The sequence below is a fragment of the Mercenaria mercenaria genome, chromosome 2, assembly GCF_021730395.1.
Source record: "Mercenaria mercenaria strain notata chromosome 2, MADL_Memer_1, whole genome shotgun sequence".
Taxonomy (NCBI): Eukaryota; Metazoa; Mollusca; class Bivalvia; order Venerida; family Veneridae; genus Mercenaria; species Mercenaria mercenaria.
This window is the reverse complement of record NC_069362.1, coordinates 113368676-113503364: the sequence shown is the minus strand read 5'-3', so window position 1 is coordinate 113503364 and position 134689 is coordinate 113368676. Positions and strand designations below refer to the sequence as shown.

General features: G+C 35.0%; 5 protein-coding genes across 5 annotated transcripts; 3 read left to right on the top strand and 2 right to left on the bottom strand.

Moving 5' to 3' along the window:
• Positions 1-21274: 21274 nt before the first annotated feature.
• Positions 21275-28936, top strand: LOC123562978 (toll-like receptor 3). Its single transcript, XM_053527941.1, has 2 exons — positions 21275-21453; positions 21751-28936. Exons 1-2 carry the CDS (start codon positions 21275-21277, stop codon positions 24965-24967), a joined length of 3396 nt encoding a protein of 1131 aa, XP_053383916.1. The 3' UTR covers positions 24968-28936.
• Positions 28937-33409: 4473 nt separating this feature from the next.
• LOC123562459 (toll-like receptor 3) lies at positions 33410-40306 on the top strand. The gene has a single exon (XM_053537596.1). It carries the CDS (start codon positions 33571-33573, stop codon positions 36985-36987), a length of 3417 nt encoding a protein of 1138 aa, XP_053393571.1. The 5' UTR covers positions 33410-33570; the 3' UTR covers positions 36988-40306.
• A 30056-nt stretch (positions 40307-70362) lies between these two features.
• Positions 70363-107490, bottom strand: LOC123564941 (NAD-dependent protein deacetylase sirtuin-1-like). Its single transcript, XM_053537595.1, has 6 exons — positions 107343-107490; positions 106180-106327; positions 101449-101528; positions 92464-92650; positions 89241-90056; positions 70363-83431 (listed from the first exon to the last, which is right to left on the bottom strand). Exons 1-6 carry the CDS (start codon positions 107397-107399, stop codon positions 83088-83090), a joined length of 1632 nt encoding a protein of 543 aa, XP_053393570.1. The 5' UTR covers positions 107400-107490; the 3' UTR covers positions 70363-83087.
• On the bottom strand, positions 107435-120002 carry LOC128550044 (serine-aspartate repeat-containing protein C-like). Its single transcript, XM_053527925.1, has 4 exons — positions 119921-120002; positions 111050-111415; positions 108655-108751; positions 107435-107495 (listed from the first exon to the last, which is right to left on the bottom strand). The coding sequence occupies exons 1-4, from the start codon at positions 119988-119990 to the stop codon at positions 107435-107437; spliced, it is 594 nt and encodes a 197-aa protein (XP_053383900.1). The 5' UTR covers positions 119991-120002.
• Positions 120003-120048: 46 nt separating this feature from the next.
• LOC123564942 (dnaJ homolog subfamily C member 12-like) lies at positions 120049-130554 on the top strand. Its single transcript, XM_045358872.2, has 5 exons — positions 120049-120365; positions 121650-121728; positions 122872-123011; positions 123533-123695; positions 124673-130554. Exons 1-5 carry the CDS (start codon positions 120201-120203, stop codon positions 124759-124761), a joined length of 636 nt encoding a protein of 211 aa, XP_045214807.1. The 5' UTR covers positions 120049-120200; the 3' UTR covers positions 124762-130554.
• Positions 130555-134689: the final 4135 nt, after the last annotated feature.

Sequence of the window (134689 nt, the reverse complement as noted above, 5' to 3'; positions counted from 1 at the left end):
GTGTAACATGGTCAGTTATATTTTCCAGCTTTGAAATTACAGATTTGAACCTGCCATTGTTTTTGTATATTTCATATACAAGATTGTTTACGAGCATGGTAATTACTATCGAAAGTACTTTCAAAAACAGACTCGGTATGTATTTACACTTTGAAATAAAAGGGATATTTAGCTGATGAAACATACTGTCATATTGTCCAAAACATTGTTCTTGTCACAAACGTTATAATAGACATATATTAATTGTTAACCTAAACGAGTTTACCCGTGATAATGCCAACAGGGAAACTAGAACTTTAGTTTCAAAATGCAAATTGAATGAATATACCTGCTGGGGTGCATTTTAGAAATACAATAGTATTTGATACGTGACATAAAAGAATACATTTTCTAACACCTGTGGCGGCAAAGACATTGGCAAATGTAACACATTTAAAGTTAGATCGTAATAAATAACATGTCTATCTATACAAATAACGACCCTTCCTATGTGACTGTCACCTCCGTTGGATGAAAACGTGCCTCCTCAAAATAACGTGCCCAGTTACAGATTTTAATGTAATCGATTTTTCTTATAACACAAGCAAAATAAGCAAAGTGGTATCTGTTCCAGATTCATTCTATGTTTGCCGTTCAGGGCCCACAATTAATAGTTCTGATATTTTGTTTCCAATTATTGTTATAGGATGTACTTTGTTTCTTTTAGTTTCCTTATCTTTATTGATACGTTTTCAATTATTCACAATCAAAGTGTTACTTTTTATGCACTTTGGGATTCATTCATTTGGTAAGCAAAAAAAGGATGATGCAAACGTTGAATTAGATACTTTTGTGTTTTATTCATAAAGTGACTCTGCATTCGTGAGTAAGAATATAATAGATATTGATAAAGAAAGGTTATACTGTATGTAACTTTTATGAAGACCTTGTGATTGATTTTACATTTCTCGATAATATTGAACACATGGTCAATAAATCAAGTAAAATTATATTCTAAATGACAAAAGATGCACTAACTAATAATCAGCTGATGTCTGCAGCTTATGAAAAAGCTGACTCTATTATTTTAGTAAATGACGTTTCAAGAATATATAAAAACTCTAGCCTTTTGGTCGTTATTCATAAGGTAATATTCATGAAAAACATTCTTGCAAGTAAAAATAGTTTTTGTTTATAGAATTCCAGTCGTAATTTATTCGTTATATCAAAATAATTTCTCCATTTAGCATTAAAAGGTTGATAAAACTGTGTAAAGAGATTGATAAAACGTATATACGTCTTTGTAAATATCCCATCTGTCTTACTCAAATTCTTACTAATCTACAACATCTAAATAATTATGTATAAAATCATTTATTAAAGTAATAGAATGCTTTATCAGAATTATTTCAAAACAAAATTTGACAGAAGGAAGTTTGGAAAAAAAAAACAGAGATATAAGTATATAGCTATATTAACATAATTCTGAACTAATATTAAATTGATAGAATACTCATACAATTATTTATATTTAAATACATTCCTTTCAAATACAACGATACCAACAGACAAATCAAGTCTTTTGCTGATCGCTCAGAATGATTATATCAATAAAGGTGACCGTGTTTTGCACTGTTTTGCAATTTTTAAAAAACTTTTATCGTGTCGGTTTTTTAATAAACTTATGGTATCTCCTCAAGCTCAAGTAGAGACAAATTACTAAGTGATAGCCACTATCCAAAACGTTTGCAGAGAACTCATTTTAACATTAATATTAATAAAAGAAACATCAAACTATTGGTTAGCAATAACAAAACACAAAAGAAAACTGTCAATATTATTTTCTTTTAGGGAGCCTCAAGTAGATGGATTTTATGAGACAAAATTCTAACTCCAACATTGAAATATTAAAGTCGAATCCTGTGTTTCTGTTTTGAATTTTGCTTACTTCTTAAATAACCATGGGGCAGACATAAAACTACCTAAATTTCCTCCACAATATATAATCTAAAGAGTGAAAGCAAAACAGAGAACTTTTACCGCATGTAACTCAATATGTTTAAAGACGGTAACTCTACCCCATCTGTTTAAGAGGTAAATTCACTTTGAACAGCAAGAAATAGCTTATCAAATTAATTTCTTTTGTACAATAAATCAATCATAAGTCTTGAAAGAAGTAAAAGCTTACTAGAAAAAAGGAAAATAAGGAGAAAAAATTTGGTCCGAGTAGGGCTTCAACCTACGCCCCCTGAAAATTGCAGTAAAAGTAGGTTTATGGTAGGAATTGAATACTCTTCAAGAAGGAGGTACTCTATTACAGGTCTAATAGCTTTAAGATTTTATTTTACAATAATTCAACTACAAACGTTACTCAAAAGGTGAACTCGAAAAAAAACAAAGTTATTGAGTACTGACTATGCAGCTTTTGATATCACAGATCAATCTTGACCTTGAATCGACATGATTATAATTATATTTTGTACATCATCTTATCGAGCTAACATAAGTCTGAGGTGGTATTAACCGAACATATTGCTTTTCGGCGGTGTCGATCCAAGACCTACTTCCAGCAAAATGACAACTGTTTAGTGTTAGGAGATGAAGTAAAAAGTTTTAACTACGTTATAGTAAAAGCAAGTATATTTAGAACTAGTTTTTAATCGTGTTTTGTGTCTAAGGAAGCTTCAAGTCATTTACTTTGCTTATAAGCCTGTGGCTAGCATGCATTTACGGGATTTTTGATCTTTCTAAACCGTATCTAAACTTTCTTATACCAGTAATAAACATTGAGGTACTCCTCATAAAACTAGAGGTGCTTTGAAAAGCGCTGCCTAATTATCTGAATAGTAAGTCTGTCTTTGTATACTGTTTGTGGCCTATTGGTATTCACATGTTGGAGTAACTGCTCCACAATTCTGTATCGATAGTGTTGGTAATTATGAACAAGGGCCATAATTCCGAAGTGCCTGGGTCGATTCGGCTAGTTATCGAACTTGGCCTAGAACGTATTGCTAAACACACTCTGTTCAAGTTTGGTGAAGATCGGATGAGAAATTTTTAGACTTAAGAGTGCGGACAAGCTTTGTGACAGATAGACACGCACGCACGCATGCACGCACATACACGCTCACAGGAGTATATCAATATGTTCCCACACCACTGTGGAAATAAACTGACATTGAACTAAACAGCGCGCGCATCGTATTTAAGCTATTCCATTTATACAATACTCTGTGCTTCCGAGAAATCTACCCTTACCTATTATCCTTTGTAAATCTTTATATTGCGTATATTGCAACACCTAACGCGGGAGGAAATTTCGAAAGCCAGTTGCTGCGGCTAAGCACGCAGCTGTAATTTACGTTTGATGAAAATGCTCCTCTAATTCTCGTCTAACGTTATTTGAAGTAAGAATCGTGATAGAATCTAGATAATAAGTGTCTAAATAAGGTTTATCGTAGAATAATACGGCCTTCATGGTATATTCACACGCATAAGAGCGAGCTCCAAACTCGGGGTTTTGCTTGAGTGATATATTTCTACGCATCAGAATGACAAACGAGGGTTATTCTAAGATAAACCTAATTTTGTAACTTGATATATATCAATCAATTTGCTGTAATTTTGAGCATAATAAATTTCATCTTTTTTCATAAAAGTGCTTTTTACTGCTAAAATAACATTACCCCCAGTAAATACATCAATATTCAATTATTTCTTCGTTTCCGAGGACGTGGTCACCTGCAGTTATTTACCAGTCGTGGAATTTTTGAGACATTTTCCTAGAGCTTACTTAACTGTAATCATTGCTCGTGGATAGCAAATAAGACAGGGTCCCTAAACTCGACGTAGTTCATAGACAACCTCCTTCGACAACTTAAGCAGAGTGTGTATTTATTTATAATAATTCAAACCAGTTGGAAAGTCTAGTCAAGGAAGTTGAGTTGTACTTCTGTTATGTTGGTAGAAACTAGTTTGAGCTGTTTGATTGGTTGATCTTCAGATAAGGATCATTTGGCAATCACTTGCTTATGACTTATGAAGTCAAGGAAAATGCATGGAAATTGTATTGAAAATGTACACCGTCATCGTTAAAGGTCTAATCCAGAAAGGAACCCAGCAAAGTGTGTCATTTGGCTAAAACACAATCACTTTACTGTATAGGGGATCCATTTCATTGTTCAATGTATGTAAATACAGATCATATCTGTGGGTCCTCTATCTATTACTGACAGTAACTGTTATCTGTCACTTGTCGCATTTATTCAATATATGCACATTATCCACTACGAAAGCCAGGTATCCTCATAGAAGATAGCATTATCTGAAAATCTTAAAAAATATCCAAACTTCCTTCACATTAATTCGGCCTGATCGTATCTATAGATCCTAGCATGCTATCTATGACAAGTTTGGCTATGTAAGTGATTGGTCGAATACGCTATGTAGATAAAAATCTTTAACTATATTTGTACTGTTTTCGTTGGCATTTTGAACAATAGGACAGAAATAACTTAGCTACCGTAGTTTGGCTCCCATCCATATTTTTGTTATCATATTTCTCGTATATAATTTTTCTTCATTAGCAATGGAAGTAACTCCAGCATTGACATTGCTCCGAACATCAGGACTGGTGAAAGTCTCACAGAGTTATGAGAAATTCAAATAAATATCAGCTTATATTACTGTCTATAAGGACATCATGTGCTAACCGTCAATTTTTGACCAGGAGCTAATTTAAACTGAAACTGTTTTATTTGACTGAACGTCTATTTGTACGTAAAACATATTCAATGGCGTTTTACAAATACATAATAAATACGTCTAAAAATTAATACATTTTGAATGACATATGAAATAAATGAGCATAAATATCATTGTGAATAAACTATTTAGTAAGCATTAAACAAAAGATCAGGTATCAGATAAGACTAATAAGATATTAGAATATTAAGGTACAGTAAGATAGCTGTTTTGTTAATAAGTAAGTAGTGGTGGGTTATCGCAACATGACCATAAGTTATTACAAACAACAGTTTTTTTTTAATGTTTGATGAAATAATTCATATTCTAATGTATTTACACAATAAAACTATCCAGTTCATGTTATTTCAATATCTTAAAAACCACAGCCACAGTCCCTAAAAGAGTTCAAAGTAATTTCCAAAATAATGAGTTTTCAACTTCTTTTTGAAAACATCAATTGTGTCTGAGTTCCTTATTTCGAGAGGCTGTTCATTCCAGAATTTAGGTCCAACAGTACCAAAACTTCTATCGCTGAACGTTTTGCGCTTGTTGAAAGGAACACCGAAACACCAAGTCCAGGAATTTGAAGAACGCAAGTTCCTTGTCTGTGTTTGTTTTATGGGAAGTTCTGAAAGATATTCTGGAGAGTTTCCAACTGAACAATTATACATGTAGGTGAGAATTTTGAATGTGATTCTGGCTTTGATGGGTAGCCAGTGAAGATCATAGAGCGCTGGCTTGGAACTGACATATTTTCTTCGATTTAGGACAAGTTTTGCACACATGCTCTGAATTCGTTGCATTCTGTTTACCTCGATTTGAGCAATGCCATACAGAATGACATTACAATGATCTACATGGGATATCACCAAAGACAGCAGAAGGGTTTCGGTAGCCTGTTTGGTAAGATATTTCTGGATACATTTTATTCTGAAGTACTTGAGTATTGCTGTTCTACACTTTCGTTTTACATGCTCTTTTAGATTCAAGTTTTCAACCAGATATGCACCCAGATATCAATAAAGCTCACTGATTTCACTTCATCACCTACAATGTGTATTTTATCAGTTGCACACTTAGAGAGCTGTTGCCTACTACCAAACATGATGAACTCGGTTTTGGAAGTGTTCATTTTGTGCTTATTTTCATTCATCCAGTTGTTGTTGATTGTTTTAGCACATTGTTCAAGTTCATGTATTGCCTGGGATTCTACTGTTGGAGATGATGGTTTAAAGCGTTTATTAGCAGTGTGGTCATCCGCAAAGCCATAAACTGAAATCGATGGCGGAATAACATCAAACAGTGTCTCCGCATAGGTCAAATAGAGCCACGGTCCTAAGCAGCTCCCTTGTGGAACGCTACAATTTAACTGGCGTGGAAAGGACATGGCTGAATTAACACTTACACGGCAACTTCTGGGGCGCAGATAGGAATCGACCGAGCTCAGTGCTGTTCCACGAACGCCAATACTGCTTGTTTAACACACCAACAAGAAAGTCATGGTCTACAGTATCAAAGGCGGCACTGAGATCGATGGCAATTAGCGCCGTAACTTCTTTCTTCTCCATAGCATCCAGTGTATCATTTACTAGACGTAACAATGCTGATTCGCAAGAATGGTTTTTCCTTTAAGCAGATTGTGTTTGTTTACATGACCACTGAGCCTGAACAGAGCTTCTTTTTCAATTAACTTTGAAAGAAACGATAGGTTACTAACAGGCCTATAGTTGCAAATTCAAGTTCGAGTCTCCTTTTCTTCAACAAAGATCTTACAATTGCTTGTTTCCATTTTGTTGGAAAGATGCCGTCCCGCAACGACAAATTCACTGATTTATGGCCTACTCTGAGCCTGTATTGGCTTATCAGGCAAAGGAATGCGGTTTTATTAAATATTTTGTAATGTCTTTTTTATTTTTTATTTTTTTCCAATTAAACTTTATTTTGAATTATGGATGAAGCTATACTTGAAAGTCATAAAAATTCAAAATATGGACAAATATTTAAGTACAGACCAAGATTGTAATGTAAAACAGTATGTAAAAGGAAATGATGATTTATTCTGTTTGCAGCTGAAAGTTGCAAAAGTTTAACGTTTGAAATTGTTTCATTTGTTTTTCGTTTTTTTTATTTTTGTTTTTTTTTTGCATTTCATGTGATTGGTTTAAACAGTATTTTATTGACATAATTACATCTGTTACACTAAATTGTTAAATGTACAAACATATAGGATTGAGTAGGAAGCTATAAGCTTTTTTAAAACTCTCTCCCTATAACTAATACAATTTCAATGGTAACAATATAAACAATCCATCATAATTTTTCTGCTTGCAGTTTCTTCGTTTATGTATGGTATCTGACAAAATGTGTCAACTGTATTTTTAAAACAGATTGACAAAAAGGATTTTTGGATAAGAAAATTGAAATGTTTATATGAAATTGACTCTAAATTATAAATGCTTTATCTTACAATAATATCTAAGAAGATAGGGATAGGAAGGAAGGAAGAAAAATAGAGGAAATGGGGTCAATAGGTCAGAAATGTCACTTAAGACACATGGAGTTTTAGGACTTTCGTCAAGGCTATAAAGAAGGGCTAAACTGACAAAAAACCTGGAATACAAAGCTATTATTACAGCTATTAGTGTTCAAGAAAAAGGGTAATAAAGGAATTACATATCGAATCTCTTTGTCTTCTGTATATATTTATGTACATGGAGAAATATAGAGTTGTTAAGTCTGCTTGTAATTGAGGAATCGCCATGTAACAGTGTTTGTAGTGTAACAGTGGTAATTGGCCTAATACAGTTAAGTAGTTCTGTGCGCTCTCTCTGATAATTAGGACAGCTGAAAAAGAAATGGTGTGTACTTTCCACCTCGCCACATACACACAGTGGACTGTCTACGATATTTTTAGAGAATAGATGTTCATTAAGAGAACTACAATGTGTCCTAAGTCTGCCATGAAGAATTTGGAATTTACGTTCACCTACATAATAATGAGTTGGAACTTTCGTTACATCAGAATAAAGTCGTCTTGTGAAGATGCCCAATGTTGGAGAATCTCTGTGGTCTAGCGGAAGTTGGTTCCAGTCACTAACAGTTGATGGAAGAAAGGAGTTTGCAAAGAGCTGTGTGTGACAAAGCAGGTTTCTGGAATCACCGGCATTTCTAAGATTGTATACGGATGTTTGTGAAACAGTGTCAGGTACCAATGAAGAAAGATACTGTGGAGTTAAATGATTTTTCATTTTGTAGAAAAGAGTGAGTTTATGTTTTTGCCTTCTAACTTTAAGGGGTTGGAAGCCAGTCTCTTTATAAAGATTGGCAATAGAAACAAGTTTGGTGGCTCCTGTAATAATTCTACATGCTTCAAGTTGGATTTTCTCAAGTTCAAATCATCGTGCTGGGTTATATTATCCCAGACGACATCAGAATACTCCAGGAGAGGCCGAATAAAGGACACATAGATAGTTTCAAGAGACTTGCGGTCAAGAATAAATTTCAAGGTTCTCATTATGTTGATTCTTTTCCATGCCTTTTCTTTAATACTATCTACATGTTCGTGCCAGTTTCCGTCATTTGAAAAAACAACACCAAGATGTTTGTGAGACGTCACCTCGTTGATTGGAACACCATGCATATACAGAGGAGGATGCAGGGGTTTGTTATTTTTACGAGAAATAAGAAGTGATTCTGTTTTTTTAGGGTTGAAATCGACAAGCCACTCATTTGCCCACTCGTCTATTTTCATGAGGTCTGAATTAAGGGTTTCAGCTGCAGTGACCGGGTTGTCAACAACAATGTACAAGCTAGTATCATCAGCGAAGAGTCTGATATTTGAACTGATATTGAGAACAATGTCATTAATAAAGACAATGAAAAGAAGAGGACCAAGGATAGAACCTTGTGGCACACCTGCTGAGATAAAAACTGTTTCAGAAGAACCTCCAGGAAGAACAACTTTCTGCTTTCTCTCAGATAAGTAGTCACGAAACCATTTTAACAGACTTCCAGATACACCTGCAGATTCCAGCTTGAACAAAAGACCTTTGTGCCATACACGGTCAAAAGCTTTGGATATATCACAAAAAACTGCACGGACTTCTTTACCTTCATCTAATGCTTTGCAAAAAGTATTGTATATAGAAACTAGCTGGTTGGTAGTTGAGTCATTGGGAACAAATCCAGACTGGAGAGCTGAGATAGTGTTATTTGCTGAAAAGAAGTTGAAAATATGCTTGTGAATGATTTTTTCCAGTACTTTGCTGATTGTGCTTAGAAGTGATATAGGCCTGTAGTTTGAGACTAGCTGTGGGTCATTCTTCTTGAAAACAGCACATACATGTGCCAATTTCCATTTGGATGGCATTTGACCAGTGCTGATAGATATGTTAAAAAGTTGACAGAGTGGTTTTGCAAGTTCCTGAGAGAGTTCCTTCAGGATTCTGTTGTTCACGTTGTCAGGTCCTGCAGCTTTACCTACTGTAAGTGATTTGATTGTTTCTGTTACTTCTTCCTCTGTGATGACAAATGTCTCAAGTTTTGGATGATTTGTATTTGTTTGCATGTGTGGCAGTGTTTTGTTATTGTCATCTAGTAATGTTTGGGACTGAAAGAAATTGTTAAGCAAGTTTGCTTTATCTGTATCTTCTGTTACAAGAGTACCATTGTCATTTAATAGTGGAACTGGTGTGTTTTTGGATGGTGATATAAACTGTTTTAGTATCTTCCAATAGTCAGATATTTTAAGATTTTCAGTCTTTAGTTTATTTGATAATTTTTCTGAAAGTTGTGTTTTTGCATTTCGTAATAATTGTGTAGTTTTGTTCCTTATTTGTTTGTAAATGTACCAGTGATGTTCATTTTGGGTTCGTTTAGCCCTGTCATAAGCTCTCTTTCTCTTTCTTATATGTTTTCTTATGTCGTTATGCATCCATGCAGGGTCTGATTGTCTTATTGTTGCTATTTTGTTTGGAATGTGCTTTTTAGAGATAGATAGAATTGTATCAGTAATATTTTCTACGTATGTATTAATATCATCGTCAGCTAGGGAGTCCCAATTAATAGTTGCCGCTTCTCTTCTAAGGTTGTCATAATCCCCCTGGTCGAATTTCCATATATTGCGCTTATACTTTTTCGAATAAGGTTTGGAGCAATTAAGACAACAATAGACGGGGCAATGGAATCTAAGATTATGATCAAGAAAGGGATCTCCTACTCCAGATGTGTGAACACTACATGCAGAGGATACTAGAAAAAGGTCAATAAGAGAGTGAGATGTTTCAGTAAAATGAGTTGGTTCATTTATGAGCTGAATCATGTTGTATTGTGATGCTATGTCATTTAATTTTCTATATGTTGCCGGTTTTAACATATCTAAATTAAAGTCTCCTGTGACGATTACACTATTGATGTTTGTATCAAAGGCAAGTCCAATAGAGTTTTCTATGTTTGACAAAAGGAGGGGGGATGAGTTTGGAGGGCGATAAAATGTACCATAAAGAATTTTTTTACGCATGATTCTAAGTTCAATCCATATACATTCGACTCCAGCAATCTCTAGATCAGGTCTCCTGAGAGCAGGGATATGACTTTTAACATAAACAAGAACGCCGCCATGGAATCATCTGGTCTGTCCTTTCTGAAAGGTATAGCATAATTATCAAACGTGATACAATCAGACTCAGTGTCATTACTCAGCCAGGTTTCAGTAAAAGAGATGACATCGAAATGCTGGAGTTCTCCTTGTAATATATCTCGTTTATGGAAAAAACTCTGAACATTATAATGTACGAAAGATAATGACTTCTTAAAACCATCAACGATGTCAAGAGTTGACGACAAGGAAGATGATGACAGAGAAGAAGAAGGTTGGCTACCGTTTGAGCTAGGTCCTGGGTTCTCATGAACATCGCCCGCTAGAAGAAGAATCAGAGCCATCCAAGTTATCAGCTCAAAGGTTGTAAAGCGCCTTAGACCCTTTGTCTTCGTCTGGAGTCCAACAAAAAGTCCTACCCTCGCCCTATATAGAATTAAATCTACAGACATTAAGTTATACCCGGACAGAATATACTATAGGGCAAAGTAATCCATAATCTTAAGTGACCTATCAAAAAAGAAAGAAAAGAAAGTAGGGGTAAAGATTGGCAAGGAAAAGTAATGATAAGTAAGATAAGTAGATCGCAAGTGCGCATTTTTGTTTGTGTGTGTGACGTAAACTTCACGACAAGATTGACTTTTTCCTTTTGATACTGTATAGTAAACAAATTAGTGCTATATCGCCAATGTGTACATGTCCTTGACACCCGTATGTATACCTAATATGGACTTGATTGACAGCGGTGGGACATAGTGAAATCTGATTGGTCATTTAGTTTGGGCAAGCATAATACGTGTGTATTTCATTGGCTTCCACGATTTACAGGATAATTATTGTTTATAACACGTGTTTATGAATGGAAAACTTTACTAGCGTGTAAATATGACTAAACTGTGACTTAGGGGTGTATTTGAAAGGCATTATATTATATTATATTAGATTCTAGTCCTATTATTACAAAATAAATATTCGGGATATAACTTGTGCATTCCATGAATTGTGGTGAAATTGAAAAATTGAAAGGAAAAAAGGTACAGGTGTTTTCTTGTTGTTGGCTGCCTTTCTACATTCATTAAAGGTTATGAGAATATAAAGCAAAAATGAAGTTATTTTGAACTGGATATTAAACTAGAAGAGATATATTGTGAGAGAATTGATTTACCATGCTGGATGCTGGACCAAAGACAAAAATCAGTTACTGCATATTGGTCAGTAAGTAACATTTGTTAGAACATTGTTTTTTGTTATCTTTCAAATGATTAGTTAGACTACATGTGTTCTAAAATATGAATTCAATTATTAAGACAGTATGTGTAACATACCTATTTTTAAATAATACTTTTTAAATCTTACAACCATTTTAAATGAACAAATTGCAAGCATAATCATTGTTTTGATCCATATATTGGCTGGTACAAGAATATTATATATTCTTCAAAGCAAAAAAAAACAAAAAATAAAATAACTTGTAATGACCTTGATTAACATTTTCTGTTTACATAATATGTAGAATCTTGTCTGAGAATACTATTTAGAATAAAATAGGAAACAACTTTACCTAATAGCATATAGTGTCATCTGTATGTATTTAATACATACATAATTGGAATGTACACAAAAATAATAGTTTTCATTCTGCAGTTATATAATAGTATAATGCAGCAGAAGTAAAATCATGGTATGATTTTGTTTGATCTGTAGATCTTTATGTATGATATTCTTTTGTAGGAAAAATCTGTATGTAAATTTTATGCATAATGTAGCTTAAAATACACAGGAGTAACAACAATTAGATTTTAAAACTAATATACAAATTAACATAATTTCATGTGTACCAAATATCATCATGATTAAAATATAAACAACAATAATATTGTGCATGCTGTGTAATGGTACAAAAGTGACATGGTTCTATCAAAAAGCAAAAATGAGCTACTAATAATGGTCAGAGAACTTTTTAATGTCTATCAGTTTAGAAGTGATTTGGTTGTAGAAGCATGGGTGGTTTGTCATAGGTAAAATGTATAAAAATACATACACATTTAAATTTCATGTTTTCATAATAAGGTTAAAAGTACACAGTAACAACAACTACAACAACATGGACTTTTCTACAGGTGATATACTCATAGTCAGCATTAAAATAATTTAGAATAATTATTTGATTTTTAAATTTCAAGTTAATAAAAATATTCAGACATTAATACTGTTGTGTTTGGATATCCTTAGAATAATAGTTTTGGATTTAGGTAATCCTGAGTCATATATAAGTTTAAGATAGTCATAGTTAATCAAAAATTTATCCTTATACCTATTTTTTTTCATTTTCAAAATGATTATCTACATTGATTAGATTAGCTTGAAATATTACTGTGTATGGATAAAGTTTTCCATGGATAAAATTTATGTATAAGTAAATTTCATTTTGTTATTTTGTAATTAAGAATACACTTCAACAAAAACAGCATTAACTTTCCTGCAGCATCAACTTTTCTGCAGATGATATACCATAGATGGCAATAAATTTCTCATAATGAATCACAGGTGAAAGTCTTAAACAGTGGCTACTCTTACAGAATACTTACAGAGGGTATGCAGTATAAGTCAGAGTACATTATATTTATAATTTTCATGTTGTCTAAGTAATGTAGCTGATAATGATTATTTATACTTGTATAAAATTTTCTTTATTTATTATTTTTATCAAACACATCATCTTCATCATCATCATCATAATCATTATCAGGTAACATTTTATACATATACATTATCATGCTATCATATGGCAATAATCATCTTTTTTCTTTCATTACATCATCACCATCATCATTATTAAGTAACATTTTTATACATATTCAACTATTCATTATTATGCTGCCATATCATCATTATCATCAAGCAAAAAAAAGAGATTCATTCTTATGGATTAATCTACATTTCTTTAACTATAGCCTTCATCATTTTGTAAACAGCATCATCAGCATCATCATCATCAAACACTACCTATGAGCATCATCATCATCATCAACCACAAGTTTTATCATGAGAAGATATATATGTATATACTTATATTTATCTATTTTTTATATCAAGTTCTTTTTAATATATATCATCACACCATCATCATCCTAATCATTTTTTTATATCATTAAACACTACCATAGCATTTTAATCATCATCATCATCATCATCACCATACAACAACAATTTAATTTTATACAAGTACATTAGTATGCATGTATAATTATTCACACCATCATCATCATTATCATTAATTTCATCATCATTAAGCACAACCATGACATCATGATAATAATCATCATCACAAGCAGCAAACTAATTTTATACAATTTTATGAATATGCATGCATAATTATTCACTGAACAGTATAATCACACTCTTCATCATTGTCATCATCAACTTAATCATCAACATCAAACACAACCATGTTATCACATCATTTCATCAAACATCACCATATCATCATCATCATCACATCAACAATCACTATCATTTCAGTATACAGATATGTACAATTAAATCATTTATATATATATTTGTTTATACTTATATCCATCATCACAATCATCAAAAATTGTCATCATCAACATAATCATCAGCATCAAACACAACCATGTTATCACATCATTTATATTTTTCTGTTATTTATATATATACATATATACTTGTTCAAATATATGTGTTAACCTCCTGGTTTACAGGCTGATTTACTAACCCTCTGGCTTCTATTGATATTTCATGAGGTCAGCTTTACAGTTTATTTTAATGGTTTCTTCTGCCTTAGTTTCAATATATATGTTTCCATTATAGGTCCATGTTCCTTTGACATTTGTAGTTGGGTCTTTTTTCATCATCCTAGCCTCATATGCTAGGTCAGATCTACATTTTGTTAAGTCTTCATTTATATTAATTTTCTCCTTTTGTTCTCTAAAGGCTTTTCTACATTTAATGAACTTTGTTTTAGCTCTGTAGGATGTGAATTTGACTATAATGTCTCTTGTCTTGTCTTTCTTAGGAGGACCTACTCTATGTGCATTGTCTATATCATTGGCAGTTATATCTGCTCCGCCTTTCTGAGCAACAGCTGTGACAATTTCAGTTATTTTTTCATCTTTTTGTTCAGTATAATTACCAATTCTGACACTGTTTTTTCTGCTATACTGTTCTGCTTCATCTTGTTTTCTTTCTATTTCTATTTTAGACATTTTCAGATCATATATTTCTGCTTTCAGATGCTCTATTTCTGATTTCATTTCTGTTGTTGTTTCTTCAACTTTTGCACAGACCATTAATCTTATTTCTTCTTTAAGAGCCTCTTTTATGACAGATGCTATTCTTACTATATCATGGTCTGATAAAGTAGCATTTACTACAGCTGAGCCCATTGGAGAGGTCATAATGGGTTGTGTCATATGTGGAGATCCCAGGTTAAACATTGGTGGGTGAGGAAACATGGGGATGTGTTGTATTTGGGAATTTTGCATTTCACCTATATTTAGAGTTTCACACTGAGAGCTCTCATTCATATTTATATTACTGTTAGTTAAATCCATGCTCTCTTTCTTGTTCTTAACTTGATCTAATTTACTGGACTCTCCTGTCTGTCTGTATTTCTTTTCAGAGTTTACACTTTCCTCAGGTGAAGTTACTTTTCTTTTTGTTGATGTGGACCTACTCCTTTGTCTAGGACAGGGGGTTTCTGGTTTTTTCTGGACTGTTTCTCTTCTATTTTTTGGACCCATCTAACTTGTTTCGTTTCATATATTTTTTTCTCATATGGCTATATCTCTTGTGTACCACTTTGTTGGCTAGAGCTTTAACTTGTATTTTATCTTAGATTTTAGTAAACAGTTCAGAGTATATGTTTTCGGACATCACACTATTTTCGGATACTTGTATGACAGGAATTAGCACAATTCTCCATGGTTTTGGGCTAATTATTTCATTATGTTACTTCACTGTTTGTCTACATGTTAAGTGTTCTTTAACAACATAAGCCGAATCTGTCGTGAAGATATAGTTTTCGTCAGTTTTACATTTTTTTTTGCAAGATTTATATGCAACTGTGTTACCGGAAGTCCGCCTTTTTCCTCTCCAATGTGATTCTAAAGACAGTTCAAAATTTGAAAAAAGAGGTATTACGAATTTATGCAAAGGATTAGCCCTAAAATGTGATAATGTTATTCACCCACCAACTCCCCCACAAAATATGTTTAAAAGAAAGGCATTAAAGTTTATAAATCTCATCATTTATTTATTCTAATATTTTCTCAGTTTCTTATATATGCTTCATATACATAAACATTTTGCTTAAAACTAATTTTGAAATAACAGTCTTTGTGTAAATGTGGGATACTCTCCAAATTCATAACGTAATGGATTATAAATGGGACTAACCCACACATTTCAGGTAAAAATTATTTTTATCTAAAATCCATAACAATAGGGCCATGATGGCACTATATCATTCACATGAGTTTAGTTGCTTGCTTGATCAAATTTCTTTGCTAAAGCTTCAAGAAAAAAGAAAGAATGAAAAGCTAGGTGACTTGGTCAGTAGATAAATATTAAGATTACTCAAAATGAGTATTGAAATCTATATACAAATTATAAATGGGTCCAAATTTCTATACTGTAAATTCAAAAACGAAAAAGTAGGTTAGAAGGTCACGATTAAGACTATTCAAGATAAGAATTGAAATCTGTATCAGATATTATTCTTGTTGTCCAAATTTCTTTCTCAGTGCTTAAAAAATAAGTTTATATAAAACAAGGGACAATCCAGGCGTGGTCTTTATTGACCCTTGGGTCAGGACTTGGATAATCTTGTTAGAGAAGCACTAAAACATGCCACATATTAAATAATTAAGCTCTAGACCTTATGGTTTCAGAAAAGAAGTTTTTAAAAACCATCCTGATCAAGATTCATGAGGATAGGGTCATAAATGTGGTCTCTACAATGTTAACAAGCTTTTCCTTTGATTTAAGTGGTGATCTAGTTTTTTATCCCACATGACCCAGTTACGAACTTAGCCTAGGACTCATCAAGATAAACATTCTGACCAAGTTTTATGAATATAGGATCATAAATATGGCCTCTATGGTGTTAACAAGTTTTTTTCTTTTATTTGATCTGGTGACCTAGTCTTTGCTCACACATTTGCCTAGAGGTCACCATGATAAACATTCTCTGCAAGTCTGTATCATATCATAGCATAAATGAAACCTCTATATTGTTGAAAGGATCAAAATAGAATTTTTTTCTCTCTTTCAGGGATAGTAACTCCAGAACACATTATGGAATCTGGCCGGTTGTCGAAGGTGACCGGGATCTTGTTATGACTTAATTGGTATGTAAGCGTAATTAAATTCAAATGTAAAATGTCATTTCTATCATATTTAAAAAGTAAACTAGAATGTGTCTGTAGGACACAGGGTGTGCCCCCCACTGGTACATTTGTCACAAATATGGGGCAATAATTCAAATGTTTGCAGTCTTAATGGGGTATAGCCTCAACAAACATTTTATGAAAAGGATTCATTATTCTAGGCCCTATACTTTTTGAGCTATGAGCATCACAAACAAAAAATCCACTATTTTGGCTATTTCAAGGGCCATAACTCTGTAATAAGAGCTAAGATTCTCAAGAAGAATGCCAAGTGTGCAATGTCACATAACGATAAAGACTCCAGCAAGGTTTCCTGAATTTACATCAAATACTTTTTAGCTAGGTATATAATTAGGTGAAAAAGTGCATTTTTTACTATTTCAAGGGCCATCACTTTAAAAATAAGGGGTGGAGCCAGCCAAAAAATTAGAGGTGTGCAAGTTCATATCATGATAAAGACTTATGTGAGTTTTCAACCATTTATATTAAATACTTTTGGAGCTAGGTGTGTCACAAGGTGAAAATGTACATTTTCGACTATTTCAGGGGCCATAACTCTAAAAATAGGGGGCGGACCTAAATGAAAAATAGTACAAGTTCATATCATGATAAAGACTATGCAATTTTCAACCTTATATTAAATACTTTTGAGCTAGGCGTGTCACAAGGTGAAAATGTTATTTTCGACTATTTCAGGGGCCATAACTCTAAAAATAGGGGGGACCAAATGAAAAATAGGAGGTACAAGTTCATATCATGATTAAGACTCATGCAAGGTTTCATATCTAATAATACTTTTGAGCTAGGCTGTCACAAGGTGAAAATGTGATTTTTGACTATTTCAGGGGCCATAACTCTGAAAATTGGGGAGGACCCAATGAAAAATAGGAGGTGCGCAAGTTCATATCATGATTAAGACTCATGCAATGTTTCATGAATCTATATCAAATACTTTTTTAGCTAGGCGTGTCACAAAGTGAAAATGTGTATTTTTGACTATTTCAGGGGCCATAACTCTGAAAATATGGCGGTAGAGCCAGATGAAAAATAGGAGGTGCGCAAGTTCATATCATGATTAAGACTCATGCAAGGTTTCATGAATCTGTATCAAATACTTTTTGAGCTAGGTGTGTCACAAGGTGAAAATGTGCATTTTTGACTATTCCAGGGGCCATAACTCTGAAAATAGGGGGTGGAGCCAGACGAAAAATAGGAGGTGCGCAAGTTCATATCATGATAAAGACTCTTGCAAGGTTTCATTAATTTATATAGAATACTTTTCGAGCTAGGCGCGTCACGAACTTCGGACGGACGGACAGACGGACGGTGGGACGCACGGATGCACGGACAAGACCAAATCTATATGCCCCCACCACTCATGGGGGCACAAAAAGTAACATATTTGGGCTCTTTCAAAGATCAACCAGGGACCATAACTCCGGAATCTATCACTGGATCTGACGAATTCATCATGGAATCCAAGGTCTATTGCTGTAAATCAAACCATAAACGGATGTCGAGCTGATCATGATCTACACTGGCCTCAAAGGCAGAATCAGTTATGTCCAGCATGCATGATAAGGGATAATACATTATAAATACAAAGACAGTTTTATATGTATCCAAAATTAAAAGTGAAATATCAAATTAACTGTAAAGAGTAAGAAAATAATTATAAGATTTTCTGGAAAACAATTATTTTTGACAAAGAATCGTTTAATGCTGATCCTAGATAAGCTTTATATGTCCCTTAATTAAAGTGCAGCCAAAGTGGTACATTTAAGGAGGTAGGTTACCTTGTTACCAGGGTAAATTCAAATTAGTTGAACCGCAGCAATTTTTTGTATTTCGTGTAATATGATGTTTTACTGCTACAATCTCAATTTCGTTTATCTCTGTCCCTTCAAGTTCAGTTTTTATCAAGGTTTGAAGAACATGACCCTCGAAAGGTATTTTATATTGAAAGAAGAAGGAAAATACGGATATTTAACACTTTTCAGTGTATTTTAGTTTCATTGATATCCGTAGAAGTCTGCATAATTGATAGTTTTACTAGTATGCATGTTAGCTTTCTAATATAAGCTTAAAATGTATATGTCGCGGGGCTCGTGTTTCCATGGTAACGCATTTCCTCTAATTTGTAAACATCTATGTATAAAAACGGGGTTTTCGACGGCTTCAGTGCCATTCTATTAATGACCGACATGGAATATTTGGGTAATATTATTAACAAAATACCAAGCACTTTACATAATACCCTATTTTTCTTAAAGTTTAAAGTAACCATGGCAACAGAGTTGTTTAAAATAGCTTATATCTTGCTTTTTGTCGTAATTTCTTATAAAAAATATTGAATAAAATTATATTTCTTGTTAATGTAGCTTTAAAACATATTAGTTCTAACGTAAGTTATATTTTCGTGTTATTTGCATTTATTCAAACAAATTTCACAGCTTAAAATACTTACAGCAGTTTCCTTCGTCTGGCATTTTTCATGGAAAAATCGTTCAGCATGCTGCTATTATTTTCATGGATATTGTTGAAATGAAAATAAAAAGCCGAAGCTGTGTCCCTTAAATAGACCAGTGTCAACGCTTTTGAATTTTACATTTAGAAATATAGGTCACGGGCTTCGTTTCCATGGTAACATCAATTCAGTTCAAGAAACCACAATTTTCTTCTGAAATTTGAACAATTTTAGAGCTTAGTTTTAGTATATAATTAACACATTATCAACAGAAACTGAAAAATAGGTATTACAAATCAAACTGCCAGTTATTTCATTTGAAAATGGCCGTAACAAGTAACCTTTCACCCAACTATATTCTAAATAACATTGGTTACCATCATCCACTTTCTTACATTCCGCATAACATTTCAATATATAACTACATAAAAGAAGCAAAATATTGAATACTATTCAGTGCAAAAGACTCATAAAAAATATTTCAGCAAATAATGGCTATTTAAAAAATAGTTCAAATAAAGAAAATGCACAGAATTACGTACTTTCAAAATGAAAGCTATTAATTTTGCGCGGTAACTGACACGTAACGTCATGACGTCAATGATGTCATTTTAAGGCAACGTTGTTTTGAAGCGTTTCTGCGGCAATTTTCTCATTATTTCTGCATTATTAAACCATATAAAGCATCAGATCGGAGACAGGTTCATGATTTGTTTTCAGAAGAATGGATATACAAACACATTTAGTTTGTGGTAAACGTCGTTGTAAATCGTCACGTTAGCTTCCGGTTGGACATGCGAATATACAAATATTAAGGTAACCTACCTCCTTAAGTAAATTTGATAGAGGAATATGTAAAGTGCTACACATTTGGTTTAGTGAGTATTCATTAAAGCGCGCATAGAGTCAGTTAAAGGCTCTTATCTGTTTAATTTTTGATGAGCAGGGCCTTTTACACAAACTTGAGGAAGTTCAATTCTGTTCTGATTCTAACAAGAAGATTTCTCGATAAATGTCTATGTGAAGTATACCCGATGTGCAACGGATGTCCATTTAACTCTAAAAACAGTCCAAACTTATCCATCGGTTTCAAGTGAACTGACATTATTTACAGGAAACTTGTCAAAAATGAGCTGAACCCTACACTCATTTCCTCCTTATTATGTGTATAAATATGTAAGACCATGATTTGTCTCATATTCATTAAAAATCAAGTTTCAGGTCTCTGGTTTATTTAACATGAATGTTTTTCATAAAACTGCAGGTTTTTGGTATAAACTTGATTTGAACAGCAAATGTACCTGGCCTGTGTTGTAATATTTTCTGGTCCTTTTGAAATCATGAAGTCCATTCAGTACATTTATGTAAGACAGTGGAGATTCAATCAAGCAGTTAGGCCGGTGCTAGAAGGTGGAGTTGTTGCACATTTCATTAACGCTTTTTAAGAGACTCAATTAAACCGAGTATACTAGTATTTTGCTTGCTTGACAGCATTCACTCTTCTCAATATTCTTATAGATCGACACTTTGGATTACACAAACTTAACCAACAAGGAATACTGCTGCACTTTTTCATAAGACTGATGTACATGGCCCGGCACGTGAGGTCCTTTACACTTTAAGCATATCTTGCAACTGAATTCTAAATAACATTGATATCACATATGATGGCTTTATTTGACTGACAAATCTACCTGCAGTATTTACATTTCAATTCAGAGGTTTATTTGTTTTGTTTACTAGTATTGTACATTCTACATAATATATAGAATAAAGTTAATGTTAACTAAAACGGTATTTGTAAAGGTTGCCCAATATATTTCCGTTGTTCTCATATGCTTGAATAACCCCATTTATGAGACATATATGTCTTTCGATACCCGGCTGAACAAAACGTTAATGTTTTCTATTCGAGTGTGGCCAGTAAAGCTGGTAAACTTTTTTACACTGTTTATAGTCTATTCATGCGAATATTTATGTACTGATAAATTGATAAATACAGTTTCAACAGAGTGAAATCGAATGATGTAATTGGCTTAAATCTCTGGAAAACAAAACGTTAATATAAAGAATATGATCTTAGTTATTATTGGAGCAATACTTGGTCAAGCTATTGGGCAGGAATATAGGAAGCCGTGCTTGTACGGGGTGTTTGGATTCGATACATCAATAACATATAACAATTCACTGGATGAAGAAATAGTCTTTCTGCTTGACAAAGATCAGTCTGGATGTGAAATTAACCTGAGTTGGTTATATACGAATTTGTTTGTTTGTTTGTTTGTTTTGGGTTTAACGCCGTTTTTCAACAGTATTTCAGTCATGTAACGGCGGGCAGTTAACCTAACCAGTGTTCCTGGATTCTGTACCAGTACAAACCTGTTCTCCGCAAGTAACTGCCAACTTCCCCACATGAATCAGAGGTGGAGGACTAATGATTTCAGACACAGTGTCGTTTATCAAATAGTCACGGAGAACATACGCCCAGCCCGAGGATCGAACTCACGACCCCGCGATCCGTAGACCGACGCTCTACCTACTGAGCTAAGCGGGCGGGTATATACGAATTTGAGCAGTATATACACTTCAATATACAGTCCAAGATTTAGGCTCCACAGAAAGGATTTGTTCATCCGTTTAGAAATTAAATGTTATGGACCTGCAGTGGGAAACGAAATTCACTTCAACTCCTCAGTGGAACAAAGCATAAACCAAAGTAAAATTCAAGTAGCTGTACAAATAGTGTTACGAGGTTGTTCACTGTTTGTAAATGAGTTACAAGTCTTCAAGAATCATGGAAGAATATGGTCTATACTTCATACAGACTCAATAATACATCCAGACACCGACTGCTCTAGTCTTGCGGAATTACAAAGTCTTAACTCCCATCTTCCATGTGATAGAAACATCTGGGCAGCAAGATTCTTTTGGGAATTCTGTAGCAAACCGTTGAAAGGAGTTTTCGATCTGCGGCTAGAAGGTTGTTACCATGAACTCTACGAAATAAAACACGATTTACTACAGCACATATTTCCAAACCTTCAAACATTAGACTTGGTACTAGTTAACTGGACAAAATCTATTGATACCTTTCCATGGACAAATGTATATATTGATACACCAGAGGCAGAATTAATAACATACTTATCTTCCAGTTTTGCAAGTGTTCTAAAGAATGCTTCGTCAGTCCAAAAAAAAATAGCCATAAGTAGTAGCGATGTTAACATTAGCAATGTGAAATTCATTGGAGATATATATTCAATAGGGTTAGTAAATATCAGTTTGAAAAGTCTGAGTAACGATACATTTAGAAATGTTCGCGGTTTAATACGGTTAGACCTATCTTACAATGAGCTGGAGACAATCAATCAAAACGCGTTCCAAATGTTAACAAACCTGAAGTATTTACAGTTGGGAAACAATAAACTGACAGTCTTACACCCCGAGATGTTTAACTGGCTACATAATTTGCTAATCCTTGATTTGTCTCACAACAAAATCAAAATCTTGAACCAGGGTCAGTTTAAACACCTAACGAAATTAGAAATTTTAAGTCTTGAAAATAATTCAATCACTGAATTGCCAGACAATTTCTTAATAAATCAAGTTCATTCCATAAAGACACTGAGGTTATCTTTGAATCCGCTTGAAAAGATTCCAGTTGATCCTCTGTATGCTGATGGAGTTACTATGATATCTATGAGTGATTGCAAAATCAATTCAAGTGGTTTTCAAACACTTATAGACAGTTTAAGTCACAACGACATTAATACAGCTTACACAGGCAGTGCATTAAAGAAGAGATTAGAGTTCATTGCGCCTTTCTTACCAAGGGCAGTTCTCGACCTATCATACAATCAAATAAGAACTATTGAAAATGTAGTGATGAGTGAACAAATGTCATTCAAGTTTCAAGATTTACTCCATTCCTTTCAAGTAATTCTTCAAGGAAATCCAATAGATTGCACATGTATGCCAAATTTGCCGAATTTGATTTCATACATAAATTCTAAAAGAGTTACGAATACAACCTTGATATTTGCTATCATCTGGGAATGTATGTACCCTTTAGAATTGAAAGGGAGAAATGTTTGGGGTATATCACCAGACGAGACTTACTGTCCAATTTCAATTGAAAACTGTCCAGAACTTTGCTCTTGTTTTCAGCGTGGAATCAGACAAACTGCAAATGAACACAAAGAAAATAGCAGCACAGTCATTGTCGACTGCAGAAATCTAAACATTACATATTTGCCTGAAACTATGCCAACTGGGAAACTAGAACTTTGGTTTCAAAATACCAGTCTAACACAGTTAACTGCTAGGGACTACTTCAGAAATATAACAGTATTCGATGCCTCACACAACAGAATAAACCTTATTAAACCAACTGTGGCAATTGCAATGGCAAATTTCACATCTTTAAAATTAGATCATAATAATTTAACTAGTCTTCCTGTCCAAATTATGTCAACAAATATTAGAACACTAACGCTTGCATATAACCCTTTCATCTGTGACTGTCACATTCGCTGGATGAAAACATGGCTCAACGACAGAACGAACCCAGTTACAGACTGGAATGCAACTGAATGTAGGTATAACAGAAGCATAGCGAGCCAATTGATAAATGTGTCGGATTCATACTTTGTTTGCCATGTCGAGTCTAAAATAAGTATTTCTGAACATATCATTTTCCCATCAGTTGTTACAGGTTGTACTTTATTTGTTTTAGTTTCAATATCTTTGTTAATGTATTTCCAACGATTCACAATCAAAGTGTTACTGTTTATGCACTTTGGGATTCATTTATTTGATAAACAAAAAAACGACGATGCAAATATGGAATATGATGCTTTTGTACTTTATTCACAAAGTGACTCTGAATTCGTGAGTAAGAATATAATAGAAACTCTGATAAAGAAAGGTAATACTGTATGTGACCTATATGAAGACCTTGTGATTGGTTATACACTTCTCGATAATATTGAGCATATGGTGAACAGATCAAGAAAAATTATATTCTCAATGACAGAAGATACACTAACTAATAACTTGCTGATGTCTGCATGGAATATAGCTTCTGAAAAAGCAATTGACAATTTCACAGACTCTATCATTTTAATACTTGATAATGAAATTAAGCGTATATGTGAGGACGATAAACTTAGAAAATATATAAGGAGTGGTAAGTTTATCAAAAAGAAATCAAACCTTCTACAATCAAGTATTTTGTATCTTATGCCAAAGCACATGCACATTGTAAATGTCAGAAATTTGAATAGGGTGGGCACTGATGACCCTGCCATACCAATGATAATGGAAAGGAATAATTTTGGCTACGAGGTAAATAGCAGTTTAGTGTACATTTCGCACCCCGAAGAACACGATGAAGAAATAAGGAACACCCTAATTCCTGAGCTACAAATCAATGATTATGATGTTAGAATCTTTGAGAACGCGTTTATTCCTGGTACAGATATTCGCGATGAAATCAACGAAATGCTTGAAGATTCCGAACATTTCATATTTATTCTTTCACAGGAAACACTTCTGGACGATGTTAAAATGTTCATTCTCTCCGTTGTTATATCGAAATCTGTCTTGAGTAATGACAACTATCTACTTTTATTCACATCTGGCCTTATAGATCATTCGTGCTTGCCTAAAGAGATAGAAAATTATTTAAACAAATATGTTACAGGAAGCATCGCATGTCCAGAGTTCAAAGGACGTTTGTTAAAATCTCTGGGTTACAGATTTTAATCTGGTACTCTCTAGGATCATCAAGACGTTTACTGTAATACATGTATAATGTATATCACTTTGAAAACAAATACGAACGTCAATAAGAGATCGAAATTTCAAAGAAAAATAGAGTCTACTTTTATTTAAATACTTTTAAACCATCGATCCGCTTCAGAGTTTTTAGATAAATTTTGCCTCTTTATTCAGATTCAGATATATATATATATATATATATATATATACACTTATGATGGTCTAGTAGGCTCTTTTTGCTTACATACTAACTACAACATCAATAATTTTTGTAACAAAGCCATTTATACAAATAATGGCTGAAATTTACAGTGGCAAATACCTAATCAAACTTTATTAACGTTCAATGTGACATCTTGTACAAACTGAAAAGACTTTTTACTTTCTCTTCTTTCTCTTCTTTAGGCCTTCAATTTAGTGTTACCATCGGAAATGATTATAAGGACTTTATATGCCTACTTGTATATAGACAGGATTTTCTCTAGCGATGCATTTTATCTATGCTGTCCCGGGGACTGCGAAAAAGATTTGTAAGATCGCATCCTCAATGTTAGGTGTGGCAATGACGCAGGTAGAGGCGCGATCAATGCTAAACCTATTGAGATATTCCCTGATAATTCACCCAAACCAAAATTTAAAAAGAACAATACGTTCCTTTCCATTTATTAACTTTAGACATTAAAACAAATCCGTATCACTTTAACAGAAAATCTATATGTTATCTTTTGGCTACTTTTCCAAAAACAACTTTTTTTTTTAAAAAAAAAATGGTTCAAAAGTGAGGATGAGTGGGTGAGGATGCCCTGCCCCCACATGCTCCTACGCCCATGGATCGTTTATGTTGCAAATATCGAGATGACAAATAGGTTTGGGTATTTTCTGACATTATGTATATAGTTTGTTTATGTATTGGTGTTATACTAAGTGACATCTGTCAAATAGAGATTTGAAAGCAGCTGTCAGTCACCATCACATAATCTTAAAATTTGATTTTTACACAATTTAAATGTTTGTAACATTTTATTAAAAACCACTGTTAGAGATATTACAGATGTTTGATATCGTTTACAGCTTCGTTTTGCAACATTATGAATGTATCAATTTTACATGTTTATTCATTTTACGCTATCAAAGACAACATTGAGGTTTGCCTTTCACACTTTTCTAGGATGCTAATTTTAACTTGTTGTTATTAACATTTAGATCTATATTGTTACATTGTTTTATATAGATGATGGCTTTATGGATTGTTCGTTTAATGCTACCAAAGGTAACGTTGATTTGTATTTTCACACCATTCTAGATGGACTATTTTTAGACATTATATGAGCCGTGTCATGAGAAAACCAACATTGTGGCTTTGCGACCAGCATGGATCCAGACCAGCCTGTGCATCCGCGCAGTCTGGTCAGGGTACATGCTGTTCGCTTTTAAAGCCTATTACAATTAGAGAAACTGTTAGCGACCATCATGGATCCTGACCAGACTGCGCGGATGCGCAGGCTGGTCTGCATCCAAGATGGTCGCAAATCCACTATGTTGGTTTTCACATGGCACGGCTCATATCATAAATCATGGTTAGTGTTTATTTAGATTTGTATTCTTACTCAATTATGTAAAAATGTTTATTTAGTTCACATCTTCATTTTTGCACTATTAAAAATGAATATACGTTAAAAGATGGTTCATTTTACTCTACCCAATATAACGTTGAACACTTTTTACCATTATTATACATGCCTTTGCAGATTTGTTATTATGAACCATGGTTAATATTTATTTAGATTTAAATTGTTAGTTTGTTACGTTGCTATATATTGATGATTTTGTCGTTTACAGCTCTCAATTTGTATCCATAAATGTAAGAAAAACTGAATGGGTTTTCTTCTTACACCATCAAAGATGTCTTATAGCGTTGAGATTTTAGGCCTACATTGCGAAACATATTTTTTCATTCCTTATGTGTTTATGTATAATACATAATCTTATAGCTGTATTTGCTTATTACATTTTGATTCATATCAATGAGCCCATTCTTAAAGAAATATATCTACTTGTCCGTTATTCATTTGATTTCTAATTAAGTAGAGATAAGATGACTAGATTCTGCTAAAGATAAAAATGCCTTCAATGAACATAACAATTGTGTATTGGTTTAAATGTCAAATGTTATAACTTGTAGAGCGTCTTTTACATACTTTAGATAAACAGTATTCTGTTATAAAAGTTATTTATTTTTTTTTTTGTTGTTGTTTTTGTCAATCTGATCACATGCCTGTTAGATAACTATTCATTTGGAGAGTATCCGTAATGTTCTTTTGTATATCCTGTATAAGAGGACACTTTTGAAATTAGACAACCAATCAGACGTTTTTGTATATATTCATAAAGTATTTTGTGATATTTTTTACTGGATTATGCAGATCATTATGTACAAGGAAGAGATCGTTACAACCAATCAGCTTATGTATATATTTAAATTTTGCTATTGCGATTTTGTTAATTATATTAGTTAGGCAGATCTTAATCGTATCACTCTCTGTTAAGAAAATACCGTGATTAATATTGGCAAATGATTTGGTCCATAAAATATTATTCATTGACATGGCAGGATTTCAGTCCGATTGTTTGATAGATACATATGTATTAACAGCAAATAAATACATTTTATTTCATACACAATGCTATTTATTCTAAAGTATTTTTTTGGCTTAAAGTTACACGATTTTGACTACAGCATAACGTTATATATGCACTTATTTGGTAGTTTGTCCAGTTTTCATGATGAATAAAACACCCAAGTGCCCCTCCGGACATTATTTTGAACTTGTACTGACACTGAAGAAAATACCATGGGTTTTTTATTTGCAGACATATAGATGCAGAATGATATTTTAGGTCAATAAACACTTTAGGCCAATATCATTATAAAATTCTATTTTAAGATATTCAAAATTACCGTGATTCTGACAATATCAGTTACTAGTAAAATTGATTGTATATTTGATGCTTGATCAATTTATCGTGTAACTTAGTTCTTAAGGCGTTGGACCCCTAATAGTAATGTTTAAAAAATGGTATTTGATTGGTATATTCTTAAAGTTGACCCTGTTTCGCTCTATGTTGCAATTACCGTGCTGGTTTTTTTCTCATAAATTTAGTGTAATTTATGGTATTACCTCAAGCTCAAGTAAAGACAAATTTCAACTATATTGCAGAGAATTCATTATACCATTATTTTTGATAAAAGAAACATCACACTATTAAAAAACAATCATAAAAGACAAAATAAAACTGTCAGTATCTTTTTTTTCTAGGTTGCCTAAAGTAAACGGATTTAATCAGACAGAATTCTAACTTCAACTTTGAATAATCAAAGATATCCTTAACAAATATCCCGTAATAATCATAAACACGTACTTGGCTAATGATTTGGTATAAACTGAACTGAAAACCTCATCTCATAGGTATAAAAGGGATATATTAGAAAGAAAACTTACCTAGTTCTTATCTTAACATTTCTGTTTTTTTTTTTTTGTGAATTTTAAAATGGCTACCACTGTCAAGTTCTCCAGATATGGTTCTTTTGTCCATTTTCAGTTCAGAAATTCAATGATTTAATAAATCAATTAATTTGATATAATTTATTGTTTGCCATTGTAAGCAGCAAAATTAAAAAGTACAGTCGGATAAGCACATGGAGGATGTTTCTCTTGTTTGAGGAATTAGATTTGTTATAAACAAATGTTATATATTAGATATGTTATTTAATAAGACGAAAAGTATATCATAGTATATATTTTAATTAGAAGTAATTTGATGTAATTTTCCCCTGTCTTATATTGTCAGAAACAGGAGGAAAAGTTTTTTTGAGGAATCGTTGAATAACAGTTCGTATGGAAATACATGTATAATAGTTTATGTTTATACCCATTAAATGTATAAAACTTTAAAGTGTTTTTCTATATATACGTGTCCTTCTCAATATTAAGGAAGTAGTTACATCATTGAATGAGTGCTTGTCCTAGCTGAAGCGAAATGTGAGAATTAACAACAACATGAAAGAAAAATGGCTTTCTGTAATAGTATCAGTTTCATTTATATAAAAAAAGTCACCCAAAACAGCGAAAATGTGATTTTTTCAATTATTTATTTTTACAAATATTGCAGCAAATTGCAATGAAATGTTCATTTTCTATCAAAATCTGACCAAGAGAGCCCATAAATACCCATTACTGGACAAATCCTAATTTTTGTCAGTATTTTTATAGGGTATACACTTGTAAATTTTGCTATATACTCTACATAAAAATAACAATCTTCCGAGAGCTGTAATAGATAGCCAGACTCATTTAAAAACTTTATACTAGCCTTACGTCTTAAATGACCTATATATTAAGAAAACACCAGGAAAGGTAGGGGTCATATATCTTTTAAAAGACATGTTTTGTCTGACCGGTCAACACTATGAAATATGTTCCAAAATGACAGATTAAATGTGGATATGGACTATGGATGTGCCTAATTATTTTCAAAAATGATTAATTAATTCCAATTACATTGAGAAAATGACTAATTAAATTAAATTAAATTACAAGCCATTTTCAAAAAGTAATTAATTAATTACAATTATTTTGCAAAAAGTAATTAATTATAATTAATTATAATTAATTATTTTATCTCTAACAATTCAGTCATTTGCAAAACAATTTTTATTATTCAACATAATTATTTACAATTCAAAGCTTTTTTGACAAAATATGCATAAAAGCAGCAAATCAAATCATTTACCTAATACATGCATGTAAATATCAGCAAATGTCAGCAAGAAAACATATTGAAATTCAGTCATTCAGTCATTCAGTATCAGCAAATGTACACATTGACATTCATATGAGACAGTATCCTGCAGCTCACAAAGGTTTATTGCACTTTAAGGTTTAGGAGTTTATCACCAAAACACAGAAATATTTTATAAACGAACAACAACGTTACCAATATTTTACCTGACCATTACATGCAGCTGTTGCTGGTGCTGCTGCTATACTGCTACTACTACTATGCAGCTACTACTAGTGCTACTGCTACTACTGCTACTGCTGCTGCTACTGCTACTGCAACTGCTTCTGATATTACTACTATGCAGCTGATGATTGTGCTGATACTGGTGCTACTGCTACTGCTGCTACTACTCTGCAACTGCTGCTGGTGCTGCTGCTGCTATTACTGCTACTGCTACTGCTGCTGCTGCTGCTACTGCTAATGCTGCAGCAACTACTACTCTTACTACTGCTGCTTCTTCTGCTACTACTACTACTATGCAGCTGGTGCTGGTGCTACTGTTACTACTACTGATTCTGCTACTGCAACTGCTTTTGCTACTACTACTACGCAGCTGTTGTTGGTGCTGCTGCTGGTGCTTCTGCTACTACTGCTTCTGCTACTTATACTATGCAGCTGTTGCTGGTGCTACTACTACTGCTACTGCTGCTACTGCTTCTACTGCTACTATGCAGCTTCTGCTGGTGCTGCTGCTACTACTGCTACTGCTTCTGCTACTACTACTATGCAGCTACTGCTGGTGCTGCTGCTACTACTGCTACTTCAGCTCCTATGTTCGGAGCCAGGGGCAATAAAAAATGTCAATATAGAAACAACCTACCGGAGTTACTTCCCTCTTAATGAATAAACTCATATAGGCCTATATATGTAAATAAGAACAAACATAGGGACGGGAGCCAGTCTAATTATATATATGACATTAAGGTTTGAAGAACAACCGAATGTAAATATTTTTCGATAGCAAAATAAAGCCTTTAAACTTTCGTAGTTTTCCTTTTTGCTCTGCCCTTTCAAATTCAGCATACACGCATACACGTTTAATGTTAAAACTCGATACTGACGCAGCATTGGTGGGGGGGGGGGGGGGGGGGGACCGGGGGTCCGGACCCCCTCTGGAAAATCCTTAAAAAGAAAAGAAGAGAAGAAGGAAAGAAAATGGTGTTGTTTTTTAGGACTGCATTTAAAGTATATGCGACTGCTGCTTCATACGACCCGACTTAATTCATATTTATATTAATTATCTAAAAGAAACTAAGAATTCTACCTTGAAGAAAATTTGATTTTATCATTTTCCCCAATTTTAACAGGTTAGCACATAAAACCGAAAATAATGGGTATATTGTATATAAAATTGCAGAGGAAAGGTGTTTTAAATGCTCCTAAAATGCCCCAGAATGCAGAAAATGAAGCGCTAAATTTCAAAATTTTCGGGAGGGTGTGGGGAGGGGGGCGGAGTCGGACCCCCTTTGAGAAAATAGGCTGGATCCGCGCATGAAAAACATGCATAAAGACGACCAATATATCACTTCCTTGTATCCAGTACTGTACGCTAAAGATGCACCACAAAATAACTGGCAAATATGTATCCAACCACGAAGTGATGTGGGAGACATATTGATTTACTCCTGTCTGTGTGTTTGTGTGTCTGTCTGACTGTCACAAAGCTTGTCCGCATTCTAAATCAAACATTTCTCATCCGATCATCACCAAGCTTGAAAAAAATGTGTCTGCCAATAAGTGCTCGGGCAAGTTCAATAACTAACCAAATCGGCCTAGGCACTTCGGAATTATGGCACTTGAATTACCAAAAAAAACGCTCAGATTTCTTGCACATTTTTGACCTCAAAAGGACACGTATGCTACTTTTAAAAGTCTTATAGGGGTCCTTTTGATGTCAAAAAAACGCATGCACATGTGCTCTTTAAGTAAACAGTTTATAAAGACTGACTTACTATGTATAGAATATCGACCGAGTACGAGGTCTTTCCTACAGAGAAAGGCCGGTGTACGAGGTCCATATCCGACTTACATACCGTCATTCCTTCTCAAAATGTCCGACGGTTACGATTCTGGCGAAATTGTATCGCAGGTATTAAATCTATATAATGAACTTGAAGACAGAAAGATTTTCCTGACACAGAATACATACATGTAAGCAATAATTAATGTAACTTTTAGAAAGTTACGTTATGGAGTGATAATCGTTCTCGTACTTTAGTTTATGTAAGTGTAGGAAGTGCTTATAGTGTATATATAAGGTCAGGAAGATATGTTACCCTATGAAATATTACCTGGAAGGTATATGCAGGATATTACTCGCCTGCCTACCAAAACAGTACTTTGATATCGGTAGACAACATGAAACCTCGGAAAGTAAACATTACTTTCATTTTTGTAGAGAAAATTATGCACATTTTGGTCACAAAACACCAAAAACCTTTTACTAAAAGCGTCCATGAGGAAACTTGATATAATTTGACAAAGCGACCGGAGCCATATCTAGAAAATGGTTTGGAATATTTAAATAAAACTTCGTATACATGTTCACCACTTATAGGGAAATGGGGCCCGTCAAGTTTCAGTCAGACTTCCCAAGTAACACCAGAACTATGGCCCTTAGTAGGTTCTAGTGTTAACTATATAGGTTACTATAAATATGGCAATTTCTGCTTCATAACCTGTGATATATTCTAGAAACTTCAGAGTTATTGCCCTTTAACTTTTAAAATCCACATATTTGTACATAACAAACTAACCAATTTGTAGAATTTCATTAAACTTCTTTAATTTTTTCCATAAACATTTATTATCGACATGTGAAGTTGTGTACCCACACCCGGTTACCCTACCACCCTGGTCACACCTCGTCCCACACCCCACCCCACATTTTTAAACCTTAAACGTTCCATGAACATCTATCAACATGCAAAGTTGTACCCTCTACCCACCTCGTTCCTCCGCCCAGTCAGCCCCAGAAACAGCATCAAAATAGCTTCAGAATGAAAAATGTCTGAAAGATTTTTTTTTTAAATCGCCAAGCTACGAAAATACGTCTTTTACCTCTGTGTATTTCGGTATCTACATATTAATCACGTGATCCAATATTCTGGAATTAAGTAAAGTCAAATACAGGAGGAGAATATTTGATGCTTGACCTCAATAAGGTGATATTCCTAGACAGAAGACAAACAGGGTCCGGTTTGCAGTTTCAAATTAACTACAATTTCCTAATTTCTTATCAACATTTATCATTGCTCTGCTAAACAAGACCCGGCACGTGAGGCACTATAAACTTTAATCATATCTCGCAACTAGATTCTAAATAGCATTTACTAGTATATCACATATGACGGCTTTATTCGTCTAACATATCTACCTGCAGAATTTACATTTCAATTCAGATGTTTATTTGGTTGGTTTATTGCACATTCTACACAATATATATAACAAAGTTAATGTTTAACTAAAAAAGGTATTTGTGAAGGTTGTCCAATATATTTCAGTTATTTTCATATGCTTGAATAACCCCATTTATGAGACATATATGTCTTTCGGTACCCGGCCAAACAAAAAGTTAATGTTATCTATTCGGGTGGCAAGTAATGCTGGTAATATTTTGTACACTGTTTAGTCTATTTTTGTGAATACTCGTGTTTTGATAAATTGATAATACAGCTTCAACTCGAGTGAAACTGCATGGTGTAATTGCTTAAACCTTTTGAAAACAAAACGTAAATATAAAGAATATGATCTTCGTTATTATTGGAGCAATACTTGGTCTAGCTATTGGGCAGGAGTATAGGAAACCGTGCTTGTACGGGGTGTATGGATTCGATACATCCATAACGTATACAACTTCACTGGATGAAGAAATAGAATACGTGCTTGTAGAAAATCAGTCTGGGTGTGAAATTAATCTGAGTGGATTATACACGAACCTGAGCACTTTATACACTTCATACAATTCAAGCTTTAGGCTCCACAGAAAGGAGTTAGACATCAGTTTAAAAATAACATGTACTGAAGGTGCAGTGGGAAACGAAATTCATTTCAATTCTTCATTGGAACAAAGCATAAATCAAAGTAAAGTTCAAGTAGCTGTACAAATAGTGTTACGAGGTTGTTCACTGTTTGTAAATGAGTTACAAGTCTTCAAGAATCATGGAAGAATATGGTCTATACTTCATACAGATTCAATAATACACCCAGACTCCGACTGCTCTAGTCTGGCTGAATTACAAAATCTTAAATCCCGTCTTCCATGTGATAGAAACAATAGATCTCCTGCTGTCTGGGAAGCAAGATTTTTTTGGGAATTCTGTAGCAAACCGTTTGAAGGAGTTTCCGATTTAATGCTACAAGGTTGTTCCCATGAACACTACGAAATTAAACACGACTTACTACAGCACTTATTTCCAAACCTTCAAACATTAAACTTGAAATACGTTAACTTGACAAAATCTCTGGTGACATTTCCATGGACAAATGTATATATTCATTCACCAGAGGCAAAATTAATAACATACATATCTTCCAGTTTTGCAAGTGACGTAAAGAATACATCGTCACTCGAAAGACAAATAACGATAAGCAGTAGCGATGTTAACATTAGCAATGTGAAATTTATTGGAGATATATATACCGTTAGGTTAAACAGTATCCATTTGAAAAGTCTGAATGACAATACATTCAGAAATATAAGTGGTTTAACACGGCTGGACCTGTCTTACAATGAGCTAGAGACAATCAATCAAAACTTGTTCAAAATGTTAACAAACCTGAAGTATTTACAATTGGGAATGAACAAACTGACAGTCTTACACTCCGAGGTGTTTAACTGGCTACATAATTTGCTACGTCTTGATTTGTCTCACAACAAAATCAAAATCTTGAATCAGGGTCAGTTTAAAAACCTAATGAAATTAGAATACTTAAATCTTGAAAGTAATAATATCACTGAATTACCAGACGATTTCTTAAAAGATCAAGTCCATTCTATAAAGAAACTTACGTTATCTTCGAATCCGCTTGAAAAGATTCCAGTTTACCCTCTATATGCTGAGGGAATACGTTACATATATCTTGAACATTGTAGAATCAATTCAAGTGGCTTTCAAACGTTTATAGACAGTTTAAGTCACAACGACCTTCATGCAGCTTACGTTAGTGCAGATCCCGTAAGCAGTGCAATATTGACGACTGGATCTGAGTTCACTGGGTATTTCGTACAAAGAGCAGTTCTCAGCCTATCTTTCAATCGAATAGAAAATATCGAAACATTATTTTGGAAAGCAAAGAAACCATTTTTGTTTCTAGATTTGTTGTATTTCTTTTATGTAGTTCTAAGGGGAAATCCAATAGACTGCACATGTATGACACAAATGCCATATTTTCTTATATATATAAATTTAAAAACCGTACCGGATGCAACCTTGATACCTGCGAGAGACAACTGGAAATGTGAGAAACCTTTGGAATTGAAAGGGAGACTTGTTATCAGTGTATTAAGAGACGACATTTACTGCCCGATTTCAATTGAAAACTGTCCAGAACGTTGCTCTTGTTTTGAGCGTGGAACCAGAAATACTGTAAATAAAAATAATAAAAATAGCAGCACAATCATTGTCGACTGCAGAAATATAAACATTACACGCTTGCCTGAAAAAATGCCATCTGGGAAACTAGAACTTTGGTTTCAAAATACCAGTCTAACACAGTTAACTGCTAGGGACTACTTCAGAAATACATCAGTACTCGATGCCTCGCACAACAGAATTAACCTCATTAAATCAACTGTAGCAGTAGCAATGGCAAATTTTACCTCTTTGAAATTAGATCATAATAATTTAACAAGTCTTCCTGTTCAAATCATGTCAACAAATATTAGAACACTAACGCTTGCAGATAACCCTTTCATCTGTGACTGTCACACCCGCTGGATGAAGCCATGGCTCCGCAAACGAACGAGCCCAGTTACAGACTGGAAGGCAATTCAATGTTCTTATAACAGAAGCATAGTTAGCCAGTTGATAATTGTGCCGGAATCATTCTTTGTTTGTCAGCCTACAATGAGTATTTCCCAACATATTATTTTCCCATCAGTTGTAACAGGTTGTATTTTATTTGTTTTAGTTTCAATATCTCTATTGATATATTTCCAAAGATTCACAATCAAAGTGTTACTCTTTAAGCACTTTGGGATTCATTCATTTGATAAACAAAAACACGATGATGCAAATATGGAATATGATGCTTTTGTGCTTTATTCACAAAATGACTCTGAATTCGTGAGTAAGAATATAATAGAAACTCTGATAAAGAAAGGTTATACTGTATGTGACTTATATGAAGACCTTGTGGTTGGTTTTACATTTATCGATAATATTGAACACATGGTCAACAAGTCAAGAAAAATTATTTTCACAATGACAAATGATACACTCACTAATAATCTGCTGATGTCTGTATGGAATATAGCTTATGAAAAAGGAATTGACAGTTTCACAGACTCTGTCATTTTAGTACTTGATAATGAAGTTAAGAGTAAATGTGAAAACGATAAACTTAGAAAATATATAAGGAGTGGTAAATTTATCAAAAAGAAATCAAACCTTCTACAATCAAGTATTTTGTATCTTATGCCAAAGCACATGCACATTGTAAATGACAATAATTTGAATAGGGTGAACACTGATGACCCTGCCATACCAATGATAGTGAAAAGGAATAATTATGGCAATGATATAAATAGCAGTTTAGTGTACATGTCGCACCCTGAGGAACATGATGAAGAGATAAGGAACACCCTAATTCCTGAGCTACAAATCAATGATTATGATGTTAGAATCTATGAGAACGCATTTATTCCTGGTACAGATATTCGCGATGAAATCGACGAAACGCTTGAAGATTCCGAACATTTCATATTTATTCTTTCACAGGAAACACTTCTGGACGATGTTAAAATGTTCATTCTCTCCACTGTTATATCGAAATCTGTTTTGAGTAATGACAACTATCTTTTGTTATTCACTTCTGGCTTTATAGATTACTCGTGCTTGCCTAATGAGATAGAAAATTATTTAAACAAATATGTTACAGCAAGCATCGCATGTCCTGAGTTCAAAGGACGTTTGTTAAAAGCTCTGGGTTACAGACTTTAATCTTATTCTCTCTAAAATCATCCACAATGTATATCATTTTGAAAACAAACACCAACTTCCAAAAGAGATCAAAATTTAAAAATAGATTCAGGTTTTATGTAAGTATTGTTTTAATTATCGAATCCGCTACATGGATTCTAGGTGAAATTTAGATATAAACTATATATATATTATCATTTTGACGGTCTATGGTGGTAGTAACATCTGAACCTTGTTCAATAATCTGTCAATAATGGCTGAAATTAACAATAGTAAATACCCAATCAATTTTTGACGGTATTTTGAAAAATCATAATGGTCTTATTTGGCTTCCGCCCTAATTAAAACGATGCTCTACACATGAATAATGATATTGTCTTACATTTATGTTATTAACTTGCTATAGTATTGGTCAAAATCATTTTTCTCGTGTACATCGTATCAACTTGCGATGTTGAAAAGTTATTTACATTCAAGGTGACGTCACATATGAATTGAATAGAACAAGTTGACATTCTCTTCTCAGTAATTGTAAAGTTTTAGGCTTTTGTTCTAGTTTTACCATCGGAAATGATTATATAAGGATCTTATATGCCTACCTGTGTAAAACAGGATTTTCCCTAGTACGCTTTTCTATCCATGCTGTGCCAAGGATTGTGAAAACAGCAAATTAAGATCCCATTGCGAAGGAGCGAACTCATAGTTGGAGTGGAAATGGCGGAGTGACGAGGGGGGCGTGGGTGGGGTCATCATTAAACCTATCCAGATATTCCCTGAAAATTTACCTTATTGACAATATACATCAAATCAAATCATTACCTGTTTATCAGTACATCTAAACATTCTCTTAAATTGGCTTTTTTTTGCTTTAACAACTGTTATTTCAAAAAAAAAGAAATGTTTTTGGATCATCGGGGTGGGGAGGACCAGCCCTACCTGCTCCTATGCCTATGGATCGTTTTTGTTGCAAAGATTGAAATGACTATTTCCTGACATTATGTATATAGTTTGTGTATGTTTTGGTAATATAATAGTGCTAAACTATGTGACGTCTGTCAACTAAGGATTTGAAAGCCGCTGACATGTACCGAAAATTTGTCTTTTTACACAATTTAGATGTTTGCAACATTGAAACGTTTTATTCAGTACCACTGTTAGCGCTTATATCCTTTAGATTTATCACAGATGTTTGATATCGTTAACAGTTATGCACCACTAAAATGTATAAATTTTTACGGTGTTCCGTTTGGACAATCGTGACTTTTTATTTAATACTAAACCGCGATGCACGATGGTACTATGACGAAAACGCAATGGCGCGATGGCACGATGATGAAACAACGATGGTACGATGGCGAAAACGCAATGGCACGATGATGGAATCGCTATGGTGCGATGGTACGATGGTGAAAGGTCGGAGTAATATCGGTTTATAGTATTAAATAAAAAGTCACGATTGTCCAAACGGAAATGGAACACCGTAAATTTTACATGATTATTCATTTACGCTGGAGTTTTGCCTTTCACACCTTTCTAGATGCTCTTTGAGACTTGTTATCATAAACCATGCTTATTTAGATCTGTATTGTTACATCGTTATATATAGATGCTGTTATCGCTTACATCTTAACGAAGAGATTATACGTTCTATTCTATCCAAGATAACGTTGATATTTGCATTTGATGGATTGTTTTCGTTTTTATATCATAAATCATGGTTAGGGCTTATTTAGATATATATTTAGAAGATGTTTTATATTGCTCATATCTTCATTTTGCACTATTATAAATGTATAAATTGTAAATAAATGTTCATTTTTACGCTATCCAAGATAACGTTGAAGTTTGACTTTAACATCATTCTACATGTTTTTGGAGATGTGTTTATTATATGAACCATGGTTAAGGTTAATTTAACCCTTACCATGCTGGACACGATTGATTCTGCCTTTGCGACCAGTGTAGACCAAGATCAGCCTGCACATCCGTGCAGTCTGATCATGGTCTGCACTGTTCGCTATTCAGTCAGTAAATTTTCAGTAAACACCCCTTCAAATGATAAATGGTACTGCCCAAATTGGAAGATAGACAAGTCCATTATAGAAATTTAGTATGGTAAGGGTTAAATTTAAACTGTTACGCTACTGTAGATGTTATGTCATTTTACAGCAATAGATATAAGAAAAACTAAATAGCTTTTCTTCTTACACCATCAAAGATGTCTTATAACGTTGAGATTTTAGGCCTACATTGTGAAAATTATTTGTGATTCCTGTACAATACATTATCTCATAACTTTTTTTTGATTTAGATCAAAGAAACTATTCTTAAAGAAATATACCTACTTGCCAATTTTTCATCAGATTGCTTATTACGCAGAGATAAGTTAACAAGATTCTGCTAAAGATAAAATTGCCTCTCATGAACATAATAATTATGTATTAGTTTAAGTGTCAAATGTTATACCTTGTAGAGCGTCTTTTACATATTATAGATAAACATTTATTTGGAGAGTATACATCATGTTATAATGTATATCTTGTATAAGTTGGTACTATTAAAATTAGACAATCAATCAGACGTCGTATATATTCATAAAATTACTTTATTGTGATATTGTTTACTGCATTATGCAGGTCATTTTGTACAAGGATGAGATCAATACAACCAATCCGCCAATGATTATATTTTTAAATTGTATTAGGAAGATCTTTATCGTCTCAGACTCTGTTCATCAAGATCAGTATTGACAAATATTTTGGCCCATAAGATGATATTCATTGACATGACAGAATGACTATGATATATAGATTATTATGTATTAACAACAATAAATAGACATATAGATGCAGTGTTGAAACAAATATCCCGTATTTTGGCTGGTATAAAAGAGATATATCAAAAAATAAATCTTACCTAAATTCCTATTTATACATTCCGGATTTTTTGTAAATTTTAAAATGGCTACCACTGTAAAGTTTTAACGGTTCTTTTTTTTTACTGTTCATGTCAGTCAGAGAATGATTTTATAAATCAATTTATTTGATTTGTTATATTGTTTTAACCTTGTTGACAGCAAAACTAAAGTTGTTTTTTTTTATTTATTAAGAACTTTTGTGTCTGAGAAATTAAAGATGTTATACCCTAGTGTCATGCTTAAGATATTTTATTTAATAAAACAAAATGTATAATGCAGTATATTTTCTTATTAAATATAATTTGTTGTCATTATACCTGTTTTATATTAAATCATTAAGTCAAAAACGGGGTGAAAAGTTTAAATATTTCGTATTGAAGTGTGATACTTTGTGTTAGTGTTTATAAATGTATAAAGCTTGAACGTCTTTTTCTATATTTTGTGTCCTTTTCTATGTCCTTTCCACTGCCATAACGTAGGAAAGCGCCTGATGGCCCTTTCACGCTTCCATAGAATCAACATTTATTACACGAAATTCATTTTTAAAATATTTCTGAAATGTCTAGGTCTGTAGCTCTCAAATACGGAAATGTCTTTCATTCGAGGCATATAATGACACTTTTAGACAACACCAAAAAGGGCTTTTTGAGCGATTTGACGAAGTTCCAAAACTCTTCATATACCCTTGCTCCGTTGCGAACCCCTCAGGCCTTTCTGAGTTCAAATAAATTTTCATAGATGAAAAGCTGCCTTCCCGTGCTACAGTCAGGGTAATTTCACAACGTTAGAAATTGCTGGAAATTGACTATCCATTAGCAAAACGATATTTAAAATAGTCCAAGCGTATACATTTAGACCGGTACCCCTGCGCGGGACCCCTGACTATATAGACCAATGCAAATGCGAATTTCGTTTTCAAGTTAAGCATGTTTACTTTCATTTTCTTTACTTTCGGTAAAAGCTGACGTCATTTTCTGTATTGTCAAAAACATACGAATATGGAATCCCGGTGCGACATGCTTTTTGCGTTTAGCTATTTGCTTTTTGCACTTTGCCTTTTGCACCGGGATTCCATACTATGCAGTTACCTACATGTTGGAAAATTTTTACATCCAAAACGCAAAAGCAACACGCAAAAAGCAAAACCCATGAAGCAAAACACAAAACACAAACAGCAAAAAGCAAGAACCAAGACGCAAAAATACCAAATTCAAACCGCTAAAAGAATAAAACATTGTATAGGGATTTCATAAAATGCAGCCAATTTCACTGCTATAGAAACTCAAATACTACCAATTTTATATCTTTAAAGATGCTTTACGTTGACGTCTTTATTGTCATGGGCATATATTTAAAAAAAAAAGCAAAATAGCAAAAACAAATAGCAAAACGTAAGAGGCAAAATTTGATTTTAAATTTAAAATAGCAAAAAGTTAAATAGCAAAAGGCAACTAGCAAATAACAAGAAGCAAAAGGCAAAACGCAGGAAGGAAATAGCAAAAAGCATGTCGCACCGGGATTCCAATATACGTATATGCTTGGCGAAAGTTGTGAATAAAAGCAGTAATAGGGTTTCGAGCTCGTTTCCCGAGACATAAAAAAAAAACATAAAAATGTTATTTAAAACAGCTTTGGAAATTTGTCGACGGCCAATAATGAATAAATTGCTAAAATTGATTTCATGTTGTATTTCGCACAACTTCCAAATGATATTGTTACTGCGATTTCATGTTGTATTTCGCACAGCTTCTAACTAATATTGTTACTGCTATAACTTCCCAAAGTAGAAACAGTAATAATGCTGTTGTTGCTAAAACTTCCAACAGTAACACCAGTAATACTGTTGTTACTACTATAACTTCCAGCAGTAGTAGCAGTAATACTGCTGCTACTGCTTAAACGTTCCAGCAGTATTACTCCCTATTCCCACAATAGAAAACAGAAGAAAAATAGCCATTTTTGATAAATAACCATTTTTCAAATAGAAATTTCGTACTTTTATAATTTTAGTACAAAATTTATCCACATATATGCACAAACTAGAAAGTATGAAAATGGGGTTTTTAAAAATGAAATATATCGTGATCTTAATGCTTCCCTGATCAATTTAAATCAGTCATGCTTTAGCAAAAAAAACTTTTCTGATCATTCAGTGGGTTTGTGAAACGCGTATTACATAGCTAGACCTATTACATGTATTAGTATACGGATGGTCGATGACAATATGTTAATAATCTTGTTTGTTTTTTCTGGGCTTTTTTTATTTCATCTAAAACATTTATATATATTTTTTAATGAATTATTTAATTTCTTTATCTTTTGCTTTATTTAATCATTAACGGGACAAGTACAAGTGCAACCAATTACTGATTTAAACTGAGCAAAAGCTAATACGATATGATCTGAACACAATGTCGGCAAATTATGACGACTTGTCGGTTTATCATAAAATGACATTTTATGCTCCCAAAGGGAGGCATATTAGTTTTCAACTGTCCGTCCGTTCGTTCGTTAGTTCGTTAGTTAGTTAGTTAGTTAGTTAGTTCGTTCGTTCGTCACAACGTTAACTTTCTGCATGAAGGCACTTTACTCGCTAACCACTGCACCCAGGACCTTCATTGAGTATACTACCCCTACTGACTTTGGGGTCACCAGGTTAAAGGTCAAGGTCACAGGGGCCAACGTTAACTTTTTGCATAAAAGCCTTTTACTTGCGAACCACTGCACCCAGGACCTTCACACTTCACATCTTGATAGTACTTATTGAGTATACCACTCCTACTGACTTTGGGGTCAACAGGCAAAAGGTCAAGGTCACAGGGGCCAATGTTAACTTTTTGCATGAAGGCACTTTACCCGCAAACCACTCCACCCAGGACCTTCAAACTTCACCTGCTGATAGTACTTTTTGAGTACATCACTCCTACTGACTTTGGGGTACCAGGTCAAAGGTCGAGGTCACAGGGGCCAACGTTAACTTTTTGCATGAAGGAACTTTACTCGCGAATCACTGCACCCAGGATCTTCAAACTTCACGTGCTGATAGTACTTATTGAGTACACCACCCCTACTGACATTGGGTCACCAGGTCAAAGGTCAAGGTCACAGGGGCCAACGTAAATTTTTGCATGAAGGCACTTTACTCGCGAACCACTGCACCCAGGACCTTTAAGCTTCACGTGCTGATAGTACTTATTGAGTACACTACTCCTATTGACTTTGGAGTCACCAGGTCAAAGGTCAAGGTCACACGGGCCAACGTTAACTTTTTGCATGAAGGCACCTTACTCGCGAACCACTGCACCCAGGACCTTCAAACTTCACTTGCTTATAGTACTTATTGAGTATACCACTCCTACTGACTTTGGGGTCACCAGGTCAAAGGTCGAGGTCACAGGGGCCAACGTTAACTTTTTGCATGAAGGCACTTTACATGCGAACCACTTCACCCAGGACCTTCAAACTTCACACGCTGATAGTACTTATTGAGTACACCACCCTTACTGACTTTGGGGTTACCAGGTCAAAGGTCAAGGTGCTGTGGGGGCATTTATCACCATTAGTGACAGCTCTTGTTCTCTTTGTTATTTTCCGAAATGGTCCATAATTTTAGTTGCTCAATAAAAACGAACAACGAACTTTCGCTTGTATGTTCTATTTATACATTTTACTAAATGCTTAAGGGGAATATGTTTTGAGAACACGGCACTTAAGCGTAGTTTTTAACCAGTGTCTGTTTCGATTTGCGGGTAACCACAGAATCTCCTTTGGTCGGGATTCGAACTGACAAATTTTTGGTCACGGTTAGATCGTTTTAGTGATCTGGACACAAGTTTTCTTTGAAACTTGGGTGCAAGGAATATCCCCGAAATTCGTGAGAATCAGTGGTTTTACAAATTTAGTCATAATTGTAATTCTTTCTACATGTGTAACTTTTCCTGAGTTCTACAAAATTCAATAAAATTATATAAAATGTAGGACAGTACCAATATACAATTTAGCATAATTTCGCACCTAATCACGTGTCAGAGCTAATGACCTTAGGGTAAATTGCTAATTCGTTATATGTCTATTGTCGTGTAGTTGTATCCGGTGGGGTCTTTGTGATGCGACCTTCGGTTCAGCTTATTCAATAACCATATTTTAATTTAACTTAAAATGGGGGATGATCTGTTGTAAGTGTTATTTTTATCAAGTTATCTATTTTCGAAAGATATATTTTATCTATTAATGTATATAGTAATGAACATATAGCAATATATTACAATTTAAAAATTTAAAGGCCTAGATCCATTACTATATAAGTGACCCCCCCCCCCCCCACTCCCCTGTCCCACCCCAATCCAATAAACAACTCACATCATATCTACTGCTTACCAGCGATTATGTAACAGTGACTGATCAGAGAGCATTTAGCACAGCAGGGGACCCACCTAGACCATGAAGATGTGTGCAGTGGAGTTGAATGAAATTAATTTTCTTTTGGTGAATGTGGAATAATAATAATAATAATGATGTTTTTATAATTATTATTATTATTTTATTATTATATAGATAGTAATTATTATCTGATTAATGAATATTATTATTATTATATAATATTAAAAATAAAAATAATGAAAGATATAGCAGTAATATAAAAAAAATAATAATGATAATAAAACTCAGGTATAGTGAAAACTCATTGACAATCAATATCTTATAATATCATAATTATAATGAAAATGGTCATACTGATGAAGGTGATCCTTCCATTATATTCATATAATATAGAAAAGTTACAAAAATAATGGGAAAATGATTTTCTCATATACAATGTCATGCAGTCACCATTATTGGAATATAATACTTTTTCATGCTTTACTTTTTATCACTGAAATGCATATTCGGTTTTCAATCTTAGACAAATGTTTTTTTACAATATTCTGCAAGCATTAAAACAAAACGTTTAGATGAGTGGATAACACATTTTTCTAAAATATCAAATTTGAATTTGTGCACTTCTCCAGACAGAACTTGAAAAAAAAACTTGCCTTTTTCCCTCAAAACAGAAATCTGGCAAGGTCAGTATTACTGCTATTACTGCTACAGTGAAATGGATACAGAACTTTCTGTCCAACAGAACCCAGAAGGTCATCGTTGAAGGACAACAGTCAAGTTCAGCCGATGTCTCCTCTGGTGTCCCCCAGGGAACTGTACTGGGGCCCCTGTTGTTCTTCGTGTACATTAACGACCTACCGCAGAAAGTCTCATCCACATCACGCCTGTTTGCCGACGACAGCCTCCTCCATCGAAAGATCCGCACTGTCCAGGACACCCTGATACTACAAGAAGACCTTGATCGGCTACAGCAGTGGGAATCTGATTGGCAGATGTCATTGAACCCTACCAAATGCGAAGTCATACGCATCTCCAGGAAAAGAAATTTCATCAAAGCCTCCTATTCCATCCATAGCCATAACCTGAACTTCACCAAAATCGGAAAATACCTTGGAGTGACCATAGCAGACAACCTGACCTGGAATGCCCACACAGAAGACAAGACGAGAAAGGCCAACAACACCCTAGGCTTTCCCCGCCGAAACCTGATCAAGTGCCCTAGAAACACCAAGTCCCAGGACTACACCAGTCTAGTCAAGCCCATACTGGAATATTCCTCGCCAGCCTGGGACCCGCATACCAGCAAAAACATCACCCAGCTGGAAGGGGTACAGCGTAGAGCAGCTCGATTTGTTATGGGCGACTACAGAACCACCAGTATCACCAGTGGAATGATCCAGAAACTCGGCTGGGAAACGCTACAGCAGCGGCGGACCGATGCAAAGATGGTTATGATGTACCGGATTACCAACGACCTAGTTGCCATTCCCCGGAATACATATCTACACCCAGCAGCACTGTCCACCCGTGGCCATAGCCAGAAGTACTTGCTACCCTTCTGCGGAACTGACGTGTACCGCCACTCGTTCTTCCCTGCTGGCATCCAGTTGTTGAACCAACTCCCAGAGTCCATCGCGACCTTGGAGTCCTTCAAGGCTGGGGTAGCCAGACCCCACTAGACACCCAAACTAGGGGGTTTTTTATCAGCTTTTAACCATTTCACTTGCACGCCGCGCCTTATAACGGCATTGTACAGTCACATATGCGATGATGCTTCAGAGAGGGTCCAGCATATTATTGGAAGAAGAAGAAGAAGAGTAAAACTGTTGTTACTGTTGTTAATGCTCTACTGCTAACTTCACGCGGCTTTTATGGTATACTGTTCTGAACATTAGCATGCATAATAAACGGACCGTTGATTAGATTTTACATAGAGCTAATCTTGTAAATGAATTACTACAGAAACGCCACAAAACTGCGTTAACAATGTTAATCCTTTCTCTGCTAATTTCTATAATGGACTGGTCCACACTCCATAACGTGGTAACGCGACACCACAACTTGACACCAGGTCGGACAACGTGACACTCTAACGAGATTGCTGTCGTTTTAAAGTACGTATTTTCAATTGTGTCTATATACAATGTGAATCAATGAAACCCATATTCCTACCAGTTTTCGAGGATAGAAAGAGGCATCTAAAGGAATGTTTTCTGAATTAAAAAGGCCACCAAATAATCACGCAGATTGCTAATCCGCGGCAAGATTTTATTGTTTTGGATATTGAACCGAGGATTTTGTCTCATTTCTGAAGCAACAAGCTTGGCATTACCCTCAATAAAAAGCCCAACATTCTATCTCTTTGTCTGTCAATTACCCCGGCATAATCTCCATTACTTTCGAAAATACGAGGTGTTAAAGTCGGATGGGTAGACCAAAAATGTTCTGTCTGACACCCCATGATTCGTTGGGAAGGTTCTTACTGACACCAAGTTTTGCTAATAAGATGTCCTGTCTGACACCAACATTTGATCATACGTTTTCTTGCCTTCATTTCGCTCGGTTTGCAGTATTTTATTGAATTTACGCATGTTATCAGGTCGTTAAAATCATTTTTCTTATAAGGGTTTAGGTTATAATGCAGCAATTCACCGTAATTCGGTCGAAAATGTGCCTTCGTGGTGTAGTCGAAAGCAGTACCCAGAAAAAAAATTGGCACGTTTTTGTGTAAAACAGGGGCTTCTTACATTCGCCGCGTGTATTTCCAGAAAAACAATAAGACGAGTTTTATATTCAATTTCGCGTGTATATGGCAAATGATGAGAGAAAACGAAAGTATGGTCGTTTATTGCGTAACGCCGTCAGCAACGCGATCCGAGAGAGGGTCAATGACTTTAATCTCGTTACGTTTCACCATAAATCTGTCTACACCCTCTTTTCTTTCCATAGTTTTACAGCTTATTATTTGTAGTTTACGATGATATATGGGTTTCTATGGGTTGCAGTTCTAGAAAGTATATAACATTGATAAATAAATAATTTGAGGGTTGTTAGGCACAACACTATCATATGGCTCTTCAGACCCCTTCCAAGGTGTTCAAGCCTCAAATTGTTAGAGGCTTTACTTTCTCTACACATTTATTGTTATGACACAAAATCGTGCTGAATTTCCTCTTCAGATGTAAAGGTTTTATACCAGTTTAACATTTCCCATATGGTTCTAGTGTAAATTCGCCACAGTTGAGATCCATTTACTATACGTTCTAGAACTGTGTCACAAACTGACATACGGGCCTCAATGTATCTGTAGTTTAAATGCAGGTGTTGCATCAGCTTTTTGTAAATATTGAGTTATTGAGGTAAATGTCAGGTTTTACGCATGAAATACCTCTCATGTTTTTGTGCCCCCTATGAGTGGTGGGGGCATATAGGTTTGGTCTTGTCCGTGCCTTCGTCCGTGCGTCCGTCCTTCTGTCCGTCCGTCCGTCCGTCCGAAGTTCGTGACGCGCCTATAGCTCAAAAAGTATTTGATATAAATTGATGAAACCTTGCATGAGTCTTTATCATGATATGAACTTGCGCACCCTCTTTTTTTCGTCTGGCTCCGCCCCCTATTTTTGGAGTTATGGCCCCTGAAATAGTCAAAAATGCACATTCTCACCTTGTGACATGCCTAGCTCTAAAAGTATTTGATATAGATTCATGAAACCTTGTATGAGTCTACTTCATGATATGAACTTGCGCACCTCCCATTTTTCATTTTGGTCTGCCCCCGATTTTTAGAGTTATGACCCCTGAAATGGGCAAAAATGCCCATTTTCACCTTGTGACGCGCCTAGCTCAAAAAGTATTTCATATAAATTGATGAAACCTTGCATGAGTCTTTATCATGATATGAACTAGCGCACCTCCTATTTTTCATCTGACTCCGTCCCCTATTTTTAGAGTTATGGCCCCTGAAATAGTCAAAAATGCCCATTTTCACCTTGTGACGCGCCTAGCTCAAAAAGTATTTCATATAAATTGATGAAACCTTGCATGAGTCTAATTCATGATATGAACTTGCGCACCTCCTATTTTTCACATTTTCACCTTGTGACATGCCTAGCTCAAAAAGTATTTTTATATAGATTCACCAAACCTTGCATGAGTCTTTATCATGATATGAACTTGCGCACCTCCTATTTTTCGTCTGGCGCCGCCCCCTATTTTTGGAGTTATGGCCACTGAAATAGTCAAAAATGCACATTTTTATCTTGTGACACGCCTAGCTCTAAAAGTATTTGATATAGATTCATGAAACCTTACATGAGTCTAATTCATGATATGAACTTGCGCACCTCCTATTTTTCATTTTGGTCTGCCCCCTATTTTTAGAGTTATGGCCCCTGAAACAGGCAAAAATGCCCATATTCACATTGTGACGCGTCTAGCTCAAAAAGTATTTCATATAAATTGATGAAGACTTGCATGAGCCTTTATCATGATATGAACTTGCGCACCTCCTATTTTTCATCTGACTCCGCCCATTATTTTTAGCGTTATGGCCCCTGAAATAATCAAAAATGCACATTTTCACCTTGTGACATGCCTAGCTCAAAAAGTATTTGATATAAATTGATGAAACCTTGCATGAGTCTTTATCATGATATGAACTTGCGCACCTCCTATTTTTCGTCTGGCTCCGCCCCCTATTTTTAGAGTTATGGCCACTGAAATAGTCAAAAATGCACATTTTCACCTTGTGACATGCCTAGCTCTAAAAGTATTTGATATAGATTCACCAAACCTTGCATGAGTCTAATTCATGATATGATCTTGCGCACCTCCTATTTTTCATTTTGGTCTGCCCCCGATTTTTAGAGTTATGGCCCCTGAAACAGGCTAAAATGCCCATTTTCACCTTGTGACGCGCCTAGCTCAAAAGGTATTTCATATAAATTGATGAAACCTTGCATGAGTCTTTATCATGATATGAACTTGCGCACCTCCTATTTTTCATCTGACTCCGCCCCCTATTTTTAAAGTTATGGCCCCTGAAATAGTCAAAAATGCACATTTTTACCTTGTGACATGCCTAGCTCAAAAAGTATTTGATATAGATTCACCAAACCTTGCATGAGTCTTTATCGTGATAAGAACTTGTGCAACTTCTATTTTTCATTTTGGTCTGCCCCCTATTTTTAGAGATATGGCCCCTGAAATAGGCAAAAATGCCCATTTTCACCAGATGTTGCATGTAAAATCCTGTAGTCACCACCACGGATAAAAATATGAAGAACGTGCCATGGTCTCTTTTTCAAAGATATCAATTTATTATTATAATAATATTTAATAGCAACATTGGTTAATCGTATCAGATTCGATCCGCAACTTGTACATGTTTGTCCTTGAAAACGGAGAGCTTGTAAGATAGATTACGAGGTGTACAGGGATATATTAAACATTGTTCAGTTGGCACTTCATTTTTTGTCCGCCAGAATTAGAGAAAGTATGATATTTTAACAAGTTTCAAAACGGCTGTCATATCATACAAATGAAACATATAGCATAATTAAACTTGTCAACTATAGAAATGATTCCAGCACATTTTCTTGGAAGAATAGTCAAGAATCAAGACAATAAATCTCTCTATGGCTTACTATTAGATATCCCGACGTCCTTAAACAGAGGTACAGTTACATAAGATTGGTGCATGACCAGTGTTGTTCAAATATGCAAGAAATGTGATAGTAGTACAGAAACCAACATAAGACTTATCTCTCACACTTTCATATGTCACTTTTTAACGGAATTTTTTCATTGGATTTTTTTCTGAAAAAAAATGAGGCGGCAAGCAAACAAAATGTTGTTGTTGTTGTTGTTTTGGAGAAGAAGAGCGAATAAATATATAAGTTTTGTTTTGGCTCTCGATTAACTACTGAAAACCTTAAAATAGAAAGTACAGCCCTTTTACGTTAAAAATAATTCGCCAGGCATTGAGAAAATTGCTACATTTCGGTTTGAGCATATTTTGACATGCGGGCGCACAACAGAGCAAACTCGTGGAAAAAGGTAATAACATTGGCATACAGTACAGTGTAATCAAATGATATATGTGTAATATGCACACCGTATCATAGTATACCATGCATGTATTGATATAGCAAAATGTATTTTCGTCTATTCTCCACACATAAAATATGACCTCAATATGCTATACTAGTATTTACTTTTTTCTCTACTTAAAAGTTGATATTTATACATGTTTTTATGAGTTTGTCGTGTGACCTACAAATTATTATGTTTTAAGGTACTTCCGCAAATTGAAATTAGAAATTCATGTGAAAAATAAGTATCCTCGAAACAGCTTTCGAAATGCAAGGACACAAAAAATATATGATAAAACTTGAAAAGATATATCTGTAGGTAAACTTGCGAGCATGAAAGTTACGTTGAACCCTATATCCACGGTGCTTTGGAAGAAAATGAGTGAACATTTTTGGTGCAAAATTTTAGTATCATTTGCATCCTAAATTGCTATAAAATATTTATTTTCAAATCAAAGAAATGCCAAAATAGTGCATACGAGCGCTATTTTCTCAAGAAAATGTCGTTAAACATTTAAATGTGCAAAACACGTGCACAGTTTTTCTAAAATATTTCGCCGCCATGTTTATTTCAAGAAATAAAATATATGACTGTTCTTTTACCTCAGATTTCCTTACTGAAATATATATGCCTCCTTATCAATGGTTAGAGATATCCATATAGTATAGTTTTGCACTGTCCGATCTCCTTAATCTGTTACCGATCCTTTACATTTAAAGAATAAACGCAATGTGTAATGACAGTTTTTCGCTTCACACACCTCTCTTGGACAAGAAAGCCGTTTCACTTAAAATTTGTAAGCATCCGCTGACAAAATATTGATGAAAGATCGAGACTTTTTCTAAAAACAAGTTCAATTTCAATCATTTTCAAAAACTGGAAATATTGCACATTGTGTTGAATTTATAAATAAAACAAAAATCCCCCAAATAAGCCATTTTAGAACTTTTCCGGGAACTATACGTTTCAGCCGAACAACGCATTTCAAGATGACACAAAACTGATTTCTCTTTGTAAACAATGTCAAAGTACACCTGAGGAACATTGCTGGAAAAGTAAAAGTGCTTACTTGTTTCAGTTTTACGTCCTGTAGAAAACAATCAACTTTCAACTTTAAATGCATATATGTTGTATGATTATTCCAATATAAAAAACCGTCCGATCTTTTCCGTGAGAAATAAAACGAAGCAAATTTAAATATTTGTTTACACCTCAACCATGTGAAATTAAAGGCATGTACTATCACGAGACTCTCGTGCATTTTGAACCTCGTGGTGAATAAACTGAATTTACTTTAAAGTATGGTGTCTCAGCTGAGCCAGTTATTTGTTAATTTCAGAGAACATAAAATAAAGAAGTGTTTATGAGATTATGCATATGTACGAATATTTACTAGTTTACTTTATATTAACGATGATAGAAAACAAAGAGCTATCAAACATAGCTAGACCCATTTCAGAGAACAAATCCTTACCTCATTTTAAAGAGTTATGATAAAACTGATATAAAATGAAGAGAAAAGTAGGGGTCATGTATCTTCTAAGAGAGATTTCTCTGGTCACATTTGCTTACTGTAAACTGACATCAAAATCACACTGCTGTGACCTGGAAGTACTATTCATACTAAAATTGAGCTTGACTTCACCAAATACAACTTGCTCTCCCATTTTTCCTACCAAAATGTCAACAATACATCCACAATGAAATTTAAACAGAAACTAGCCTCAATTTAGACCTCTGTTGCCATGCCAAGTGAAAAATTAGTGTTCAAATACCGGGCATACTTCATTCGACTAGACCAGATGGCTCCCACGCTGGTTCCTTTAGTTTAGTTAGGCCTTTTGTAAACAGTCTTAGTACTGGACCGCTGCTTCCGCTGTCAACACCGCAGTAACCACTAATGTAAAGTCAGTGTCCATTTCTATGCCGGAATTTCAATACACATTTATTGTAGGGATAATACACGCTTTTTTGTGTTTGTATTAACGACTGCAGAAGCCCGCGGGATTGTTTGTGACCGAGACCGAAGGTCGCTATTCTTGCATAAAAATATACTTCACGACGATTTATGTATTGTTATCATATGTGATGACTTGACGATTCCGGTACATTTTTACTTACCATTCCAGTTGTTCTTGGAAACGGTAAACATGTTTTAAATATCCATATCCAGGGCCCGGAAATAAACATCACTATCAAAAGCACATCCTGAAGGTTTTTAAGCGATTTTTTTATCTCTCATTATTACATTATAAAATTACCGATAATTTTTCATATCAGTTCACAATTTGGTGGACTCGATCACAACTTCAAGAATAATAACTTTACATTCGAGTTATATTGGAGTACGGATGAGTACAAAGTTCAACGTAGTGTCATGTTTCCAAGCTGTTTATATAATTTCTTCGAGAAATTAGATACAAACATATTGACTGATACTTATCAAAATCATAAATATAATATCTAAAAACAAAGAATCGTACAGGTAAACACGCAATTCTTTAAAATTTTGGATCGTTGCAAATCTTGTTCACATTTAGTCTGAGACTTCTCTTACAATTTTAGGCAGTTTGGTACACCATACATAGAAAAATCATTGTCCGCACATTGCACTACTTTTATGTATGCTGAAAATAGCAATATGTACAGATTTATTTTCGTTTTAATACATGAGGTGGTCAGATTTGAAAACAGATTTTGTACTAAGTTTAGTTCTATTCGGTAAGACAATTCTCCTATGCACTAATTGATACTTTGAACTAACTTTTGCCATTCATGAAATTTTAATAAAGTATTTTGAAAGGATTTATAAATCTAACCAAAAATTTGGAAAAATACAGGTAAAATATCTTCTTTGTTTATTTCCAAATTTTAGTTTTACTTTTTATACAGCTACTTTTACTTCAGATCTTGCAAACTGGGCTGTTTTTGTACTCTGGAACAGCTGCATTTGAAAGCTTTTGTTCACTATATTTTCACACCTCAAATGAAGGTCACTCTAAATTCAAGATGGCGGAAGTACCTTAAAATGTATTGATATTCGTCTATTCTCCATACATCAAATATGACCTCAATAGTCTATGTTTTTTTCTGTATTTATGATTTGATATCTATCCTAGTTTATTTTATGTTTTCTCACGTGACCTAGAATTTCTTATATTTTAAAATGTATGTATGTAACGAGATACTTTATATGTATAAGTTACTGAAAATAAAATTATGTTCTGTTCTGTATGTGTTTGTAAATGCTGTTAGAAAATATGTAATATGATGTGATATTCACCGGAAGAGGGCAATATTGACCGAGGCGATATGGGTTCAGGTTTATGAATGTAGAAACAAACATTTGTTGCAACGTATTTAATGTTTGAAATTAACAATAATTGTTTGAAAACTTGAAGACGCTTAAAAATCCTGTAATCATTGTGTATGCAATTTTTATCGCTGAAATGAATTTATTGTGAGTAGTGTCTATTTTAGAACAATCTGGGACTGAAATTATAAGCATTTGTACACTTTTACGCCCGTAATAAGTAGCGCACTAATACATTTTGGGGCGAGCGCAAGCAAAAAATATATATATATAAAATGTGTTTGTGCCTTGAAAATATATGAACGGCAAATCCGACGAACAACTTTTTAATTTGGTGAGGCTTTTAAATAATAAAAAAAAAATGCTTCGTTAAAACTGAACTTCTAGGACTTTTAAAGAATAAACTTCCATGTGAAGAAGGCTTTTTTTACAGCAATTTTGAAGTTTCTATAAATAAACCTAATTCCTTGAACTTTTGGGGACTCTTTTAAAACATAGCTATAATGCATAAAGTATGATTGGGATTGACGCATGATTTATTTCCCAGCAAAAGCTAATTATATTACATACGTCGTGAAAATGTACAGCTGTAATGGGTCTTAAAGCCATTAAATCTAAATATTGTCAATGTGTAGGGTGTAAACTATCATTTCCCGGGACTAGTCAATATCAATTAAAAAACAAACATAAAATGCAGCTTTAGGTTAAGTTAATTACCTTTCTCTCACAGTCAGTACGTGAATACTGAAATGCATCTACTACTGTGTGTTACTTGGAAAAAAAACACAACAAAGTCACGGTATAAAATATAGATTTAGGTTAATTCCCTTTCTGTCGCAGTGAGTACAAATGTACTGAAAAGCGTCTGCTTCTGCGTAAATACTTGGAAAAACAAAGTCACGTTTTATATAGAAGAACCTTATACAAATAGGTCAAAACAGTAAATAGAAAATAGGACAACTGGTTGCTCAAATATTGAGAGTAGAGTACCTTCAATCGTTTAGCTTTTTCAGTGGACATACGGAATAGGTTAGTTTGATTAATAACATAGCATTGTCTCTTACTTTAATTGTTAAGTTGTTTCTGCTTACAGAATGAAGACTGACCAGATAAGGACAGGTCCACAATACCTATCTTGTAGTAAATGTTTAACTTCGTCTATGCACATATAGAATTCTGTCATATTAGGTGAGAATAGACTCACAATGCATCCTTGTGTTGTCTACGTACATACTGTTTTCTCAGACCAGATTAAAATAGCTTGACACTACTCCTTCCATAAAATGTTTAGTTCTGTCTACGTTCAGAAGTAGTATATTGGCAGATAAGGATATGTTCAAAGTGCCCGTTGCAATTATCAAATAGCAGTGTCTAAGAACAGATAGTCTTCTCTCTGATCAGATGAGCCGCGCCATGAGAAAACCTACGTAGTGCGTTTACGACCAGCATGGATCCAGACCAACCTGCGCATCCGCGCAGTCTGGTCAGGATCCATGCTATTTGCTTCGAAGTCTATTGCAATTAGAGAAACCGTCAGTGAACAGCATGGATCCTGACCGCGCAGAATGGTGTGGATCCATTCTGGTCGCAAAACCACCATGTTGGTTTTCTCATGGTGCGGCGCAGATAACGATATATTAGCAGTATCTTTGCATTCAATATTTAGCGTTGTCTACTATGAGACTGTAGACCCTCTGACCAGATCAGGGCAGGCTGACAATAACCCCTTGCATTAAATGTTCATCTTTGTATCAGCTATTACGTGCATACGTATTATTTATAACTTGTGAATATATAAGCTATTTTGAGCATACTTAGCAACATTACGTCACTCCGAGACAATTAAAACTAAGGCGACGTTTAAGTTTTCGTGGTTACAGAAGACCCTAGGTGCCCCTCTGAACTTTATTTCAAATACGGACGGGCACCTTGGTAGAGCAAACGACCTACTGCGAGCCGACTGGATGGCTTTCTTACATGAGAGAATTCCACGCCCCAAAGCGAAATTTCAAGCACATGGTTGAGAGGGCAAGTGAATCAGTGACTATTCGGCCTCGGAGGCCTTTCACGTGATAACTTACTACATGCACATAGAATATACAATGCCGTTTTAAGCGACTTTTGAATACAATACAAAACAAAATAAAATCCTATTAGATATCTTACGGATCAAACATAAACTCTTTTGAAAACATATTTATTGCAACGAAACAAATTTTTTTCACAAGAAGTAAGGGGAAAATGTAAAACCATATTTGATTTCAGTGAATTCATACGATTTACTTGTGACTGAAGTAAACAGATGTAGTAAAATAGCGAAATTAACGAAAATACTTTAGTCAGTGCTGAAGAAGATTGGGAGTGGAGAAATAAGTAATAATTTAATGAGATAGTTGAAGAGCAAGTTTTATTTTGTTTCTAGAGAAAGGGACTCACTAAATTGCAAAATTGTCTGAGATTAAAATGAATGCTTGACTTTCCATGGATTTCATTTTAAAGAAAGGAAAAGGGCGATTCAGTTAAGAGATTTCCTTAATTGAATTTGAAAAAGAAAAGTAAGAAGGTGATGCAATAACCTATAGAAGTATGTCAGATCTTAGTAAATGCTCACGTTTTGTCAATTACCATCTTGAAAAGAAATTGAGAGATGAAAAAAAGAGAAATAATGAAATATTTCAGTCAATAAACGTGTTTAAAAAAGGACGAGGTAGAAAGAAATGCAGAAAAGTATAGAATTATTATAAAAGTGTCGTGTTCTTCCAAGTATTAAAACCTTAAACACTTTCAGGTTCTCTACCCGCTCTGTAACGTAAAATGTAAGCATTGAAATGCATAACATGTACTAATATACATTTTTTGAACTGATTGTATGAGTAATGTTTCAGCTGAACAACACTCGCCGACAATGCTTGCAACATTCCGAGGTATTTAAAATAAATGAAAGTATTTTCATAAGGAACACTTAAAGATACTTGTTTCTATAGTAGAGCATTAACTTTAGGTATTAATTCATGACAAAATTGTATAATTATATGACTGTAAACATCCATTTCGAAATCTTTTGTTCCAGCCTGCGTAAGACCATGATGTACGTGATAGTTAGCTTGTGAACGACAAATACATTAAATTTTGTCATACTGATTTAATTGGTGTACCTTGCTCAGACCTCATTCAGTTAGTTATGAAAGTGTCTTGGAAATAGGTAAAGAACATTATGACATTATTTCACAGATCTACGCATTTTTTTTATTGAAGTACATCTATAGGGTGCGTGTAACGGTTTATTTTATTAACCTTTATCCTGCTAAATTTGTAACTGGACTGATCTATCATTCCGTCTGGGCACTACCATATATTATTTGAAGGGGTGTTCGCTGAATTGTTTTAGACTGAATAGCGAATAGTGTAGACCATGATCAGCATGCACGGATGTACAGGCTGAGCTTTGTCTTCCCTGGTCGCAAAGGCAGAATCGTTAAATAGCTTCAGACAAGGGAGTTGAAATATTCAAGTGTTACAAGAACTTATTTAGAATACACCTTACACCAAATACGTGTGTAGCTTTTTGTTTGGAGAGGTTCGAAATTATATATGCTGATTTTTGTTTGTTCAGTCAGAGAAATCAAAGAGTTGAGACATAGTCATTCAGCTATAATAAATAAAAGACTAAAACATGTATCACATTGCTATTTTTTCTATAATCATAAGCGAAATGCCGTGATTCCAAAGAATATCTTTATAAAAGACAAGAAAAAATAACTCTTTCAAAATTATATGATCATTGCACTGTATTGATATTTAAAGAGGGATTTAATACCAAATTAAAAGTTGATTTTATATGAAAGACATCGTCCTGAAAGACTGACAGATTTTCTAAAATCGGACAACTGTTAGGAAAGATACGGTATTTGAAATTTAAGAAATGGCTAAACATGGAGGCAGCCGTTTCGCTGTGTTTTTAACATCATTACTTTTATACACCTCTGAATTCTTTAATTTGCAAACACCTTCTAAAGTCGATTAATTTCTACAGTTTCATAAATTTAAGATATAAAGCATGATATGAGCCGTGCCATGAGAAAACCAACATAGTGGGTATGCGACCAGCATGGATCCAGACCAGCCTGCGCATCCGCGCAGTCTGGTCAGGCTCCATGCTGTTCGCTTTTAAAGCCTATTGGAATTGGAGAAACTGTTAGCGAACAGCATGGATCCTGACCAGACTGCGCGGATGCGCAGGCTGGTCTGGATCCATGCTGGTCGCATACCCACTATGTTGGTTTTCCCATGGCGCGGCTCATATTTTTTTTCATTCAAGTGACGGAAATACAGTTTAAATAAACATCTAAATTAAATAAAATGAGTCATTTCAGTGCTGCCATTTTCCTCAGATGTTTGAATCTTCGTGGCTGTCTCACTTAATTCTTCCACGGTTTTAATTGATTTATTAAAACCTCACATTTTTATTACATTGCCTGTTCTTGATCTCGATTTGTATATTTCTTTAGGTTATACTTTGTAGAGCAAGTTGATCATTTTTAAAGCTACTCGCCCACAGTTGCGAACATGTTCATTTCCATTAAGTTTGGCATAGAATGTATATATGATACTGAAAAATGATGAAATGGATGGAATAAAAGTTAGATATTGGTAAAAGCAAGAAGAATGTTAATTTTAAGCTTTATTTCAAAAGCATTCCAACGGTTTACCGCCTTCTGCACAATATGTTTGGTTATTGATAGGAATATCTTGGAAAAATCTAATGTCAATAAGTTTGTACCTCTGGTCATGATCACTTTCAGAGTACCCACTCTTTATGGATTTTTTAGATAAATTATTTTTCGCATTTAAAAGAAATAATACAAATGGTAATTTGTAATTATATGAAACGATGGTGTATATGTTCTCTACAAGACATGTCCAAGTTGTATGTCATTCCAAAGCCCTAAAAGATCATAGACGTAACTACGCGAATGTCCATGCAATCATATCACATGACTCCTTTTTATAAATCGCCGGTTCATAGTTTGTATTATTTGCCGGTCTATAGTTCAACACTAAATTTTTCTGGGCTAAAGTTAATACTTGAATAAAAAAAAGTGCTTAAATTAATTTTTTCTCATGCGTCAAAACACTTATTGAATTGCTTGTACAATAGTTCATTTTGAGCAAGTATCTATATATAACCTTATATATTGTTATTGGTTTGCGTAAGATATAAGGTACCTGTTGTATCAAAAATAGTTTAATGGAGTAAGTTCCCTTATACATTAGGTTGGACTGCAGATTATAACTTAAATTATTATATATACATGTACGATATTTCTGATTCACAGAGCCCTAAACGTCGCTTTTAAATGTAAAGATAGGTAGGAGGTTAAAGGGAATGTCAGTTATATTTATAATTCTGAAATGAGATTTATGCATATACTTATTCACCAGATTAAAATAAATTCTACTAGATTTGTTGGGCCTAAAACTCTTATCTTGTCTTACAAAAATATCTTAGGATTCTATGATAGCTCGTTTCTGTCATGTCATGCAGCTGTGTTGGCGACCCCGACAGAACGACAGCATGACAAATCATTTTGTCGTGTTGTCATGTTTTCTGATATCAAGAAATGCTGTCCATTTTTTTTATATAAAAAAATAGAATTTTTGATATCAGGAAATGAATTTCTGATATCAAAAAATCGTGTTATTTCTTGATATCAAGAAATCGAATTCTTGATATCAAGAAGTCATTTTTTTATATCAATTTTTTGATATCAAAAATCAAGCCTATTTTTTGATATCAAATATTCGGCACTTCCCGATCTAAATATAGATGGATTGAACAGGATCATATAGAATTGTATAATCCCCGCTATGGAACGCCTAGACTGTCTTGACATAACGATTATTACTTCATCATGTGCATTTTCCAATATATTCGGTACAAATTATAATCTTTCTTGCAGATAAAACAGTTTGTTATGTCCATTTACTAGTTTGTACGGTACATTTCTTAGTTTGTGTTGTGCATTCACCAGTTTGTGCTGTACAATTGATAGTTCGTCATGTGCATTTTCCAATATATTCGGTACAAATTATAATTTGTCTTGTAGATTAAACAATTTGTTATGTACATTTACTAGTTTGTCCGGTACGTTTCTTAGTTTGTGTTGTGCATTCACTAGTGTGTGCTGTCCAATAGATAGTTCGTCATGTGCTTTTCTTAAAATATTCGGTACTAATCATAATTTGTTTTGTAGATAAAACAGTTTGTTATGTACATTAACTAATTTGTACGATACATTTCTTAGTTTGTGTTGTGCATTTACTTGTTTTTTTGTCCAGTCAATAGTTCGTTATGTGTTTTCCCAATATGTTCGGTACAAATCATAACTTGTCTTGTAGATAAAACAGTTTGTTATGTTTTAATTAACAGATATATATTAATTATCTTTTCAAAAGTTTTCCGAAAATAGATAATTGCCGAAAAGAACTTATTTAACATAAGTAGTATATTTGTTGTATGTATGAGAATCCACTTGTAAAGACAAAATTGTAAGGGTACACGTTGTGTAATTTCACATGAAATCGGATATTTTAAGCAATCAACTGGACAGCACAAACTGGCGAATGCATAACACAAATGAAGAAATGTACCGGATAAACTAGTAAATATACATAACAAACTGTTTTATCTACATAACAAATTATGATTTGTACCGAATCTATTGGGAAAAGCACATAACGAACTATCTATTGGACAGCACAAACTAATGTATGTACATCACAAACTAATAAATGTACCGGAAAAACTAGTAAATGTACATAACAAACAGTTTTGTCTACAAAACAAATTATAATTTCTACCAAATATATTGGAAAATGCACATGACGAACTATCAATTGTACAGCACAAACTAGTGAATGCACAAAATAAACTAAGAAATGTACCGGACAAACTAGTAAGTGTACATAACAAACTGCTTTATCTACAAGAAAGATTATAATTTGTACCAAATATATTGGAAAAAGCACATGACAAACTGATAATCATTATGTCAAGACAGTCTAGGCGTTCCATACCCCGCACTGAATAAATTAATTAGGGGTTATCCCTAATTGCATGTCTATTTTTAGAAAGGCGGGAATGTTTGATATCAAGAAATACTGGCCATTTTTTGATATCAAGAAATCGAATTTTTGATATCAAAAAATGATTTCTTGATATCCAGAAATCGAATTCTTGCTATCAAAAATAGTCCGTATTTCTAGATATCAAGAAATGATTTCTTGATATCAAGAATTCGATTTCCTGATATCAAAAAAATATTACTTTTTTTTAATATCAAGCAATCGAATTCTTGCTATCAAAAATAGTCCGTATTTCTAGATATCAAGAAATGATTTCTTGATATCAAGAATTCGATTTCCTGATATCAAAAAAATATTACTATTTTTTTGATATCAAGCAATCGAATTCCTGATATCAAGAAATCGATTTTTTATATCAGAAATTCATTTCCTGATATCAAAAATTCGATTTTTTTATATCAAAAAATAGACAGCATTTCTTGATATCAAAAATGATTTCTTGATACCAGGAATTCGATTTCTTGATATCAAGAAATCATTTTTTGATATCAAAAAATAATTATTGATATCAAGAAATCGAATTGTTGATATCAAGAAATTATTTCTTGATATCAAAAACTGCCTAGAAAATAGTAAAACGGCGCCCTATATGTGTGTGCTTTTTAAGTCACTACAGGACATATAAATCATGCTTGACGTAGTTTACAATGCCTACTAACATCACGGATTGTAAGGTCCTCTCCCGTCAAGGATAAAAGGAAAATATCACGAGATTGCTTTATCTCTAAAATATGTCAGTACAGTTTTTCTTAACAAATTCCTGACCTTATACAAATGGGATTTCGGCAGGTTAAAGTTACATCATTTTCATGAATGATTTAAGCAAAAACTTCTTTTGCTGACAAGATAACTGCAGGCAATATCTTATGTTTTTGTTTTATCAATTTATAAATGAAGTTATGTTTCTCTTGAAAATAAACGAAAGCGAGCACTGAAAAAAGCCCTCTGAATACTGCTCGTTTTAGGATCAGTTCACTCAGGATTGCCTTAGTTTTATAGGTCTTTAAAGAATAAAATTCATAATTTTTTATGACACGAAACCGCCCTGTTAAAAGTCCAGAATAACATTCTTCAATCGTTGGATAAGAACAATGTGACTGTTCTTGTGATGCTTGATCGCTCTGCAGCATTTGACACTATTGATTACGTGACGTTGATTCATCGCCTTGAACGTCACTTTGGTATTACAGGCAATCCACTCGCATGGATGATGCCATACCTTAGTGACCGCTACCAGACCGTATGCATAGATGGCGAGCTATCACAACCAGTGCTAATGGAGTACAGTGTACCCCAAAGGTCTGTCCTGGGGCCAAAGAACTACACAATCTACACAAAACCAGTCGGTGCTATCTGCAGAAAGCACGGACAGAACAATCATTTCTATGCGGATGATTCGCAGTTATATCAATCCTTCGAACCAATAAACAAAATGTCTATTGAAGAGACCATTCATCGCGTTGAAAGTTGTTTAAAGGATATAGTAAGTTGGATGAATACCAACATGTTGAAACTCAATGCTGAAAAAAAAAACAGAATTAGTCATATTTTCATCTGAACACAAGACACAATCTGTTTCAAACATATCTGTGAAAGTGGACGGCTCTGAAATCAAACAATCAGGCACTGTCAGGAACCTCGGTGCTTTTTCTGGATTCGAACATGAGGATGGAGCAACATGTGAATAGTGTGTGTAGGAATTCCTATGCACAGTTGCGGCAAATCAGTCACATCAGACAATATATAACCGCAAACGCAACCAAATCTCTAATCAACTCTCTTGTTACATCACGTTATGATTATTGCAACTCTCTTCTATATGGAATTCCAAAACAGTCAATGAACAAACTGCAATATGTCCAAAACACGGCAGCTAGAATCGTAACCAGAACATCCAGATACGACCATATAACGCCTGTGCTGCGTGAACTCCATTGGCTTCCTGTGCAATGTAGGGTAGAATACAAAATTATAACACATACATATAAAGCACTCGAAGATCAATCACCAGCTTATGTAGTGAACATGTTAGAAATATATACACCATCCAGAAATCTGAGATCGCAGAATAATGCTTTAAAACTAGTGGTGCCCAAATGTCGAACAATGCGATTTGGTGACATTAGCTTTCAGACAGCAGCTGCGAGGTTATGGAATGCCCTCCCGTCTGGCATTAGAGAGTGCAAGACCTTGCAAAGTTTAAAAAAAAAAACGCTAAAGACTCATTATTTCATACAATTCTTTGGGAACTAATCTCACTGATTACCTGATTAATAATGTAGGTACTTTGCCGGCTAATCAATTACTTTAATTAAGAACTCTAGTGTGACAGAATAATATTAGCGGTGTTGTTTTTTTTTCTTCTTTTTTTCTTTGGGATGTATCATGGATGTTCTCCGGACCGTTTAGGTAGGGATTGACCCAATCATCCGGGACGGTTTGCATGCTGTGGTGCATTTCGCAGACATCATGCCGGTTGATTCTGTCTGTTTAAAATATAAGATATCTTCTGTTCTATTCTGGTCTAACCTGTGTCTTTCATAGGTCTGTTAATGTTTTACGATATTGTATTTTTGTTTCATGTTTTGATCCGCCTACCTTCAATTTAAAATGCTTGTTATCTTATTACCGTAATGTAATTTTAAGTTTTTCTATAATAGTTCAATAACCATTTTTTATTGAACTTTATAATTTTATAAATGTTTTTATGTAAAGCACTTTTGAACGTATTTTTATATGAAAAGAGTGCTATATAAATGTGGTATATAATAATAATAAAAATAATAACATGTTACAGGTGATATTCTAGAAGCCGTGATTTTGAATTAATATGACGAATGTTGTACTGGAAATTAAGTTTCTCTTTCCTAGTACACGGCCTTATTTACCAACTGTTATTTTCAAATGGCTCTCCGAAACAAATAAGACGAGTTCTTAGTTTTACGAAAATATGGCTAGTTACAAGTATTCCGAAACGGAGTACACCTTTCGCTGTATGTGATTCTTGACAATTATTCCTAAATATCGGGGGGGGGGGGGGGGGGGGGGGGGGGGGGGGGAAGGAAATATCATACCCAAAGTGGGTCAAAACCGCTCTCTATGATCCTAGATCATAAGTTTTACTGATGCGATTCCTCAAAGTAGCAAATTGACACGTTCGAACATGAAAACCAGCGATTGAGTGCTACGTAGGTCATTGAGCTTCTGTGAAAAATTGTCATAATTCCAAAATAGACGTCCGGAAGCACATACTACATCATATATATCAAATTAGGTTGAGGAAACTCACCAAGGCAGAATATTTCAGTAGTACATTATGTATACATAATTTTGTAACCAGGAACTTAAAAGTACTTAGCATTTCTGAATTTTTTTCAGCAACGTATTCTAAGAGCGCCAAACCGATCATTTTCATCTATTACCTGTTATATGTGTGAGTGTAAATCTATTCAATAGCTGGTAACCGCTTTTTACTAAAAGATAAATGCGACACTTAAAGAACGTAGTATTTTCCTTTGACGGGACTCATTAAAACGTTAGCCGGTAGACAGTTTTGGGAACGAATTAGACGCGGCCGGATGATATTCAAAACGTTATCAAAACTTGGCGTTCGGATATAGTATTCAGATCCCTGTTGGTTTATAGAAAGTTTACATTGAGTGTTTACTTGAGGTCTCTGATGATAGTTGAATAATTTATTACTATACAAACTTGTTGAAAAGAAGTAGCAAATATATTGTTCTTAGAATTATATGTTACATGTAGACTGAGGTCAATGAATCTAAAGTATATAAAACAACTGAATACTGCAACTGTCATTTCGAATGGAAACAATTCTGTTCTTTGATAAATAATTCTAGGAAGTGGTAAGTATATGGCATGTCATACGTTGCTAAACGTCATTCATATTCTAAGTCTTAGCATGGTAAGTATATATATTGTTATTCTTATTGCATATTGCATGTTCGACATTCCTATGATAAAAGTCATTATTGTTATTCTATATAACATTTGATATATTTGGTTTTGCTAGTGTGATTTTTTTTCGCTCACTGTATAATTTTATGTGTTTTTGTTTTACGTTCGAGGGCAATGTTCGGTGCCCTACAAAATTGTCTTTACACAGCGGATCGGTTGATTGACATAAATTGTTACACTGTGAGTTGTTTTTACTTACGGTCCAGGACTCCTGTATTTTGCCATAAAGTGAATTTGAACATTTCTTTAAATCAACCATGTCATTATTAAGTCGTTACTATCAAACGTAGGCGATTTAAGTTCTAAAAAATCCAGTATTGTGCGATAGCTCGTAGAGTTCAGATTACCCAAGAAGTAATGGTAAAGTAAGAAGCCCTGGGAGTGATATTGTAAATAATTCCAGTTTATGGCAGGCAATGTAGGGGCTGTACTAGATGACACAGGAATGGTTTGGTTCACAGCGATGTCTCAAATGTCTCGTTTCGGTTTTTGTAATTTGTAACGGTTGTAGCGACTATAATATAATCAGTTTAAATTTTCTAAAGGAATAAAAGACGGTCATAACTGGACCTAAACAGCAAAAACATTTTAGGTTAGCCGTGTCCGAAAATAAACTTGTTTTATTGAACTATAACGTATTAAGATGCAAATACACTCAATGATTTTAAAAGCGCCTCATCTATGTATTTGGAAAATCTTGATCCAAGAACATTATCGCAATGAATACATTTATGAACTCTGGCATACCAGACAGGATTTTTCCGTTGATTTCAACAGTGCTTGAAAACTCCATCTTACATCCTAGGGTGTTAGATGACACTCGTGCTTTAAATGGCGTATAAAGAACTAAGTCTATGTAGAAGATTTATGCAGTAATCTATTTTTTACAACAAAGGACCAGATGAAAATCAAGTACCTTGATAGTTCCTCCTTGTTCCTTATAGTATAATCCTCGATTTTTAAAAAAAAAATCGTTTGATTTTTATTTTTCCTGTTATTTGTTGAATATGGCATGCAAGAAAAAGATTCTATCACTGACTGTAGCTGCACATGGGAATATCCGGCTCTCGGGTAACTGATTAGGCCTACGCGCTAACTCGGCAGAGCCTCGATACCTAAACAGTTACCCTCGAGCAGGAAATTCTATCTGCACCTACAACTAGTGAAAGAATCTTATGATATGCACAGTAATTAAGGTGATTATTTGACTCTGCTAAACAAAGCGTGACTACCACTCATGAAGCTCATATTCGTGTAAGATTTATTTAGAGATTCAATTGTCGTCGCTGGATAAGAATATCGAATATCAGTTTAATTCGTAACACTGTTAAAAGATAAACAAGTTGATCAGTTTGTCTTACGATAAAAGGATAAATTGATTTTTAAGTTGCAACACGCCAAGTAGTGACGCTGACGTAATTTAAAACGCTAACTTGGTAGTGCCAAACGCGGGACCATATAGAGCCGCAGCCTGCTTAGTATAATTTAAGTGACTCTCCCATACCGATATATCTGTCTCACTAGGTGTTTATTGCGTTTCAATAAAAAAAAATTGGGAAACGCCTGCTTTTAAGCAGAATAAAAGTCAATACTGACTTTAATGAAAATATCTTTATTTTTATAAATGTCCGGATATTTTGATATAAAGGCGGTTTATGAGTTTGTAATCGACTTAAACATGCAATAACAGTTAATACTGATAAATGCGCGCTATAAATTACAGTACAAGCTACACGTGAACAAGCGACAATGGTCAAACTTCAAGTATCGCAAAAGAAATCTCCATATTGGATCAGATATGAATCATATGATGAATAATGATTACAAAATACTTGAACACATGTTGCTTAAATTGAATAATTGCCTTATATGGATGAGGCGTTTTAAAGGCACCGAGTGTATGCACATTTATAAATAACTTTTTTTTTGTAATATATGTATAATATTCGAAGACAATTGCGAAAGACAGACAGGCCTAATTAGATACCTAAATCATTGCGTAAGTACACAAAAAAAAAATCTCTTAAGAAATACCTGTCTGTCTAGAAATAAATTTTGCCATATTGTCTCAGCTGCGTAGGCGGTCTCAGTTGTATTAATCATGGTCTAAAATATCACATACGTTGCAAAGGTACGTGTACCATGTATACTCACAGAAGGACTGACAGCAAATGTCGTGGCTTTATTATAACAAGAGGCCCAACTGGGCCTTAGTCGCTCACCTAAAGAAGACATTGACCATCTGGTCTTGCTTCTAACCAAGCTTGAAGAAAATCCTTTAAGCAATTCATTAAAGTAAAAGTTATTTAACCTTTAGCCTGCTAGCAGCAAGTGATTCTGCCTTTAACACCAGTGCAGACCATGATCAGACTAATCTGCACTATTCGCTAATCAGTCAGTAAATTTTCAGTCATCACCCCTTCGAATAATAAATGGTTTTGCCCAAAGTGAATGATGGGCCAATCCATTTTAGAAATTGAGCAGGTTAAGGGTTAAAGGTTTTTTCTATATTTTGCAAAACTACATAACCACCAAATCAAACTTCCTGATACAAAGTTGTTTAAATATTAGTTTTAATTTTAGCTCTGGCGTCCCCTAAAATGGACTCAGCTAAACCATTACAATGATGTTACAGACCAAGTTTGATGAAGATCCATCAAGCAGATCAGAAAAGACGAAGATCCAGCCGGTGGTTTATCAAAAGGAGTAATTCAAAGGATTTTTTTTTAACTGTAGCGCCCATTAAATGGGTTAAACACCACCACTGAACAAATTTGGAAGAGGACCGATACAATGATGCTACAGAACAAGTTTGATAAAGATCCATCAAGCTGTTCCTGAGAATATGTCATTTAAAGGTATTTCCTTTTTTAGCTTTTGTGGTTCCTAAAAGGGGTCAATCATACCCATTTGAACAAAATTGGGAAGAGACTTTACAATGATGGAGGCCACAGGTTTAGAGCATCAGTTTCATGTCTGGTCTATAACTCAACATTCAACAAAATCACTTGGACACAAATGTTCCCCATTACGAAACGACGTGTCAAGTGCAAGACCTGCTTCCTCTTTACACAAAATAAAAGTCACACTTAAAGGTATAAGTTTAACAGGATCTGTTTCGTGTCCGATTTATAACTCTACCATTGATCAAGGGATTTTGAATTTACTTGGGGTAAATGTTCCCAATGAGACATGTCATGCGCCAAACATAGGACCCTAGCTCCTTGGAGGTCTCAGGTTTAGAGAATCAGTTCCAGGTGTCCGGTCTATAACTCTTCCATTCATCAAGGGATTCCAAAATCACTTGACACAAATGTTCCACAATAATGAGACCAATGCCCCTTTCTCAAGGTCAATGTCACGGTAAGAGGTCAAATATTTTAGGTCTTTTTTTTCTCTCTCTCTCTTTTTCTCTGATCCATAGATTAACTTTGCATGAATGGATATATTCAAGTAACTTGGCACAAACAGGCATCATAACAAATTTTTATGTCGCAAGTAAGACTCGCACCTCTAGCTAAAGATCACACTTGGAAATAAAACATTTTTTGTTTAGTCTGTAAACTTTATCTGTGGGTGTATATTTAAATAACCATGCATATATATTCACCATTAGTATTTTTATTTATTTTATTTATTTTTTGGTACTAATAAAACAAGAGGGTCATGATGACCCTGAATCGCTCACCTGAGTAATTGGAGTCACATGTTTCAAATGGCAAACGGATGCTAAAATATTAGAAAGTAGGTCAGTAGGTCAAATTCATGGTCACTGAAAGTCAGTTTTAAGATCGGTATGCAAAACTGTACATGTCATCCAAATTTCAAGGCTGTATCTTAAAAAACAAGAAAGTAGGTCAGTAGGTCAATGTCACAATAAGGTGACCCGTAATCACTTGGGTACATCAGGTAAATATGATTAAACAGTCTAGGAAATATGATCTGATAATTTTTGAAGTATTTTTTCCTACACAACTCGTATAACAAGTGACCCCCAGGGCGGGGCCTCTTTTTACCCCAGGGGCATAATTTGGTCCACTAGGCAATGCTACATACCAAATATCAAAAGCCTAGGCCTTTTAGTTTCAGACAAGAAGATTTTTAAAGTTTTCTCCTATATAAGTCTATGTAAAACTTGGGACCCCCTGGACGGGGCCTCTTTTCACCTCAGGGGCACAATTTGAACAATCTTCATAGAGGACCACAAGGCAACGCTACATACAAAATATCAAAGGTCTAGGTCTTGTAGTTTCAGACAAGAAGATTTTTAAACTTGGGACCCGCAGGGCGGGGCCTCTTTTCATCCCAGGGGCATAATTTGAACAATCTTCAAAGAGGACCATTAGATGATTTCACTTGCCAAATATCAAGGCTCTATGCCTTGCAGTTTTGGACAGTCAAGAAGATTTTTAAAGTTTTTCCTTTTGGTTGCCATGGCAACCAGAGTTCTGCATGGAATGAAATTCTTTGAACAACTTTGAAAGGGGACTACCCAAGGATCATTCCTGTGAAGTTTGGTGTAATTCTGCCCAGTGGTTTTCAAGAAGATTTTTTTAGAAAATGTTGACGGACACACGACGGACGACTGACACCGCACGACGGACATTGACCGGTCACAAAAGCTCACCATGAAGAAATCAGGTTAAATCTTAAGATATTAAGATTTGAAAGCATTCACAAATTATAGATTTCCACACATTTTCAAACTACATTGAATTTCCTTTTCACGAATTTTATTAAATATAGTAACGATTTATAAACATTTTATCATGGCCCCCGGCCTTCCATATTTTTCTAAGAAGTGATTTATACATGCAAAATAAGAGTAACTGGATATACATGTATGTTCTCAGACATTTTAACAGATAATCGGATGAATGGAGGCATCTTCGTAATACAGAATTAACTTGGCAAAATGCCGTCCCAGGCGGGATCAACGTTGCCAGTTAAACATAGCTTGAAATCATTATGTTGTAGGGATAATGAATGTTTTTCCGTATTAAAACTTAACCTGTATTCCAGGTTTCATTAAACACTCCAGCACTTCTGTAATAACTAATGCTCTGTCAAAATGGAAGGGGTTGGGGGAGGGGGGATTGAAATTTGAGAACTATTAAAGACAGAGTTATGGTTCTTGTGCAACACAATTCCTCTCGTCGTCATTTTTTTTTATTTTACGTGTTTCATAAATTTTAGTCATTTTTTTAAGTTAAGCTTTGCAAAACAAGTGTGACGGATTACTGGGAGTATAATACAAACCCATTTCTTAAACGAACAAAAGGTGTTCTTAAAATTGTTCATGCCAGCTAAAACTTAAGCTGAAGGATGAAAATGCAATATTATAGAACATGCCCAGCTTGCAAGAAGATATCTTTCCGTATGTGGGTGGGTTCGGCGGGATACATTGACTTTGTTGCTTCTGTCGCAAACGTTTGTCTGGGCAATCCGAAATCCCTACACTTGTACACATTGCTAATTTAGGTATTCTGAACATATCAAAAACATGGGAGTACCTGATGGTCTGGTCCTCAGTGAAATATCACACTGGTATATGAAGACAGGAACTAGAAAAGAGTATCAAATATTTATTAACAAAGTACCCGTTCATTCATGCATATTTTCTGGCATATATAATGATCAGGCTGGTAGGTTAGTTTGAAGTACAAAATATCAACTAGTACGACACAATGGTTTTGTTTGATATTTAAAATACCAGAGACTATAGTGAAAACACCATAGTTTGGCTTTATTGACAAACGACACCAGCCAATATCATCAAAAGAGGGCCACAATGGCCCTAAGTCGCTCACCTGTCCTTGACTATTTGACCTTGAATATATGGATAACACACTGAATCATTAATGGTAACACTAAAAACTGTGTTTGGTACAAAAGAAACACATATGAGAGGACAAAAAAATTTACCGCCATGTTTTATTCAGATCCGTAAGTCAAAGTTCATAGGGAAAGGTCATTCAAAGACATTTCTACTTAAAGCTCTAATGATCCCTTAATGGGACCAAGTGCCTTTGTCCAATGAAATTTAAGAGACCAAATTTGATGAAGATCCATAAAGTGCTTCATGACAAAAAAAAACTGTTTAAAGGTGTTTCTATTTTAAGTGTCCAGATAATTTCAAGATCAAAACCATTTAAAGACATTTCTTTTTCAGCACAAGTGTTCCTTAAAATGGGGGAAGTGTCTACATTTTAACAAACTAAAGTGAGGACCTAATAATGAAACAACATTCTAAGTTTGCTTAAGATTCATCATGCGGTTCATCAGAAGAAGGTTTTTAGAAGATTTTTAGCTGTAGCAGCTCCTAAATGGGGCCAAGTGCTTCCATTTGTACAAAATAGGACAGAACCTTATAGTGATGCTAAAGACCAAGTTTGGTGAAGATCCATCAAGCGGTACATAAGAAGCCTTTTAAAAATTCCTAATTTTAAGCTCTAGTGGCCCCTGAAAGGACCTAAGTGTTTCCAATTAAAGAAATTTGATGGAGTACCCTACAATGATGATTCAAACCAAGTTCCATAAAAGTAAATCAAGTAGTTCATGAGAAACAAGAGATCACAGAGTGATCTTGGCGCCCACCAAGTGCCATTTTTGAGTGTTCCAAATTTCAAGACTTACTGACTAGCTCAAGGTCAAATTTCATTTCCGTACACAACACTGTGCATGTGGTCCAAATTCGAAAGCTGTAGCTCGAGAAATGTGAAAGTAGGTCACTAGATCAATCTTAAGGTCAAAGTTTAATTCGGTATACAAAACTATGCAAGTGGTCCGAACTTGAAGGCTTAGCTTGAGAAATGTGTAAGTAGGTCACTAGGTCAAAATCAAGGGTCAAATTTCACTTCAGAACACAAATCTATGCATGTGGTCCAAATCTGAAGCCTGTACCTTCAAAAATGTGAAAGTAGGTCACTAGGTCAATGTCAAGGTCAAAGTTTGTTTCGGTACACAATCCTAAGCAAGTGGTCCAAATCTGAGGCCTGTAGCTACAGAAATGTGAAAGTAGGTCACTAGGTCAATCTTAAGGTCAAAGTTCAATTCGGTACACAAAAATATGCATGTGGTCCAAATTTGAAGGCTGTAGCTTGAGAAATGTGAAAGTAGGTCACTAGGTCAAAATCAATGTCAAATTTCATTTTGAAACACGGAACTATGCATATGGTCCAAATTTGATACCTGTACCTTCAAAAATCTGAAAGTAGGTCACTAGGTCAAAATCAAGGTCAAAGTTTTTTCAAGTGCACAAAACTATGCATGTGGTCCATGTAGTTTTATTTCAGAATACAGAACTATGCATGTGGTCCAAATTTGAAGCTTGTACCTTCAAAAATGTGAAAGTAGGTCACTAGGTCAATGTACAGGTCAAAGTTTGTTTCGGTACATAAAACCATGCATGTGGTCCAAATTTGAAGGCTGTAGCTTGAGAAATGAGAAAGTAGGTCACTGGGTCAAAATCAAGGTCAAATTTAATTTCGGAACACAAAACTATGCATGTGGTCCAAATTTGAAGACTGTACCTTCAAAAATGTGAAAGTAGGTCACTAGGTCAAAATCAATGTCAAATTTCATTTTGAAACACGGAACTATGCATATGGTCCAAATTTGATACCTGTACCTTCAAAAATCTGAAAGTAGGTCACTAGGTCAAAATCAAGGTCAAAGTTTTTTCAAGTGCACAAAACTATGCATGTGGTCCAAATTTGAAGGTTGTAGCTACAGAAATGTGAAAGTAGGTCACTAGGTCAAAATCAAGGTCAACTCATGTCAAGGTTCATCTTGCCACTCAAAAATATACATGTGGTCCAAATTTGAATGTTGTAGTTATTGACAAAAGATCTTAAAAGCTTTTCCCTATATAAGTCTATATGAACCATGTGACCCACGGGGCAGAGCCATATTTGACCCTAGGGGGATAATTTGAAAAAACTTGGTAGAGAACCACTAGATGATGCTACATTACAAGTATCAAAGCCCTAGGCTTTGTGGTTTGGACAAGAAGATTTTCAAAGTCTTTCCCTATATAAGTCTATGTAAACCATATGACCCCCAGGGTGGGGCCATATTTGACCCTAGGGGTATAATTTGAACGATCTTAGTTGAAGACCACTAGATGATGTCACATACAAAATATCAAAGCCCTAGGCCCTGTGGTTTTGGACAAGAAATATTTCTAAGTTTTTCCCTATATAAGTCTATATAACCATGTGACCCCCAGGGCGGGGCCATATTTGACCCCAGAGAAATAATTTGAATCATCTTGGTAGAGGACTACTAGATGATGCTTCATACCAAATATCAAAGCCCTAGGCTCTGTGGTTTTGGACAAGAAGGTTTTCAAAGTTTTTCCTTATATAATCTATGTAAATTATAGAAATAAACAAAGGGCCATAACTCACTCATAAATTGTTGAACCAGTCTGATTTTCAGGGGGACACAACTAGGGTACCAATACATCATTCTGACAAAGTTTGGTCAAAATCCCCCCAGTAGTTTCTGAGGAGATGCGATAACGAGAAATTGTTAACGGACGGACGGACGGACGGACGGACGGACGGAATGACGGACGGACGGACCACGGACGCAGAGTGATTTTAATAGCCCACCATCTGATGATGGTGGGCTAAAAACACTAAACTGTTTATAAGTTTTTTTATTGTTGGCTCTAGTGCCCCTGGAAAGAGTTCAAGTGCTTCCTTTGGACAAATTTGTGAGAGAACCTATAATGATGCTACACAACAAGTTTGATGAAGATCCTTCAAGCAGTTCCTGAAAAGATGCTGTTTAAAGTATTTCTAATTGTACCTCTAGCGATAAAATTGATGAAGATTCATAAAGCAGTTCATTAGAATTACGGTAAGTTGTTGAATAGTATTTCCATGATTTGCTCTACTTATCCCTAAAAGAAGACAAATGACCCCAATTGAGCAAAGTTGGGAGAGGGCCGTATAATGTTGCTATAGATCAAGTTCAATGTTTCATCAACCATTTCACGAGAGAATGTTGTTTAACAGTATTTCTATTTTAGCTCTAGTAACCCTTAAAATGGGCCCGATGCCCAAATTGAGCAAAACCTGGAAGGGGGAGTATTATGATAATAATACAGATAAAGTTTGATGAAGATCTTCTACATGCTTCCAGAAGAAGTCATTTAAAGTTTTTCTTCTTCTATTTTTAGCTCTGACAGCCTCTAAAAAGGGGCAAGCAGTATCACATCACCAAGATCCTACATACCCAGTTTGGTGTAATTCCAGGAATATATTTATGTAAATTGTGAACAATGAATACCGAACCAACCAACTATACTAATAGCTCAACCTGAAGCTTCAGTTCAGGTGAACTTATAATGAATTAGGCCATACATGCGAGAGACCTCACTATTTATGTACAATACTTAAATAAAAATGGTAAAATGATTTCATCATAAACAAGCAATCAAATGATTGTGTTTCATCTGTACCACAGCACTAAAAACAAACTCAAAATAACGTCTACATACTAACAGTTAAATGTGACATCAGAGACACAATTATTTTCTATTAATCTTTAGCCTGTTGGTGGCCATTGGTTTTTCCTTTGTGACCAGTGCAGACCAAGATTAGCCTGCACTTGATCATGGTCTGCACTGTTTGCTATTCAGTCAGTAAGTTTTCTGTGAACACCCCTTTGAATAATAAATGGTATTGCTCAAATTGAATGATTGACCATTCCATTTCTCAAATTTAGTAGGGTAAAGGTTAAATATTGACAATTCAGAAACCACTCCAACAAAATCTGATATAAGTCACCTCTGAACATGAATAAATTGACAATTATGTAAAAGTTTGTGAATGAAACATGATCTTTTTTAATGAGCCCACACAGATCACACTTAAATTACATTTGTTTGAAAAGAACTGCTCATCACTGAGCTAATAATGTCAATTTTCGCAATTCTAAGGGCCATAACCCAAGAGTGACTGAAACAATATGGCTGGTTAGTTAACTAATTTGAGTTGTTGTAACAATAAACATTATGTGAACATTTGGTGAACACTGGGTAAGAACTACTTACGTTACAGAGTGGACACTGATAATTTAAGCAATTTACTCCGCAGCCAACAAAAAGCTGGAAAGTTATCAAACTTCATTGATATATTATGCAAATGAACACTGTGGCTCAGTTTGGTGAGTAATGAATAAGAACTGTTCAAAACAGAACAAAGACATTAATGAACCACACCATGAGAAAACCAACATAGTGCATTTGCGACCAGCATGGATCCAGACCAGACTGCACATTCGTGCAGTCTGGTCAGGATCCATGCTGTTCACTAATGGTTTCTTTAATTGCAGAAAGCTTTGAAAGCAAACAGCATGGATCCTGACCAGACTGCATAGATGCGCAGGCTGGTCTGAATCAATGCTGGTCACAAATGCACTATATTGGTTTTCTCATGGCGTGGCTCATTTGTCAATTTTTGATAATTCAACAGTAATAACTGCAAAGAGACTTGGATAATCCAGCTGGTTACCTAGCTTGGCCAACTTATGTTCAAAAACACTGTGACAAGTTTACCGAATACGAACTGCTACAATTTGACAGTTAATTTTCGTAATTTTTAGTATCTCAAGGGACATAACTCCAGAGAGACTTGTAAGACCCAGCAGGTTAGATATTACACTTGTTTATATTTTGACAAAGTTTGGTGAACACTGGATAAGAACTGCTCAAGTCAGGTGGTGAAAAACTGTTGTGGATGCACCTACCATTCAATTTCCCTAATAACAGTTTTATCGGCCTATATAAAGATAGCGGAGGCATTCCTTGTGACCTTGACTGGTGAGCCACTGACCCCAAAATCAATAGGGATCTTCAGGAACTGATACTCAGTCACTGTATAAAGTTCAATAGGCGTAGCTATTATACCCTATGACTCAGAGTCTGCACACAATTTTCAGTCTCCAGGTCACTATGACATTGACCCTTTGACCTATTGACCCCAAAACATAAACACAACCAGGGATGTTTCTCAAGTGATGTTAACTTATAAAATAAAGTTTGAAAGCTGTATCTGTTACAGTTTCTAATTAAAGAGTCTGGACATGAAAAAAAATCTAGAAGTTAAGTCTTTCTGTCCTAGAATCAAGACACGAAGACGTAACCTGAAATGACGTCAGGTCCCTGTGGAAACAGAAAAAGATCAAGGACGGTCATCACCTTAACATAATACATATGTTTATTGTAAAACAAGCCAATAAAAACTAGATTAACAGTAATAAAAAAAATCAGAAAAAAAAGCCAAAGACGAAATCAGATAAAACTGTTATGTAAGCTGTTGATTTATTTTGTACAATTACTGACTGTGTCACACGGAGATGAGTGTGCCATCCTACGCCTCTTATATCTTGAACAAAAAAAATTTGGTTACGTAAAAATTATAATTGCGATTTAAAAGAATATTACTGTGATATAAACAGCTGTAAAAGAATGCTCCTCTTATTTATCACCAGTAATATCTTCTTTAGCATCCATTAATGTCAGTTTCAAAATTTAAAACCTACTTCCGGGACTTGTAAATACTTGATTTATTAAATGGAACTGCCCTCCTGATTAACAATGTTCAAGTCATGCCATTACCTGTTAAAAGGGGTGCATACCAAAAAGATACTGAATTGCAAACAGTGCAGGTCATGACCAGACTGCACTGGTCGCAAAGGCAGAATCAATCGTGTCCAGCATGATAAGGGTTAAAAATAAAATCCTAATATAAGACATTTATGATATTGTCTAATACTTTTATATGAATCAGTTTGAAACCTTGTCATAGAACAGCTGAATCAAACAGTGAATATAATTACTGGTACACTTAGACAGTCATGTAAACAAGAGGACCATGATGGTCCTGAATCGCTCACCTCTTCCCACATGACCCAGTTTTGAGTATGACGTCGTTTTTTCTATTATTTGACATAGTGACCTAGTTTTTGAGCTCATGTGACCCAGTTTTAAACTTGACCTAGATATTATCAAGATAAAAATTCTGACCAATTTTCATGAAGATCCATTAAAAAATATGGTCTCTAGAGAGGTCACAAGGTTTTTCTATTATTTGACCTACTGACCTAGTTTTCGAAGGTACGTGACCCTGTTTTGAACTTTACCTAGATATCATCAAGGTGAACATTCTCACTAATTTTCATGAAGATCACATGAAAAATATGGCCTCTAGAGAGGTCACAAGGTTTTTCTATTTTTATACCTACTGGCCTAGTTTTTGATCGCACGTGACCCAGTTTCGAAACTGACCTAGATATCATCAAGGTGAACATTCTGACCAATTTTCATGAAGATCCATTGAAAAATATGGCCTCTAGAGAGGTCAAAAGATTTTAATAATTTTAGACCTACTGACCTAGTTTTTGATCGCAGTTGACCCAGTTTCAAACTTGACCTAGATATCATCAAGCCGAACACTCAGACCAACTTTCATACAGATCCCATGAAAAGTATGGCCTCTAGAGAGGTCACAAGGTTTTTTTATTATTTGACCTACTGACCTAGTTTTTTAAGGCACGTGACCCAGTTTCAAACTTGACCTAGCTGTCATCAAGGTGAACATTCTGACCAATTTTTATGGAGATCCATTCACAAGTATGGCCTCTAGAGAGGTCACAAGGTTTTTCTATTTTTAGACCTACTGACCTAGTTTTTGACCGCACATGACCCTGTTTCGAATCTGACCTAGATATCATCAAGATGAACATTCAGACCAATTTTCATACAGATCCCATGAAAAATATGGCCTTTAGAGAGGTCACAAGATTTTTCTATTATTTGACCTACTGACCTAGTTTTTGATGGCATGTGACCCACTTTCGAACTTGACCTAGATATCATCAAGATGAACATTCAGACCAACTTTCATACAGATCCCATGAAAAATATGGCCTCTAGAGAGGTCACAAGGTTTTTCTATTATTTGACCTACTGACCTAGTTTTTGAAGGCACATGACCCACTTTCGAACATGACCTAGATATCATCAAGGTGAACATTCTGACCAATTTTCATGAAGATCTCATGAAATATATGGCCTCTAGAGAGGTCACAAGGTTTTTCTATTTTTAGACCTACTGACCTAGTTTTTGACCGCATGTGACCCAGTTTCGAACTTGACCTAGATATCATCAAGATGAACATTCAGACCAACTTTCATACAGATCCCATGAAAAATATGGCCTCTAGAGAGGTCACAAGGTTTTTCTATTATTTGACCTACTGACCTAGTTTTTGAAGGCATGTGACCCAGTTTCAAACTTGACCTAGATATCATCAAGGTGAACGTTCTGACCAATTTTCATGAAGATCTTGTGAAATATATAGCCTCTAGAGAGGTCACAAGGTTTTTCTATTTTTAGACCTACTGACCTAGTTTTTGATGGCACGTGACCCAGTTTCGAACTTGACCTAGATATCATCAAGGTGAACATTCTGACCAATTTTCATGAAGATCTTGTGAAATATATGGCCTCTAGAGAGGTCACAAGGTTTTTCTATTTTTAGACCTACTGACCTAGTTTTTGACGGCACGTGACCCAGTTTCGAACTTGACCTAGATATCATCAAGATAAACATTCTGGCCAACTTTCATAAAGATCCCATGAAAAATGTGACCTCTAGAGTGGTCACAAGCAAAAGTTTACGGACGCACGGACGCATGCACGCACGCACGCACGCACGGACTGACGACGGACACCGCGCGATCACAAAAGCTCACCTTGTCACTTTGTGACAGGTGAGCTAAAAAATGGGTCCAATTAACAGTTCAGTTTTTTTATTGTTAATCAGAATTTTCTTTTCAAGTAATTATTTAAACATAACCCAATAAAATCATTAAGAAATACAAGAACATGTGGCATAAAATGTTGCAATACTGTAACACTGACTTTTACCAGTCCAAAGACCACATTAGTCAAACAGGACTCTATGAAACATGTTTATCTGTATCATATATAAATGACTCGAGGTTTCAATGTGGTAAAACATTTCATCATATTCCTTGATAAAACTATGTCTAGGAAAATTAGAAGGTTGAAATAATGTTGCTATGCATCTGAGTTAACATTCAAAATTGTAGTATAGTCATCAACACACTCTATACATTAAATACATTTATTTACACAGGAATGCTCATTCTTAACACAGAAAGAACATTTCCGCATTGTCTCATTATATTTCAAATCGCTAATAAAAACCACTATAAATGAGCTGCACCATGAGAAAATCAACACTGCGTTTGCGACCAGCATGGATCCAGACCAGCCTGCGCATCGCAAATGCACTATGTTGGTTTTCTCATGGTGCGGCTCAAATGTGTATAATTAAGCCGTGCCATGAGAAAACCAACATAGTGGCATCCGCGCAGTCTGGTCAGGATCCATGCTGTTCGCTTTCAAAGCCTATTGTAATCAGAGAACCTGTTAGCATCCAGCATGGATCCTGACCAGGCTGCACAGATACGCAGGCTGGTCTGGATCCATGCTGGTCACAAAGCCACTATGTTGGTTTTCTCATGGCGCGGCTCATATGAATTCTTCAACAACAGCATATAAAACATGCCACTAATAACAATTGTTAATATCAACTTGTCTTTTAGGAACAAATTATTTGATTCACCTTTGCTATAAAGGAGTTTTTTTTTCAATTTCCTATTTAAATCTAAAACCTTTCTAAAAGAAAGGTATAACCAATGTATATCCTGTTTCAAGTGCTTAGCGGGTAAGAGGATAAATAAGTCTTTTGTATGGGGAATGTGAAACTAATATGTTCAACAAAGGGACCATAATGGCACTAATTCTCTCACCTGAGTACATGACAAAAAAAGATTCATTAATATCCAGTCAAAAATAGATAGTTCAAAGTGCAAATCATGTTTTTTGTATCATGGTGATTCAGTTTCAGAACTGCCTTATATCTATAACGACAAACATTCTGAAATTTTTGGTAAAGATCAGGTAGAATTTGTTTTGTTTTTGTTGGCTTTAACATCACACCCACACAAGAACAGGTGACTTTAGAGCTTTGATGGTGGAGGAAGACCCCAGGTGCCCCTCCTTGTATTATTTCATCACAAGTGGGCACCTGGGTAAAACCATTGACCTTCAGTAAGCCAACTGGATGGCTTCCTCTCATGAACAAGTTAACGCCCCGTGTGAGGCTCGCACCCATATTGGTGAGGGGCAAGATATTCAAAGTCAGCAACCTTAACTACTCGGCCATGGAGGCCCCAGATCAGGTAGAAAGGCCAATTCTAGAGTGTGAATAATGTTTTTTCTATGATCTGACACAACAACTTAGTTTTTTACCAAAGATAACCAAGGTTCTAATTTCACCTAAATGGTATACAGACAAACAAGCTGACCAGGTTTCATGTTTTGTCAATTAGACGATAGTGCTTCTTGAATATTAACAAAGTTTTATTGTAATTTGAATTTATGACCTAGTTTGTGACCCCGATACGCTTTTGAGCTGGACCTAAATCCAATAAAGACAAACATTCTGACAAGGTTTCATGTAGTTCAGGAAGGAAATGTGGCATCTGGAGCATTTACAATATTTTCCTATGACTTGATCTCATGACCCACTTTCAACCCAAACCTAGATCTTTCATAAAAGATCAGTTAGAAACTATGGCTTCTAGAGTGTATACAATGTCCCATATATATCAAATAGAAAATAACGCCTCTGTGTATTAAGTTTTTTTATTGTTTTAAATGTGACCTATTTTTTTATAATACAGTTAGAAACTTGTTCAAGACTTTGTTGAGGCAAACATTCTAAGTTTCAGTAAGACTGGGTAAAAGTTGTGACCTCAAGTGTGTTAACAGTGAAAATGTGGTTGCCAAACCTTACACCTACACTAATAGCTCACGGTCCCTAAACTGCTGGTTCAGCTTGTTTGTTTTGGGTTTAACGCTGTTTTTCAACAGTATTTCAGTTATATAACGGCGGACAGTTAACCTAACCAGTGTTCCTGGATTCTGTACCAGTACAAACCTGTTCTCCGCAAGTAACTGCCAACTTCTCCACATGAAACAGCGGTGGAGGATGAATGATTTGAGATACAATGTCTTTTATCAAATCGTCACAGAGAACATAGGCCTCGCCCTGGGCTCGAACTCGCGACCCCACGTTCCGTAGATCTGCGCTCTCCCTATTGAGCTAAGTGAGAGGGCTCAGGTGAACAAAAAATCATTAAAGGTGGACCAAAACTGAATATGTATAATTATATGCATGAGTGCCCACATATTCAGGTTAATGAATGTGGGAAATATACAGCTGGCTCCTATCTGAATACATTAGAAATTTTTAGACAAAAAGCACATTATCATGATTTCTGATCATACATTATCTATTTTTCCTAGATGCGCTATTTTAGATATTCTAACATTAAGATATTGCATTTAAATTAATGTTGTCAATAGACATTTTGTGTTTTCCATAGGATTAATTTTAAGATATTTTATGTCACCTTCAAAATGTTATGTAACCAACTAGAATAATAAAAATATGTAAGTTAACATGACCATTACAAGGTTTAAAAGAAATTGACAAAATAACCCTTTACAACAATGTGAATCAATTTATCTTATACAATCCGCCATACTCTAAATCAGGGAAGAGATCTTCCATAACCTGGGTAGCATATTACATGAATATATACAAGACACAAAAAAATATACACAACAATAAAAATATGCATATTTATGCAACATATTGTCCCTCTCTGATGTAAATGGCGAAATTTCTGTTTGGGACAAGAAACATTTTACTCTCTAGAATATAATGTCATAATTGCAAGTGAATCACAACCTGAGGGCCATCTGACAGCCCTAATTTACTCATCTATCCTTAACCATTTGACCTAAAATATATGTCACATGTATCATGAAAAGTACAGGGGTTTTTTTTCACCACAAAATAGAAGCCAATATTCAGCTACTTCACAACTTTAATATGGCAACAGCAAAATTCAATGCTCTAGCTTTTTGCCAATTCAGCAGTTTGACCATCCTTCTTCACACACTAACAGCTTGCCTTGTAGCCTACCTTTGGTTTAGATGAGAAAGTATGACCAAAAATCACCTAACTCAAAATCAGATTTAAAAGACATTGCAAAATGTGTGAAAATACAAGTCAATATCCTGTTCACATTTTTAGAACAAATAATTGTGTTAAATTCTCCTCTGTGTCTCATTTTGTAAAAACTAAGCTTAATTCATCCAAAACCTTATTAACTTAATACAATAACTGAGTAAGCAAAGCAGAGACTTTCATCATTTCCATCTGAGAGCAACAAGAAAAACAGAAATCTTAACAAAGCTACCAGGTTTTCAATAAATAAAACAGTATCTAAAATAACGAGACACGTTGGCTGACAGCAGTGTGAGATTATATTTATTCAAACAAAAACAGAGCTACCAAGTAGAATATTAAATTATACACAAGAAATATTTCAGAACTAGGTGAATAAATACCAACCAGGCAAGTATTTCCATCAGTATAATGCCATTTTTGTCAGTACTTTTTTGTCATATAGTATAAACTTTCACCAATGAAATTCCCTGAATAATTTAGCAACACTGCTTTTAGGAAAGTTTGATGTTCTTTCCCAAGAAGTCAGACTTCTAAATAAAAACTGTAACGGAAAACTATGCTATACATTTGAAAAATATGAAAAACAGGAACTCTTACAAATAATGAAGATACTTAGATTACTTGTGCTTTTTTCTTTAGTGATGATAATGATGATGATGATGATGATGATGATGATGAAAATGCTCTGATGATACTGGTGATAATTACAATGAAACACAGCTTTACAAAAAAAAATCCAAATTATAGCTGCCTTTTGGTAAAACAAGAGAACCATGATGGTCCTATATTGCTCACCAGAGTTTCACAGCTCAAACTTGTATAACAGGATATATTTTCTGCCAAATTATTTTAAAATTGGTCTGCAGGTTCAGAGGGGATTTTCTCTTGTTTCTGTTGGGTTGACAAGTAACTTAAAGGTGATCACAACTGCTCACCTTGAGCTCATGCTACTCTGGTGAACTAAAAGCTTGTAACATAATATTTTCCTTACCATTTTGAAACTGATGAAATTAATAAACTAAGACAAAAAAAATGAATAAAAAAAGAGAAAATCAGTATGTCTGCTAATGACTGGGAGATCATATTTCGGGTAACAAAACAATGTACATATTTTCATATTCCAGTGTAAAAAAAATCTAAACAATTTCAGTCTATAATTATTTCGGCAGTATTATCTTGTACATCTTTAACAGGATCCGTTTGATCAGTTTTGACTTCCGAGTCCTTACCAACATCCCTGTCATCTGCACCTTTCCTCAAATCTACTCCCTTATCATCTTCATCATCAGTAGTCAAATCTATGACGTCCCCATCTATTGCACTACTGTCAGTGGTTGTATGGATTAGGCTAAATTCTCTAGACGAATCCATGGTAGTGTCTCTATCATGATCAGAGTCATCATCACTCTCAGAGTCTGACTTCACCCATGTGAAATATTCCGCTTCCGGGAAAATGTACTTATGTGGTGGAACGAAGCAGAACTGATTACCTGCAAAAATGAAAAAGACTTATTAATAAGCTGTTGTGACATCATTATTATTCCTTAGGGTCAAATTTTTGTTGATTTCATGGTTGTGTTTAACAAATAATCAAGGCCTTCACGTGGTTTGTCATCTTATTTATCATGGTTCAGAGTTCAGATGTGCAGGACCAAGGTACAAATGTCGAAGGCCACCGACGCCATATCAAATAGGACAGCTCTCCATACTTCATATAGTCTAGCTAAAAATCTGTCACTTCATTCACAAATATTATGAATACCTTCTGAGTAAAATTTGATCAAGTAACCATTATCTAGACTGAGCAAATACCTTGGAAATAGTGTTCTAAGGAAACAAAATGTGGATACAAAAATGTGTGGAATATATCAGGACAAGTTGGCCATGATGGCCCTAGATGGCTCACCTGTGTTTCAGAGTTTAAAAATGCTAGAGAGTGCGCAAATTTGGAAGAGGACCATAACATATGCTCCAAGAGTCAAACGTTCAAGAGGCAGCAGAAATTCATAACATCAAGCCTGTGATTTAGTCAAAAACTAAACGCCCGAAAATCTACATTCAAAAGCCTCAATTGAATTATTTAGGGAAATTCACGCAGACAAATGCCTGAAATCAGAGCCAGCCCTGAAAAATCACAGGCCTAAACTCAAATTAATATGAAGGATGGCAATAGTTCAAACATTGTATGCTTCTTAGGTCTTTAAAATTGGGTGGAAAAAATTTACAATGGTAATTGTTGCAGGTTGAGGCTATTAATAGAAATGTCTCTTTGTAGTGGTTATCTGCAACCAACAGTTCATCATCAGAAGTTCTTTAAAAGCATTTCTATATATGAGCCGTGCCATGAGAAAACCAACATAGTGCATTTGCGACCAGCATGGGTCCAGGTCAGCCTGCGCATCCACACAGTCTGGTCAGGATCAATGCTGTTCACTAAAGGTTTCTCTAATTGCAATAGGCTTTGAAAGGGAACAGCATGGATCCTGACCAGATTAAGTGGATGCGCAGGCAGGTCTGGATCCATGCTGGTCGAAAATGCACTATGTTGGTTTTCTCATGGCGCGGCTCATACAGTTATAGTGGCTCCTAAAAAGGAACTGAACAAGTTATAATGATGGTACACACCAAGTTTGGTGAATTTCCAATATGCCATACATGAGAATAAGTTGTTTTAAAGTATTTCATGTTTCAGCTTTATATATATAAGCGGCCCCAAAGGAAGCCAAGCACCCATATTTGAACAAAATTTGATGAGAACCTTAAAATGATGCTACAGACAAAGTCTGATGAAGATCCATCATACTGTTCATCAGTCACGGGTGTAACTGTTTTAAGTTATGTAACCTATTTCAGTTATTTTTTCAAGCATTTTATAACCTGTATTAGTTATAAAATATAGTTAACTCAGGTAAGTTATTTAAAAAAAGTCTTTTTGCTGTTCTCACAAAGTGACTTTTAAAGTGAAATTAGTAGCGAACTGAGGTAAATCAAATTCTGTTTTAGTCTGAGCATGACCTGATAAGCATAATGGGATAATAATGAGATATTAAGAGTTTTATAGCTTTAAAGCTTTTGCGTAAAACTTTATCAGCGTAAAATTTTTTACTGCATAGCTGGAAAGATAAAAGGTCAAGGATTCAGGAAATAATTGCATTAGTCTCTTTCAAAATGAGGAATTGGCACAGGAGGGCTTTGTAATATTTTATGATAACTGAAACAAGTTATGGAAGTTTAACCAGTAACTCAGGTACATGAAGGTTATAAATTGCGATAACTTGAAACAGTTACACCCCTGACTGTGTTCATGAGAAAATGTTGTTTAAAGGTATCTCTATCTTTAGCTCTATTAGCATTTGAACAAGCAAATTCGATGAATTGGTATCCCCCGCCGAAAGGGTTTGTGGTAAGCAACAGCAAAAAAATATATATCTGGCAAAAAGTTAAGGATGTTACTAAGAAGCAAATAATTTCATTAGTCAAAATCAATTTAACAGAAAACGAATGTTTTAAGTGTACATAATAAATGTATGTTACGCTGATCCTGACTAATGAAATTATTTTGAATGGAATATGTTTACTGTAACAAGCTTAGCTTTTAGAATTAAATGGAGTTATTTGAAATGTGAGCTTGAAGTGTAACTAGAACGAAATATTGTCTTCGAGTAGTTTGGCACCAAGTGTTGCTGTTTAACAAGTTCATTTGAACTTAAAAGAACAGATGTCCTTAAGAGTGCACATCAAGTAAGATATCTTGAACATGGCTGGTGGCGGGTGTTGTTGAAGGTTTGAACATTTGAACATTTAAAAAAAAAAAGGAATGGAAGTTTTTTTGTTGTTTTTTTTTGTGTGAGATGTGGGGGGGGGGGGGGGGGGGGGGGGGGGGCATGTATGTGACCGGGTGAGGGTACAAAACTTCACAATTTCACATGTTGATTATGAATATTGATGGAATATAAAAAATGAAAAAAATGTTTGTGGGGGGAGAGTGAGGGATGCATGATCACCCCGGTGGTGGGCATGACTGGGTGGAGGAGTGAGGTGGGGGAATGGTACAACTTTGCATGTTGATAAATATTCATGGAAGGTTTGAAAAAAAAATTAAAAAAGGAATGAAAAAAAAAAAATTGTGGAGGGGGGGGGGGGGGGGGGGGGGGGGGAAGGGGGGGGGGGGTGTGACCAGGGCAGTGGGGATGACCCCGGGTATGGGTACACAACTTCACATGATAATAAATGTTCATAGAAAAAAATGAAAGAAGTTTTAATTAATGAAATTCTATCAATTTGTTAGTTTGTTATGTACAAATATGTGGATTTTTAAACAATTAAAGGGCAATAACTGTGGAGTTACGAATGAGATCCTGATGAAACTGTGTGTGCACTACCACATTATGGTGATCTAAGTTCAATTTAAGTTTCATAATTCTAGGTCAAATATGTCACAAGTTATGAAGCAGAAATTGACATATTTATAGTACCCTATATAGTTAACACTAGAAACTTCTAAGGGCCATAACTCAGGTGTTACTTGGGCAATCTGACTGAAACTTGACGGGCCGCATTTCCCTATAGTGGCGAACATGTCAATGAAGTTTTATTTAAATATTCCCAACCACTTCCTAGAAATGGCTCCAGATGGCCGGACGGATGGAAAGACGGAAGGATGGACAGACAGACAACACCAAAACCATATCCCTCTGACTTTGTCGGGGGATAACAAACTTGATAGAGGACCATGCTATGATGCTACTGACCAAGTTTTGTGCAATTCTGACAAGTAGTTTCAGAGGGACAGACACCAGACAGTAGCCGGACAGTGGGCAATCACAATAGCTCAGCCCGAGCACGTGGGGTTCAGGTTAGCTAACAACAGGAATATATATCAAATGCTGTATTACATTATGTTATTATTATACAAAGTCACATGTTACCTGCTGACAATGCAAAAGCAAGATAACGCAAGATAACTTGCATATTACTTTACTACAAAACATCATCAAGTCATCACAAAACACAAGATAAAGGGATACTGATGGCAGAACAACTTTGAAAGCTAAACAACATTTCTACAGTTTAATGATTCCCAGTCATACATTCTGAGATAAACCATACAATTTTTACACCCATATTTTTTTGCATAATCTTCTTAAATTGCTGAGTAAAATCCCAAATAAAACCCAAAGAGCACTTCTTCACATGCTGAATAACAATCCTATGATGTTTTATGACTCTTAAGGATGTAGGGTTGTTTCTTTTCTACAGTTTTAAGAAGTTTTTCATACATGTGAGCTTGAACAACATAAATTTCTAGGACAAACAAGAGAAGAAAAAGCACAGGTCACTAAACTCGTTTTAATTTTATAGGGCATTTTCTTCCCCCACCTGTTTAAGCATTTCTGGAATTTTGTAAAATTGAAACAAGAGAGACATGAGGCAGAAGTGATAAAAGTTTCAAAGCCATATGTAGAGATAGTACTTAAGTTTTTCAAATCATAGGTATGAAGTTAAAAAGCTTTGAAAAGAAGACAAATGTCCATATATTTCTCAAAAATAGATATATTGACACTTATTTTAACCAGAAGCATAGAGTTATGAGCATTTAATATTTTCATGTAAAAGAAAATTTTGTGATCAAGGAAATGTAACTCTTCATGAACCTGGAGAGCAGAAACATCAAAGGGACATAATATAGCGAATATTTTCTACTTGGGTGCATTTGATTTAACATTCAACTGTGATCTGGATTTCTAAATAATGATCCTTAATACTGTGTGCTAAAAATATAGAACAACTGGAACAGTCCTTTAACAGCAAAAAGATGCTGTAGCAGAATGAAAATTGTTAAGCTGTAACTGGGACTCGGACCCAGGACCTCTCACACCTGAGGCAGACACTACCTCTTCCCTATAACAGCAGTAGCTATAGCTAGGCAGTTTAAGTGCACCGATTACATTACGTGGACTGGAACAGTTTTGTGACAATAACACATAATCGGCCTATTCTGGATTATCGGCGTATTCGCTTTGTTATCTTACGGCAATTTGTGTGTAAAGAAAAAACATAATCTAATGCTGCAAACGTTTTAATCAGTCAAAACTGCCCATATTTCTCAGACGTGTTTTTTAGAGTATGAAATTACTAACTGGTAGTACCAGTGAGATATAACTTACATTGAATCTTATATATTTGCTTTTTTAGCAGCTCGCGAATGGCAAAGACAGTGGGATTTGTCCAAATATAAGCAATTACTTTACCAGTTTCGAGAGGATATCAACTGATAGGAAATTACAGTTACAAACTAAATACCTTTCTGCAACACATGGAGTCATTAGCATTCACTGTCAATCAGTATTATGACTAAGATCGACGATCATTCATTCATTCAAATAATTTATAGACAGAGTCCGTTGTTTACATTTTTAATCGTAACCGGTGCTCTTGTAAAAATCACTTTTTTTGAAAAATCGAAGAATGCGAAGAGCTATGGTACGGTCTCTACCATATGTCAAACACTTTACACAAAATATGAACTGGTACGAAAAACTTAACCAAGATTTCTAAGTAGAAAGGGGCCATAATTCAGCCAAAATCCTTGATGTAGTTATGTACATTTGCCTATAACTGGACATGGTGGTAGTAAACAGGTGTTGAAAGTTTCAAAGCTTTATCTCAAAAGAATTTGTCAAAATATGAACTGGTACGAAAAACTTAACAAAGATTTCTAAGTCAAAAAGGGCCATAATTCAGCCAAAATCCTTGATGGAGTTATGTGCTCTTGCCTATAACTGGACATGGTGATGGTAAACAAGTGTAGAAAGTTTCAAAGCTTTATCTCAAAAGACTTTGTCAAAATATGAACTGGTACGAAAAACTTAACAAAGATTTCTAAGTAGAAAGGGGCCATAATTCAGCCAAAATCCTTGATGGAGTTATGTACTCTTGACTATAACTGGACAAGATGATGGTAAACAAGTGTTGAAAGTTTCAAAGCTTTATCTCAAAAGACTTTGTCAAAATATGAACTGGTACGAAAACTTAACCATGATTTCTAAGTCAAAAGGGGCTATACTTCAGCCAAAATCCTTGATGGAGTTATGTGCTCTTGCCATATAACTGGCCATGGTGATGGTATACAAGTGTTGAAAGTTTCAAAGCTTTATCTCAAAAGACTTTGTCAAAAAGTGGACTGGTACGAAAAACTTAACCAAGGTGTGACGTCGACGCTGACGCTGACGCCGTGGTGAGTAGGATAGCTCTACTTATTCTTCGAATAGTCGAGCTAAAAATACATTTTTAACTTACTTTCGAGCCGTAAAGCAACATTCTGCCTATACGGCCTCCACATTTTTCTTGTTTTCTTCACATCAGCAGTAGAGCTTGGTTTCTGATTATCTTCTGAGCTACATCCTGGTTTAGCATCATCACTCACTTTACCATTGTCTGTTTTAGACACAGATTTAGTTTCTGCACTTGCACTATTCCCTTGGCCTGTGGATGTGGTTGTGTCACAATCTACCACTTTCTTTGCTGTACCAGTATCACGTGCCTCTGGTTCTGTTATATTTTTCACATTCTGTGTTTCATATTCCCCCCCTGATTGAGACGGTTTAGTACTAGTACCTTCTGCTAGATTTTCACCACCAGATTTACATACATGTACTTCATTACTGTCTGCTTTTTCAATCCCCACCTTCACATTTTCATTATCTTCCCCCACATCCTTGTTACAATGGCACTTTACATCTGATTCGGTTTCAGATGCTTCCGAGTTATTAGTATTTTCCCTAACTTCAGTACTTGTACTAGTTACATTACTTGAATTTTCACTATTTACAGTTTGTTCCTGATCTGCCTTACAGTTAGATTCATCAGTTTTCACTTCAGACTTGTCAGATTCTGTTTCAGGGGGTTTTGGTGATGATGTTGGGGTAAGCAGTTCATCCATGGTAATCTGAGTCATATTTTCACTCCCAGCAATTTTAGCCCAGTCATCTCCAAGTCGGCGACAAATTTCACCAACCACTTTATCACAATCACCTAGTAACTCGACATCAAAGTTTAGGTTACGTAAATGCTCTTTGTTAATGAGAATCTGAGGAACATGTGCAGGTAGGGAATCTGAAATCAAAAGTCAAACGTTTTAATAATTTTCCATACATTAGCATTTCATGGTAAGATTTTCTTCAAATTCTTTTTCTACAGACTCAATACAGACTAACCAAACAAAAAAATGTTCACCTTTTCTTTATTTTCTAGGACAATATTTTCCATATTGCTATGCATATTATGAGCTGTGATTCACTTCCTACAAATACAGATATCTAGAATTTTGTGAATAAAACACTCTGTTCCAGATTTATTGACAACATCACTCATGCACAAGAACTTCACTTTTTAATCAAAATAACATGAAGAAGATTTCCTAGTATTCGATAAAGCCATATAGGGAAAACTAACCCCATACCCTGGCAGCCATGCTTTTTAACAAAACAAATTGATCTGGCCAATTTGTTAGTGAGCCACCTAAAGAACACTGCTGGGAAATTATCTGAAATCAGGCCTGCAATTTCTGAGTTTTCAGGAGACTATCACTCAAGGAAAATTGTAAAATTATTTTGAAATCGGGCCAACAGTTTCAGCCATTTTTGAAGGAAGAAGATTTTCAAAGATTTTGATAATGCCATACAAATTAAACTAGCCTTGAACACTGATGATAATGTTTTCAAATCAAACAGAATAATCTAAAGTAATTTTACCCCTTGCAGCCATGTTTTTTAATGAAGTAGGATGATCTGAAGAATTTGGCAGAGGTTCACCTTAAGAAGGAACATTTCTGTGAAATCTATTTTGAAATCAGGCCAGCAGTTTCTCAGAAGAAGACTTTTTAAAGCTTTTCCTTTTGGTTGTCATGGTAATTAAAATTCTGTATGAATGACCGATACTTGAAAAAAAAAATCTGAATGGGGACCACCCAAGGAACATTCCTATGAAGTTTGGTTGAGACTGGCTTCAAAGTTGGTGGTTTAAAAGACATTCGGCAGATGGAAGATGGACATCCAAGGATCTTAAAACGTAGCTAAATACCATATTAATAGTGATACTTTATCAATGCAATTTAACGTCAATGACATGACCCCCCCACCACCGTTTTCACTGACAATAAACAAGAGGGTCATTGACCCTTTAAGTGCTCACCTGTGTACAAGGCTTCAAGTGTGTTTGTATTAAGTACTAAGCTAGGTTTCTTCTATGTTAGCCTATATTATATACATGTCACACACTCTTTTGAACCTAGGGCAATAATTTGAACAATTATGGTAGACATTACAAATCTGATACGTCACGCCAAATATCAAGGCTCTAGCTATTAGGGAAAAGTGACCACGCCCTCCAGCGGCCATGTTTTTTGACGAATCGGTATAATTTGAACAATCTTATTAGAGGGTGACATAAGGACCATTTGTTTGAAATTATTTCAAAAGCGGACCATCGGTTTAGGAAAAGATGTCGTTTGAATTTTTACCTCTGGCAGCCCCTATGTGAAACCAAGCGGAACCGTTTGAACAACTTTGGTAGAGGACCACCCAAGGAACATCATGGCCAAGTTTCATCAAAATCCATTCATTGGTTTTGGAGGAGATGTCGTTTAAACACAATTGTAGACAACACACGGATGACTTGACGCACGGACGACGCACGACGGATGCCAGACACAGCGTGATCACAATACCTCACCACGAGCACTTTGTGCTCAGGTGAGCTAAAAACTAAAGAATGATAATTTAATCACTTTTTCAATACACATAAGCTAGGCAAATTTGGTCAAAATGTTCTATTCTGTTATGCACTGGAATGATAAACTTTTGGATAATTTAAGCTCTAGTTTTTTCAGACAATCAACCAATCAAAATGGATATAAGTCCTCCATTATTCACAGAAAGTTCCCTTTTTTTAATCTGAACTTGTGTGCAAATATAATTTGTGATCTCTGACTTAAACAAAAATGTGGAAGACGCGAGCACCAACACTAAAATCTCACCATGAACCTCTAATTCAAGTGTCTGAGCTAAAATGCTATTAAAACAACTACTAAATAAAGAAATTGCAAATATATAGCTTCCACATTTAGAAAGTTCTATATAAAGAGAACTTAATCAAAACTGACTTGATGATATAATATATCATTTGCAGCTATCACCATTTATATGTATCTGTAAGGTTTAAAATCAAACTGACACAATTATAGGTCATATGGTGATTTGCCAGCTTTTGATGGTGGAGGAAGACCCCAAGTGCACTTCGGTGCATTATTTCATCATGGCCGGCACTTGGAAGAACTACCGACATTCTGCAAGCCAGCTGGATGGCTTCCTCATACAAAGAAACAACGCCCCGAGTGCGCCTTGAACTCGTATTGGTTAATGGCAAGTGATTTGAAGTCAGCAGCCTTATCCACTCAACCATGGAGGCAAAGCAATCACAATTTATAAATTTAAATTTCACTCGGAAGATTAGAATAACATACTAGGAATGAGAGCAACAGGTCGGACTTTCAGAGATGAACCAATCACAATGAGGAGATCACAGTCGTCTTTGTCTACTGACATCTGATGGTGAAATTCCTCAGGTAGACTCTCTCCAAAAAACACAATATCAGGCTTCAGCACTGACTGAGGTGTCTGAGGCTCACACTTAGGACACATAGGAATCACCTGAAAATATACATGATCAAATATATATAAATACCTATTCAAGTATATGAAATACAATACAGATATAAGTTCATAGTTATTTTGTTTTTGTTTTTAATCTTCATATGTAGATCCAAGTTGGGCAGACCCTGGTGCACAACAATTTTAAATATGTCAAGGATCTATTCTACTAGATTTTAAAATGGAGATGATACTTTTTTACATTAAGATGGAAATGTGAATTAGCTACAATTATTTGGCTTACTTTTTGGTGAAACTATGTTATTTCAATTAAAATAGCTTTTTTTTGTTGCAAGGTCTTGATGCTTTTAAATTTTACAAATTGAATATGAAAATCTGATATTGTACAACTGGGAGTTAAGAGGTTTTATATTCACTGATTGCTACAGTGGAATATTAGACACACAGATCTGCTTAAAACTTTTTAACATCACATACCCAAGGATGCATCTAGAAAAAATCTGCTTTAATGTATGACTTTAGCCAAAAATATTTTTTAGTGGGTAAATAAACTTTTGAAGATAAAACAAGAGCTGCCTGAGGACAGCAACGCTCAACTATTCAACAGCCTTGTCAATTGAATCAATATAAGTGGAAAAAGGGGAACGATTTGTAAAAATGCAAAACAGGAGTATGGAATCTGTACAATGCATGTCAGTTCGAAAAAGGGGCATAATTTTGTAAAAATGGAAATCAAATTTATGGAACCTATGCACTGCATGTCAGATCTTGACAGCTAACATGTGTGTGAAGTTTCAATCCATTACATAGAAAAACTTAACAAAAAATTGCTTAGTCAAAAAAGGGGCATAATTTTGTTAAAATACATAGTACTTAGAGTTGTGGAACCTGTGCAATGTGTCATTTTATCACAGTGAATAACTGTATGAAGTTTCAATCCATTCCCACAAGCGTTTTCTGAGATACCAGCTTACATACAAAAACTTAACCAATTGGGACGCTAACACAGATGCACAGGTGAGTGCAACAGCTCTATCTATTCTTTGAATAGTCAAGCTAATAAATGCAACTTGTATTTTTTTCTCAGGACTTCATTTTGTGGATTGACACAACCATGAAATCCATGAAAATTAGTCCCCATTGAATACTAATCCATACCCTGCTAAATTTCTATCATGAACTTGTCCATCTTTCATTTTGGACAGTATCATTAACTGTTAAAAGGGGTGCTTACTAAAAAGATACCGACTGAATACCGAACAGTACAGATCATGATCAGACTGCATGGATGAACAGGCTGATCATGATCTACACTGGTCGTAAAGGCAGAATCAATCATATCCAGCAAGAAAAGTGTTAATGATTTCACAATACAAATCCTTCTAGATAGTTTTTTTTGTAAGTTTCAAAAAGCTAAAAGAAATTGAACCTAACTCAAATATTGAATTTCTCTGTTGCCATAGTAACAAGAGCACAGAAATTACTATGTAATCAATGTAATGAGTTTATAAAAATAATTGTTTCAACTTCCCAATGATCATATTAAAATAGCATTAAACTATTCTATTTCAGCTGTCAAAGGAATAGATAAAGGGGTAAGTTCACTAATGGTCAAAATTTGCCCAATCTCAGAAATAGATAAATTACACACATGTGATAGAGCAATATATATTCTGTTCAAATACCCGACTCATTTCCAGCTGAAGTACATCATAATGGTTGCTATGGCAATAATGCTAACTACCTTAAAATCCGTTTTTACTGCAAAATTGGCATTTAATAATGTGTTACTAAACAACAAACACTGCTGTTATAAACATTAACAATACAACACTGATGAATTGCAAGTTGCTTTTATTTCCATCCTATCTTAGGCTATGTTGCTATGGTAACCATGCATATTTGAGACAAAACATTGTTTTAGTTCTCAATATTTCAAAAGTAGATGCTCTATATAGTAGACGCAACTTGACCGCGATGGTTGACCTTACGCTGATTATTCATATTGGTTATTTCATTATAGAAATCAAGGGTGCTTAGGGTAGCCGTGTATATTTATATGGAATTAGTTTGTATACAGTGCAGTATCAAAGTATATATACTTACGTTTGATCAATTAAAACTTTCCAATACACTAATTTATATTTACACAAATTTTTATTTCCTTTTTCTCGTGCAGCTCGTGTTTTACGTACACTCCTTTTACAAAATAGGCTGTGCCTCATTATGTTTTATAATGCAAAGGTCAACCATCGTGGGTCAAGTTGCGTCCACTATACAAAATTAAGCAGACTATAACTTGTCATGAAATAATCATCAGAATAATTTGTAATATAGCAGAGTCAAATAATTTGATGTTGTCATGATAACAGCAATGACAATATCACTGAATATTTCACTTAGAGCTGAATTACCCGTTTTTCTCGATGGGACCTTCAGTACGTGAAGCGAGCGCTCTAACACTGAGTCACATTGACTACCAACAGTTACACGTGTAAAACTAATGTATATTTCTAATTGGCTTTACCTATAACAGTCGTCTGTCATTTCCGGCGAAAAAACAATTTGTGTGTGTTTTATATGGTATTCGTTATTGGGGTATACATTTTATGACATATTGTAAGATATTTTTTAACTTATTTACATTTTAAATGAAATTAGGGCAATTCCAGAATTAACTGTATAGGGGTCTCGGACGGCAATCGAATTTTTATTGACGGGTAGTGGGGTCCATCGGAAAATCATAGTAATGGATGGTGGGGTCCATCAGAAAATCATAATTATGGGTGTTGGTCCTCAGAAAAATCGTCTTTATGGGTGGTGAGTTGATTGTAAAAATATTTAAAATATGGGTGGATGGGTGGGTGTTTGATCACCTCTCTTAGTAACTTACAGATATTTTCCTTTCTTTTTAACTGGAAGTCGCTACTTTACTGACTGCGTTACACGGAACGCAATTTTTACATCACTGATGTAAAAAATATTATCATTTTTATTTCTATTCATGAAATATTTCATTTTTCTGTCTAGTTCCCGTTGAATTTACAGTCAGCGTCCTTAATCGCCGAAAGTTTATCCATCAACATTTCCTGACGTAATAGAATCGTGTCGCCGATTATGTACGATATCTCGCACTTGTGCAGAATTCGATAAAACCCGTGAAGACCGATTGATCATTTTTCCCGCCTTTCATTCACACTCGTGTATTCTGACAAGCACGTGACGTTTGTTATGCCAACAGTTAAGGATGTTTCTCATATGCCGTGAAAAGAAATAGAGTGAAGCTAAATGAAACCGAGGCAGGCCGAAACGAAAACATGCGTGAATTGAGTATAAAAAATTGCAAGAAGATCAGTCGAATCTTTTCATGCTCGCACAAATATTTTAAACGGGCGTACATATCGTCATCATCCTATTAAGGACATATTTGCCTCCGGTATTTCAATATATTTGTGAAGCACTAGCCGATTTGAAAACCTTATTTACAAGAACATGTGTAAGTCGCTAAGAAAACCAACATCATAATATTCACAACAGTAATTCTCGTTTACAATTATGGGAAGTCACTAATGCCGCACACATTCATATTTACTGCAGTATTACGTAAATATTTTCTGTACTGTTATATGTGGCCTTACATGTAATTGAACTATTTAAACTGTTCATGCGCGGTTTATCTATTTTTCTGTTAAATTGTTCAGTTAATTCACATGCGTATCACTGCAAAGTTAAACTATAAAAAAAGTGAACATCAATTTCTTTAAAATACTTGCATGATTTATGTTGAGCATGTTTAAAGACAAAAGCCACATGTACATTTGATTTGCAAGGTGAACTTATCTTCTAATAGTTTTCAATCATATTTTGTCTACAGATTAATGCAAATGATAGACAGACCTATCATAAATAAGTGCATTCTTGCAGTTTAATGACAAAGCCAGCATCGTAAAAAACCTTTTTTAAAACTTATTTTACGTAGAAGTAAAATAAATGTGACCTGCATAATATGTCATACCTTTTCCTAAACATTACCATTCTTAATTATTTCCATTATAAGTTAAACAGTTTGTGGACAAAAAGATCACGAGTTGTTACTTTAGCGTTTAGCCATTTAAAGGCACTGACTTCCAGATTTTCGCTTAAAGTTTGGTCATATTTTGAACATTAGAACACGAGATTTTGTTTCTAATCTATCTCTAATTGCAAATCAAGAGAGAGAAAGAGAAAAACAAACATGCTCAAGTTGGGAATCAAACCCAGGCCGCCGCGGCAATAAAAATTTTCCTGCTGTCCTGACCGATACATCACTGAGAATAAGGCGCGTAACGGTCGTTAAATAAATATAAAGGCAGTTTACCTACACCGATATTTTGAATTGAAAAAAAATCGCAAAATCAACTAATTCTTAGGTGTATCTATAACATAATCTGTCAGTATCTAAGTTTTAAAACCATAAGAAATATACAGTAGCAATAGTTTTCTGATATTCAATTTTTTATTTTTTGTTGTCGTATGATCTGGAGGTCAGTGCACAACCACAGGTGCCCGTCCAGTCTTGGTGCCCATATGAGTGCCGCCCCCCCCCCCCACCCCCAAAAAAAATAAAATAAAATAAATAAATAAAAACCATTGTTTTAATCCTAAAACGAAAAAATAATTTCCTATATATACTCTTTCTTTCCATGTAAGAGAGTATATATAGGGAAAAAATCTTTTTTTTTCATTTTAGGATTAAAACAGTGGTTTTTAACTTTTTTTGAGGGGGCGGCACCTATATGGGCACCAAGACTGGACGGGCACCTGTGAACACACCTACATATGCGAACGTTAAGATGGAAGCGTGAATAATAAAAGAATGAATATGCGTAAATATCGGGCCTTTTTGATAGAACCGAAAGCAGACGTTTCTTTTTTGTATTTTGGCGGGAAAACTGCACGTGCCTTCAATGATGCTCCTTCGGTAATGACTGCGTGCTTATAGAAAATTACGTATTAGCGTTATATTTTTGCGTCACCAGAAACATTACTGTGTTAAAACTTTCATGTAATTGTAAACAAAATGCTCTATAACCAATCGAAAATGCATGCTTAAAAGCTTGAATTTATATCGTGTCTGTAGATCTACGTCCGTGACAGGCTCTTATAATATTTTCCATTCGAGTTCTTGATATTATATTTATGTGTTCAACTTTTAAAAGAAAGGATGTTTACGTTTAAACACTAACAGGCATGTGATGACGATTGTTTCACCGGTAACGAACATGTTTTACGGATGAGCTTATAATAAATCAAGTGGGTGGGGTATAGACATTTTTCTTCTCCGATCCTTCCACCTGGAAACGTATTTTATCAAATGTCAGCATCAGCGCATTTGTGTACCAAACTTACACATACACCATTTTGTTGGTATTTAACTAACCTTTCACTGATACAAATATTTTTTTGGTACACGGTTGCGCTGATACTGAATTATTCACCTGAACAAAGAAAAATAGCGAAAATTCAGGTTTTTTGGCGAAACTGGTTTGATTGAAGCGATGTAAATATTCACATACTGTGGATAGAACTGATCTATTGATGTTTTTTAGAAGCTCTAAGGTTAGTCTGTTTGAAAGAAGACGTAAATGATATTTTTTTAAGTATTTAATGTATTTGAAATTACAGGGCAAAATAGTAGGGTTAGTGAACTTACCCCTTTATTTATATCCCCTGTTTCTGTGCAAAAGTATTATATGCAGCTATTTAAGCTCTATATTTATTAACAAAACTGGATCTGTTAGTAATTTATTTGATGAACTGAGCAATAAAGTTAAAGTACATTTACTAAATTCATGAACTGTTTTTTGGGCAAATTGGCAGAAGAACAAGAGCTGTCAGTGGACAGCGCGCTCGACTATTCTCAATGCTTGATAGTATAACATAAGCAATGAGTAAAACTTTAACATTACAATAAGCATATTCTAAGTCGAAAAGGGGCCATAATTAAGTCAAAATGCTTGACAGAGTTGCCTCCTCCTTTTTACAGACTGGGGTACTGATGGTAAACAAGCATGCAAAATACGAAAGCAATATTTCAATGGACTTTGAAAATATTTGGGGTGGTACGCAAACTTTAACATCTATTCTATATCGAAAAGAGGCCATAATTCAGTCAAAATGCTGGATAGAGTTGCCTCCTCCTTTTTACAGACTGGGGTCATGATGGTAAACAAGTATGCAAAATATGAAAGCAATATCTCAATCGGCTTTGAAAATATTTGGGGTGGTACGCAAACTTTAACATTTATTCTAAGTCAAAAAGGGGCCATAATTCAGTCAAAATGCTTGATAGAGTTGTCTCCTCCTTTTTACAGACTGGGGTCATGATGGTAAACAAGTATGCAAAATATGAAAGCAATATCTCAATGGACTTTGAAAATATTTGGGGTGGTACACAAACTTTAACATTTATTCTAAGTCGAAAAGGGCCATAATTCAGTCAATGGACTTTGAAAATATTTGGGGTGGTACGCAAACTTTAACATTTGTGTGACACTCAAGCTCATGCTAACGCTCATGGCGACGCCGGGGCGAGTAGGATAGCTCCCCTATTCTTCGAATAGTCAAGCTAAAAAACATACACCCTTGAAATACAAGCATACAGCTTTAAAATTTTGGTGTCATCAAATAAAAATATCTGTAATAATAATAGTTATAAACTAAGTAATTATAATAATAACAAGGCAGTCTGAAAGACAGCTAAATCCCCCGCCACTGCTATGGATAGTGAAAGGGTAAACCTTTGATTTTAGCTGTGACCTTGACCTTGAACTGACATGGCTGACTCATGAATTCTGCACAACGTCTTGATGAGGTGATCATTTGACCCAAGTTTCATGAAAATCCTTCAAGGGGTTTAGGAGATACAGAGCTGAAACCTTTGACCTTCAGTTGTGACCTTGAGTTGACATGGCTGACTCAGGAGTTCTTGATGAGGTGATCATTTGACCCAAGTTTGATGAAAATCCTTCAAGGGGTTTAGGAGATACAGAGTGGACACAAAATGGAAGGCTCAAACCTTCGACCCTTAGTTGTGACCTTGGCCTTGAGCTGGCATGGTTGACTCATAATTTCTGCACATCGTTTTGATGAGGTCATCATTTTACCCAAGTTTTATAAAATTCCTTCAAGGGGTTTAGGAGATATAGAGCGGACACGAAATGGAAGGTTCAAACCTTTGACCTTCAGTTGTGACCTTGACCTTGAGCCGACATGGCTGACTCATAAGTTCTGCACATCGCCTTGATGAGGTGATCGTTTGACCCAAGTTTGATAAAATTCCTTCAAGGGGTTTAGGAGATATAGAGCGGACACAAAATGGAAGGCTCAAACCTTTGACCTTGAGTTGTGACCTTGACCTTGCGCCGACAAGGCTGACCCATGGGTTCTGCACATCGTCTTGATGATGTGATCATTTGACCCAAGTTTCATGAAAATCCTTCAAGGAGTTTAGAAGATATAGAGCGGGCACAAAATGGAAGGCTCAAAACCTTTGACCCTAAGTTGTGACCTTGACCTTGAGCCGGCATGGCTGACTCATGGGTTCTAAACATCGTCTTGATGAGGTGATCATTTGACCCAAGTTTTATAAAATTCATTCAAGGGGTTTATGAGATATAGAGCGGACACAAAATGGCAGGCTCAAACCTTTGACCTTGAGTTGTGACCTTGACCTTGAACCGACAAGGCTGACTCATGGGTTCTGCATATCGTCTTGATGAGGTGATCATTTGACCCAAGTTTCATGAAAATCCTTCAAGGGGTTTAGGAGATATAGAGCGGTCACAAAATGGCAGGCTCAAATCTTTGACCTTGATTTGTGACTTTTACCTTGAACCGACAAGGCTGACTCAAGGGTTCTGCACATTGCTTGATGAGGTGATCATTTGACCCAAGTTTCATGAAAATCCTTCAAGGGGTTTAGGAGATATGGACCGGACACGATTTTGTTACGGACGGAAGGACGGATGGACGGATGCAGACCATTCCTATAATCCCTCCGCCACGGCAGGGGATTAAGTAAATGAATATTATACTTTAATTACAGCATTTCTCATACAATCAAACTGAACACATAAGTGTGTCAAGGCCATGTGCATACTACTAACTACCTGTCACATAAATTTTCATCACAATTAATATATGAACTTAAAGTTGACCAGAAACCAGCTCAGCGAAGGAACAAAAGTTATCAATCAGTAAATTGACACATGCCCCATAAATATATCCTTGGCTCAGGACGTTACCCAATAGATTTTTTTTCTTTTTATAAATTGAAGGCAGTGCATTTATTTAGGCAGAAGATTTACACTGTGGTATACTGTAGAATATGTACATCCTGACAATATGCTATATGGCTTTTTATCCTAAAAATATACACTAGTTCACTCAATAGCAAGGAATTTCTGTTTATGTTGTTTAAGTCACCCCCTTCCCCTCCCCCCACCCCAAAGAAAACTGTTACAGTTCTTTATTGATAAAGTATATACTGAAGGAGTGTACAGTGTTTCAAGAATGGACCCAAAGCAAATGGCAAACAGACAGTCTTTTCCCAATTCTAAAGCTTAAATTCCCAATTATATGAGATGTCATTTTTATTTTTTCAGCCAAGAACATATAAACATGCAAACATTTGACACATTAGGTTATGAACAAACATAAAGCATAACAACACATTTTTTCATAAATTAATAAATGTAAAATTTTAACAAGTACTACTTTTTTAACACTTCCAAATTTGAATTTTTCCAAATTGTAAGGCCCATGCCCCATTCCCAAATTGGTGTAATCTGGTTTACCTGATCCATAATTTTTTCTCTGATGTCATCACTGGAGCATTTATGATGGCAGGTCATACATGTAGCTGTCGCAAATGACCCTGAAACACAGGATATAAGAATAACATCATTGTAACCAAGACTGCTCAATGATAAAACAATTCTGGCAAATTTACAATCTTGCCCATCAGATGAACAAGAGTGCCAGAATGTCACAATATACGCCCGTCACAGCAAATTTCTTTACTCTAGCTGCTGTATTTTGCAAATGAATTTTAATTTTGTGGTTGTTTAGTAATCATTGTAAGTCTTTTGTTTTCCTAAGTCCACAAAAAAAATTCCTTACCAGGTAGAGAGACCTTAAAATACACCTAAAATTTGAAAGTAACATCTATGTTGTACCACAGAAAAGTGGTCTTGGTTTTGCCCTATGGTCAATTATAAACAAGAGGGCCATGAAGGCCCTGTATCGCTCACCTGACCTATTGACCTAAAGATCATCAAGATCAACATTCTGACCAAGTTTCATTAAGATATGGTCATAAATGTAGCCTCTAAAGTGTTAACTAGCTTTTCCTTTGATTTGACCCGGTGACCTAGTTTTTGCCCCCACATGACCCAGACTCGAACTTGACCTAAAGATCATCAAGATTAACATTCTGATTAAGTTTCATGAAGATACAGTCATAAATCTGGCCTCTAGAGTCTTAACAAGCTTTTCCTTTGATTTGACCTAGTGACCTAGTTTTTTAACACACCTGACCCAGATTTAAACTTGACCTATAGATCATCAAGATTAACATTCTGACCAAGTTTCATTAAGATATGGTCATAAATGTGGCCTCTAAAGTGTTAACTAACTATTCCTTTTATTTGACCCCCGTGACCTAGTTTTTGACCCGACATGACCCAGATTCGAACTTGACCTAAAGACCATCAAGTTTAACCATTCTGACTAAGTTTCATGAAGATATAGTCAAAAATGTGGCCTCTAGAGTGTTAACAAGCTTTTCCTTTGATATGACCTAGTGACCTAGTTTTTGACTCCATCTGACCCAGATTTAAACTTGACCTAAAGATTATCAAGATTAACATTCTGACCAAGTTTCATTAAGATATGGTCATAAACGTGGCCTCTACAGTGTTAATTAGCTTTTCCTTTGATTTGACCCGGTGACCTAGTTTTTGACCCGACATGACCCAGATTCAAAATTGCCCTAAAGATCATCAAGTTTAACATTCTGACTAAGTTTCATGAAGATATAGTCATAAATGTGGCCTCTTGAGTGTTAACAAGCTTTTCCTTTGATATGACCTAGTGACCTAGTTTTTGACCCCACCTAACCCAGATTTGAACTTGAGCTATAGATCATCAAGATTTGACCAAGTTTCATTAAGGTATGGTCATAAATGTGGCCTCTAGTGTAAACTAGCTTTTCATTTGATTTGGCTTGGTGACCTAGTTTTTTATCCTACATGACCCAGATTCAAACTGGACCTTAAGATCATCAATATTAACAATCTGACCAAGTTTCATGAAGATACAGTCATAAATGCGGCTTCAACAGTGTTAACAAGCTTTTCCTTTGATTTGACCTGGTGACCTAGTTTATGATCCCAGATAACCAAATATCGAACTCGTCCAAGATTTTATTAAGGGTAACATTCTGACCAAGTTTCATTAAGATTGGGCCAAAAATGTGACCTCTATAGTGTTAACAAGCTTTTTCTTTGATTTGACCTGGTGACCTAGTTTTTGACCCCAGATGACCCAATATCGAACTCGTCCAAGATTTTATTGAGGGTAACATCCTGACCAAGTTTCATTAAGATTGGGCCAAAATTGTGACCTCTAGAGTGTTAACAAGCTTTTCCTTTGATTTGACCTGATGACCTAGTTTTTGACCCCAGATGACTTAATATCGAACTCATCCAAGATTTTATTGAGGGTAACATTCTGACCAAGTTTCATTAAGATTGGGCCAAAAATGTGACCTCTAGAGTGTTAACAAGCTTTTCCTTTGATTTGACCTGATGACCTAGTTTTTGATCCCAGATGACCCAATATCGAACTCGTCCAAGATTTTATTGAGGGTAACATTCTGACCAAGTTTCATTAAGATTGGGTCAAAAATGTGACCTCTAGAGTGTTAACAGTCAAATTGTTGATGACGGACGGACGAACGGACGGACGGACGACGGACGACGACGGACACCGGACACAGGGTGATCACTAAAGCTCACCTTTGAGCACTTCGTGCTCAGGTGAGCTAAAAAGTTACAATATAAGTTATTTATAGTAACAACTAAGGGAAGTTAACCTTAAAAAAAAAAAAAAAAAAAAATCCATAAAAATTTTTTAAGTCCACACAAAAATCTTTACCAGGTAGAGATTGGTCAAAATACACCTCAAAATTGGATGTAGAATGCATGTTGTACTACAGAAAAGTGGTCTCGATTTTTCCCTACGACTAGTAATGAAGAAGTTACAATATAAGCTATCTATAGTAACAACAAAGGGAAGTAATTCTAAAGAAAGGAACTGTGCATGACACTTCCTCTCATGATGGTGTATAATTGTGTCAAGTTACATCAAAATCCCTCCATGCATGAAGAAGAAATGCTTCGGACGAAGTCATTCTTGTATCTGACCTTTGGCCTCTAAGTGTGACCTTGACCTTAGACCCAGGGGACCGGGTTCTTGCGCATGACACTTCATCTCGTGGGGGTGAACATTTGTGTCAAGTTATATCAAAATCCCTCCATGCATGAAGAAGAAATGCTCCGGACCAACAAAGTTTTCACTGTTCTTGTAACGCTCATAGTTGACTTCATTATACAACCTCTATGCATGAAGAATGCTCGACAAGTTTTCATCTTGTATCCTTGACCTCTAAGTGTGACCTTGACCTTAGACCTAGGGACCTGGTTCTTGCGCATGACACTCCGTCTCATGATGGTGAACAACTGTGCCAAGTTTCATCAAAATCCCTCCATGCATGTAGAAGATATGCAATCATCGGACCACAGGTGCCCTGTTGGGACGCCACCACCGCCTGACCTGCATAAAAACGCCCACTGTACCCGCCCCCCGCAGGGGCGTTCCCATAATACGTCCCGTTTTTCAAACGGGTGTATAAAAAGAGGGCCCTAATATGTGAACAGATGATGGAAATAGAACAATTCTAAAATCTCAATATGAGCACTTCACATTCTGGTGAGCTTAAAAACAACTTAAAAGGGTCATAATGTCATAAAAATGAAAGCGAAAGTTATGAACCCTATGCCAATTAGTTGGTATTATCATAGTGAAGGTATGAATAAAGTTTCCTTCAGTTGTGATGAGAGTAGTTACTGAGATATGCGCTTAATGAGAACCCTTACCAAGGTATCTTGTACTGTTTACACACACTAATGACAGTGCTGGATATAACAAGTTTTTATAACATTTGTCGCAGCAGGATAAAGTGTAGGCAAAACTATATGAATCTGAGCAGTAGCTATCTATACATTTATGTGGCTATTTTACGTCAAAATTGACATCATTATGTGCTCTCACTAGTCCATGTGTCACAGAGCTTGACTTTTAACTCATAGGGCAACTTCAACTATATTTTTATTTGCCCTAACCCAATTTTTGGTTGCCCATATATAATATGGTTGTGATGAAATACTGCAATGATTTTCTGAGAAGTTATTCTTGGGATCTTTTATATATTTCACTTTCACAATGGGCAGCTGAGTATGATTTTTTGCCTGCCTGCACTCCAATTTTACCTGGCCTGGGCAAAAGGGCAGCCCTAGAAGTCGAGCCCGGTGTCAATCGTTGTTAATTGCAGAACAAACAATGCTTGACTTCCTTCTTTGTTTAACTCGCGCAACTTGAGTTCTAACATGTTAGAATGTCTAGTCGTTATCACAACCTACATTTGGTGTGGGGTTATTAAACTGGTAGTGTTATTAAACTCAGTATCTCTACAAAGTGCTATAATGTCGGCTGATAAAAACTCCTATCTTTTATGAATGTTCTATTTAAGACAAAAGAGCAATGACTTAAGTCCTAAAAGCTAATGCATCAAATGAAAAAATGACATCAAAACATGTGACTAAAATAATTAGTTACGATATCTGGTAATGATACTAACAGAACTTGCACCATTTACTCTTGGGTAGAACAATCACCAATTTTGTGTTAAACAGGTGTGAATTTCCCATAACAATATAGATCCTGTAATATGACAGTGGAAGGGAGACTATTTATAGTGTTTTACTATGGGAAGGTCCCCAAAGTTATCTGCACCACAGTGGTGGTCCAGTTCTTATATACTGAAGGAATAAGTAATGTGAATTCTGATCTTTCATGGAGTCAATTTTACCAACTTTTGGGGAACACTGAAATGGTTAAACTAATAAATGAAAAGCACTAGAATTTCTTCCATTAGAAATTTCAAAGTTTGTATAGTTACGTCTCTTCAAAGAAAGATATTAAACCTTCACCCTGCTAAATTTCTAAAATGGACTGGTCTATCATTCAATTTGGGCAATACTGTTTATCATTCTAAGGGGTGCTAACAGAAAACTTACTGTCTGACTTATTCAATAGCGAAAAGTGCAGACCATGATCAGCCTGCATGGATGTGCCGACTGATCTTGGTCTGCACTGGTCACAAAGGCAAAATCACTTGTTGCCAGCAGGTTTAAGTTTAAAGGACTGGTAAGAGAGTACTACAAAGAACACAAAAATCAGCTTACCATGGCACTGTATGACATTTTTGATCCCTGCAACTTGTTCTAATGTATCAATATTCTGTGTGTAGTTACGTAACAATTTCCCATGATCCTCTATCAACTTTATAAACTTGTGACTTCTGGACGGCTCAAACTGACCTGGATAAATCTCCTACAAAAAAATATGACAACAGTTTTGAAAATATTCTGATGATAAAGACAACACATCTTTATCAAGCAAACACAAATCTGATATCTAGAAACAGTTTATGATTATACATTTGGAAAATATCTGCTATACAGTCTCACAACATGCTAACAATGTAAACAAGGTCTCATATCATTTAAGAGAACAAGAGCTCGTAGAACACGAAATGCCCCCCCCCCCCCCCACCCCCTTGATGCATTCAGTAATTGCACAAGGAACAGAAATTATTTGGTCACTGTACACAAAAGTTCTACTGCTCTGGGTCAATGTGACCTTGACCTTTGACCTATTGACCTCAAAATCAATAGGGGTCATATGCTGGTCATGATCAACCTCCCTATTAAGTTTCGTGATCCTACGCTCAAGCGTTCTCAAGTTATGGTCAGGAAATGGTTTAACTGTTCCGGGTCAATGTGACCTTGACCGTTAAACTACTGACCTCAAAATTAATAGGGGTCATCTGTTTGTCATGACCATCCTCCTTTTCAACTTTCATGATCCTAGGCCCAAGCGTTCTTGAGTTATCACCTGGAAACCATCTGATTGTTCCGGGTCACTGTGACCTTGACCTTTGACCTACTGATCTCAAAATCAATAGAGGTCATCTGCTGGTCATAACCAACGTCCCTATCAACTTTCGTGATTCCAAGCCTTAAGCGTTCTTGAGTTATCATCCGGAAACCGTTTACCTGTTCCGGGTCACTGTGACCTTGACCTTTGACCTATTGATCTCAAAATCAATAGAGATCATTCTGCTAGTTATGACCAACCTCCCTATCAACTTTCATGATCCTATGCCCAAGAGTTCTTGAGTTATCATCTGGAAACAGATTGGTCTACATAACAACCGACAGACATCTGCAAAACAATATAACCCTCCTTAGCGATAATATTTGATAAAGACAATTTCTTATATTTTGCTAAGTAAAAATTCTGCACGACTTAAAAGAGACATTTTTAAAAAATAAATTGTCTAAACCTTTGCAAACTTGAAAAAAGGCCGCTGGTCCCTTCTAAAGTATCGTATATCAAACATGGCCTGAGGATCAGGAAGATCAGGGAAGTCAACAGCTAACCTAGCATATATACCATTCCTCGATCTGAAGTCTGGAATACCACACGACACTGACACCTGAAATATACCAGTCAATCGTTCATGAAATTCCCGAAAATATGTGCATGTCTCCTTCAAGTTCATGTTGTATACCAAAATTCATTTAATTTGGATGGAAACTGTAGAAGTTGAGCACACAAAAAAATGTGACAGACGAACAGACAGTTCAAATAATATATGCCTCCCTGGTCTTTGACACATAAAAGAACATAAGGGATTTTCACCTTTTAACATCACATTCATTTTGTACTGTCTAAGTGTGTTCTTTTACATAGAGAATAAATAATCTTAATATAAAAACTATATAACAGGAAATGAGAAAGACATTTTGCTTCTAAATCACAGAAAATCATTTTCTCAAACAACACATCTTCACAACAAGTATCATAGTAAAAAACAGCAGATATGGTTAACACATAATTTCAATAAACATTCTGAATGTCATTGTCAAAATATCTCTATGCAATGCATTATCTTCAACACCATCTTGCATGATTAATCTTATCATCATGACATTGCCACAATTAAACTTTGCAACTTTGAAAAGATGCTGAGTGTTTGAAAATTGCATGAAAATATTTAACTTTGGGAAAATTTTACGAATAATAGTTCCTGACCACAAAAATTTCTTATGGCTCTATCATGGACTGTATCTGGCCACCCTTCCACTGTAATGCTGCCGAACAATTAGACCTAAAATTCTAAAATGAAAATAAAAACTAAAGACAGCACTGTTACACCCAGTATTGAGCATTCTAATCACTACTGTTCCATTAGTTAAGTCAGAATATGGATATATAACAACCCCTGCTCCAAATACCATGATTTCCCAAACATTCTTAGTATTTGTATCCATCTCTAGATGTAATTCGGTATTTGTTTCCGGCGCGGCTCTAGTACCAGTTTACGACCATTTCCACAGTTAAAAGTCATCAACATCTGTATAATCCTTCCTATCAGTTATGATCTAGGCTAGAATTAGATCTGGATCAACCATCGTCACATAACACCTCTAACCCAAGACATCGGTCCTGTTTAAAAGACATTTCTGTTTGAAGTTTTCTAGATTCAAGCTTAAACAATTTTTTAAGCTATCTTTAAGCCAGGTACAAGACTTTGGGCGCAGCCCACTAACCTAGCCAAACCTCAATGGACTGATCTGATATAACAGCCTAACCTGAAATTCTCATTGTTCACATCTTTCAAACTTCCCAAATTGCTAGCACTTTTTTTCTTTGTTCTCAAATAACAGTTGAATACTGACTCAAAGGGCCCTAATATGCAAACAACAGGCTTACTAGAACTAAATGCGGCCAAGATAACAACAAAACTTGATGTCCTTCATCATTCCATTTTCAATTTTTAAGTCTGTTTACAAGAGCACTGACTATGCGGGTCTAGACTATCTGATTTTTATGTGAAATGAGAAAATATTTGTCCTACCATGATTTTCTAAGCTAAAATGCCATCATTCTTGCAAAAAAGCAGATAGAGTTATGTTCTTGAATGTACAATGTCACATTTGATGGTAGAAAACTGTTGCAATGTTATTTAAAGCATAGCTTTGATAGTTTTATGAGAGAATTGACTTAACATAATACTCAACATGAAAATGTTTTCTAAGTCAAAATGGCAATAATTTATTGCAAAAATCGGATGGATTACGATAATATGCTGCACAGTCATCTTTGATGGTGGAACAAGTGTTGCAAGTTTCAAAGCAAATTTAGCTTTGAAGTTTAAAAGAAAATTGACTAAACATAAAACCTTAACCAAGAAATCTGATTATTTTCTATAGTCAAAAGGGCAATAAATCTTCCCAAAAAGCAGATGAGTTTTTTTCTTTGTAACTGGTCAACTATATGTGACAGTGTTGCAATTTAAAGCATAAGTTTGATAGTTTAGGATAATAAGCTGACCTAAAACATAAAACTACAAGACAACTGATATTTCTAAGTCAAGGGGAATAATCTTGCAAAAGCAAGATGGAGTCAGTTCCTGCTGTACAGGGTCATACTTATGATGGTGAATAAGAATTTCCAAGTTTTCAAGCAATACCCTTTGACAGTTTGGCAGAAAAGTTGGACTTCCACAATAAACTAACCAGAATCTGATATTTTCTATACAAAGGCCATAAATCTGCAAAAGCAAGATGGAGTTATGTTCTTGCTTAACGGGTCACTTATTGGTGAGCAAGTATTCCAAGTTTCACAGCAAAGCTTTGATATTAGGAAAAGTGCCTAAACATAAACTTAACCAGGCAACGCCGACGCAGACGCCGACGCCGACGCCGACGCCGACAACCGCTCAAGTGATGACAATAACTCATCATTTTTTTTCAAAAAATCAGATGAGCTAAAAATGGCTATGTGACCTTGTACATTCTATAATTTTCAAGAAGTACTTCACTGACTGAAAATTGTTATCCTGATAGACAAATTTCAGCATTATATTGAATGATTCAAATACCTACACAAACTCATCTAGCAGTTACAAAAGTCTGACTTCAAGCTTCACACTCAGAACTTCTGTACATCAGGGTTCTAGCTAGGTCCAAATTTTTGGGAGAAGTCACTTCTCCCTCAAGCTGATTTAGGGAGAAGTGGGGAGACTTTAGGAAGAAGTGGGAAGACTTTTCCTGCTGCAATGTAGTTGAGTGATTCGAAAGGTGGCTGTAAGTTTCTTGTTTCTTGATAAAAAGTATTGATGTGACCATTCATTTTCTTAGTTACATCATTTCCCATACAGTGATTATTGTTTCATTAAAAAATTCTGAAAAAAGTCGTTTTCAAAATTCAAGCCGATTCTGTAAATGTAACCCGCCGAATTTTGGTAATATCTTGTATGAAGTGTTTATTATTAACACCGAGTCATTCACCGAGGAATGTCAGTATCTCACACAAAAAATAAAACTGAATTTTTAGTCTGAAAGTAAACTGTGCAATCTAGAAATACATATTCAAATAAATTCATCGATGGAAGTCAATTTAAACATAGTATATACACTACATGTCATTCTTTTGTCATTCTTTTATCATAGATAAAAAATAATTGTATACCAAATTCCAATTAATCGCATGGTTCTTTAAAAAATACTTTGCTTTTTGCACGCGAACATGTTGACAATTAAAAACGAAGAGTCAAAAACATAAACGCGACGCTAATTGGCTGAACTCAATCAACGAGGTGTATCGGATATTTTGATTCGCTTTCACACTTCTCGGGAAAATCTCGCAAGTACCTGAAGTAGGCGGAGCTTAAATTATGCTACCGGCGTGTGTTTGTGTATTCGGCACTTGTTATGACACCGTGCAAATTGTCAACAGTCCGGGTAGCACTAATTAGCGAGTGCGGAAATCAAAGAAAATCGGACGACTTGCATTTTGCTTTGAGGTTAGATTTGAGCTAAGTTTGAAGTTCTAGAGCGCCTATTTCGCTCAAGTCGCCCACTCGCGAGAGCCCTGTACATGCCCTTAATTACTTATTATATTGAAAAGTAATGTAAAATAATAATGTAACATAACCTTAAGATATCAAAGTATGTATGCTAGTGACAAAAGTGTAAAACCTACCTGCAGGTGCAGCTTTCCAGGAATCTTCTCCACTAAGGCTTGACATATCACTCAGAGCACTCACATCAGATTCTGCATCACTTAAGTCCATCTTACTTCTTCCTGCATCCCTGTCATCAATCATATCATCATCACTATCAGTATCCTTGACAGTGTCTGTGTTTTCTTTCAAATTATCCTTTCCAGTTTCTCCAGGTTTGTCATCTTCATTGTTACAGTCTTCATTACTTGTTTCTTCTTTTTCTTTAGTAACACCACTTTCGGTCACATCTGCAATGTCTTCTTTGCCTTGAGAAATGGCCTGAGAAGATTCTGCTTGTGGTAAGTCTGTGTTTTTCTGAATTTCAGCAACTTCTGGGTGATCACCTAAAACAGATCAAATATAACTAAACCTTTAAAATTTGACTTGTACAAAGTTTTCCTCGACATTCAAATTTTTGTGAGTTTAATGTTCACTTAAATATGTCAAATTTAGTGTACAGTTTTATTTATAATCCAATCGCCATTTTTACAATAATGTCTGCAGAGACATTTTCTCTCCGTTATATTGCTCTTCAAGAGAAAAACCAGGCTAAAATGACTTATTTTTATTGTTTCCATGTAGCTAGAGTGTCTGCGGAGGAGAAAAAAGATATATAATACATCTATATTTGTATAAGTTTCAGCAGTTCCACAGAACGTGTCGCATTTTTAGCCATTTTTCAGCGTTATGCTGTTGCACTGAAAAATTGGATAAACTGTGCTGAATTTTGTGGAAAGACTATGAAATGCTGAAGATGGTTTGTAACCTTTTTTACAACTTCAACAATATCGCTTTCAGGTATTTTTTATTTCAATCAAATCGGATAAAAACTGTCAAAGATACAGCAATTTCTGCAAAACAATACTCCGTTATGCTATATTTTCTAAAAACAAACTGTGTTAATTTAAAATAGGTGAAAAAATATTTATAAAATGGCATAAAATATTAAACATAATTAGATATTTGCTTAAGTATTTGTTTTCTATAATAAAGTATGGAATTGCAGCCCAAAAATGATATTGCTAAAATAACATTTCTTGTACTTTAAGGGGTACTTGAATCAGAAGATTTGTAGTGTCCGCAACGCAGTAGATACAGGAAATGAAAGTGATCCAAATGAACAGCGAGTTATGATTACAAATGCTGTTGTGATGCAACATTATTTGTGCCAAATTATTTTGCATGCTATGCCAACAATAATTTTTCCATATTGGATTTGCTGACTGTAGTGTCCGCAACGTTTTGTAGTGTCCGCAAACACTTATTATTTTTAAGAAACCAATTTTATCAGCTCAAAATTCTGTGTTTTAAATGTCCATATCGTTCTGTAAGACAACGGAATTATATAATTAAACCTAAAGTGCCAACAAAAATAAAAATGAAACAGGGCTATAACATAAAATGTGCTAAGAAGCCTTGCAGCTTTTGTCGAGAAGAATATTAAATACGTATATTAGTTTGTATTACTTAGGGTCCAAGATGAAACCATGAGTAGTGTTTTCAAACTAGTTTTATTAGTATTGACAATTGAAGATACAGCTGAACAGCATTTTAACTTGCAAAAGATTTCGTAGTGTCCGCAACGTTTTGTAGTGTCCGCAACAGACCTAATATACTTAAATCTATCCTGCTTTTCTGATTTTTGACATTTTTTTTCAATCAAATGACATGAGTATACATATTTAATACTGGCCTTTGCTGGATTATACCATAAATTCAAAGTCCTCATAAGGCAAGTTATTTGCAAAAAAAAGGAACTAAACTTTATGAATATTCAAAGAAGTTTTAAATAGCTCGTTACAACAAAAATGACACAAATTATTGAAGAAACTAATGCAGATATTGACTTGAAACTTCACATGTGTCTTCGGGGTTATAAAACTAGTTGATAGCAGCAAGTTTCATAACTCTGACCTTCATTTTGGCCAAATTATGCCCCCTTTTGGACTTAGAAAATTCTGGTTAAAGTTTTGCGTGCAAGTATATACAGCTAATACTAAAAGGCATATAGATTTGAAACTTATTTTTTCTTTTTCTAGATCAATTACCAACTTCACTGGGTCAAGTCCCATAACTCTGACATGTATTTTGAGCAAATTATGCCCCCTTTTTGACATAGAAAATTCTGGTTTTTTACATGAAAGTTACTATCTCCAAAACTAATGCAGATATCGACTTGAAACTTCCCACGTGTCTTTGGGGTTATAAAACTAGTTGATAGCAGCAAGTCCCATAACTCTGACCTTCATTTCTGCCAAATTATGCCCCCTTTTAGACTTAGAAAATCCTGGTTAAAGTTTTGCGGTATCCAACCCTAGACATGTATATAATATAGGCTAACATAGAAGAAACCTTTAACTTTGTACTTGTACCATTACGTTACACATGCACACTTGAAGCGATCACAAAAGCTCACCCTGTCAGTACGTGACAGGTGAGCTAAAAATATAATGAATTATTTTATCATATTAAAGGGAGGTAATAAATAACAAATGACATGCATGACATTTATATGGTACTAAAGAAACATTTTTTAAAATTACACACCATAACAAGAGGGTCATGATGACCCTATATCGCTCACTTGTTAAACTTGGCTTTGGAATCATCAAGATAAACATCCTGACCAAGTTTCATGAAGATGATCCATAAATGTGGTCTCTCCTTTGATTTGAGTGGTTGACCTAGTTTTTGACCCAACATGACCCAGTTTCGAACCTGGCCTAGGAATCATCAAGATAAAAATTCCGACCAAGTTTCATAAAGATAGGGTCATAAATATGGCCTCTAGGGTGTTAACAAGCTTTTCTTTTGATCTAACCTTGTGATCTAGTTTTTCACCCAACATGACCCAGTTTCTAACTTGGCCTAGAGATCATCAAGATAAACATTCTGTGTAAGTCTGTATCAAACCAAAGCATAAATGAAACCACTATAATTATGGCTTAAAGGGCCAAAATAGAAAATTTTGCCCCTTTCAGGTGCGGTAACTCTAAGAACCCATGATAAAATCTAGCCGGTTTTCGAAAGGAACCAAGATCTTATTGAAGCAATGTTAAAGAAGTTTTGAACAAACCAACATTATCCTCCAAGAGCACAAACAGGAGAAATTATTTTGTGTTTTAGTACTGATAAAATGTAGTCACTGAAAGCTAGACAGAACTGAAGTGTTGTCAAACTATTGACAGATGCAGATATTTATAAACTGACTTGAAGTTCTATTCTGTTAGTTTGTTACTGTTAATTTCTTATTACAAACAAGTTAACTGTCCGTCCGTTGGTTCGTTCGTTCGTCACAACGTTAACTTTTTGCATGAAGGCACTTTACTCGCGAACCACTGCACCCAGGACCTTCAAACTTCACATGCTGATAGTACTTATTGAGTATACTACCCCTACTGACTTTGGGGTCACCAGGTCAAAGGTCAAGGTCACAGGGGCCAACGTTAACTTTTTGCATGAAGGGCTTCTACTCGCGAACCACTGCACCCAGGACCTTCAAACTTCATGTGCTGATAGTACTTATTGAGTGCACCACCCTTACTGACCTTGAGGTCACCAGGTCAAAGGTCAAGGTCACAGGGGCCAACGTTAACTTTTTGCATGAAGGCACTTTACTCGCTGACCACTGCAACCAGGACCTTCAAACTTCACATGCTGATAGTACTTTATGAGTACACCAACCTTACTAACTTCGGGATCACAAGGTCAAAGGTCAAGGTCACAGGGGCCAACGTTAACTTTTTGCATGAAGGCCTTCTACTCGCGAACCACTGCACCCAGGACCTTCAAACTTCACCTGCTGATAGTACTTATTGAGTGCACCACCCTTACTGACCTTGAGGTCACCAGGTCAAAGGTCAAGGTCACAGGGGCCAACGTTAACTTTTTGCATGAAGGCATTTTACTCGCGGACCACTGCAACCAGGACCTTGAAACTTCACATGCTGATAGTACTAATTGAGTACATCAATCCTACTGATTTTGGGGTCACCTGGTCAAAGGTCAAGGTCACAGGGGCCAACGTTAACTTTTTGCATGAAGGCACTTTACTCGCGAACCACTGCACCCAGGACCTTCAAACTTCACATGCTGATAGTACTTTATGAGTACACCAACCCTACTGATTCTGGGGTCACCTGGTCAAAGGTCAAGGTCACAGGGGCCAACGTTAACTTTTTGCATGAAGGCACTTTACTCGCGAACCACTGCACCCAGGACCTTCAAACTTCACATGCTGATAGTACTTATTGAGTACACCAATCCTACTGATTTTGGGATCACCAGGTCAAAGGTAAGGTCACAGGGGCCAACATTAACTTTTTGCATGAAGGCCTTTTACTCGCGAACCACTGCACCCAGGACCTTCAAACTTTACATGCTGATAGTACTTTATGAGTACACCACCCCTACTGACTTTGGGGTCACCAGGTCAAAGGTCAAGGTTACCAGGTCAAAGGTCAAGGTGCTGCGGGGGCATTTGTCACCATTAGTGACAGCTCTTGTTTCTTATTGCTATACAGCCATGTATTTTCAGCTTGGGAATAATGAACAGTTTCGGACAGAGAATGTTCCACAATTTGTTTATTTTGAAAGAAGTTGTGATACAATTGTCATAACTGAAATATTTTACTTTTACTTTTGTTATTATTGAGAGAATCTAAATGTTATTATTCAGAGAATTTATATGTTTCTACAGAATTACTATACATATATATACTTCTTTTGGTCTTTATAAAATCTGATTTCCATTGGAAACTCTTTTGGAGAGGACACATTTCAAGTAATTATGTAAAGATTTGGTTACCATACATGCTACACAACATTTCTATTTCAGTAAAGTAAGTCTGTTTACCTTCCATTATTAAAATTTAGTAAAGTAAATTCTCAAAAAAGGGATTGTTCCAGGCATTGAAAGCTAACACCCACTAACACAAGCTTTAGCTGTATTCTATTTACACTGTTCAAACAATTCAATATAAAACAAAGCAATTTAGGATTTAAACATGTAATTAATACTTGAATATCTTTTAAAACGTTCTTGTTTAGATTTTTATATTCCGGCTTGGCAGGAAAGCACACTAATTATTATGTGTAGTGTCCGCAACGTTTTTTTAAATGCCAAGTTGGAATTTGTTTTAAAGTTACAGTTTGTTCTATCTATAAAAGTCCTTCTTAAACAAATATTCTAATGTCCATGCATCAAATATAGCAAAGATAAACACCGCTGTTTGGAAACACTGCTGTTTGGAAGATATCACAAATTTTTGGCCTGTTTACCTTACAAAATATTTTTGCCAACATACTGATCGGTAAACTTATCATAAACATGGCTAATTTTTCATACAGAAGCTTACTATTTAACTTTCAGTGAACAATGTTATTCAATTATCTCATTGACAGTGACATTAAACCATGGAATTACTTTTGAATTCAATAATGCAATTATGTAGTGTCCGCAACGTTTTTATACCTTTTCGTATTCTATTTATACGGCATTGCATTTCAAACTCACGTTAAAATAAATGGCTCTTTTTGATGAAGTATGTATCAAAGTTTAAGTGTATGAAATAACATTTAATAATACTTGCTGGACTATATTTTAGAGAAAACTATCTATTAATGTATTTTTAACACAAAATTTGGCAGTCATTCAGTGGTTAGTTAATAAGTCGTTTTTCGAAATAAAAGTTCATGAAGGACAGAAATATTGTTTTTTTCTTTTACCAAATGCAAGGACTAGCTTAGAAATAATGGTAATATTATGTTAAACATGTCTATTTTTGACCAGATGATATGAGTATAACATAAATGTATGTAGTGTCCACAACGCACAATACCAGCAGTTGCTTTAAATTTCATAACTCAAGAACGGCATGTCATTAAAGGTTAAAAAATTACCATCTGATGCAGGAATAGCAAGAGAAAAAGTCTACCAAATCCCAAACTGATTGGCAAAAGTTGATTTTTTTACACCAAGTGCAACATGCCTGCAGACATTATTGTAAAAATGGCGAATGGAAATGCAGAATTTCTCTTTTTTTTGTTCTAAACTTCATTGGATGACTTACATAAAAAACTTCAAAATTCTAAAATCGACTGAATTCATAGAACTGATTTTCAAATAGTCATAGAACGTACTTAAACTCTGAACCGATTTTAAAGTAATTGTTCATGGTATTGAGTAATGTAAACCTTAGCAGTTTTAATGCACCTGCGTGAGGTTATAGAAGGTCAAAATATGAATATTTTAATGAACTTAGGCTCGAGTTGAGGTCACAAAAGGTCAAAGTATGAGTATATTTTGTAAGCAAAATTTATGTTAAGTACATTTCATAAACATGATTGTAAGGAATTTCTGGGTATAAGTAACAACTTTAAATATCGTGATCCCAGGGGGTTTCTTCACCAGAGGGGATGGGGCCCATGCCTGTGATTTGGGGAAAAAATAGCTTGGTATTTGGACAAAGGGGAATAAAAACCCCCGATGTAAAGTCAATTTTTGGGGAAACTGCATGATTTAAAAGAAATTTTCTGAGGGGAAGGGCCTATTAACAGCTCCTATTATAGATGGGGAAAAAAAATGCCGATTTATCCCTTCTTTATACTACATAATAGTCCAACTAATTTTACACGATCCTAGGAAATATTGAGATATTTTTTTCATATGGGCAATATCCCCACTCGTGTCAAACACTCGAAAGACCAAAATAGTTGAAGCAATTTCCGACGAAATTTTCATCGCTGCCGACGCTTTACATGCTACAGGTTTAAATGTCAATTATTTCACGAATTGGCCATAAATTCAAATAAACTTACATGTATTAAAAGAGGATTTAATTCCTCATTGATTTATGTAAAAATTATCAAATAATGTCCAAAATTACGAATTTTCTGGTGATTTAAACCTATGTATGTACTGTACACGATTAACGTTTACCGTGTAAACATGCCTATATGCGTAAGCGATAAAACCAATAACTTTACATGACTGTGTACTGTGATTCATCCTCCATTATTTTAGTCCTTCAAAGTTTTGACATTTAGATTGCCATTCACAAATATATTATAACAACCTGAACACATCAAATTATTTTGACTAACAGACAGGTATGATAAAATCAGTCAAATTAGTTGGACTACAATATAACTATATCATCAGATTGAAAAAAAAAAAGAAACACTTTTTTTTCACCTTCAACTGTAATAAATAAATATTATTTGCCACATGCCCAAAATTTGGAAACAAATCACTTGAAAGGTAAACATAAATTATTTCCGACCAATGGCTCCGACTTCCAAGAGCAAAAAAGTAAAATAGTTTTGTTAATAAACAATAAAAATGAATTGTAAAATTGGAGCACTTTTAGAATCTGTCCGTAGGTAAAATCTGCATAATTTGCAATATCCAGTACCTGTATGGTTTAAATAAAGGTAAGGCTTTTTTAGTTTGTATATTTCATAATTGGGGGGCTGCTGCCCCCCACACCCCCCGCATTTTCTAAACCTGGCGAGGAAAATATATCCATGCTACTATCCCAGACTCACCAGTTTCGACGCACATAACAAGCAACATAGCCGCGCTTTTTCATTCAGTAACATACGTGACTCTATTAGATGTTGCATGTGCACCAACCTTCTATGCATTGAATCATACCAATAACATCTTATTCTAAACAACTGACTGCCAGAAATCAAAAGGTAAACAACAACTAGTGTGGTCGGCCATACTTATTTCTAACACACCTATTTCGACGCATCTTACATGATACTTGTTACGAAGCTTTTGATTGGCTTAAATATTTGTGCAATCACTGTAAGTAATGTGCTACACCATAACTGTCATGAATGCTGCAATAAAACTTGACACAAAAGCAGATGCAAGTAGATAATCAATATTAAGGCCAAATGATATAAATAAATCTGAAAACATTCTAACATTCATGGACATAAGGGGCTAAGAACATAAATAATCACTCTGATTTTTTATACACCCTGTCTGATGTTTTTTCTTTCATTTTTCTGGACTGCAATGTTTACAGAGGAATTTGGCACATTTTGTTTTATACAAAACTTTAGATGAACCCAGTGTTCGCAGCCTACTTGACAAGAGAGAAAAAAATGAAGTGTGTAGTAATGATCGCATTGATATATAATGCGTACACCTTCCAAAACAGTGCATAAAATTGTGCGACTACATATGTCACATGGCAGTGATGTGACCTTGATAGCACCAAAGTCGGCTGCAGACGTACAACAAAATTTCCAGTAACTTTTTTAATCTTAGCTTCCACTGGGACGTTTTTAAAATGGATGAAATTTTGCATTAGTAGAAACATTAAAAATTATGTATAGGTTAAATGTAAGTTGATAAATATCTTCAAATCCTGAACTTTCCAACTTTTTTATCGGTAAAAGTAACCATGATGTTTTCTGTCATTACACCGAGTACTACGTCATCGGAAACCCCAAGTTAATCGAGAACGAGGTCAAAACAAAAATGGCGTCGAAATAGGTGTGCGTAAAATTACGTGGTGCGACGATATATCGATAAATAAAAGAATGCCCAAATAACGAGAATAGCTACGGACAGATTCTAAAGTCTAGCCGTAAAATTTATTGAAAACTTTATGGACTGGGCCAACAACACACTTCTGTGCTGCATCTTCAAATTAAAATGACCAATTTTATTTAAAATCTCAGTTCAATAAGGGACGTAACTCTTTCTACTTTCGGTTACAATTCAGGAAGTCAGTGTACTGTGGAAATTAAGACCATTTTTCACTGAACAACGTGTGGCAGTCATGTGAAGCACACGATCATGCATATCTTTGCTGCGTGTCACATACCGTTTTGACCAGGACTATGGTCAGTCTTAATTTTTTTCCGCGGGTTCGTTTCGGTTTCACTGTCCGCCATTTTGACGCGACTCTTTGCGCATACATCTGGCGCAGGGGAAGGAAAATTATCTAGAAAGTGTATGGTTTGTTTTGTACGCGTTTCATATTTTAAGTTTCACAACTTTTCAAAAAAAAATATTTAAAATTTTAATTTTAAATTTAATTACACCGTGATGCTTTAGATTTATACCGTATTATTTACTTCATTAATGATTATACTAAATATATAATGACTTATCCCTCCCTGTCAAAATATTGTCAACATTGTCCTGTCAGAATAATTAAAATAACTACATTTTTAGAAATGAATGAAGGTTTAAGCAATATATTTGGCTATAAACCAGATGATAATGAAGATTATTATGGAATCTTGGGCTGTGATGAGCTGTCATCTGTAAGTATGTCTCTGTTAGCTCTTAAAGTTATTTTTTACCTTCCTCAAATTGCACAGAATTATTACAAAGTAGTAATGATATAATAACCTATCTTTGTATGTTGATTATCTGCGCAACAATTGAATAATCTTTGCGCAAAATAGATCTGTTATATCTGCCCTGCATAATTTACAAAACATGCTAGCACAAAGATCAAATGTAACTATTGAATATCTGAAAAAAAAGTACACGATACATTCTTGGTCAATCTGACTGAAGTACTTGATCTTCTAAACGAAGATCTGAGAACGACCCATTCACATACTTCTTCTGTATATTTTGGATTTCCAGTATTGCTATTTTTATTTTAACCAATGATACGGCTTGTTAGAATGTCAAAGAGAAAGAAAAATGTGCAGTTATTATAGGGCTCAAACCCGGGACCCCTCGATTACTAAGCAAGTGGCCTACCGACTGAGCTAACCGGCTATCTGACACATTCCGACATAAGAATTGTAAATATCAAAGGCAAGACTACAGGTAGATTTGCTAAATTTTGTAAGTTAAGCTCTGATTGGCTAGCGAAAGGGTCGTCAGAACGAGGCTATGAATAGGTCGTTCTCAGATCCTATGCGTAGCGTAATAGGAGATGTACTTTAGTCAGATTGCATTCTTGGTATGCTATCTACTGCAAATCTTGTATTCAGTTGGCTCTATTCATAACAAAAAGATTGTATGAAAGGATAAAATTTACTCGTTTTATCTTTTCATCTTATCTGTATGTCTGCAAGAGTTGCATGCTACGTTGTACTAGCTATATGTCTTGTGTATTTGCGCCTGTGTAACCAAGTATCAGGCATGACGCACACAAAAGTGTCTACAACTCTACATCCCTGTAAAAGATAAGTAAAAGATTAGACAATAATGGAAGATAGATGATTGAATTCTACTTATAATCTGTAGCACAGCAAATTACTTTTTCTTACAAGATACTTAAATTTTCAAACAAAGACAGTTACGCTTCACACTTCATGTGTTTTGGAGCTTGTAATTTAGTTTCATCTGATTAGTAAAAAATATACCAAATTTCAGATGTGATGTTCTGACATAACATCAAACTGAAATGAATTTTGGACTGAAAATAATAAATACACTACAGGTTTAACAATCGATCTGTCCTTGGGATTCTGTCAAGATATGCAATAATCATTTCATGAAAACCAAGTTCAAGGTTTGACTAATATTAGGACACTTCAAACTTTTGCATCAGCATCAGTATTTGATGTCTGCTGGTCATTTTTCAGAAAGATCAGATAACAGCAGAATACAAGGCTCGGGTTCTACACTGCCACCCAGACAAACATCCAGATGATCCAGTCAAAGGTTTTATGATTTTCTGTATAATTTGAAACCATTCTCATCCTTTCAACTGGTTTTTGACAGCCACAATAAACTTCAGTCCTTATTTAATAATTTGTTACAAAGTTGCACTTGAATTATGTGTTGAATTTATTAGAAGATTTGTTTGCTAAGTTAATGACAGCTGAGATTTTCTGATACTCACAGTGAGAATATCCAGCTTAAGTTTAAATATATTGCAAGTAGGTAGTTTTGCATTCAGTATAACAACACTAAGTTTGAGATGCTGCAAAAAAAAAACCCAACATGCTTAAATACATTTATCCTGTCACTTGCAGAATTTTCGACCCGATATCAGGGTGCCGTATATCTTTCTTGATATACCGTCAGTTGATCATGTGACCAGTGATATACGGTCAGTTGATCATGTGACCTTATGATCGATATTGTTGTCATAAGAAATTTTGCAACAAAACCATCATCATTGTGTTGGAAATGTCCGAACTAAGAAAATGAGTGGTCAAATAATGACTTTTTATTCAAAAACGAAGAAGTTATTGCGATTTTGCTGGTAATCACGTCATTATATAAGTGACGTCATTACGAATATGACGTCATTAAAGCGGTTGTCGCACACTTATTTTTGTAAAATAAATTGCCAAATATCGGAAAATGAAGTAATGACAAGATAAATAGAATAATAGGTTAGTGCCTAAGATGGAGAAAGTTTATCTGGCTCGGCTCCGGACGTTATCAGGTTCGCCTTCGGCTCACCCGATAACCTCCTCCACCTCGCCAGATAAACTTTCTCATCTATGGCACTAACCTATTATTCTCTATGTAGCTCATTACTGACATAAGTATGGAAAATTTAAAAAAGAATCATTTATTTTGAGGTGTTATTTTACATTTAAGAAAAAAGAAAATTTACAACAAAAATTGTCTACAACTGATCTTTTCTCCAGCAACAATAAAAGTATACCAAAAAACTGCCACATCTTTTGTGTCATGGAACTATATTTCAGACTACTTCCCATACATTTTTTACTTGTGGTAAACAGTCCCCAATGGGAAATAGGTCAAGATCATTCGCACAGGCTGGTCTGGATCCATGCTGGTCGCAAATACACTGTGTTGGTTTTCTCATTATGCGGCTCATTTTTTCAGCTGCGGTGTTTGAAAGGATTCAGACAGCCAAGGATGTACTGTGTGATGATGAGAAAAGAGCATTGTATGACAAATGGCGACATGCTGGTATATCAATGCCATTCAAGCAATGGTGCAATCTGAGAGGAGCTGTACACACTGTAGGTCATTGGTATTTGTCACAACAATTTTATTTAACAGCCTTGATATTGGTGTATTCAAGAATTCATGCCTATAAAATCGCTGGTTATATTTTGGAGATATCACTGGTTGTTATTTCAAGACTGTTTTAAGTTTTAGAAACGCACTATTTAGCAAATATTGGCAGAAATAAGACCATCATATGTACAGTATCTGCTATCCAACTGTCAGAATTTATTTCTGATATCATGTAATTAAACACTTGCTGAATGCCTTGCTGGTAAATACCGTAATCAAAACTATTTATCCTCTCAGGCAATAATTTTGACTATCGACTGGCAAGCTATTTAATAAATGTTTATTACATTTTATAACATTGTTTTTACCAGAAGGGGTATTGAAGACTCTATAGTTTTCACTCTGTAATAAAACAGAGTGAAAACTATAGAGTTTATTACATTTTAGTTTCAATTTATAATGTACATCAATAAGTTGTATTACGGTAAAAAGTATTTTTCATTAGCTGTGATATATGTTTCAGTCAATGCACTGGATGAGTCCAAAGAAAGAGAGTATGTTAGAGGGTGCAGAGGAATGCTCTAGTAGAACACAGCCACACCCTGATCAGACTGGCGGACAGATGGGTGACCATAGTACCTCACAATCAACATATATATCTAGTCAACTTAATCATAGTAAAACAGGTAACCATCATACTGACTTCTGTAGGTTAAAGAAAAGATTCCAGAACTTTGTTTCCTTGTGGCAGTCAAATTTAATTCAGTATTAGTTTTACATTTTCCAACTAAATTAAATTAGAGCTTCATTCGAAAATATTTCAGCTGTTATTTTCTTGTTTTCTCCGAAGTGAAAATATTAAGAGCAAAATGTTTATTTCTTTACAATGTCAACAACATTTGTCACTTCACTGCTGCTTTGGTAATATTTAAAGTAATCAATACCATTGATTAATGATTCTTTTGTTACTTGTATCTTGTTACTTGTAGTCTGGTAAAGGGGAGATAATAAAAGATTTTGGAATGAAATAGAAATGTAAAGCAAACTATAATAGAGTCAAGTTTAGTTTAAGCATATTTATTCCCAAGAGTACATAACACAGAATTGTATAATTACAACAAGTTAATAACATGATATTAAGCAAAGGATAAGAATGAGGGACATGTCTCATAGAGTCAAGTTTGATTGAGTCTTTTTGCGAGCTTCAACTTTTTTTTTTTTGTTGGGTTTAACGTCGCACCGACACAATTACAGGTCATATGGCGACTTACCAGCTTTGATGGTGGAGGAAGACCCCAGGTGCCCCTCCGTGCATTATTTCATCACGAGCGGGCACCTGGGTAGAACTACCGACCTTCCGTAAGCCAGCTGGATGGCTTCCTCACATGAAGAATTCAACGCCCCGAGTGAGGCTCAAACCCACATCGTTGAGGGGCAAGTGATTTGAAGTCAACGACCTTAACCACTCGGCCACGGAGGCCCCTAGCTTCAGCTTTAGAAAAGTAAGTCAAATATAAAGTGGACTGTAATTGACAGCAAAAGTCAATAAATTCATATGCCAACACACAGAAGATTAGTTCCAGTCTAAACAACAAAATAGAATGTCCACAAAATTAAGTTTTTTAAAGTATCTATCTTATGAACAGTGTGAATATATTTTCAGGGTTTACAGACCTTTATGAGAAGAAAGTACCATGGAAAAGAGATGAGCCATCAGAAATGCTGCGCAAATTCAGAAATTATGAGATCTAAAAACATACACATATGCTAGCTGATAAACATTCAAGTACATAAATAGATAATTGCATTTTATTTAAAGTATTATTGCTTTGTACTCAAACTCAGTAGATCTGAGCATGTTTAGAGATAAAATATATTATCAGTCAAGTGTCAAGACAGTGTTGGTGGTACTATTGCAAGGAATATTATACATTCAGATACATTGACATAATATATAATGAGTAGATATCATCCATCACCTGTCCCATCACAGTAAGGATTATGCTTTTTAAAAGTAGTTTCAGTCTTAAAAAATTTCAGTAGATTTAATAATTTTGCCCCATTCAAAGAGGAGTTGGTGTATTTTTTTGCTGCCACTTGTCAGTCCATGGATGGACACTTCAGTTTCCCATCAGTTAATAATGAATATTGTGGTCAATGGTGGTCAAACTGCATAGGATGACTGCCTGTCAGAGGTCAAGGTCAGAATGACCTTGCAACTGAAAATATTTACCAACGGATAACTGGAGAATGTTTAGACCTAGAGGAGTCAAAGTGCATAAGATGATTGTAGGTGGTCACAAAATGACCCTTAAAGCTCAGTGACCTTGAGACTGAAAACATTTTCCGATTAGTAACTAGAGAATGTTTGGCTTACTTTCATCAGACTTCATAAAATGATTATGTTCGGTCATAGAGTTATTGTGTTTGGTTACTAGATTACCCCTATTGCCTTGAGATAAGTAGGTCAAAGATCAAGGTCATAGTGACCTCGAGATCAAAAAAGAACATGCTTTGGTCTAGGATTATCAACTGCCTGTGATCAGAAGATGACTCCTAAGGCTTTTATGGGTCAGTACATCAAAGGTCAATGTTACAGTGACCTTCAGGCTAAAAATTGTTTTTGATCAAACGCTTAAGAACGCTTATGCCCAAGGTCATTAAAATTCATAGCCTTATTGTTTATTGTCAGTGTATGTCCTGTGTAGTTTTGTCAGGTGGTCAAAGGTCAAGGTCACAATAACCTTGAGACTAAAATGTTTAAGGATTTATGTACCTCAAGACGGCTTTTACATACGGTCATCAAACTTGATGGTTATAATTGTTTAAGATCAGACAGTCTGTAGGTCAAAGGTGAAGGTCACAACTTACTCGTACACTAAGCTATTATTGACAGACAATCATGGGGGATGGGACATCAATTATTTACAAACACCTCTTGTTAAAACTGAAATTTGAAAGATGCTTGTGCTTTAATAAATTGTAGAATGATTATTTTCAAACCATGGCTGAGGCCATGTTTATTGTCTAAGATAAGGCTTCTGAAAATTAGACACAATTACGAAGTTAGTGGACATCCCATTGCCTACTGTTTATCAGTACAAGTAAGGCAGTTTAAGATATTTTAAAATGGTCTTCAAAGTTTTATAGTTACCACAGGTACAGTTATGCTTAATATGGTGAATGTTTGTGATATTAATTGATTAATTGTGTCATTGTATTTTATTCAGCTGATTCATTTCTCCATTTGATACTATCAGTGTTAAGCATATACTGTTTTTAAGGGCAAATCAAACTAGGTATCATGTACGTGCATTTTGTAGTAGTGAGTTTTAAAATGCCAGTTAATACCTCAACATGGTTAGAATGTCATGCTTATGTAAGAAAACATTTTAGTTAATTAATTGATGCTGCCTTTTCATCTAGTATAGCAATCCAGAAACATTCGAGAATACAGATCTTCAAGTTCTAGTTTACAGTCAACCAAATTTATTTACAATCATGTTTTTTGAAAACTTGATTTGGAACTTTGAATAAGATTTACCTTGTTACTGATCAAACTTTGTCAGATGTATAGTGCTATTCTCTTAAAGCATAAATGTTTTTAGGTTCCATAACTCATTACCTGCTGTGAAATCATACCGGGTCAATCTGCAATGTAACATTTGTATTCAGTTTATGTTAAAAAGTTGAAATCCACAAAATCGTATCCCCGCAAAAAAGCTATGATTTCACTGCTATTAGTTGTTTGTTTGTAAAGCCCATTCCATTTTTCTAGTCATACACAACAGTATTTGTCTTAGTCAAGTCATATTATTTGATGAGTATGTTTCACAATGGCTGCTTATTTAAAAAAATAGTATATTGCATGAGATATCAATAATATCTTTTACACAATGGATGATAAATATATTTACTGTACTATAATCATACTACTTACAAATGTATATTAAGAAAATAATTGTATGTTTTTCAGTGAAAATAGTTTTCACTGGATAAAAAATATCAAATGTACAAAATTTGATTACACACTTTGAAAAATATCAAATATCAAGAAAATATCTTTTATTCCTAAACTACAAATTGTACATTTTCATTAATGGCTACATGATTCAGTGAAAATATTAAATCCTGTGTTGCTAGATGAAAAATATTTTGGTTGTACTGTGAAATAAACACAATGCCACTATGTCATATCTATACATAGTTATGATATTTATTTTTGTGCTTCCGTTCTTTACGTTTACATCATACATAGGTATTTTTTTAAGATATTTTAAATACAATGTTTGTTTGCATATTACCTTTGTTAATGTTTTTTCACATATTTGTTGTATTAACTCATCTGATTTTTTGAAAAAAATGATGAGTTATTGTCATCACTTGATTGGCATCAGCATTGGCGTCGGCGTTGCCTGGTTAAGTTTTATGTTTTGGTTAGCTTTTCTCCTAAACTATCAAAACTGTTGCTGTAAAACTTGCAACACTTGTTCACCATCAATAGCTGACTCTGTACAGCAAGAAACATAACTGCATCCTGCTTTTTGGAAGAATTATGTCCCCTTTTGGACTTAGAAAATCAGATTTCTTGGTTAAATTTTGTGTTTAGGTCAGCTTTTCCCCTAAACTATCAAAGCTATTGCTTTAAAACTTGCAACTCTTGTTCACCATCAAAAGCTGACTCTGTACAGCAAGAAACATAACTCCATCCTGCTTTTTGCAAGAATTATGGCCCCTTTTGGACTTAGAAAATGTCAGATTTCTTGGTTAAATTTTGCATTTAGGTCAACTTTTTCCCTAAACGGTCAAAGCTCAGCTATTGCTTTAAAACTTGGAGCAGTTATTTGCCATTAAAAGCTGACTCTGCACAGCAAGTACTGTAACTCTACATTGCTTTTAGCAAGAATTATGATCCTTTTAGACTTTGAAAGTCATGGGTAAGACAATATTTCTATTATACAGAGACAAAAAAATCAGATGAGTGTCTGCACTCGCATGGCGGTGTTCTTGTTATTTTTGGCATTCCATTTGTAATAAACTTGTCATACTCAATATATTACAAGTAGTAGGACCTTCAAAAATTTTAATACCATCACATTCCAGATGTTGTTTATTAAATGCTGATTAATAGCCATGAAAATCATCTTTTCTTTTATGACTTTCAATATTGATTGTAAATTTTATCTTGACCCTTACACAATCAGTAAGACCAATTATTATGATGTAATATTTTTTAAGATTGATAATTCTTTTCATTGTAATTATTTATTCACCAAAATTGGTTATAATTTTCGCAGATTTTAGTGTGATAAACACTTCAGATTTTGAGTTATTTTGTTGATCAGTTGATGACTGAATATTCGAATAATCATTCGGAAGGATGACCAAATACTCAAATACCAGAAATGCTATTCATTGCCATCCCTATTTATCATGAACATAAGATATTGAAAATTCTTGTTAAATATTATTTTCAGCAGTTGTTTTCTCATGTACAGTGCGTTCTGAGAATATCGAACACCTTCTGGAATGAATCTTCAATAATAAGTATTATTGTTTTCTCATGTACAGTGAACTCTGAAATTATCAAACACCTTCTGGATTGGACCAAGAAATTCAATAATTGTTTTCTCATGTACAGTGAACTCTGAAATTACCAAACACCTTCTGGATTGGAACTTTTGATAATTGTTTTCTCATGTACAGTGCACTCTGACAATACCAAACATCTTCTGGGTCAGAACTTACAATAACTATTTTGTCACGTAGAGTGCATTCTGAAATTTCTCAGGCAAAGAAGTTATAGGAATGGTCTCCGTCCGTCCGTCTGTCAGTCCGTAACATTTCATGTCCACTCTGTATCTCCTAAACCCCTTGAAGGATTTTCATGAAACTTGGGTCAAGTGATCACCTCATCAAGATGATGTGCAAAACCCATAAGTCAACCATGTTGGCCCAAGGTCAAGGTCACAACTCAAGGTCAAATGTTTGAGCATTCCATTTCGTGTCCGCTCTGTATCTCCTAAACCCCTTGGAGGATAATAATGAAACTTAGGTCAAATGATCACCTCATCAAGATGATGTGCAGTACCCATAAATCAGCCATGTCAACTCAAGGTCAAGGTCACCACTCAAGGTCAAAGGTTTGAGCCTTCCATTTTGTGTCTGCTCTGTTTCTCCTAAAACCCTTGGAGGATAATCATGAAACTTGAGTTAAATCATCACCTTATCAAGATGATATGCAGAACTTATGAGTCATCCATGTAGGCTTAAGGTCAAGGTCACAAGTCAAGGTCAAAGGTTAAGGCCTTCCATTTCGTGTCTGCTCTGTATCTCCTAAACTGCTTGAAGGATTTTCATGAAACTTGGGTCAAATGATCACCTCATCAAGATGATGTGCAAAACTTATGAGTCAGCCATGTTGGCTCAAGGTAAAGGTCACAACTCAAGGTCAAATGTTTGAGCCTTCCATTTTGTGCCCGCTCTGTATCTCCTAAACCACTTGAGGGAATTTCAAGAAACTTGGGTCAAATGATCACCTCATCAAAACGATGTGCAGAATTTACGAGTCAGTCATTTCGGCTTAAGGTCAAGGTCACAACTCTAGGTCAAATGTTTAAGCCTTCCATTTTGTGTCAGCTCTGTATCTCCTAAACTGTTTGAAGGATTTTCATGAAACTTGGGTCAATTAATCACCTCATCAAGACGATGTGCAGAACTTATGAGTCAGCCTTCTTGGCTCAAGGTCAAGGTCACAACTCAAGGTCAAAGGTTTAAGCCTTCCATTTTATGTCTGCTCTGTATCTCTTTAACCCCTTGAAGGATTTTAATATGACTTGACTGTAATATTCCATTTATCAAGACAATATGCAGAATTTAAAATTCACCCCTGCCAGCTTAAGGTCAAGGTCACAACTCGATTGTTTAATGGTTCCACCCAATACCATAAACCCTTTCACTATCCATAACAATAATGCCTTGTTAAATTTTTAACCCATTCATCAAAAAGTGTTTGGTATTCAGTTTTCTGGGAGTTCAGTATTGTGAAAGGGAACCACATTAATACAATTGGGACCAAAGTTGGGACTACTTACATTGTACAGTTTTGGCAATTTTTTTATCTCACTTGTTCCTGGGGTGGTTTCCTTTCAGATTCCTGTAAATCTATGTCATACCTGCAGAATTCTGATTGCCATGGCAACCAAAAGGAAAAGCTTTAAGAATATTCTTTTAAGAAACTGCTGACTCAGTTTTAAGATAATTTCACAGACATTTTTCTTGCGTGGGGCTTTATCGAAAGTGTTCAAACAAGCAGTGTAACTCAGGTGAACGATTTAGGGTAATCACTGCCCTCTTGTAACAGTGTTCAGTTTTTTTCAGAGTACACTGTAATTGTCAAAGGTTCGAATATTTGATTCAATTGAACAACTTTTACTTTAAGGTTTGTGGTTAAAGATATAACTGTCTGTCACATTTGCATTGTTATTTGTTGTTAAATGTGTTAATGTAGAATTTCGACTGTTGTTATAAAATGCACAAAAATAACTTGTGTTATTTTTGGGGTTTTTTTGCACCTGTATTTATAATACAGTAAAACACTGATGGCTCGAGGTCGCAAGGAGACAAACAAAATGCTTGACTTGTCAAGGTTTTCAAGCAATCTAAACATAAAAAGTGTACGGAAAACAGTTGTGGACCACATGAATTGCTTGATTTTGCCCTAGTGCTTGAGTGAGCGCTGTTAACCTTTACTCTACTACATTTCTAAAATGGATTGGTCAGTCATTCAATTTGGGCAGTACCATTTATTATTCAAAGGGGTGTTCACTGAAAATTTACTGACTGAAATTCAAAAGCGAACAGTGCAGACCATGATCAACTGGCATGTATCTGCAGACTGATCTTGGTCTGCATTGGCCGCAAAGGCAGAATCACTTGCCAACAGACTGGCTGTAAAGGCAGAATCGTTTGCCAACAGCAGGCTAAAAGTTGAACCTTAACCAAAAATTTCTAAGTCGACAAAAAGGCATAATTTTGTAAAAATGCAAAGTAGAATTATGGAACCTGTGCAATGCATGTCAGATCATTACAGTGAACAAGTGTGTGAAGTTTCAATTCATTTCCATAAGTAGATATTGAGATACCAGCTTACATACAAAACCTAACCAAAGTATTTCTAAGTGAAAAAAGGGGCATAATTTTGTAAAAATGCAAAGAAGAGTTATGGAACCTGTGCAATGCATGTCAGATCATCACAGTGAAAAAATGTGTGTGAAGTTTCAATCCATTCCCGTAAGTAGATACTGCGATACCAGTGTACATATAAAACCTTAACCAAAATGCCTTAGTCGAAAAAGGGCCATAATTTTGTAAAAAAGCAAATAGAGTTATGGAACCTGTGCAGTGTAAGTCAGTTTATCACAGTGAATAAGTGTGTGAAGTTTCAATCCATTCCCACAAGTGGTTATTGAGATACCAGCTTACATACAAAAACTTAACCAAATCGGGACGCCGATGCATGGTGAGTCCAATAGCTCTACCTATTTTTTGAATAGTCGAGCTAAAAATGGGAGGTTTTCACGCGGGGTTTACGATACATTTTTTCTATTTTGCGCAATAATACTTCTTTAAGTTAGATTTAAGTTAATATTAAAAACATATAATAAATTAGTAAAAAAAAACTCCCGTGGGAGGTTTTTTCTAGTAACAAATCTGGGAGTTTTTTTATTTTCAAAATTCGTTTTTCAACGTAACATCATGTCAGAACAGTTCCTTATTACATATATTATTAATCTGAGTTAAAATATTTTTATTTTAGAATTTTAGAAAAAAACAAACAAACAGGATTTTCTCCCGTAATTGGTAAAGAGGGAGAAAACCTCCCGCGTGGGGTCCCATGGGATAGCAATAACCCCACTGGAGAATAAAATACTCCCATGGGAGAACCTACTTTGAAATCGTCCAAAGAGTTAGTTTTTAAGATATGTAAAAGGAAACGACCAATTATTTCTCAGTGAAACTCGAACTTTTGTTAGATGTCAAAAAATCGAAGAAAAGTCAAAGATAAAAGGTAGCTGAGTTAGCGAGAATTCCAGATTTGCAAACAAAATCCGGAGACTGTTATAATAAGCACATTCGATGTGAAACGAGGCGAGTTAAAAAAAAAACTGAATAAATAACGAAAACAATCCTAAATTGCCAGGTAAACATCAAAACATGCCAAACTTAAATTCATTTAATTATACATGAAATACCGAAAGAATGAATACCGGAGACGTATGAGAGACTGAGGAGCATGTAGCTAAATAAAAAAAAAACTTGCAGATTTCTTACAAACCACAGTCCAACCACCCACATAGCAAAAACAATGCGGACTGGAAAAGGTGATCAAACGTTACAAAACATTAACTGTTCTTTTCTACAAAATATCCGCGTCATTCACAGAACAAAGTGCCTTATCACAAATGGTATTCACCGACTTTCCATTCACTACAAAATGAAAACATGACAGTCTCTCCATCAAAATGGAAATGGGGAAAAAAATGGCATTATATAGTAATAATAGATTTGTCGCCTAAATTTTTAAAAATAAGGGATTAGGAAAACTGTATACTAAACATGCAGAACATTTTTGCTCTAATAATCAATCATAGTTCCAGATGACAAAAGAAGCAATATATTATACTAAAACAGTAGCAATTTTGATGGGTGCTACAATAAATCATTTAAATGTTCATTTTATGTCCTAGAATACATTCTATAATACGGCTTATGTCAATGGGAATTGATAAATGATTATCCTATAGTGGAACTGATCTCTGTATTGCCATGCAGACCATGTGTGACAGACTTTAGAGCAGCATTCTCCATTAAGAGTTGCCGTATAAATACTTGCAGTAGTATCTCTCAATCTTACAGATCCTTCGATAATTTCGGACACACGCAAAAGTGTTAATGACAACAACAACAAAAATTATGAAAGCGGGATTTATTGCCTTGGTTTTATTTTTCCTTGTTTTTGAAACATATGGTAAGTACAAATTTTTTTTTCAAAAACTGTTACCAATGACTGATACGCTTAGCTCATCAGATGATTTGTTGTAAATTTTCTCTTTTGTCATTCTAAGAAAACATATTTTAGCAAGATTTACTTTAAAAAAAAAAAAACATTTTAGAATATAGACAATGCAATTTTTCATTTACAATGCTCCTTTTTTAACAGTCGATTTCAATTGAAATTTTTACAAATAAAAGTAGCTCTTTTCACAATTCTAGATATTGGTCAAACTACGTCTTTCTTTTAAAAATTGTCGTAAAATGTAAGCTGGCTTTAAATCGTTCTTAGAGAGCCGTAGATTTTGACGAGATTTTTTTCGAGATCTATTTATATGATATGAAATGATATTTCTCTTTTTTATTTGAATGTGCAAGTACATTTGATTGGACGTTTATTGCAGTAATAAGTTATAATTATGTAAACTTCCATTAGACCCTTTTCCGTAATATAGGGATTTCTTTCATCAGATTTTGACTAGGAAGTGATAATTTGCATGAACCAGTTTTTGTTCATTTCCTCCTGATAATTTGCAATTTTTTGTTCATTTCCATAAATTGATAAGCCATTTTACGTAAAAAAAATGGATATTTGGATTAATCAAAGCTCACAAATGCTTGAAACAACGAAGTGATGAAAGCAACAAGGACCTTTAACAGATTCATCATGAATATGCCCAAGAATTTAAAGTAAATTCTCCAGAAATTCTGTTTATTTTATCTTAACATGTAGCCAGTAAAATTAGGTTTAAGATCACGAAAAAAAATGAATTAGGAAGATGTTTTTTGTGTGTTTTTTTTTTCAGCAAAAAAACAAAAACAAACAACTATTGTTAAAGAAATATTTATGGAAAACAGAAATATTTTCATAACGTTAGATTTTGTTTCTGTTGCATGCACCAGCGTATAAATATTTTGCACAATGTGTGTTAGTTTAGGAAAGGTGTTAGTGAGAAGTTTAGGCAAGTTGATGGTGGCAGTCTAGAGAAAACAAGAGCACCACAGTGCCAATGCTCGTCTGTAAGAGATTTGCATAGGGCAATATACAAAAAAAGGAGTTATGGCTCTTCGTCATGTTACTTTCCTATTGATGACGAAAAGGTGTAAACATTTTTCAAAGCTATCGTATTGGCTTAAACAATATTTTATTCAACAAATAGCATGTAATTACAATATATGTTACAACTGCAGGGGATCGAATGCTGTCGTATTCAAAAGTGGTAATAAAATATCCAACAAATACCCATTGTTTTTTAGTGTCATAATTCTGACAAGATGCATGTCAGAGTTTTGGTCCTTGGTCAACGTACTCATCTAATAATGATAAAGTCACGGAGCAAGGTTTCGAAGCTATTGCTGTAATAGTATTCAAATGATGTGGACCTACACAGAAAATACATCCGGAAAACATTACGATTTTCTAAGTACAGAAAGGACTATAATTCTGTCAAAATACGCGACATATGTATTGCTTCTAATTTACTAACTCAACTAATGATGAAAATCACGTTTGCAATGTTCCAAAGCTATATCTTTTACAAGTTTTCCGAAAAAGGGGACCTGAATAGAAATCTTGCACAACACCTATGCCAGCAATCAAGTGATGAGAATACCTCGTAGATTTTTA

What these genes read in the sequence shown, in the direction of transcription:
- LOC123562978 (XM_053527941.1), top strand. Translation starts at nt 21,275, where the DNA reads ATGATCTTAGTTATTATTGGAGCAATACTTGGTCAAGCTATTGGGCAG. An exon ending in TGTGAAATTAACCTGAGTTG is followed by an intron (nt 21,454 to 21,750) that starts GTTATATACGAA and finishes TACTGAGCTAAG; the next exon opens with CGGGCGGGTATATACGAATT.
- LOC123564941 (XM_053537595.1), bottom strand. Translation starts at nt 107,399, where the DNA reads ATGTTTGATATACGATACTTTAGAAGGGACCAGCGGCCTTTTTTCAAG. An exon ending in AAATGTCATACAGTGCCATG is followed by an intron (nt 101,529 to 106,179) that starts GTAAGCTGATTT and finishes CCTGTGTTTCAG; the next exon opens with GGTCATTTGCGACAGCTACA. An exon ending in TGTTGCTTTACGGCTCGAAA is followed by an intron (nt 83,432 to 89,240) that starts GTAAGTTAAAAA and finishes TCATTTTTGCAG; the next exon opens with GTAATCAGTTCTGCTTCGTT.
- LOC123562459 (XM_053537596.1), top strand. Translation starts at nt 33,571, where the DNA reads ATGATCTTCGTTATTATTGGAGCAATACTTGGTCTAGCTATTGGGCAG.
- LOC123564942 (XM_045358872.2), top strand. Translation starts at nt 120,201, where the DNA reads ATGACTTATCCCTCCCTGTCAAAATATTGTCAACATTGTCCTGTCAGA. An exon ending in TCCAGATGATCCAGTCAAAG is followed by an intron (nt 121,729 to 122,871) that starts GTTTTATGATTT and finishes TCATTTTTTCAG; the next exon opens with CTGCGGTGTTTGAAAGGATT. An exon ending in ACTTAATCATAGTAAAACAG is followed by an intron (nt 123,696 to 124,672) that starts GTAACCATCATA and finishes ATATATTTTCAG; the next exon opens with GGTTTACAGACCTTTATGAG.
- LOC128550044 (XM_053527925.1), bottom strand. Translation starts at nt 119,990, where the DNA reads ATGGCGGACAGTGAAACCGAAACGAACCCGCGGAAAAAAATTAAGACT. An exon ending in CCATAGTCCTGGTCAAAACG is followed by an intron (nt 111,416 to 119,920) that starts GTATGTGACACG and finishes GATCTGTTTTAG; the next exon opens with GTGATCACCCAGAAGTTGCT. An exon ending in CTGGAAAGCTGCACCTGCAG is followed by an intron (nt 108,752 to 111,049) that starts GTAGGTTTTACA and finishes TTTGCATATTAG; the next exon opens with GGCCCTTTGAGTCAGTATTC.